Raw genomic sequence first — 142092 nt, forward strand, 5'->3', positions numbered from 1 at the left:
CAAAATTCTGAAGGTTCTAGTTTCTTGTTTGTTGTTTAACTTTCATCAAAAGCAATCTTAGATGGAACATGTACATCCTGCTGACATCATTCATTACATAAAGTTTCTCTCATTAGACCATTTATATATTTTTTGGGAGATGTGCAATCACCATTTTTTCAAGAGATTTGACCAAGTTACCTGTTTTTCTTTTGGAGAATGGGTTGTGGCCCCTTCAGGTCTCAAATGAAAATAAATACAATCCATTTACAATAGTCTTAGTCTTCACTAAACTATTTAGCATTCACAAAACTGGCTATCATCTCAGACATCAATCAAACAGTTAGATAGAATCATGTCCTGAGCATTTCTGAGGTAATTCACTGGGGGACAAGAAGATAGATGGATTGGGACTATTAGTAAAAGTGTATTTACAGTGATGAACCAGAAGCTAAAAGAGAATTTTAAAAAGTGAGGGGAAAGGGAGTCAAACTGACACATAAAAGAAACATTGAGGACAATAAATTTCAGATCTTGGAATTGTTTCAGGACAGATATATTGGGGAAAACTGATAAGAAAGAAAGAAGGAGTAGGAATTTCTTGGAAGAAAATGATGTCCCAGCATAGGTCTTCAGAAGTGAAACCTTTAGAGTGTGCTGACATTATTTGTGATTTGGTCATAAAAGTGGTTAGCTGTGGTAAACTAAAGGAAATGATCAATGAATACAAGAACTTAGTGAATTAGATGGTTTATGCATACAGATACTAAAGTTACACTGGATGATGACAAGATTGGGAATGGAGAGTAATACAATGAGGCAGATGTTCATATTTTCAATTAAAGCAAGGGAATCACCACAAGCTTTAGCTGGGAGAGGTATGAAGTATCACAGGAACAGGGGTGTTTCAAGTGTAGCATTTTAAAGTGGATTATGATCCCAAGAGAATTGTGGGTAAACTAGCAACTTCATCTGGAGAGTGATACAGGCAAAGCCCTATCTTTTAGAAAGACCTAGATTTCCCTCCAAGACAGGAATAGCATGCATGGCAAAAACTTTGGGGTATAGAATAGTATCTGTCAAAATGAAGATAAGATAAACTAAATGGGAGTTTAGGGGGAAGAGGGATTGCTTTTGTTATCCCCACCCCCTATCTGAGAAAATAAAAAGCCTCATGAAGACCTGCAACCAAGCTTTAAAGTAATGGATAGTATTTTGAGATGTAGAGAATATTCAAGACAGAGGGAACAGCATGAAGAAATGCAAGGGGTAAAAATCTGAAGTAAATTCATGCATACAGTGGCAATGAGTTCTATTCAGCTAATATGCAAAATGCAAGAAGGAGAGTGTTAAATTACGTTGGAAAAGTTCAATATGGCTATTGATAGTTTTCATAAGAAAAGAAAATTCACCTTTTTTCTGCAGTTATTAGAGGTTTTTATAGCAGGACTTTAAAAACGAGAGCCGTATTTCTTAGAATACACTACAAGAATTCTTTAAAATTGTTTGCAAATGTAGAAACTTGAAGAGTTAAGAAAAGTTAGTGAGCCCAATCAAATCCAGTAAACAAGTGGAGAGTCATGAACAGCCTTCCCTGATGGCAAGGCTCAGGTTCCTGAGGGCAGAAGTGGAGACCACAGGAATGCTGAAGTTTCCTTTTGCAGATCTTTTCCTGCAGCACTGTGTACTGGACCTAGAAAATACCGTAAAGATCAGACGCAACTCACTTGCTTACTGGATAGAAAATTTATATCCAAAACTGGTGTTTTGCACAAGATGATAGAACTTTTTAGTGCCAGACTGGCAATTAACCAAGGCTTCCTGACTGCTCTTTCCGATTGGTGTTTCTTCTGCATGTAGTACAGAAACTCAACACGATGTTAGTGAAGATTACGTTTTCACTGTGATCAATGTGCATTTAAATAGACCCCCATTAAATACGTTTGTTCCCTCCAAGACTGCATGAATGACTGCATTTGTGACATTAAAATGAGTTATTATACATGAAAATGGCATACAAAATGAAAAGTGAGAACAGGCACTGAATAACTGTGCAAAAGATACTTTCACTTCAGGTTATTGAATTTTTCTTCTTTATAATTTTATATATTTTATATACTTTTTACAATGAACATGTATTATGTTTGTAGTTGGAAAGATAAATGTTTCTTGATGAAACTATGTTTGAAAAAAATCAAGTGACGTAATATATAATGTCATCCTTTTAGATGATCTACCTTTGCCGGAATGCCAAAGATGTCGCTGTTTCCTTTTATTATTTCTTTCTAATGGTAAATGCCCATCCAGATCCTGGATCTTTTGAAGAGTTTGTGGAGAGATTCATGGATGGACAAGGTAAGACACCTTCTTTACTTGGAATTCTTTCAAAGTAAATGATACAAGACAAATGACGTCTCTGAGCAAATATTTTTGTTGTCTGTTGTGGTCTGCTATCTTCTCTGACCCTTAATTAAAACAGAAATTCTAGAAGACTTTGAACTTTAGAACAAGCACAGTGTTTCCAGATGTGGATGGAAAATGCAGAATCTGGACACTCCAGTTCAGTGCCTAAAAATAAATATATAAAAGTGTTTTTGGAGGTTGGAGGTAACCATTTTCCTCTCTAAGACTGAGATTCAGTGTCCAATTCTGAATCATTTCTTTTTATTAGAAAAAGTATCTCATAGCATTACAACTCTATTGAATAAGGGGGCAAGGAAATAGAAAAGGGAGAGAGTGCCCATTTGTTTCCAAGGAAAATTTCAAGTGCTTTGTTGGATGAGCATTCACGAAGAAATCTGAGTATCTACAAAGTTCTTTTTCTTTTCACCCAGGGTACAGTCTGAATGTTTTAACTAGATTTCTCAGAACCATACAAGAGTTATTAGAGCAGAAATTCTGGGAAATTTTACCTTTTAATTAACTCCAGACTATAGCAACTATTTAAAGTTGAGGAAGAAAGGATTCAAGAAAGTCTAGTATTTTCTAAAGAAGACCATTCTGATACTGTCATAATAATTGCAAAAAAAAAATGGTAATAATGTCTTTATATCCATAGAAGGTAATATTGACTCAATAAAAGTGGAATATATGTACTTTATGTTTGTTGCTGTATTTTGGAAAAATTTATGCTAACCATCACAAATTAAACATATGTCTAAAGATGGTCAAAACCCATATTGTAAGTCAGAGAAAGATAATGTTGTACCTCTGCAAATTGGATGAAAAGATCATCCAATTATCCAATTATATACATATACATATACATACATATATACAATATTTTATGTTAAGAACAATTGTCAGTAGAGTCAAAGGACAGAAGTGGTGGACAATGACAATGCAAAGCAGTATACCTTGACTCACACAGCATTATATTATTTGGTCAGCTTTTTATTGGGTGAAACACTGGGATATGCATGAGAAAAGAAAAGGGAAGAGAGACCACTTTTGAGCATATCACATCATCTTCAAATGTTCTAACTTTTTTGGGGTGCCTGGGTGGCTCAGTTGGTTGGACATCCGACTTTGGCTCAGGTCACGATCTCACGGTTCATGGGTTGGAGCTCCACTTTAGGCTAGGAGCCTGAAGCCTGCTTCAGATTCTGTGTCTCCCTCTCTCTCTTTGTCCCTCCCCTTGCTCGTGCTCCATCTCTCTGTCTCTCTGTCTCTCTCAAGAATAAATAAAAAAAGTCTTCTAACTTTTTAAAAATGAGAATAGCACTAAGAGTCCCTAAGAAAACATCCCTACCATATAAACTGCAAGTAATATAATAAAAAGTTATATAGTTGCCAGTTTTAATTGTAAAAGCTAGTTTTATGAATAGTAAATTTCAACCTGGACTGAATTCTCATTATAAGATCATTAATAGTTTCATTAACTCAACTCCCTTCACTGACAACTTGATTTCACACACACACACAAATACACAACGCACGCACACACGCACACATTTCAAAAATGCTCTTATAAGCTGTGAATCAAGTTAATCGGATAATTAACCATAAACCATGTCATAAACCATGTCATAATGTTGAAAGTTTAGAATGTATTTCTGTACATGGATTGTTCAACATACTTTGCCTCTCTTGCTGCAGAGAAATTTGCTTAAGATCTGTGACTGACCTCTATTTTTCATGCCATGATCATTTATTTATATTTATTTGTGGTTACTATTGTTTACATACTCATTTTCAAGCTTTATAGAGATAACAGCATGCCCTTAAATTGCTTTTATGTCTAACTTTAGTGCCTTATGGTTCCTGGTATAAACATGCAAAATCTTGGTGGGAAAAGAGGAAGAATCCACATGTGCTTTTTCTCTTCTATGAAGACATGAAGGAGGTGAGAAATTGAAAACCTATGGACTATTGTACACCTAAGACTTAGCTAACTGGAATTAAACACTTTTAAAAAAGAAAACATATGGGCAACTTAATAGTTTCTAAAATATTAACACTTGACAAGACTCTAGATACAAAAATATGTCTTTAAATAGAAGATTCAGGCATCTCCAAAAGTTATAATAATTCAGATACATTAACACAGATTTGAAGCTATTAAATAGAACTCTTCCGTGAATAAATATATTTAAACTGAGTCTCAAAAAATTACCAAAGATAAAATTTGAAAGAACTTGAGTTCACAAAACAACAGCAAACACAGACACACACACACACACACACACACACACACACACACATACACACACACAGATATGAACACATAAGGAATCACGATGGACAAGAAGTGTCAACTGCCTCCAAATCTATGGGTGTTGGAATTATCAGGTAAACCCTATAAAAATAATTATTCTTAATATGTTTAAAGAAATAAAAGAAGAAAAATATTTTACAAAGAAAGAAGAGGTTACTAAAATTGACTTAGCAGATTTGAAAAAATATAGCAAAATAGAATTTCTAAAATAATTTTTAAAAATTAAAAAATTAAGAGATGGTTCATATAACAGATAGAACATGGCTAAATAGTGAGTTAGTGAAGTGGAAATGGAGCAGAGGAAATTACATAGAATGTACTACAATGAGATGAGTAGAATACTTTAAAAATAGAGTGATAGATATGTGGGATAGTGATACAATTCCACATCTATCAACTCAAACTTCCAGAAGAAGAGAATAAACAGAATGTCAGAGCAGCAATATGCAAAAGTATGATGATCTCAAATTTCCTCATAGTGTATTTTTTCTCAACTTCATTAGTAATCAGGATAACACAAAATAAAAGTCACTATGAGATGGCATTTCACGCACCAAACTGACAATTAACAAGTCAGTTAATGTGGACCATTGAGAAGTACCATATTACTGATAGCAGTATAAGAAGATACAGAAGATAAGAAACACTATGGAAACAATTTGTCATTATCTAAGAAGGGCAACCAAACAGGATTTAACACTCCCAAATGCCTACGTATATACTCTTGAGAAACTCTGGTTTGTGTACATTAGGTTATATGTACAATAATCTTCAAAGCAGCATTCTCCATAACTATAAAAATTGGAAACAACCCAAATATACATAGGCTCAAGAATCATGATATATGCTCTTGTCCTACAATTAAGTATGATATCGGAATGAAAAAGAGTAAACGTCAAATATGCACATCAATTGGGCAAAACCAAATCATATATTGTCTGTGGATAATATGTGTATGTTTGAAAACTATTAAGTAAGGCACAGGGTTGATTAGATCAGTTTTAGAACGGCAGGTTTTATGTTGATGTTTTTTGTTGTTTATGGGGATGGAAAGTGGAATGAATGAAGTTCAAAACTTGCAAATGGAAGAACTCTAGAAATTTTGAGTATTCTATTCCATAAATTGAGTAGTAGGTTGAAGCACAAATGTACACAAATAATTTTTGCAAAAATAGACAAATCCCGGGTTTCTTTATTAAGAGAAATGTCTTTTCTTCTCTCATTCTTTATTAGCACCAAGAAAGCAATCAATAGTTTCTTGCTCACATCTTTGTACAATTATTAAAATCCATGTTGCAAAAATTCTAGAGTTGTTTTGATCAGAACAAATTTAAAATAAAATCATACATAATATTTTAGAAACTGAAGTGTTATTTCTTTATAGAGTTTAACAGTATAACAAATTTGAAAAAGAGAAACAACCATGATATGTAGTTTATTATATTGCCTAATATTATGCCCTATAAGTAGAATATTGAAAAGAGTAAATTTAAAACTCACACACAAAAAATTTATTAACTAATCTAACCATTTCAACCTTCCCACCCCAGGGTCTATGTTCACTTATTCCCTATTTTGGTTGATAATGACCATGTTGAAGTCTCCTCCAAATTTGAATCAGTAAGGTGCCTAAGAATGAATAAGTTAGTTTTCCTTTGTTTCTACAATGTATCAAGTAGAAAGAGAATAAGATATATTAATATTATATATAGATATACAAACTTTTTGGTAGAAGATAGACAAGTAAATAAAATTATGAGAATAAAGACTTATATGGGAATTTATAGGAGCAAAAATAGGGTTAGCTCACTCAAATTGGATTAGTCCAAAGAAATTATCCCAAAGAAGGTGATACTTGAGCTGAAGCTTGACAGGCAAGCTGTAATTTTTAGAACAGAGAATTTGAAAATTGCATTCTTTGTAAAGGGAACTATACACCAGAGATAAGCGTTATAGTTGGTATTGCGAATAGTTGCGTTGGATGATTTTCCTGGATGGTAGGGCACACTATAAGAGTGACATAGGAATGGGGATGTTTATAGCTATGGTTCGTTCATATACATCTGATGTTCCATCTTGACTATTTGAGTTTTTATAATTTTTCTTAATCTTTTTGGTTACTTTGCTTCTCAGTATGTACATCAATAAATTAGAGAAAAATGAAAACTGTGTACATATTTTTAGCCCAAAAGTTAATCTGTTATAGGTGAGACTATAGTCTTTGAGCGTGTATATTCATACTGTTAGATAATAGTTGTTGAGCATGTACTAAATAAACATCAAGAACTATAAAAAATATTTTATAAACATGAGCTAATTTAGTTGATTCTAACAATCTTTAAAGCATCTTTTATATCTACATCATGGATAAAATAATAATGCCTAGAGAAGTTAGAAAAAATTCCACCTCTCCAAGAAGTGTTTTGTTTTTTTTTTTTCACTTGAAACCTAATTTGAAGCCAATGCCAGTGGGGAAAAAGAGGTTCTCTCTCTCTCTCTCTCTCTACCTCTCTCTCTCAACCCAAATAACAATATATTTAACTTTAGTAATTAAAGTTTCGAAATTTTTTTTTTTCTCTAGGATATCAGAAAAGAGGTGATAAAAGTGATACAATTTCTGGGAAGGAAGCCATCAGAAGAGCTTGTGGACAAGATTATACAACATACTTCATTCCAGGAGATGAAGAACAACCCATCTACCAATTATACAACACTACCAGAAGAAATCATGAACCAAAAAGTTTCTCCCTTCATGAGAAAGGGTGATCTCATCCTGCAATTTGCCCCGATTGCTATAGGAAGTCACAAGTTGAAATAGTTACCGGCAAACACCTGTTGAAGTTATTCTAGCCTGTGGACCCAGCTTGTTTTCTTCAGAGCTCTTTTACATTTGAGTGATTTTTGTATTGAGTTACCAGTTCTATAGAGGCATTAAAACATTGGCATTTCTGCTGCTGCTGCTACTACTACTAAATTGCTACTACTTATTGATTGCTTAGTATATGCAGCATATTAAGAAAGGCCAGCAGCCACCCCAGCCTTAGTACCAGCATTAATACCAGACCCTACTAGCAATCCTTTATAAAGTCTGTGGGCCTTGGTGCTGCACCATGTACATTATATAAATGTATATGATTTTAAAATTCTAATTCTCTTTAAATTCAAACTAGACGCTCAAGAAAACTTCTTTGTTACCTCACTTTGAGATGAGGAAACAAGCCTGGAACGATGAGCTTTACCTTCACGAAGTGGTAAACATTTTTCAAGACCAAGTGGCAAATATACAAACTCCTCAAATTGTACACAATAAATGTGTATAGTTCTTTGTATATCAGTTCACCTCATTAAAGTTGTTTTAAAAGATTAAGTTTCAAAACACTTGTGGCACATACAGCTTTGTTTAACCAAAAATATCAAAATACAATGAGGTGACATTCTATTGAGAGGAGGAATTATCTGATGAGATATGGTCAGTTTATAAATCCAAAGGCATATAGAATATGCAGAGTATTGGGACATCGGTCTTGCTGATATATGAAGCAGAACAGAATAGAGAAAATCTTGCTCTTTGAAGGAAACTTTCAGTGAGAGGGTCAGGAATTTTTAAAATAATAGGAATAGCAAACCCACCACTGGCACCAGTAGAGAGCCCCTGAAAAGAGAGTTAACAAATGGATTATATTTTCATTGTTTAGTTCTCAGATAATCTCAGTCTTCTTTTTCATAGTGTCCATGTGTATTTTTAAGATAAAATGATGGACTTAAAATAGTAGTCATGCTTGTAGAGGGCTGCATACTGCTATAACCTCAGACCCTACTCAATTCTCAGGACACATATTTTCTATCTTTTTGGGTTAATTATGAAAGTTTAGACCTCCTTGAGCTAAGGGGACAAGGGAACTACTAATTTAAGATACTCCTTCTCCCAGGGGAGGGTTGGATGTAATGGAAAACAAAAGAGCCTGCTAGACTTGCAATAACACAAGGCTGAGAAATGTTGAGAAGCTTAACTATCAGCAGGAGCAAAAATTGAGAGGAAGCAAAGGATATGAAAAAATTCTGAATAAGAGTATAGAATTAGAATTAGTTGAGGGACAACTTACAAATTCATGCCTTGGATACCTAGTGTTGTCATTAACCAGGTTATGGAAAATTACACAAAGAAAACACAGTTTTGTGGGAAGAAAATGCATTTAATTTTGAACTAGTTGAATTGGAGACACTTACATGGAATCCAAGTGGCAATATCAGATAGGCAATTGGATATGGAGACATAAGCCTGGATTTGAGTTTTAGTTTGAAGATGATATTTCATATCTTGGGAGTGGGTAAAACATGGATCTCATCTTAGAAGTACTGACATTTCAGAGGAAACTGTAGAAGAAAAATTAAGTAAAGTAGCACAAGAGAGAAGAGTCAGAGAAAGAAATTTGCTGGGTTTTATTTGTTTGTTTTTTAATAATCAGGACAAATATTTCTTTGCTCAAATGTGTGTGTGTGTGTGTGTGTGTGTGTATAATATATATATATATATTATATATATACTATTTATGGTATATATTTTATTTTTATAATTGAATATTATAAGAATAAAATTTGATTAGGTGTTAATGAATATAATAAATGTTAGAGAATGTCATGATTCTGGCTGGACAACATATTTACTATGTTTTCTCTTTTGTTGCAGGGATTGCAGGAGACTGGAAGAATCACTTTACAGTAGCACTGAATGAGAAATTTGATATACATTATGAGCAGCAAATGAAAGGGTCTACTCTAAAGTTAAGAACTGAAATCTAAGAAGGGTTTTCTTAATATATCTAAGGTTAAAGCTTTCTTCTCATCGTTCCTCACTTTTTTCAAATTTTGGATTGGTAGAGAAGGAATCATATGAAGGATCATGATTAGATTCACATGATTATTGAAATGTTCATATAAAAACAAGATTTTTGTCCAGGCTATGGTCTTTTTCGTTTTCTTTCTTTTTCTTCCTTTTTTTTTTTTACAAATATTGCACAAATATATAACCTATAAATTACTACAAATCTATGATCTATGCGTATGATGTAGGAACACACAGTTTGAATTGTCGAGTTAAAAATAACCAAAAATGTCCATCAATGGATGAATGGATAAATAAGATGTGGTATATATATATACAATGTAATATTACTCGTCAATAAAAAAGAATGAAATCTTGCCATTTGCAACTATGTGGATGGAACTAGAGGGTATTCTGCTAAGTGAAATTAGTCAGCCAGAGAAAGACAAATATCATATGACTTTACTCATATGAGGAATTTAAGATACTAAACAGATGACCATAAGGGAAAGGAAGCAAAAAGAATATAAAAACAGGGAAGGGGACAAAACATAAAAGACTCTTAAATATAGAGAACAAACAGAAGGTTGCCGGAGGGGTTGAGGGGGGGGGCTAAATGGGTAAGGGACATTAAGGAATCTACTCCTGAAATCATTGTTACACTATATGCTAACTAACTTGGATGTAAATTAAACAATATATAAATTTTTTAAAAAACCCCAAAAAATAAAAGTAGTTAAATATCAAAAAACAAAGACAGTTCAAATTCTTTATGGCTACTTTTTTTTCATTTAGTAGTATATTTAGTATGTGCATATGCTTCTATATACATATATGCATAAATATATGTTAATAACTGTGCATGGACTTTGAAGACCTTGGGAGAAAAAATTAAAGAATAAATACATTTGGAGGCATAACTATACCTTTTGTATTTTCTTTTATTTTCTGAAAAATGGCCTACTTTGGAATTTATCTTAGTCTAATATAAGTTTTGGGAAGAACTGGACTGATTTCTAGATGTCTATAAATAATCCCAATGAGTATTATTTATGCTTGAATGTCTTTAGCTAATTTGAAATATTTATGCTCTAGAGGTCTTTCTGCCCTATATATACAATGCAATGAATGTAAGCTCTGTACTCTTTAAAACTCCTAAAGAATGTGATATTTGCCAGTAAAACAAAACAAAAACAAAAGTAAGAGAAGAAGAATTGTTATTTGCTATTTAAACAATGTTGTCTTGGGGCGCCTGGGTGGCTCAGTCGCTTAAGCATCAGACTTCAGCTCAGGTCACGATCTCTTGGTCCGTGAGTTCGAGCCTCCCGTCGGGTTCTGGACTGATGGCTCAGAGCCTGGAGCCTACTTCCGATTCTGTGTCTCCCTCTCTCTCTGCCCCTCTCCCGTTCATGCTCTGTCTCTCTCTGTCTCAAAAATAAATAAAACTTAAAAAAAATGAAATGAATAAAATAAACAATGTTGTCTTGGCTTGTATCTTATTTTTCTGTATTTTGTTGATGATTTTTTTCATCAATAAATGAAATTTTGCCATTTGTGACAACATGGATGAAATTTAAAGGCATTATGCTAAGGAAGTCAGACAGAGACAAATACCATATGATCTCAGTTATATGTGAAACCTAAAAAAATAAAATAAAAAAATAAACAAACAAAAACAAAAGGTCATAGATACAGGGAACAGACTGATTACCAGAGGCAGAGCTGGGGGTAATCAAAATGGGTGAAGGTAGTCAAAAGGTATAAACTTCCATTTATAATATAGTCATGGGGATGTAGTGTACAACATGGTGACTATAATACTGTATTGCATATTTCAAAGTTATTTAAAAGTATTCATCGCAAGAAAAAATTTTGTATGTAACTGTGTTTGTAACTCTGCATGGTGACAGATGTTAAGTAGGCTTATTGTGGTGATCATTTTGTAATATACACAAATATCAAATCATCATGTTGTACACCTGAAACTAATATAATGTTATATGTCAAATATATTTCAATTTTCAAAAAAAGTCTTTTTAGTATCTGGAAATAAAAAAATTAATTAAGAAAAAAAGCTGCCATGACATAAATATACTCAGCTCCATGGGCAGACCCTTATGGCCAAAAAAAAAAGAGATCATCTGTCTTTGGCTACAATGGAGCTGAGGTATCCTGCCAACAACAATGCAAGTCAAGCATCTTATGTCTACCTAGGCACATATATATATTTGTTATTAGCAAGAGTTTGAAAAAAGAAACTCCTTACTCATTTGCCAATGAAAATATTTTTTTCATTTATGTCAACTCTTGAAACCATTGAACATTAACTAAAACTTCTAGTACTTTCGTCCAAATCTGTGAATATCAAAACCAAAGTTGTCTACAAAGGGCCACATTTATTATAGACACTTTAGAGCAACTGCTTATGGGGAAAATATTAAACTAGTCTCCAACTTAGCCACCATTTAGGGAAGTTTTATGAAAAGAAATTGTATTAGTCAGCTTTACTAAGAAATGAAACAATCTCAGACTTCTTGTTAACTACAACAAAGGGTTATTCCTTGTTTGTGTTGCTTTTGAGTGCCACATGGTTCCAGGCTTTAGACAGGCTGAGACTTTGACATATGTGTTTTTCATTTTGGGGCCCAGGCTGAAGGAGCAGTTCCTTTAGGGGACATGTTCACTCTCAAGGTAGACAAAAAAAGAACAAGAGATCCATGGTAAAATACAATGTCTCTTAAAGCATCATTGGCATCTTCTCACTTCTACTCACATGTAATTGGTCAGAGATCACGGCTTAAGTCCAAAGTTATTGGGCAGGAAAATATACTGCTTTCAAAGGCAAAGTACAGGACAGTGAATATTTGCCCACATTAATATAATCAACTTCCATGGCCTTCTCTCAACTTTTTACAGCCCTTTATTATCAAAACTGTTGGCATTGATTTGAAATCCTGCAGGAAGAATTGTATGATGAAGAGCTCAAGAACTCCCAATTTTGCTCTTAACTCCGTGCCATAACCTAAAACTCAGTCAGTTATTCATTCTCATCTCACAGGAAGGCCTGTGAGAGTCCCAATGTTTGGGCTGAAGTGTCAGAATTGTTGGCGACTCCTTGACAGTGACAAAAACATTGAACTGATCTATACCTAAATGATCATTCAGAGTACATACTACATACATAGTAACATAGTTATAAGAAACTAGAGATTTATGTTTTGAGATATCTTGCCCTAAGTTTCAGTCTTATCTGATCAGGGTAGTATTGATGAAATCTACTGATGTGTTGCTGCCAACCCTCAAACACTTATAGTCTCATTCTATATATAATTCATCTTTAATGTATGTCTCTCTCTATATCTTTCTCTCATATATACAGATAGATAGATAGATAGATAGATAGATATACACATACATTTGGAGGCATATATATATATGTATATATATATATATATGCACAATATCATGCAAACTTTTAAAACTTATTTCTAAACAATATTTATTTATAAAATGTATCCCTACAGAAAAGAATATTTAAAATACTGTTTCAGCAATCAACTTGACAATGCTTTTTAGACCAATAATAATTAGGACTTGGGAAAGTAAACCCTTTGAGTAATGGGGCAAGTTTACTAGGCTGGATACCTTTCATTTACCCCTCCAGGTTCCATCGTGTTTTCTGCCTTGGGAGGTTGAAGTGTATGGATTACATTAACAGGATTTTGGGCTCTCTGGCTTCTATTTGGCAGGAGATCTGAAGAAGAGAGGAGAATAAAGTTAAGCGGATTATTTCCCTGGACCTTTCTCATGAGGTCAAATTAAGTGGGATGCATCCTTCAATCAAACTAACCTGAAAAGTCTCATCCCTGAATTCCCTTGTTTTCATTAATGGCATGCTTTCTTCAGCTATATCTAGTAACACTAGGTCCTGAATCCATAAGTTGCAATTTTTCTGGAACATAAATCTTCAATCTCATGCAAGGGAGGCATGAGAAGAGCCTGAGCATCATATTCTAGCTGCAAGACCTGTGGAGAGGCAAACTGGAAATATTTTCCCCTGCTTTTCAGACTAATCTATAAATGGTATCTAATTTTCTCCAGATGTGTTGCCTTCCTGTAATTCTGTAGCAGTGTGATATTCAGGTTGTTTCTTAGTTTCTTCCCTGAAGCAGACTACAAGATAAAATCCTTAATCAAGATTTTCCAACTGGAGCCAAAGGAACGGTTGGATGTTCACAGAGGATGATAATATAGAATAATTATAGCTTGGGGCACCAGAGTGGCTCTGTCGGGTAAGCATCTGACTCTTGACTTCAGCTCAGGTCATGGTGTTATGGTTCATGGTTTGGAGTCCCGGGTCAGGCTCTGTGCTGACAGTGTGGATCTTGCCTAGGATTCTCTCTCTCACCCTCTCTCTCTCTCTCTGTCCCTCTTCTGCTTGTGTTTCCCCCCACCCCTCTAAACTAAATAAACATTTAAAAAACATCTTTATACTTTGTTGAATGAGAGGTTGCAATTTCAAATTCCATTTCTGTACAGTTTGATAAACTCACAGCTCTAAATAACTTTGCCCTGTGTTAACAGCATGATTTCAAGACCTAGAAACAAAAAGGAAGCCTGTCATATATAGGTGATCATGTGGAAAATGACAAGAGTTTCAAGTCAGTTTTTTCTATTTGGAAACAGAATTTTTATCACAGTCACCACTATTGGCCCAGGGCTTAAAAAAGTGATATAGATCTGGCTCTGGATGGTAGAGGCTTCATTTAAGGAACAGAAGATATTCCAACTTTTCTTGGCTTCATGTTCTTTTCCCTTTGCTCTGACACAGGCAACATGTTCCTGCTGGTCTAATTTGCCCATGGAGTTCTAGAGGTACAAATAAATCACCTTTAAGTGAGAGTTTCTAATAAAAGCACTGGAGCCATGAAATAGCATCTGTGTTATGCTTTTATGGTTGAAATTAAAAGCGAAAGTAAAAGAGCCTCCATTTACTACGCATAATTATTGGATAGTGTTCATTCCAGATTCCATGGATTTCCACAGGCTCTTTGTTTCCATCTATCTACCACCACATGTAACAACAAAAAGCCTTCCCTTAAGCATTTAATACTTAAACTGGTAATAAATAGACTTTGTACAGCTAATTATCAACCTCATATAGCCCTACAGATTTCATCTTTTCTTCCTAATGCATAAGACAGATTATCTTGGTTGACTGAACAATATATAGAGGGAAATTTCCAGTAACCAATTTCTGTAGAAACAAACTCTGGGCCTCTAGTTCCTCAAGACAAGCATCTGGTAAGTGATTTATCAACTCTCTCTTTAAAGTATCAATATTTTGTATAAAACTAAGTTTAACAACTGAAAAATTAGAGAACAAGAAATGGAGAATTCTCGTATGGATGTTTTGCTGTGAAATGAGAACTATCTGGGGATTCTTAGGTCCAGATTTTCTATCATAAATTCAAAGCATTATTTTTCATATTTAAAATTGTATTGTCTGAAGAGGTAGTCTGCTCTACTAATTTTAACTTTGTAAAGCTAAAACTAATTTTAAAGGTTATTAATCTTCCACCTCAGTATTTCTGTTTATCTCGAAGGAATATTTATCTCAAAGGAATATCTCAACTACTTGGTTGAGTTCTTTAAAAATCTGTGTGTAAGAATATGGAAATCCGATCTAGGTAAAGATACAAGTCTGCTTTTTTGTACTTCTTGAAATTACCAAAGAATTGTATTGTATAGATGTTAGATAAATGCATTTTCCATTGATGACTGCTTTATTTCCTTTTTCAAAAATAATTTGACTATATGGCATGTTTTTCACTACAATGCATATATGATCTTTTTTATCTTTAAATTAGAGAACCACTACAGTAATGTGTTCTTCAGTTTCTACAAATTTATTACTTTCCTAAAGGTTTTGAAACAAGATTATTTTTTCATGCGCACTCTCCTACTGTCACTTTAATGAAAAACTACTTCAGAATGGTCTCTTCTATATCCCTTTGACTTTTACCTTAGATTTATTATTTAAGCAATATTCTAAAAACCCCACATTAGTACAGAAAACCTTAATAAATGAAGAGTCACTTGATATCACTAAATGTTTATTGTAGTAATGAGATTATTTAGCATTGTATTTTAACAACTGATGAAAAGAACTTAATACATTTTAAACCTAAATATTTGAAATTAGAATGATTCTAGTAAGTCAGATTAATTTATTTGGGCTAATGCCTATGACCAGTCAATACAGGTTTTTTCAACGCATAAATGTTTACAATCACGTTTTTTTAAAAAGAAAGATATAAATATTTTCTTCAAGATGTGAAAATTAGAAGCCAATGTTCTGAAAATGTTCCAAAATTATATTTTATTTTAAACCATTAAAATAGATTTATTAGCTATCAGCATGAATAAAGCTATACTGAACTTTAAAATCACTATATTCCCGACTGAAAATGGGGATAATATAGTTGAAGGCTGTATGATCATATGATACCTAAATTTCCAGATATACTAGAAGAGGTATTTTATATGGTAAAAAAAAAAATTCATTTGGGGCCACATGACTCATTTAGTGTTTCATGATGGCTCAGAGTATGCAGAGGGTATTTTCAGCAACAATTAGACCCTTTGTTTTCTCTGGAATGTTGGCAAGTGTATCCTTCTTCATTGCATCTAAGAACAACTTCCTGTTGTGTTCTGAAACTTGACAGAAATAAACTTGAAAGAGTTTGGAACTGATTTCAAAAGTCAATAGGAAGTAGCTATCCAAAGCCTTTAAAAGTTTGAAGAATACTTTCAAGGGTGTGTGTCCAGGCAGAATCTAAGATGTCGCAGTTGAAGATGCACACCTGAGTTAAAGTCATCTCCTTCTAGGAAAAATTAAAGCTTTATGAAACTTCACAACGCACACATCTAGCGCTCGCTTTGGCAAAACATACACAGGTACATTCATCTCATTGCATCTCATAGCACCACATCCTGAGAATAGATTTTAGAGAGGAGGAACAGTGGAATAACACTAATCTTTCCTAGAAAAGAGTAATTCTTTGTTTTGGAAAAGGTTTGGTGATAAGAGATCTGACATTGCCCAGGTAATTTTCTTTAGGTCTGATTCATCCCACTATAGGCCACTTTGCCTTTGTCAATGTGGGTTTAAGGCTTAATCTAACTCCAGTTTTGTCAAGTTAGCAGAAATCAATGTTTTCAGCCTATATAAATATCATTATTTCTCAAAGACATTGAATTTTGTATCTTATTCTCCAAAGAAGGTTGTGCTAAAAGTTACAGTACCCATAGAAATTATAGATGGACAAGAAAGAAAGAAACATATTTTAAAGGAGAGTAATGAAATACTTTCGTTAACAAAAGTGCTCAAATTGGTTTAAACATTAAAAGGGAATAAACATATGTGTGTGTGTGTATATATATACACATATCTTTATATATATATATATATATATATATATATATACACACGCACATATGGATTTTTAAAAGGATGAATCGAGAAACAGAGAAAAAATATAGGCTAAGAAAAAGTAATGTTATTGTCTAATAAGATAGATTCAAAACAAAAAAGATCAAGAGTTAGCTAAATCTATGTTAATAAATATTATATTCCATAATGAACACAATCACAATTTTATAGTTCAGAGAGCATAATTTCAGAGTAAGAAGAAAAACCCATTTACTGTGTATGTTAAAAGTTTTGAGAGAAATTGATAGAAATAGATATGCAGAGGTAAATCTTACACAACATTAATCTATCTGAGAGATTATATTAAAATATTTTGAAGATTCAAAAATATATTGACATTGAATACATTTGTATATATGCATATATAAATATATACATTTACATATATATACAGATTTATACATACACATATATACACTAAATATGGACACCAACAGATATACCAATAGATATATCTTATACTACCAATAGATAATACAACTTGCCACAAAATGATCATTTTGATCATTTTGGTCACAATCAAATGTAAAATATAAAATTTATAATGTTTGAATTCTCTAAACCAGCAAATTAACATAGAGAATCTAATTAAAAATTTTAAAATGAGACAAGTTAAATTTGCAAATTAAAGCCAAATCAAATACATTTTCTTCATAATAATCGATTGGGTTAGTAATCATATAATTAAATACAAATTATTTAGTAAATAATGAAAACTGGAAATATTTGAGCCTCTTGGCTTTGGCCAAAACTAACCAGTGACAAATTCAAAGCCTTAAATGTTTTGGGGTGCCTGAGTGGCTCAGTTGGTTAAGCAACTAACTCTTGATTTCAGCTCAGGTAATGATCTCTTGGTTTGTGAGACTGAACCCCATATCGGGCTCTGTGCTGACAGCATGGAGCCTGCTTAAGATTCTCTCTCTCCCTCTCTATCTATGCCCCTCCCCCACTCTCTCTCTCTCCCTCACTTTCTCTCTCTCTCTCTCAAAATAAATAAACATTTAAAAAGTTATTTAAAAATCCTTAAATGTTTTCATATTAAATTAAAGACAATTAATTATTCAACTGAAAAAAAAAAACACCAAAAAACAAAGAACAGGATGGTGTCCAGAATCCATAAATCTATGTATGATTTTTTTGAGTATAGATGACACACAGTGTTACATTAATTTATACACAGGTGTACAACTCAGTGATTTGACAAACTTGCACATTATGCTATGTTCACCATGTGTAGCTGCCATCTGTCACATCACATCTCTATTAAAATGTCATTGCCTGTTTTCTTTATGCCGTGCCTTTTACTCCCATGATATATTCATTCCCCCTTCCCTGTTTTGCCCAACCCTGCATCTCTCTCCCCTCTGGCAACCATCAGTTCTCTGTATTTATAGATCTGATTCTGCTTTTTGTTGTTTCTTCTTCTTTTTTATTTTAGATTCCACTTTTGAGTATAATCATATGATATTTGTCTTTCTCTGACATATTTCACTTAGCATAGAACACTCTATGGTCCATCCATATTGTCTCAAATGGCACAATCTCATCCTTATTTATGGCTTAGAAATATTCCATTTTCTATTGATGGACACAGATTGCTTCCATATGTTGGCTGTTGTAAATAATGTTGCAATAAACATAGGGGATAAGCATATGTCTTTTCAAACTAGTGTTTTCATTTTCTTTGGTAAAAGACTCAGTAGTGGAATTATTGGATCATTTTTAATTTTTTGAAGAAACTCCATATGGTTTTCCACAATGGATGCACGAGTTTGCATTCTCACCAACAGTGCACAAGGGTTCTTTTTTCTCCACATCCTCACCAACACTTGTTGTTTCTTGCCATTTTGGCTTTAGCCATTCTAATTGGTGTGAAGTAATAGCTCTTGTGGTTTTGATTTGCATTTCCCTGATGATTAGTGAGGTTGAGTATCCTTTCATGTGTCTGTTGGCCATCTGTATGTCCTCTTGGGAAAAACATTCAGGTCCTCTGCCCATTTTTTAATCAGTTGGTTTGTTTTTTAAGTATTAAGTTGTATAAATTCTTTAAATATTTTGGATATTAACCCCTTATTGAATATATCATTTGCAAATATCTTCTCCCATTCCATAGGTTGCCTTTTTGTTTTCTTGATGGTTTCCTTTACTGAGCAAACACTTTTTATTTTGATGCTGTTCCAATAGTTTATTTTTGCATTTGTTTTCCTTGCCTAAGGAGATACATCTAGAAAAATGTTACCATGGCTGATGTCAGAGAAATACTGCCTGGGGTTATGATCCTTCACTTCGTTATGTACATGTTGTTTGACTTTGGGAATTTCTCATAACATCTCCAACCCTTGGTTCCCTTTTCTGGAAAATAGGGGTAAATAATATCTATCTCATATATTGCTAGAAAGGTAAATTATTATTATAATTTTTTGTGGTTAATATTTTATTGATCTTTACTCTGTGTCAAGCATTGTTCCAAGTACTTTACTCATTTAATTCTTACAAGTATCCAATGTGATGAGACATAAAATAATTCCCATTTTACAGTTGAAGACAATATAGTCAAAAAATTTACAAAAATTATTCAGAATCACACTTGAAAGGGCCTTTTGAAAACTGGCTCCAATCCATTGTGGGTGCTCCATAAATGTTTATTTCTCCACCTTCTTCCATCTGCCTTTGCCTACTTTTGATCGTACAAAACAGGAAACATTTGCTCAACCTTCTAACTAACTCTGCCAAATATTGCCTATTTCTTTGCAGGAGAAATCCAAAGCTCCTACTTTTTAGGTGAAATCATACAGCATCATGGTGACAGAAAAGCCACATTTCAAAGAAAGAAAGACAAAATCAAGTTAAAGAAAAAAACAACCCACATACAAACACAGACATACACAATTCTATTTTCAATGAAGATACATGCTTGTTATCCTATTCCTAACATGTATATCATTTACACTTACAAACAAGAAGGCCCTATTATAAAGCAGAGTTGTATATACTTTCAGGAACTGAGATAGTGATCTCACCAATCTCTTCCATTGCTATGGTATTAGAGAGCTGTTTTCTGGATTTAACAAGGCCCTGGGGATGCCAGATGAAGAATATAATTAACTCTTTACCATAAAATACCTATGTTAAAAGACCCTGACAATAAGAGTGCCTGGTAGCAAATGGCATCCATTACTTCCTATGTACAAAGAATTGCCTGAGGATATGAAATAATAGGGTACATTCATCTTGTGAATATCTGTATGAGATGGAGGAAACAGTAATTGCAATTATCTCCACTTAAATACTAAAGTTGTTAAGCACTTTTAAAGCTAATGGCTTGCTTAAGACAAATTATAGTGGCATCTGAGTTGCCTAGTCAGTTAAGCATCTGAGTCTTGGCTTCAGCTCAGGTCATGATCTCACGGTTTGAGTTGGACCTCCACGTTGGGTTCTGTGCTGACAGCATGGAGTCTGCTTGGGGTTCTCTCTCTCTCCCTCTCTCCCTACTCTTCCCCAGCTCCAGCTCTCAAAAATAAATAAATAAACAAACAAACAAACAAACATTTAAAAAGAGAGAGAGATTATAAAGCAGAGATTAAATATAAAAACTTAGACCTTTATCTCTTTCTGTGGGACTAAATCAAAGATAGAGAATAGTTCTCTAGATGAAAGAGAATGTATTTTTTTTCTGATTTGAGACAATGTTAAAATTTTTAAAAAGCGTGAATTTTGAGGGGCCCCTGGGTGGCTCAGTCAGCTGGGCCTCCGACTTCGGCTCAGGTCACAATCTCGCGGTATGTGAGTTCGAGCCCCGCGTCGGGCTCTGTGCTGACTGCTCAGAGCCTGGAGCCTGTTTCGGATTCTGTGTCTCCCTCTCTCTCTGACCCTCCCCCATTCATGCTCTGTCTCTCTCTGTCTCAAAACTAAATAAATGTTAAAAAAAAAAAAATTTTTTTAAAAAGAGTGAATTTTGAGATTATGATGGTATAAATGGTGACCATATGATAACACTTTTAGAAATACATGCCTGACAGTGTGCTGCATTTTCTTTTTCTTTTTCTTTTCTTCCAAGTTTTTATTTAAATTGAAGTTAGTTAACCTATAGTGTACTATTGGTTTCAGGAGTAAAATTTGGAGATTCACCATTTACATAGAACACCCAGTAGCATGATGCATTTTCATACACATTATTTCATTTATGATATTTTTTCAAGTTTTTATTTAAATTCCAGTTAGTTTCATTTATGAGCTTATGACAATGACGTTAACACAATGACAATGATTCTATGAAATGGATGCTATCTGGTCAGATGAAGAATTCTATGCCCAAAAAAGTTCACTTGCCCAAAGCTACTTAGTTGGTAAGTTCTAGATTTTTCTAGCAGTGGCCTTTCCAGCAACAAAGGTGAGAGCTTTCACTGTTGGATGAGTTAATTTCCAGGATGTGAAATCTGGTTTTACCATTTAGAAGTTTTGTGTTATAGGGCAGGTTGCATAAACTCTGAAAATTTCCAATGATAATATCAATTTCAAAGCTATTATTAAGTCAGGTGTAGATATATAATATGAAAATTATAATGATTATAAACACTCATAAATATTAGTATTTTTCATGTATTATGCCTTTCATGTATTAGCCTTAATCCATGCTATCTTAGCCAACTAAATTTGATAACATAAACTAAGATCATTTATAGGATACAGTGTGTGGGAAAAGAACATAGGTTCATTTCTATGTAGACAGCAAACAAACAAAAGACAACAGTCAAAAGGCACATAATTGGATAATTTATTACAGACATAAACTGCCAAAAGTCATGTGAAAAATACAGAATATTGTTTGTATTACTTTTGAGATTTTATAAATAAGAAGCTTTTATAAATGTACGCTTTGAAGTTTGATAAAAGCAAAGCAGCATTTTAACTAGCAGTATCCTAACAGAATTTTTCAGCAATAGAGGAGTGTTGTGGTAAACATGTTCCTTTCTTGTTTCTACTGTTATGACCTAAAACATATAGTTGGGGGGCACTGGGTGGCTCAGTAGATTAAGCCTCCGACTTCATTCAGCTCAGGTCATGATCTCACTGCCTGTGAGTTCAAGCCCCACGTCAGGCTCTGTGCTGACAGCTGAGAGCCTGGAGCCTGCTTCAGATTCTGTGTCTCCCTCTCTCTCTCTCTGCCCCTCCCCTGCTCGACTCTGTCTCTCTCATAACTAAAATAAAAACATAAAAAAAAAATTTTTTTTAAACATATAGTTGGTAACCAGAGAATATTCATTTTATTTAGAATTGGAGAATGTTAGGGGTGAAACAAACCAGAGTGACCATTTTGTGTATTTCCCATATTTTTTAGACAGGTAAAACCTGGCTCAGAAATAGGAGGTAAGTAACTCAGGTTTATACGGTTGGTTTGTGAAACAGTTCAAATGCCACACCTCAGATTCCCAATGCTGTGCTTTGAAAAGCCCCACAAATACAGCATTTCTATTGCTAAAATAGTTTAGTCTTTACACATTTAAAAAGGAGTTCATAAAATCTGTCCTGTTTAGGTGTGTTGAATATCGGGGCACCTGGGTGACTCAGTTGGTTAAGCGTCCAACTCTCGATTTCAGCTCAGGTCATGATCTCACGTTTGCTGAGTTCCACCCCATGTTGGGCTCCACATTGAGTGTGGAGCCAGCTTGGGATACTCTCTCTCTCTCCCTCTCTCTCTCCCTCTTTCCATCTCCTCTGTTTCCACTCTCCCTGTCTCAGAATAAATACCTTTTAAAAAAGAATCTGAATATCAAAATATTATCACTTTCTAGGGGAATAACGTATTGATTATTGTGATTTTAATATTAACTTTTTTGTGATTAAGACACATCATATCCTTAGGTACAATATTTCATTATTTTAACTCATTAATAGGCATGAAAGCCAATGTTTGGTTTAGGTTAACACAGACTAACATTGACTTTTATCAGTGTGAAGAATATTAAGTAGTTTCCGAGGACTTATAATTATCTTCCAGAGGAAGTTATATTTCAAGGGACATTTTGTTTACATCTATTTAATTTACTTGTTATTAATAATTATATTTGATTTAAAATTTTTTTTAAAAAGAGTATGCCTGGGTGGCTCAGTCAGTTAAACGTCTGACTTCAGCTCAGGTCATGATCTCAGGGCTCCTGGGTTTGAGCCCCGAGTCGGACCCTCTGCTGACAGCTCAGAGCCTGAAACCTGCTTGACATTTTGTGTCTCCTTCTCCCTCTGCCCCTCCCCCACTCACGCTCTGTCTCCCTCTCTTCATCTCTCTCTCTCTCAAAAATAAACATTTAAAATTAATAATTACATTTGAATTATCTACAAAAACTTCATTAAACATTAGACAAAGTCAGCCATTATTCCAGTCTATTCTTTTGGTGTAGTTGACAGACCTTGTAAGAGACAATATGAACTTATTTCACTAGTAAACCCAGGTGGAATGAAAGTTTTATATCTAATGCTGAAACGTCTAAAGACATGTCTGTTTCAATTAAAACATCAACATTAAACTAACTTTTATATCAAATATTTTCCCAGACCATGTGAACTTAAAAAAACATGTAGGTTAGTTTCTATCTTTCTGAGAGGTTTAGAAAACCAAATCCTTATAAGCACTTGTCTTCAACTAAATAGAACTCTTTCAGAAATTAGTTTTAGCAATACCATCCAGAGGTAGAAACATATCACATATTTACAACATATACGCGTGGACATACACCCAAACACACAGACATATAGACCTTATTTCTTTTTTATTCTCAAGTTACTTAATGTACAGTGTAGTCTTGGCTTTAGGAGTAGAACCCAGTGATTCATCTCTTACATAGGACACCCAGTGCTCATCCTGAAAAGTACCCTCCTTAATGCTGGTTCCCCATTTAACCCATCCATTACATTTTAAACACATAATAAGATGTATAACTTCAAAAGACAGAGAAAGAACCGACATTCTTCCAAGAAGCACTTTAATTTCTTAAGGCCAATGCTTTACAAGCCTTTAGAGATAAAAAGGGGAAGGTTTTTGTTTTGTTTTGTTTTGTTTTTTCCTGGGAAACAAGGTTTTTATCTGTGGCTACAGCCACAACTGGGCAGCAGGGCAGGTGGGAACACCCAGGCTGGTGAGTCCAGCCAAGCTGCCAAGTCGTCTCCCACCTTCAGCAAACAGAGCACAAAGGTGTTCAGGGGCCGGCTGAGGGCATTGGTGCAGCAGTAAAAGCAGCAACACTCAACCTCAAGTCAGGTACCTGGAGGGTCATGGAAGGTCCCTGCAGGATGAGGGAGGACTAGAAACCCGGGGCTGGGACTCAGAAGCCTTAGGAACAGGGAAAGTTTTCCAATGGTAAAGGAATAGGTGAATTCTGAATTGCCTGCACAGCTGACTTTTGTTTTGCAAAAGGATTTGTGAGTTAAGGATAGTTTTTCTCAATTCCTCGAAGAATTGGGTGGTAACTTAATTGACATTATGGATTGATTCACCTATCCAATTATATTATCTTCAATTTGCTTCTTTCCCTCTGCGTACATAGTTTTAATTTTAAATATTTCTGGCAATATTGAATAACCTCCATCAGGTGTCAGATGGGTCCCTAAAGAGAATGAAAAAAAATATTACTTTCTCAAAATCCAGAGTCACTTATAAAATAAGAAAAAAGCAAAGCAAAGCAAAACAAAACCTTGCATGTAACAGGCAGGCAGAAAGCCAAGCACAGTTATGCAAAATGAGACCAGTGAGAAGGCCAAGGCTGTCCCTGGGACAGAAAGGTTCAAAAAGCAATGGGTTTGGATTTCGAAAGGAAGGGTCAATGTAACATTGCATTTTGCAATCTCTAGTGGGCACTACAGAGACTCGGGAGAACTGATTTTGGTAAGAATTTTTACCTTTGGTGGGCTTCTTCTGGTTTTTCAAAGATCCTCTCTATTGGCTCTGGTATTTGCCAGAGTTTTCCCTTAGTTGTTTCAAGGAATAAAGTAACCATTTACCTGAAAAATCTCTCAGTTTTGTCCTGTCTAGGAGAGGCCCATATAGGAGCCATCCTTTGGAGGCAGATCTAGGGGTGTCTGTAAGGCCATCCACTGAGATTTTTGTTTACAGTTATGTAGTCTCTTCAGGAGAAACAATTCAGACAGAGGATCACACTGGGGGAGCAGCAGGAGTTAAGTCAGTCATAGAATCTTTTGTTTCAGGCACTTCTTGCATCTTTAATTTATTGTTAGCCTTTTGTAATCTTTTAATGAAACTATTTTGAACTTTTTTAGCCTTGTGGAGGCTTCTGCTTGCCAATTAAAAGAGGTATTCAGTTCTGTTTGAGAACCCTTACTTTCAAGTGAGCTTCTTAAGTCATCTTATCTGATCGGAACGATCCACGTATGGCCACTTTACTTCCACATTGTCTTTAGTAACATTTTTCCATCTTGCTAGACATCTGGAACATTCTGGAACTATAGTTCTTAGACATAAAATAAGCAGGTAAGCCAGAAGGAAGCACACTCAATTCTCTATATACAGAGGATCCCATTTCTTTCAGCTAGGTTTTGGGTTTCTTGGAGCCAAACTAATACTTAAGAGGGACTTGTCAAGGGGTTGGGATTTAGTGAGGTGTTTTGCAGTGTGCCTTATTGCATGGAAACTTTCTTGAGGTTGGTTGGTGACCTAGTGTCAACCTAACTCATTCTGTGACAAATTTATCCTAACACAGAGTCTTTGAGTTAGGCAGTGAGTGCTCTAACAGCTCTTAAATGCTCAACCTATGCCCACTAAGTTTTGCAGCTTTTTGGCCTCCAAGATCCATGCTACCAATAACTTTTATTTACATAAAACAAGACAAAAAAACATGTCCACCTTAATACACCTGCAGCAACCAAAAAATGTCATTCTGGACTGGTCAAGAGAAGGCCCCGTGCATACCACAAGCAAACCCCAACGTGGGCTTAACCAGCAGATGCCCTTCAGGAGACTTTGGACAGGAAATTGGGAAAGGATTCAACCAGCAAACTCCAATAAATAAGGGCCTTGGACTGGAACTGGGGAAGGGATTCCAACATGGACTTGTGGACTAAACCAAGGGCTAAGAACTGGTGTTCTGCTCTGTTAGAGCCTCCTGTCAGAAAGCCAGTTAGATCAGTAGCTTGAATATAAGAACAGAGCTAAAACCAAGACTTACCAGGAGCCCTCAGAAAGGACAAGAAAAACAGTGGACTCAAAGACTCAAAGGGCTTGTGGGGCATCATACCTATGTTTCTTTTTGCCCCCCAAATGCCATCAAAAGTTCACTCTGGATCCCATGGGGAGCCTGAGTGGCTCAGTCAGTTAAGCATCTGACTCTTGATTTCCGCTCATGTCGTGATCTCATGGTTCGTGGGTGTGAGCCCCACATCGGACTATGTGCTAACAGTGCATAGCCTGCTTTGGATTCTCTCCCTCTCTCTCTGTCTGCCCCTCCCCAGTTCATGTTCTGTCTCTTTCTCTCTCTCAAAATAAATAAATACACATGAAACAATTACAAAACTAAAACTAAACACTAAAAAATAAGAAGTTCACTTTGATCCCAATGCTACCACCAAATCGGTTAGGAAACAAAGTTCAACCGAGTAAATTTTAAGATCTAATTTGTTAAATGATTCATGAATTGGGCAGCATCCCATCTATAGCAAGTAGAGAGGAGCTTTCTCATGTTGTTATGTGTGAGTTTTCTAAAAAGATTTATAGTTAAGGTAGGGCCTAGATAACACAGTAGGGAAAACATATTTAGGAGGAAAGAAATGGCCTCAGATTTAAACGTTTTGAATTTGTCAAACAGTCAAGACATTCATAGAAATGTTCAGAATATATAAGTCTTTGTCAGCCTGGTGATGTTGACACTAATACATGTAAGTCACATATCGAGGGTGTTTACAGAGTAGATAAGAATGCTGACACTAGATTTGAAGTTATCACATTTAAGGTGTGACCACTCATTTATCTGTCCTTTATGTATGAATTCTAGTTATCATTTTTCTCTTACTACTTAATTCTTCATTCCTTATCACTTTACCATGTTCTATATTTCCTCATGGTACTTATCTCCGTATAGTATGTCTATTCTTATTTTATCTAACTCCACATTGGCTCCATAAGAGTAGATATTTCATTGAGAATGTTCCTGTAGTATCCACAATATGTTGGATAGTACAATACAGACTATACTGTGGTAGGGTCCCCTCCCTAAGGAAAGAAAAAAAAAAAAAAAAAAAACCTCAAGGCAACCTTGCTACTTGACAACCTCCCTCAAGACCTTGTAACATGAGATCACTTAATCAGACTACAAGTTTGTGTGTTTCCATATATGGGAGACAAAGAAGCAAAAAAGATATAAAAAAAAAACTACACCACGTGGCATTCTGGGCTCAGTTCTTTGGGTACGAACCCAGCTGAGTGGTGCTGGCAGGAATAAAGTTGCTTCCCGGAAAGAAAAGCCTCAGTGTTATGACACTCTGTGCGAGAATCCTGCTCCATTACTTGGGGGCTCTCATCCAGGATTTGGAGATGGTGCGTTTCCACCTCCTTTGCCACTAGGGATGCGAACCTCAGGGCGCCTGGAGAGGTGGTTCACCAGGCACCAGTGGACTGCTCGATCCGCAGGAGACTAGCCCTTACAGCGCACGGAGGCCAGAACTCTGTGTGTGCCAATGGAACCCTTGAAGCCCAGGAACCAGTTCAGAGAATACCCGTCACACTGGTAGGAACCCGGGTTCATTTTGTCAGACCTGCCCCTAAGAGGCGGAAGGGGAGCCTGATCACCTCCCAGACTTGCCCTAGTAGTTCCACAAGGGAGGAGGAATGAAGCTGCAAATCTAAGGCTTTGGGTGTTGGGCCTCAGGTTGGAGTCACCATGTGACTGTGTATGGGGACTTGTGTCTCCTTCATTTCCTGTGTCAATGACTATGATAATTAGAGCCAACAGTCTCTGGTTAGTCTACCTCAGAACGGAGACTTTAAGAAATATTCCCAAGCAGCTGCTGAAACTCCTTTTGTTTTGGGGAAGTTCCCTGTCTTCTCCGGACTGACATGGACTGCCTAATTCTACTGGTGGGAAACAAAACAAAAGAAACCTGGAGTCTGCTCCTCTGTCTGAGTTGACAAGATTTAAAAGTGGGAATTCTCTTTCTCTGCCTTGTGCTGGCACCTTGTCTCTTCTGCCTTCCCTTCCCTCCCTCCTGCTTCTGCACCACCTGGGGGGAGGCCTACATAACTGGCTCCTCAATGCCTCAGGCACCATCAACTCCTCTTCCCACCCTAGATGTTGAGAAGTGAAGACCACCGAAGACAGATTTCCCCACTAACATTCCAGGTAAAAATTAACCATGGGGAACAAATTGTCTTAAGTGGACTCAAGTAAAGCATATTCAGTGTTTAAGTTAATTTAAGTTTGTTGATTTGAGATAGACAATGTTTAACAACATTAAAAAAAATTATTCTACCTAGATTTGCTGTAGGTCAAATAAGCTCATGTTATCTCTGTTCCAATTTGTTAACAAAAGGATGATTTAAAGTGATGGTTAATTTTGTCTGTCTCAAAGTTTTCATGGGTAATTGTTAAGATAGCTTTCAAAGTCTTTGGTAACCTAAAACTTTAAAGCTTTGCTTGCATGATAAATTGAGATTGAGTTTATTGGATACCTAATGAGATAAGAGGTGGAAGCACTAATTACCAGATGTAGGTTTGTGCTTCTGACTTGTTGCAGAAAAAAAAAACTAAGGATATTCGGAACTATTGAAAAGCATGCTTTCTACTTAATGGATTCATAAGTTTGCCATCTAAAAAAAAGTTCTGATGTAACATAGAGTTCACAATTGGTCAGTACTTAGTTCACTGGTACCAAGGTTTCTAGAAGTTAAAATTCTGCTACATGTAGTTAAAACTGGTAAAAATAAGACAAGCAACTCTATGTAGACAAGTAAGAGATGTAAAAGAAAGATATAAAAAATGAAAATATATTTTTTTGAAGGTAAAAGAAAGTAATTTTGTCCTACATGAGACTGGCTATTTGGATAAAAATGGCTTGGGACAAAATCTAAATGCAAAGAAAAGTTGTAGAAGGCTCGTGAAGGAAAATCTTTAAAAAGAAATTTTATGTGTGGTCAGGATGGACTAAGGTTAAAATAAATGGATTTTAAAAGTACACAGGGTTAAGATTAAAATTCTTCCTTTGATCCAAAGAATGGGGAAATAATGGCAATACTCTTGGTGCCAGCCTCCAAATCCTCCACATTTGTGTTGTTTCTGTTTAGCAGAGGAATGGATGCCTGCCATATGAGGGATGGATAATATATAAAGGGCTTTTACTAAGATACATGGGAGCCATTTTACTAAACTTAGCCCACTGTATGCCAAAAATGGATATCCACATGGCTGAAGCATATTTACGTGGGCATTGTTGGAAAAGGCAGGGGAATAGACCTTGACTTTGGCTCTTTAAGCCCCTCCCTCAACGGCAATAATCGATATGTAAGTTATTGTTGGGCCATAATAGAATTAATGCACCCTATGACAACCAAGAAAAGCTTGCTTGGTCACAGTCCATATGCCCAAGGTCCTACAGGCAGGAAATAGGGTGGGGGGTGGGGTGGGGCGGAAACCCTTTACATTACAAGGTTTAAGACAGATAAAAGGAGATCTAGGTAAACTTTCTGATTGAGTAAGTATATAAAGGCTTTTCAGAATATTACATATGTTTTTGAGTTGACCTGGGAAGATATAATGCTTTTGTTAAATCAGACTCTTAATGAGACAGATGGTTTGGGAAAAAAAAAAAAAAAAAAAGGAAATCTAAGACTTAGCCCTTAAATTATGCTAAATTAGCCACTATTTTACAAACATAAAATGGGAAGACCAATGGCCTTCCTACAGAGGTTGAGGGAGACTCTCATTAAATATATGGGAATCCCCCCGACACCCCTAAGGCTGAGATGATTTTAAAGGACAAACTTGTCACTCAATCAGCCCTAGATATTCCGAGAAAATGCAAAAATTAGCTGTTGGCCTTGAAGGGACCCTGAAGGAGCTCTTATGAGCTGCCAATTGGGCATATTACAAACAAAACAGAAAAGGAAACTTTAAAAAAAAAAGAAAAGAAAAGAAATATGAAGCCTTAGTTGTGGCCTTACATACTATGTCAGACTGAACTTCCCGAGGTCCTGGCACCAAGTGCCGTTTATACGGCCTTTCAGAACACTAAAATGGGAACATCCTCAGAGGGGACAACCAAAATGAAAACCCCATAAGCCATGCCCCTTGTATGGAAACAATCACTGGAGATCTGAGTGCCCTCAGGGACCTCTATCTATGAGGGCTCAGATAACCAATGTCCCTGGAATGAACTAACCAGTTCCTGGAGCTCTTCACGGTGGCTCCCCTAAACCAACTGTCTATCAGAAACCCAGAACATTGGGTAACTCTGAATATAGAAGGAAAACTGATTGATTTCCTTCCTGACACCAAAGCTGCCTCTTCTGTCCTCCTTTCCACTCCAGGCCAGCTATCCAAAGGCAGCATGATAATTAGAGGCATCTTTGAAAAACTTCTAACTAAATTTTTCTCTCACCCCTGGGATGTATATGGGGAAACCTAATTTTTTCTCATTCTTTACTGATAATGCCAGAGAGCCTCACTCCCTTGCTAGAAAGGGACATTATAACTAAATCATAGACTATGTGCTACTAACTCCAGGACAGATAAACAATTATGTGAATTTTTGAAAATTACTGGATATTGTAGGCTGTAGATCCCAGGGTTCAAAAAAATGGTTTCCTGCTATATCAGTTATTAAAGGGGACTCAATCCTACTAGTCTCCCCCACAAAAATAAACTGGGGTCTGACTTCCAGACACTGTCTCCAGCCCTTGGAGTGGTTACAAACAGAGCAGGGCAATTACTATTACCAAGCTCACAGAGCTGAAAGATTATTAAAACACAGCATCAGGACTTTCATTTCGGGAGGGACAAAACTTATCAAATGGCCCAAAGAATGTTTACGAAAAGAAAAATTGTCAAGGACAGTTCTGCAAGTACTATCAGGCTGTAAAGTATGTCTTAAAAACAAACTCTCAACCACAAACTTGCTTTCCCAGAAAATCAAGGAACTGGAGACTATCCAGTAAAGACTAACAATTAGGTTTCACTCATCTGCCAAAGTAAAAAAAAAAAAAAAAAAAAAAAAAAAATTTCCAACATCTGTTTGTGCGGGTTAATGTTTTTACTAACTGGGTAAAGGCCTTCCCCTACAAGACAGAAAAGGCACATAAAGTAATAAAAATTCTGCTTTATAAAATAATACCCAGGTTTAGCTTATCTAAAAATTTACAAATTAATAATGGTAAATGGCTGCCTTGACTCTTTCTCTAGTAGAACTCCTGGCTTTTAAAGAAGTTTTACACATCAAAATAAAGCAGACTGTCTGCTTATACTCAGCAAAACTCTTAATAACACCTGATAAGCATTAGATGCCTTAAATTTTTTTAAATTAAGTTAGGGCCAAACTCTTAGAAATAGAGCCACCATTGATTACTTACTGCCACCACTTCTCCATCACCTGGGTTAAGAGATTGATTCCCTGTCATATGTTGTTTACAAAGTCAGGGTCTCTCCTAGATTATTTGACAGGTGTGGGAACTGGGGACATTATCTTAAGATGCCATTTTGTAGGTCAGTATAATCTTTACTGTGTGTTTTTCTCGTTATGTCTACTAATGTTTATGCCACCTCATGCCTGTCAGCCTTCCTGTAAAACCATGCTGTGGGCCACTCAACCGACCCTTGAGTAGACTCTAACTGCTGAACCCCTACACCATCCCTTATCAGCTTGAAGAAGCCAGAGCAGTCATCATCCCTATTTTCTAACAGCAGTTACAGGCCCTATTCCAGGGAAGAAATAAATAGGGAAAGGGTTAACATTAGGCAGGGAGAGATAAGGGACGTTCAGAAGGCAGACTGCAGCTACAAATGGGAGGCGAAGAACCAGATGGGGTTTTCCCCTTATAAAATCCCTTATAGGCACCCTCTCCCCATTATCCAGTGCATACGGAGGGATCTAAATGAGGTAGACAATCTAACCCAATCTAAGGCAACAGTTGCGAGCCCTTGGCTGTACCCTAACCACCTTACTCCACTGGGTCAGGGAGCGATTACCTGTGAATCTGACCACAGACGCTCACCCCTTTAAACCGGGAGATGCAATATAGATAAAGAAATAAACTGTCCACCCCCTAAAAGCTCCCTGGAGGGTCCCGTTCACTGTCATTTTGTCCACCCTTACTGCAGTAAGGTAGGCAAAGTGGGTCTCTGCATTCACTACAGCAGAGTGAAGCCAGCATCTCGAAACTGGGAGTGCATTCCTGATCCATCAATGCCATGCAAGCTGACCATACAGAAGAAGCAATCTGCAACTCCAGAGGCTCTGGGAGACTGCAGCCCTGCTTTAGTCACTCTGGAAGCTGACTAATCTACACATGGCAGAAGCTTGAGGAATTGACAGTCCAGTGGAACAAAAGACTGTCCTTATTTTCTATATGTTTCCTTACTGTGATGCACTGTCACACCTAGTTTCTTTATTATGATTCTTGCTCTGTTCTTTGCCATAGGATCAGCAGAGGCTGACCCGGCCTGGCTAAAAATGTGATGAGAGATTTCCGTGAACACTCACCTTCCTTTTGTGGATAGGATACTTTGTTGGTTGGACCAACATGGGAAAACAATGGCCATAAGAGACTAGAAAAGTAGATCCCCACAAACCTTAGAGTAAAACAAAATACCCCAGTCCTACTGTCGGGGTTTGGCTTCTTAAAAGCTCAATTATTGGGGAAAAAAACTGTCTTGCTTAGTGGGGAAAAAGTTCATCATTGTCTCTGTTCAATACTTAACATGCCTAAGCCAAAGCTTTTATAAATCAACTGCCCGAAAAACCCAATAGTGGGAGATCCCAGATCACCTTGAGCCAGATTCCCCAACCTTTGTCTAACTTCTCTCATCTCTGAGAGACCTGGGACAATGTCAACACAGCTATCAAATGGCAGGCCCCAGGGGGACTATACTAGATATGTGGGAGGACAGTGTATATAAACCTCTAAACCAAGATGATGCCCTTTGACCCTAAATAGAGGGGTCTGAGCACCAAAGGGGGGACTGTGGTAGGGTCCCCTCCCTAAGGAAAGGAAAAAAAATCCTCAAGGCAACCTTGTTACCTGACAACATCCCTCACGACCTTGTAACATGAGATCACTTAATCAGACTACAAGTTTGTGTGTTACCATATATGGGAGACAAAAAAGTAAAAAATACACAAAAAACTATGCCACCTAGCATTCTGGGCTCAGTTCTTTGGGTATGGAACCCAACTGAGTGGTGCCGGCAGGAATAAAGTTGCTTCCTGGAAAGAAAACCCTGGGTGTCATGACTCTCTGTATGAGATTCCTGCTAAAATACTATAGGAAAACAACAACAACCATAACAAAACAAAACAAAACAAAAACCCACAACACTAAAATATCAATGGCTTAACATAATGAAGAATTATTTTTTCCTGTCATGGTCTAAAGAAAGGTGGGAAGGTCACCTCAATCATGGCAGGACTAGGCATCTGAACACACAGACTAGAAAGGCTCCTTGGCCATGGAAGAAAGGACTGGAGAGTCAAGGAAAAGTTTTACGTCACCCACAGCCCAGTAACCAAAACTTAGTCACATCTTCCCAATCTAACTTCAAGGGAGACTAAAAAATACTCTCTGTGCTTGGAAAGAGGTAAAAGTATTGTGAACACATAGCATTTTCTCTGCCCTGGCCCTTGACTATAAATAGTACCAAAGGTACCCAGTACTTCCCAGCAGATACTATTTTTTTAAAAATCAGAATTTGTTATTTAGCAACAGAGGAGGGTGGACAATGACTAACTATGAACTTTTAAAACTTTACATTTCTTATTCTTTCTTTTCATGGGCAGATATCCACAAAAATTTGCAAATAATGACAGGAAATATAGTAGTACCAATACCATCAAATCATAACCCAGTGCTGTCATAAATTTACTTTTGAGGTATAGCAAACACAAGAATCAACTTAATACTATCTATTGTATTGGAACTTTAGGGTATTTATAAATCCTAAGACTTTTGGTAAAAGCAAAATAATAATAAAAAAATAATAATGTTTACTTACTCTTAACACAGAGCCCACTTTGGATCCTCTGTCCCCCTCCCCAGCTCTCACTCTCTTTCTTTCTCTCAAAGATAAGCATTTAAAATAATAATAATAATATTTAAATATATACTCCTCCCCCATGATGCTCAGGAACATCTCAGAACCACTAACACATTACCATCCTTTCAAACTAGGTCAGAACTATTGTTAACTCTGTGCATAATGGTGGGTCAGCGGATTCTCCTATTCTGGTGGAGAACAGACAGAAACGCAGTTATATCCCAGACACAATCACGCAGAAAAAATACTGAAGTCTCTAGTTTCTTACAACATAATTTGGCAAAGTATTTACACACTCCAACCTCATTAACACTCTAGCCTTCTCTCTCCCATTTTAGGGTCTTTGCACGACGTGCTCTTTCCTGGTTGGAAAGTTCTCTTCTCAAAATTAACACTTGCTCCTTTCTCAGGGGAAACATTTCTAAGCAGCTTGATTCTGTCAGTTTCCCTCTATTTATGGAATATATCTCTGCTTCATAGCACTTACCATCAACGAAAATTTCAATTTATTGGTATGATTGTTTGATCAGTATCTTTCTTTCCCACTCTCTTCGAAGCACCATGAAGATAGCTGAAAGTTTTTATAGTAGTTAGATTCTCCAGTGCAGTGTGTCCCAGATATTAAACAATAATATCCAATTGATACTTTTGAATTAATTAATTAATTTTGCTCTCTCAACATTGTCCTTTATGTTAGTATGTACAAGGGTAGTGAAAATCAAAATAAAACAAGTAACAAAATAATAACACCTTGTTCTAGAAGTCAAACAAAAACCTGGTAGCTAGCCAAGCAAGAACTTGTACACTTTGTCCTTTGTTACACTTTGACAGAGTGGAGAACATAGCTGGGATTACTCTGGGTAGTATGGACATTTTAACAACATTAACTTTTACAATCCATGAACACAAAATATCTTTCCATTTATTTGTGTCTTCTTAAATTTATTTCATTAATGTCTAATAGTTTTCAGTGTACAGTTCTTTTACTCTTCGGTTAAATTTATTCCTAGATATTTTATTATTTTTGGTGCAATTATAAACGGATTGTCTTCTTAATTTGTTTTTGATAGTTTGTTAGCATATAGAAACACAAAAGTGTTTTATATATTGACTTTGTATACTATAACTTTATAATCTTTTAAAATAAAAAGTATTTGCATGAGGCAGGGTAGGGGTGGAGTGAGGAGGATTTGAAAAGGAAAAAAAGATAAGAAATTGCACATGAGAAAAGGAACAGGTTTAATTATATCCTTGGACTCAGGGTCCGGAGACTTCTGATTTTAATTCTTGAAGAGAAGTTCAGCAGCTGCCCGAGGGCTCAGGAAGCCTGATAAACCCACGCTTGTTACATAGTCTCTGTTTTTCTAGCACTTTAAACAAAGAAAAATAACCCCTTAGGCTCATGCTAAATTGGGGAAACAACAATGTGTTTCAGAGTAGTGCTTAGGATATATTTCAAGCTCTTCCACTTATATATGATAGCTAAAGAGAGATAAAAGTACTTTTATTAGAACCATGCTGAGAATATAAAACTATACATGTCACTGGTGTTACAAAGTGCATTGGAGCGATGTATCTCCAGTGCTACACCTACCCCAAGCTTGTTTCTTTCACCCAGTCTTTTGTTGTCATTCCCTTCTTCTTCCCCGCCCTCCCTCTATACATACTTTCATTCTTGTGGTCTGTTAAATATAATTTAGATGGAATCATTTGCCAGTCTCATCTAGTAATTTAAAGGAGGGAAGTACTACCTAAGGCCACTCTTCAGTTTCTAGTTTACAGCCTGGGTGGCTCAGTCAATTAAGCATCGGACTCTTGATTTCAGTTCAGGTCAGAGTCCTGTGGGTGGTGTGGTTACTCTCCCTTTACTCCAAAGCCCAGTACTTTTACTATCTATCCCACAGATCTCGGCCTCAATTGTCCAATGGACATGTTGATGGTATTTAATGTATAAACAGCACATATGAGATACATAGTGTAAGACCTATGAGTTTTTATAATACTTTGTTTCTTCCACTGATTCATAAGGCACAGTAATGTGATCTAAAGCTGCTGGATCTATAGTAATGAAATACTAATTTATTTAATCAAATATCAATTTATTTTACTTTGATTACCGCTATTAAAACAAATACTTCTTAACATGCTCCTTTTTGTTTAAAATCTAGTTTCTGAAAAATGGACAAGGAGCTGGATGTCTTCAGGAGGGAGTTAGTGGATGTTCAGGGTGTCCCCCTCTTCTGGAGCATTGCTGAGGAGTGGTCCCAGGTGGAGTCATTTGAGGCCAGACCAGATGACCTTCTGATCGCAACCTACCCCAAATCCGGTAAGATCTTTTTATTTGTTTGTACTCACTGATTGGTTATCGATCTGTATGTGTAAGCCCACTGATCTCATCACTAGTGAAGGGAACACAGCAGCAGTTGCTGGGACAGTTTTGTCTGAAATCAGAGAATACTCACTTTCGATTCTAAAAGATCTGCCACTGAGTAGGGGCTAATCTGAGGGAAAATTAATGCCATTGTCTTAGTTTCCTTTTTAAATCCAAACAAAAATGATGAAAACTGCATATCTAGAATGATTTAGATACATTAGATTATTTACATATTTATATTCCTTCTATGCATTTTAATGTTTATATTATTCATTGTAGTATTTTAAACATATTTGGTAAAATATTTTATTATTTTAAACACTTTATTATTATTTTAAACACATTTAGAAATGTTTTGCTATAATGTTAAACAGCTGCTGACCTCAGCGTTAAAAGCTGCTGACCTTCTCTGATCTCAGAAAAAAGAACTTAAGATGACTCAATAAGAATCACTAATTTTTATTTCTCCAGATGTTTTTATGACAGTCTTCCAATTCATCCAGTGATAGATATACAGAGAAATATCAGAGAATGAGTTTTTATTGCCTTTTATCCACTTAATTTACTTGAGCCCATAATCAATCAAGTGTTCCAATTGCTAAATTCTCTAATGTCAACTTTCCTTTATATTTCTGCTCCATTTTTTTTTTTTTATATAACTTTATCTATTTATTTTTTTGTGAGGGAGGAGCAGAGAGAGAATCCCAAGCAGGCTCTTTGCTGATGTCAGCACAGAGTCTGACACAGGGCTTGAACCCACAAACTGTGAGATCATGACCTAAGCCCAAATCAAGAGTTGGTTGCTTAACCAACTCAGGGTGACTGAGCCACCCTGGCACCCCTTTCTGCTTCATTTCTGAAAGGAATTGAGAAAGAGAAGGTTTTAATAATTACATTGACTACTAATTCTCTTTTTATTTTATAAATGTTGAAATTACTTCATAGGCCTATGTAAAAAAGCCTGGGAGGAAACACCTGAGTTTTTGGAGATTCTAATGCCAAAATTATAAACACTGCATGAGAACAAGGAGCTCTTATCAGAAAACAAACAAATGTACAATACAGACCTTTGTAGGAATAGAAAACAAGCCTATTTTGGCAAAAGCTAGCTTTTTCTTTCTTCTTACTACTTACATTGCTCTCTAAGCAATTTAGCAGACCCAAATTGTTTGGAACGAAAACTACTTTGCATTTCCTGGTTGAGGCGCAAGTTTAGAAAAGGTAGGGCAATTACTAAAAATGTACATGATCTTTTGTTTTTGCTATTTAAAAAAATATATTCACAAGCAGAAAACCATTCGGGTGATCTTTGGAAAGCACCATTATACAGTGCTTCATTTGTGAAAGTGCTTTTTGAAGCTGGATTTCTTTTGACGTAGTGAAAGCTAGGTGGCTAGCTGGCTACATGTAAAGTAATTGAATACTCTGTGGTCACGTTTTGTCTTTGATTTTTTTTCCCTTTACAAGCTGTTGAAAATGTGTCTTAATGTTATTAATATATCAGTTCCCTGTAAATTTTGAGAAGCCGAGCTAACTTATTCCTTACACGAGGCAAATCATGTGCTTTAAAAAAAATATATGGAAAATAAACATTTCCAATTTTAAGCATAGCAAAAATGGTACTTTCCATCAGATCTCAATGGCCACAGTTTGAATCATCCATTGACAGGAAATAAAATGTGTTATATTTTGGAATTCAGGTCTCTTCTTCCCCATGAATCTTTGCTTAAGCCTAACCCAGATCAGGCAACAAAATTTTCAAGGATAGTATTAATTTGACTCACATTTTTCTTAACACTGTAATTGTCTATGTTAGAAGGATGAGAGAGATAGTCTCATACCCATGATTCAGGGACAAGAAGCAGAAAGAATTGTCTATAAGAAAGAACTAAAAAGGAGGCCGAAAGTACTCGCAATTATGGAACCAACCCAAAGGTGCATCCTTGTGCTGTGGTAGGGTCCCCCCCTAAGGAAAGAAAAAACAAAACAAAAAAACCTGAAGGCAACCTGGCTATAGGAGTACATGACAAGAATCCCTCCCGACCTTGTAACAGGAGACCACTTAATCAGACTGCATGTTAGTGTGTTACCATATATGGCAGACAAAGAAGTAAAAAATATACAAAAAACTACACCACGTGGCGTTTGGGGGCTGTTCTTCGTGTAAGGACCCAACTGAGCCATTCAGGCACTAATAAAGTTGCTTCCTGGAAAGAAAAGCCTCAGCGTCAAGACTCTCTGTGCGAGAACCCTGCTACATTTCTTGGGGGCTCTCATCTGGGATTCGGAGAGGGTGCATTTCCACCTCCCTTGCTGCCCAGGATGCTAATCTTGGAGCGCCAGGAGAGGTGAGCTCGCCTGGCATCAGCGAGCACCTCGATCCACAGGAGATTAACCTAGCCGCGCTCCAGGGCGAGGACCCCGTGTGAGCACAACTGAACCCGTGAGGTCCAGGAACCAGTTGGGGGAACTCCACCCATCAGACTGGTAAGAACCTGGGGTTCATTTTGGCAGACCTGCCCCTAAGAGGCAGAAAGGGAGCCTGATCACCTCCCAGACTTGCCCTAGTAGTTCCGCAAGGGAGGAGGAATGAAGCTCCAACTCTAAGGCTTTGGGTGCTGGGGCGGCAGGTTGGAGTCACCATGTGACTATGTATGGGGACTTGTGTCTCCTTCGTTTCCTGGGTCAATGACTATGATAATTAGAGCCAACAGTCTCTGGTTATTCTACTTAGAACGGGGACTTTAAGAAATATTCCCAGGCAGCTGCCAAAACTCCTTTGTTTTGGGGAAATTCCCTGTCTTCTCGTACTGACATTGACTGCCTAATTCCACTGGTGGAAAACAAAAGAAACCTGGAGGCTGCTCCCTTGTCTGAGCTGACAAGATTTAAATCTAGGAATTTTCTTTTTCTGCCTTCTGCTAGCCCCTCACCTCTTCTGCCTTCCCACCACATCCCCCTCCTGTTTCTGTACCATCTGGGGGGCAGCCTGCATTACTGGTTACTACTTAGTTTTCACTGGTGAATAAGGCTTCTAAGAGTTAAAATTCTACTAAATGTAGTTAAGGCTGATGAAAATAAGGAAGACAACTCTGTATGTAAAAGAATAGATGTATAAAAATATATAAAGAATAAAAATACATTTTTTGTTGAAGGTAAAAAAAAAGTAATTTTGTTAAATGAGACTGGTGGTTTGGAAAGAAAAGGGCTTAGGTCAAAATCTAAAAGCAAAGGACAGTTGTAAAAGGTTTGTGAAGAAAAAATCTTAAAAAAAATTTTTTTTTTGGTCGGGAGGTCTAAGGTTAAACCTTTAAATGATGATAAATTAGCCACTATCTTACAGACACAAAATAAAACCCTGGTGGCCTTCCTGGAAGGGTTAAGGGAGGCTCTAACACCGCGGAGACTGAGACGTTTCTAAAAGACAAATTTGTCACTAGATTGGCCCCAGATATTCGGAGAAAACTGCAGAAACTGACTGTTGATCAGGAAGGCACCCTGGAGGAGCTCTTATGAGCTGCCAATTGGGCATATTACAACCAAGATCAAGAGGAGAATAAAAAAACAGAAAAGGAGGCTTAAAACAAAACAGAACAGAAAACACCAATCCCAGGCCTTAGTTGTGGCCTTACATACTATGTAAGACTGAACTTCCCGAGGTCCTGGCACCAAGTGCTATTTATATGGCTGTTCAGAGCACTGAAAATGAGAATGTTCTCAGAGGGGACAATCAAAACTAAAAGCCCATAAGCCATGCCCCTTATGTGGGACAATCACTGGAGATCTGAATGCTCTTGGGGACCTCTATCTATGAGGGCTCACATAACCAATGTCCCTGGAAGGGACTGATGGGGCCTGGGGCTCTTCATGGTGGCTCCCCTAAACCAACTGTCTATCAGAAACCCAGAATGTTGGGTAACTCTGAATATAGAAGGAAAAGTAGTCGATTTCCTTCTTTTTTTTTTTTTTTTTAATTTTTTTTTTTCAACATTTTTTATTCATTTTTGGGACAGAGAGAGACAGAGCATGAACGGGGGAGGGGCAGAGAGAGAGGGAGACACAGAATCCGAAACAGGCTCCAGGCTCCGAGCCATCAGCCCAGAGCCCGACGCGGGGCTCGAACTCACGGACCGCGAGATCGTGACCTGGCTGAAGTCGGATGCTTAACCGACTGCGCCACCCAGGTGCCCCTCGATTTCCTTCTTGACAACAAAGCTACCTCTTCTGTCCTCCTTTCCACTCCGGGCCCACTATCCAAATGCACCATGATGATTAGAGGCATCTCCAGAAAACATAACTAAAATTTTCTCTCAGCCTCTGGGATACATATGGGGAAAACTAATTTTTTTTTCATTCTTTCTTGATAACACCAGAGAACCTTACTCCCTTGCTTGGAACTCCCTTGCTGAAGTTTATAACTAAACTACAGACTATAGTGTACTAACTTCAGAACACATAAACAGTTATGTGAGTTTTGGGGAATTACTGGATATTGTAGGCTATAGACACCAGGGGACAGGAAAATAGGTTGCATGCTATATCAATTATTAAAGGAGACTCAACCCTACCGACTCTCCCAAGAAAATAAAATGGGGTCTGAATCATAGACACTGTCTCCAGCCCTTGGAATGGTTACAAACAGAGCAGGGCAGCTCACAGAGCTAAACACAGCACCAGGCCTTTCAGTGAGGGAGGGACTTATCAAAAGTCCCAAAGGATATTTGCTGGAAAAAATTTGTAAAGGACAGTTTACCAAGTAGTATCAGCCTGTGAAGTATGTCTTACAAACAATCCTCTCAACCACAAACTTGCTCTCCCAGGCAATCAAGGAACTGGAGGCTATCCACAAAACACTGACAATTAGGTTTCACTCATTGCCAAGGTCAAAGGAATTCCTACATCTGTTGGTAAGGGTTGATATTTTTACTAACTGGGTAAAGGCCTTCCCCTGCAGGAGAAAAAAGGCACAAAAAGTAATAAAAATTCTGCTTTGTAAATAATACCCAGGTTTGGCTTACCTAAACATTTGTAAATTAATAATGGTAAATGGTGGCCTTGACTCTTTCTCTAGTAGAACTTCTGGATCTTGGAAAAGTTTTACACCTCAAAGTAAAGCAAACTGTCTGCTTATACGTGGCAAAACTCTAAATAACACCTCACAAGCATTAGATGCTTTAAAAAAATATTTTGAGTAAATTAGGACCAAACTCTTGGAAATAGATCCACCATTGATCACTTACTGCTCCTGCTTTTCCATCACCTGGGTTATAAGATATTCCCTGACATAAATTGTTTACAAAGTCAGGGTCTCTCCTACATTGTTTGACAGGTTTTGGAACTGGGGACATTATCTTAAGATGTCATTTTGTAGGTCAGTATAATCTTTACTGTGTGTTTTTCTCGTTATGTCTACTAATGTTTATGCCACCTCATGCCTGCCATCCTTCCTGTAGAACTATACTGTGGGCCAATCGACTGACCCTTGGGTAGACTCTAACTGCTGAACCCCTAAACCATCCCTTATCAGCTTGAAGAAGCCAGAGCAGTCATCATCCTTATTTTCTAACACCAGTTACAGGCCCTATTCCAGGGAAGAAATAAATAGGGAAAGGGTTAACATTAGGCAGGGAGAGATAAGGGACGTTCAGGAGGCAGACTGCAGCTACAAATGGGAGGCTGAAGAACCAGATGGGGTTTTCCCCTTATAAAATCCCTTATGGGCACCCTCTCCCCATTATCCAGTGCATACGGAGGGATCTAAATGAGGTAGACAATCTAACCCAATCTAAGGCAACAGTTGCGAGCCCTTGGCTGTACCCTAACCACCTTACTCCACTGGGTCAGGGAGCGATTACCTGTGAATCTGACCACAGACGCTCACCCCTTTAAACCGGGAGATGCAATATAGATAAAGAAATAAACTGTCCACCCCCTAAAAGCTCCCTGGAGGGTCCCGTTCACTGTCATTTTGTCCACCCCTACTGCAGTAAAGGTGGCCAAAGTGGGTCTCTGCATTCACTACAGCAGAGTGAAGCCAGCATCTCGAAACTGGGAGTGCATTCCTGATCCATCAATGGCATGCAAGCTGACCATACAGAAGAAGCAATCTGCAACTCCAGAGGCTCTGGGAGACTGCAGCCCTGCTTAGGCACTCTGGAAGCTGACTAATCTACACATGGCAGAAGCTTGAGGAATTGACAGTCCAGTGGAACAAAAGACTGTCCTTATTTTCTATATCTGTTTCCTTACTCTGATGCACTGTCATGCTTTCTCACTATTATTGTGATTCTTGCTCTACTCTGTGCTGTAGGATCAGCTGAGTCTGGTCTGGCCGGCTGGAAATGTGGTGAGAGTTTCTGTTAGCACTCACCTTCCTTTTGTGCTTAAGATACTTTTTTGGTACCAACATGGGAAAACAATGGCCATAAGAGACTAGAAAAGTAGATCCCCACAAACCTTAGAGTAAAACAAAATACCCCAGTCCTACTGTCGGGGTTTGGCTCCTCAAAAGCTCAATTATTGGGAAAAAAAAAAACTGTCTTGCTTAGTGGGGAAAAAGTTCATCGTCATCTCTGTTCAATACTTCACATGCCTAGGCCAAAGCTTTTATAACTCAACTGCCTGAAAAACCCAGTAGTGGGGGGCCCCAGATCACCTTGAGCCAGATCCCCACCCCTTGTCTAACTTCTCTTATCTCTGAGAGACCTGGGACAATGTCATGCAGCCATCAAATGGTGGGCCCCAGGTGGACTATACTAGATATGTTGAAGGACAGCCTATATATAGTACTTCCCTCAATCTGGGCATGGTCATATGTGCTGGAAACTATTCATCCATCTTTCTTCCTGCTCCCACTTGCCAGAGGGAAACATTTGGGGGTCAAAGTGTATGGGGACAGGGCGACTCAAATGAAGTGGTGTGCCTTACAAATAGGCGATTAAAAATATAATAAATGCCTCCCAAGCAATAATCCACTATTATGGCCGTGCCACTAGGGAGAGGATGTGTCCTGGGGCTACTGCCCTCCCATTTACATGCCAAACCGCATAATCAGACTACAAGCAGTTATAAAAATTATAACCAGTAAAACTCCCAGAGCTCTTAACTTACTAGCCAAGCAGCAAACCAAAATGTGCAATGTTATCTATCAAATATTGCTCGGACTTAAATTACCTGCTTGCTTCTGAGGGAGGCGTTTGTAAAAAGTTTGACCTGCTGCCTACAGACAGATAAGGAGGAAAAAGTCATAGAGGAGATCACAAATCAAATGAGAAGGATGGCTCATGTCCCCATCCAGACCCAGAACAGTTAAAATTCCAGGGAGTTATTTGGAGGATGGTTTTCAACTTCCAGGGATTCAAAACTCTCATAAAAATTATCGTCCTAATTCTGGGAAGTTGCTTACTCCTACCTTGCTTAACTCCTCTGGTTGTACAGTTTGTCTCCCGTCTCACTGAGGCCACGATTTTAAAAAAGACGGCCACTCATGTAATGATGTTACGGAAATATAAACCTCTAAACCAAGGTGATGCTCTTTGACCCAAAATAGAGGGATCTGAGCATCAAAGGGGGGAATGTGGTAGTGTTCCCTACCTAAGGAAAGAAAGAAAAAAAAAAACAAAAAACTGAAGACAACCTGACTATACACGTAGGTGACAACATCGCTCACAACCTTGTAGCATGAGATCACTTCATCAGACTGTATGTTAGTGTGTTACCATATATGGGAGACAAAGAAGCAAAAAATATACAAAACACTACACCACGTGGCATTTGGGGGCTCAGTTCTTTGGGTACAAACCCAACTGAGCCATGCGGGCACGAATAAAGTTGCTTCCTGGAAAGAAATGCCTCGGTGTCACGATTCTCTGTCTGAGAATCCTGCTACAGCGCAGGTCAAACTTCCAATGTCTATGCAGTGCATAGATCATTTAATGTAATTTTTAGTTTCTAACCATGATTATTCAATTTAAAGACTATCATTTATTGCACATTTGGTAAAGAGGAAAGGGATGAGAACAGTTAAGAAGATATTTTTCTCCAAACTTATATTTACTTTCTAAAAAAATGTATTTATTTTAAGAGAGAGCATGTGTGCATGAGCAGGGGAGGGACAAAGAGAGACAGAGAGAGAGAGAGAGAGAGAGAGAGAGAGAGAGAGAGAGAGAGAGAATCTCAAGCAGGCTCCAGGCTGTCAATGCAGAGCTTGATCCAGTGCTTGATCTCATGAACCATGAGATCATGACCTGAGCCAAAATTAAGAATCCAACGCTTAACTGACTGAGCTACGCAGGTGCTCCGTATTTGCTTTTTTAGCACAGCCTCAAGAAACTGATCATTGAATGCTTTAGATGATTAAATATCCTTACATACAGACTTGTGATAATTTTACCTTCCTATAAATGCATCATAAGTTGAAAATGTATTTTAAACCCCTAAACCACTAAACATCATAGCTTACCCTAGCCTACATTAAATGTGCTCAGAACACTTACAAAGCCCGCAACTGGACAAAATCATCCAACACAAGACCTACTTTGTAATAAAGTGCTGAATTTCTCATGTAATCTATTGAGTACTGTACCGGAAGTGAAAAATGGAATGGTTGCCTAGGTACAGACTGGTTGTAAGGGAATCTGTTTTTTACCCCCATTCAAACTGGGAGCTGAAGCTGCACTGTCCAGCATCTGGACAGTATCTGTAGATATCTGAGAGCATTGTATTGCTGACCACTAGACCAGGAGATCAAAATTTTAAATTCAATGTTGGGTTTCTACTGAATGCCTCTGAGTTTCACACCATCATAAACTAAAAAAAAAAAAAATCATAAGTCAAACCATGATAAGTAGGGGACCATCTGTAGTCTCATAAAGATCTGAGTGACTCGATCTACTCTGCTCAGTGAAGATGTATTGTCTTCTATTTATGAGTAGCACACTAGTCACCACAGACACAATTCACAAAGTTCTCTTTGTATCCTCTCTTCACACCTCCACCAAATGTTGAACATTTTTACCTCAAGTATTCTTCAGTCCCAAAGCCTAGTAATATCTTTTGATATTAATAAGAAACGTACAAATCGAAATTGGCCACTTCCCTCTCCATTCCACTCAGGAGGGTTTGCTACATAACTTACCTCCTGTCTTTTGCATTATCCATGTTTTACTTACTTTTCATGACTTACTTTATAATTATTTTAGTCATATTTACTCTCTCTCACACATCACACACACATATACACAATACATATGCATATGTTCAAGTAGATGGTGCTGTCTCCTATAAAAGGGAGAAGAGAGAAAGGGAATGGGAATGAAGAGCACCTTTCTGTTTCCTCTACCTCTGTTGACTCTCTTATACTGTTTTTGACAGAAATGTGTAAAGTTGTTTGATTTTTTCCCCCTTAGGGACAACCTGGATCAGTGAAATATTGGATTTGATCTATAATAATGGGGATGTGGAGAAATGCAAGCAGAACGCAATATACAAACGAGTGCCGTTCATGGAATTGATAATTCCTGGACTGGATAATGGTATTTTCCCTTAATGTTTCTTTTCCCCATAGCAATAAATCCCCCTATTGTTTTGTGGTGTCTGAAGGAGTCATGATAGAATGGATATAGACAGAACTTGGACAGTTGACTCATAAGTGTCTATAATAGAAGAGTAAGAATGCGGCTATACCAATATTATACTCCTCTTGCATCCAAAGATAATATCTGTATTAGAGGAGATTTTGATGAGAATACTTTTTTCTTAATAGCACAGGTGGAAGTCTTCAATGTTTAAATGTTGTACAATCATTATATACAGAAAATTCAGTGTTTGATTCAATATAAAATCATGTCTACTTCTTGTTAGCTGATGTTTACAGATTCAAGGAACAGAACAATGGATGGTAATGCATTATTAAAATTGTGTTAGTTATGAGCCTCAAGGTTCAATTTAATCTTATAATTTGAATATAAGAAAGCTGGAAAAGGAATTTGAAATCTTCTAGTTCCATTTCCCCATATTGTAAATAAGAAAAAGAGAAAGATAAATGAAGGAAAAATTTGGATATCTTGACATGGACCTGTTGCTGTTTCCACCTCATCAAGGTACTGTATCTGAGGATATTACAGACAGTTATTGACTGTAATACATGTGAAATAAAACACATAAGTAGCCAGAATTTATCAGTTTTGATCTCATTATAGATTTTATATGAAGTCATATAGCCATATGATCATTTCAAGCCATATAGTGAGTGGGGTTAATGTCTACAAAATCTTAGATTACATTGCCATTAACCTTTATGATTCCACATTTATAATATAGTTTAACTTTTGTGCTTGTAGGTGTGGAGGATTTGAAAAAAAAGCAGTCTCCTCGATTAGTGAAAACACACCTACCTGTTCAACTTCTCCCTTCTTCATTTTGGAAGAATAACTGCAAGGTAGCAAATTTTAAAGAAAACAAATCCTTATTTGTGTTGAAATTTCTTTTACTAATCATGCAGAAATTACGGTGGGCGATTGCAATCCCTGGATAAATAATTGCAAAAATAATAATGTGATCCCTATACCCCAAAGATTGAAAAAGACACCAGAGGACACCAGTGCCATAGATAAATAGATGTAGACTTAGCGCCCAAGCACTGAGACTCTCTCAGGTTTTCTGTTCTCTAAAATGCCTGTTTTTCTGTCTAAATCCCTTCACTCACTACCTACTTTTAAATATTTTATATTTAAGTATTTAAATAAATACTTAAAATAAATATCTAATATATAAATACTCAAACATTTAATATTTAAATATTTAAATAACCCAATAACTGCTTATTCATGAATTCAATATAATTATAATTTACAAATATGGATTTATAATTATATATATACACACATATATACTTATATATGTATATATATATATATATATATATATATACATACACACACACATATATGGATGTGGATTCAGTTAAACTTCCTTTTTTAAATTCAAGTATAACATTTTAAATTCAAGTATAACATTAAAAAAAATTTTTTTTAATGTTTTTATTTACTTTTGAGACAGAGTGAGACAGAGCATGAGCAGGGGAGGGGCAGGGAGAGTGGGAAACACAGAATCCTAAGCAGGCTCCAGGCTCTGAGCTGTCAGCACAGAGCCTGACACGGGGCTCAAACTCACGGACTGTGAGATCATGACCTGAGCTGAAGTCGGAAGCCTAACCAACTGACCCACCCAGGCACCCCTCAATTATAACATTTAGAAAAGTACATAAATCCTAGGCATACTGCTTGATGAATTTTTACAAAGTGAGCATATCCATGAAACCAGCATCCAAATCAAGAAATTGAACATTACTAACACCCCAAAAACTCTGTTTCTTGACATTCTGGGCAACAATCCCTGTATTCAACGATAACTACTATCCTAAATGTTTTCACCATAAATTAGTTTGCCTGTTTTGTCTGTAATAAGAAAGTATGTAATCTTGAATATTTAACTTATTTCATTTAACACCATATTTGTGAGTTCAATTCTTATCATGCTTGTTATCTTGTTTTTGTTTTGTTTTCTTTAATGTAGCCTGCTATATCATATGTCACAAAATGTGGTACCTTGAACAAAAGGAACGTGTTAGAGAAGCAAATCTCAGGCCCAATTCAGACCTACTGAATCAAAGACTATAGGGATGAGGTCTAGAAATATGAGTTTTAATAAGACTTCCAGGTGAATTAGAGTCATGCTAATGTTTGAGAACCACTGATATAAGGCATTTCATTACATCTATGTGAGTATTTCACAACCTACTTACCCACAGTATTATTGGTGGTTGTTAGTCGTCAGTAATTAAATAGTACTTCAATGCACATCCTTTTTTTTTAAAGTTTGTTTATTTATTTATTTATTGAGAGAAAGTGAGCAAGTGGGGGGTGGAGCAGAGAGACAGAGAGAATCCCAAGCAGGCTCCACGCTGTCAGCACAGAGCCCAACATGGGGCTTGAACTCACAACTGGGGAGATCATGACCTGAGCCAAAATCAAGACTCAGTCACTCCTTCAATGCAGATTATTATTATTTTTTAATGTTTATTTATTTTTGAGAGAGAATGAGACAGAGTGCAAGCAGGGGAAGGGCAGAGAGAGGGAGACACCAAACCCAAAGCAGGCCCCAGGCTCTAAGCTGTTAGCAGAGATCTCAACGCGGAGCTCAAACTCATTCACTGGGAGATTATGACCTGAGCTGACGTCCAATGCTTAACCTACCGAGCCCCCCAGGCACGCTTCAATTCACATTCTTACAAAAGTTTTCATTACACATGTGTGTACACATTTCTCCTTGGTGTTATATCTTGGGATGGAATTGCTGGATCTAGTGTATACATGTAACCAGCTTCAATAGATATTTTCAAACATATGGACCAATCCACACTTTGACCAGTAGTGCAAGAGTTAAAGTTACTCTACATCCTCATCAACCTAAAATATACCTAAAAATATTTAATTTTAGCCCTACTAGTAGATGTATGGTGGCATCTCATTGTGGTTTTATTCATATTTCCCTAATGACTAATTAGGTGAAACACCTTTACATAGCTTAAATATCTTCTTTCCTGAGGTATCTGTTCAAGTTCCTTGGCCTTTTTCTTCCAATAAGTGCTTCTTTTTTTTTGTTATTAAAGTAGAAATTCTCCATATATTCTGGATACAAGTCCTTGGATGAGATCATTGAATTTTTTTATATCCTAATTCACTCTATTTTTTTTCTTTCCTTAATAATGTCTTAAAGAAGTTCTTAATTTTGACGTTGGTCAATATATCAGTTTTTTTCTTTATTTTTTATTTTTTGGTGTGTGTATATTTGTTTAAGAGAATGCCTTCCCCAAAGTTATGAAGATATTTTCTCTTCTGTTTAATTGTATTGGCTTTATTGTTTCAGTTATCACATTTAGACCTAAATATCTAATACCTATAAGAAAGATGTTCTTTTTTAAATTTTCTCATATAATAGTAATTCTCTCTCTCTCTCCCTCTCTCTGTCTTCCTCATGCACACACACACAAACACACACTAGCATTATTTTATGAATGTTTGTTACTGGTATATGGGCATAAATCCTTTATCCTGAAACCTTATTAAATTCACTTAATAGATCTAATAGATTTTTTTGTAGATCCCATTCATTGTTCTATGTAGATGCTCATGCTGTTAGTAAATAAAAAATACAAAATATTCTTACTTCTTCTTTATGAATGCTTTTTGCTTATTATTATTATTATTATTATTAATTTTGCCTTATTGAACTGGATAGAACCTCTAATACAATACTGAATAGGAGTGGTGAGAGCAGATGCACTTGTCTTGCTCTTGATCTTAGAGAAAATTCATTTCGAAGTATGATGACGTCACCTGTAGGTTTTTTTGTATATGCCCTTTACCTGGCTGAGGAAGTTCTGTTCTATTTACTTTGCTGAGTTTTTATCAGGAATGCATGCTAGATTTTGTCTAATGATTTTTTTCTGTACCCATTAAGACAAATCATATGAGGGCACCTGGGTGGCTCAGTTGGTTAAGCATCCAGCTTCAGTCAGGTCATGATCTCCTGGTTCATGGGTTCGAGCCCTGTGTAGGTCTCTGTGCTGACAGCTCAGATCCTGGAGCCTGCCTTGGATTCTTTGTCTTCCTCTCTCTCTTCCACTCCCCTGCTCATACTGTGTCTATCTCTTTCAAAAATAAACATAAAAAAAAGACCAATCATACAGTTTTCCATTATTTTAGTCTAGGTTACTATGATTAATTACACCAATTGATTTTTTAAATGTTAAAACAACCTTGCATATCTTATATTTAATTATTGATTGTATTCATTTATGATATGTATTAATTTGGTGTTGTCATATTATTGAGTACAACTTACTAATTTTTAAAAAATAATTTGTATCTTTGGGAGATAATTGAACTCTACTTTCCTTTGCATTGTAATGTCTTTATCATTAGGGAATAACCCCTTCCTTTGGTACTATAGGGACTAATAAGATGAATTGAAAGGTATTTATTCTTTTCCAATTTACTGGAAGTGTTTGGTTGGAATTGGTACTATTTCATTCTTAATATTTTGTACAATTCACCAGTGAAGCGATCTAAGCCTGGAATTTTCTTCTTCTGGAAGGATTTTTAACTGCAAATTGAATGTATTTCATAGATTTAGTATTATTCAGATTATATACTTTTCTTTACATGATCTTTGGTAGTTTATGCATTGTAAGGAATTGGTCCATGTCATTTAAACTGTCAAATTTGGGGGGCACCTGTGTAGCTCAGTTGGTTAAGTGTCCAACTCTTGGTTTTGGCTCAGGTCTTGATCTCACAGTTCATGGATTCGAGCCCCGTGTTGGGCTCTGCATTGACAGTGCAGAGTCTCCTTGGGATTCTCTCTCTCCCTCTCTCTCTGCCCCTCTCCAACTAGCTCTCTATGTCTCTCAAAATAAATAAATAAACTTCAAAAAAATTTTTAAAAATAAGCTGTCAAATTTTTGTAATGAAGTTGCTCATGATATTCCTTTAACATTCTTTTAATATATGTAGAATCACATTTCTCATCTTTTCATATTTTTCTATCAGTTATAGAGAGAAGGATGTTGAAATCTGACTATAAATTTTTAATTTCTCCTTGCAGTTCTGATTCAGCTACCTGTAAGCAAAATTCTTCAATAAGCATATAACCAGTAAACATTTATGGAAGTGCTACTGTGTATGTACCAATATTGTAATTGTCATTATAAATGCAAACACAAATAAGACATTCTCTGCCATCTAAGAGCATGATATTTTATTTAATTCTTATGAATACTATTGAGCTTATACAAATAAGTCTGTACATGCACTTATGTGTGACTTTCTTTTTTATTCAAACTCTAATTAAAACAAAAAATGATAAGAAAGCAAGGATATAGTTTATCATCTTAATTCCAAAGGTAAAAATCCTTAGATGTTCCCAGAAACACATGGTCTTGCTATTAAGAGAATTGGGGCATATCTTCAGGATAGCCTTGTATCTACACTGTGGGAAGTGGAAACAGTCCGCACTAAAGAACTTAACATGATGATAGAATAAAATGATTGATTTGTTACCATATACTCCTGCTATTGAAATAGGAAGTTATTGGAAATGTTTATCTCAAGAAATTGGATCAGCAATAGTCTCAACTCTTAGAACTCTATACTCAATCTTTTGAAAAACCTCTTTTTACTCTCTCTCTCTCCTTGCCCCAGAATATGAGAACTACTATCAGTGACTTGGGATTATAAAACTTCCCATTTCTTTTTCCTATCAATTGGAAGAGAAGAAGGAAGCTGATTCTAATTAGAGAAAATGAGATTTCTTCCTGAATGCATTTTCCCTTAGAGTTATGTTTACTGCATGGGTGGCTGGGACCTCAGGATTATTAGATGTACTTCAGGGGAAAAGTAGGATTATGGATTTCAGTGGACTTCCCTGAAAATCCAATTAACACTGAGACATAATAATGTCATTTCTTTTGGAGAATATGTTCAAAATTTCTTTTTGAGTCCTAAGTCAAAATTTCTTATAGAGTCCTAAAGTCTCTATACATAAAATAAATTTTAATCTCACAGCAAATCACTATAAACAGCAATAATTGTTATATATCCATGGTCACGAACAAAATGAAGAATGTTTAATCATTATTGATTAAATGTATCCTTATAAAAAATTTATTTTCAATTAAAAATAGGGCATTTTTTCAGTTTTAAAAATTTTACTTTAGCTTTCTATAAGTTTTATAATTTCTGTTTCTTTTTACATGTTTTAGTAAGTGATATAGAATAATATTTTAAATTTGAGAACAATATTAGCTCATTTTTGCTAATATAACATTTACTATAATTCTTATTATATTTGATTTTCTGTGTTTTAAGAGATGTTCTTTTCAAAAGCTAAGGAGAAACAGGGTGTGAAGGCCCAAATCTTTGTGTTAAACAATACATAGTTGTGAATATTCCATGTCAGGATATATATATAAATGCTGAGATCAGGACATTGATAGGAGAAAATAAGCATTCTCGCAAGACAAGCAAGTTTACAAAATATTAAACAATATAAATGAAATGATGATTTGCCATATCTCTCCACAGATGGTCTACGTGGCACGAAACGCTAAAGATGTGGCTGTGTCTTACTATTATTTCTACCAGATGGCAAAACTGCATCCAGAGCCTGGCACCTGGGAAGAGTTCCTGGATAAATTCATGACTGGAAAGGGTGGGTTCAACTCTTACTTTACTCAAGGTGTTCTATAGTGAAAAGTCTTTTTTTTTTTTTAATAATTTTTTTAATGTTTATTTTTTATTCATTTTTTAATTTTTTTAAATCTTTATTATTTTTGAGAGAAAGATAGAGAGACAGAGTGTGAGTGGAGGAGGAACAGAGAGGAAGACACAGAATCCAAAGCAGACTCCAGGCTCCAAGCTGTCAGTACAGAGCCCGACACGGGGCTCGAACTCACAAACTGTGAGATCATGACCCGAACTGAAGTCGGATACCCAACCGACTGAGCCACCCAGGGGCCCCTTTAATGTTTATTTTTAAGAGAGAGAGAGAGACAGAGTGTGAGCAAGGGAGGTGTAGGGAAAGAGGGAAACACAGAATCTGAAGCAGGCTTCAGGCTCCGAGCTGTCAGCACAGAGCCCGACTGGGGGCTTGAACTGTCGAGTCGTGAAATCATGACCTGAGCCGAAGTCAGAGGCTCAACTGACTGAGTCACCCAGGCTCCCCATAGTGAAAAGTCTTTCTGCAAGAAGATAGAAAGTTCAAATATAAATCTGTTATTATAAACCTAATATGTGCCCAGCACTCTACTAATGAATTAGAAAGACTATAGAAGAAGCCGAATACATAGTCATCTCTTCCCTTTAAGAACTTTTAGGGAATATGTAACATAGATTTTTCAGTTATTAGTCTTGTTTCATTAGTGCTTAGTGACGATTAAGTGTTTTCATCCCTTGCTGTGCAGCCATTGTATTGTTTCGATTTTACACGTATTTCTTAGGCTCTCTTTTCTCTACCAGTCCCTTATTTTTATTACCTAGACTGAAAATTCTTGAGTAAAGATTTTATCCTTAAGGCTCTGTTTCTCTACCTGTGTATCGTCTTTCAGGGAAACATACTTATGCCAATAGTAGTAGCTCTACATATAGTTCTCATACAAACATTCTTCTATAAAAACTCTCTTTTCAAGGCAAGTCCATCTCAATGGTGTCTTGCAAATTTTTACTCCTGCTACTGCTTGGATGATTCTCTGTCCATATAATGTCTACTCATTCTTACTATTATCAAAGCCCAATTTTTCCTCTTAGATCCAAATACATTCTTCTTTCTCCAGAGCCCTTTCTTAACCTCTCCACCCCTATCATTTTCTCTCCCTCTCTTCTTCTATAAAGTTACCTGCCACTCCTTTCCAAGTAAATTGTAAATTTAGTGAAAACAGAAGTAATTACCCTATTAGCCCAATTTCTTGAACTGATAAGTGCTTTTGTATTGATAATGATGACTTGGAATAATATGTAACAGTTCTCTATGCAAATGGTTTTAATTTTCCAAACATTGTATCTTTCAATTTAGTGGCTTTTGGTGCGTGGTATGATCATGTGAAGGGCTGGTGGGAGAAGAGGAATGATTATCGTATTCTTTACCTATTCTATGAAGACATGAAAGAGGTGAGAGGCAACTACAGTACAATTTCTCTTTTACTTTTTAACGAAAACTAAGGTTCATCTTTTTTTATATCACATTTTCCTTTCTTCTTGATCTATAAATATGATCAATCCACTATCCTATTAATTATACCTTGAAAATTGATATTTTACTCAATCCCCTATTTTTCTACCACTACTGCCTCCTGCGCTAGATCAGACAACTATATTGACTTATTTGGAGTACCTCATTTTGCTTCTATTGTCCACCGAGAGAAAATGATCCTCTTGAAAACTCAGAGTATGCCCACTCCCTTCTTCAAATCTCTCAGTGGTTTCTGTCCTTACATGAAATACAAAATCATTAAGATAATTTTGAGTTCAGCATTATTTAGTCCCTATCTCTCTCCAACCTCTTCTGGTATCACCTTTGTTTTTCTTACTAAGTGAGCTTGCCTGAAATATTTTTCCCCACTATTTTCAAATTAACTTTTCCTCATTCTTCATGTCTTAAGTTAAATGTTAACTCTCCAGAGAGTTCTTTCATGTCCATAATGTCAAATACTTCACCTTGTCTTATCTATTAAAGTCTCTTTTGCAGGGCACCTGGATGGCTTAGTCGGTTAAGTGTCTGACTCTTGATTTCAGTTCAGGTCATGATTTCACGGTTCATGGGATTGAGCCCTGTGTTGGGCTCTGTGCTAACAGCATGGAGCCTGCATGGGATTCTGTCTCTGCCTCTCTCTCTCTCTACTCTGCATGTTTGCTCCCTCTCTCTTTTAAAATAAATAAATAAACTTTTAAAAAGTCTCTTTTGCTGTTGATTTTTTCATAGCATCTACTACCATATCTTTTTAAATGATCATATGATTTTTATCTTTCATTTTGTTAATGTGGTGTATCACATTGATTTGCTAATGTCAAACTACTTTTCCATCACTGCAATAAATCCACTTGATCATGGTATACAAACCTTTCAATGTGCTTTTGAATTTTGTTTGCTAGTATTTTGTTCAGTATTTTTGCATTGATATTCACCAGAGATGTTAGTCTGTTATTTTCCTGTGCTGTTCTTATCTTTTTTTGGCATTTGGGTGATGCTAACCTTGTGAAATTGGTTTGGAAGTGTTACTCCCTCTTCTACTTTTTTGGAAGAGTTTGAGAAGGATAGATATTAATTCTTCTCTAAATTTTTGATAGGTAATCTATTCTTGATGTTAGATACACTTTAAAAAAGGAGATCAAAATTTTGAAAATTATACCTTAGGATAATAGTAGCTTGCTTTATTACCATTTGTTATTCTACTGGTTAATTTTATTTTTGAGTGTGAAAGGTTGAATATTAACCCAAATTTTTTTGCATTTTTTGAAACAGAATTTAATCTTCTTTGTAGCGGGTGATTGCCTGGCATAACCAAGAATAGGACATGTACTTTGGAAAGCAAAGTAAACCATACACATAAAAATGTAAAATCATTTTCTCGATCGCATTGAGATATGTAGAACCATATTAAATACATTGCCTATTGCATGACTATGTCTACCTGAAATAATTCTTTTATTTTATAATTTTTTAGGATCCAAAGCGTGAAATTCAGAAATTGTTAAAGTTTCTAGACAAAGATCTGCCAGAAGAAACTGTGGATAAAATCCTCTATTACAGCTCTTTTGATGTGATGAAGCAGAATCCATTTACAAATTATACCACTGTAGCAGGAGTTCGTATGGATCATTCCATTTCTCCCTTCATGAGAAAGGGTGAGAAATCATATACTAGTTTGCTAATTACATTATAGATAGGTGGAGAGCTAAGAGCAATACTGTAGGAGATGGAAAGAGATTGAGTATGCTGACAAGAAAAAAATTAGGAACAACAGCAACAAAAACTTAGGGGAAATACGTGGCAAATAAACTCTGTAATTCCTGTAAGCCTATCATGTAAGACAGACCTTCTAATGAGAAATGGTTACTCAAGAGCCTATACATTGATAAACATGAGTCTTGGCATCCATTGCTATGTCAGAAGAATGCCTTTCATTTGTGTGAACTCTCTAGATATTTTTCACATGCCTTACAATTTTTTCTGTGGTCAGTAGCCAGCTTAAATGATGTTAGACATCATTTTTTGTTAACAAAGCTCTTGAGGGCAAAGAATAAAGATTGTGAGACATTGAATTTTCTTTCAGTGACATTTCTTGAAGCTATTTGAGAGATTATTTCTTTATATAAGATACTGGAAAAACCCATAGGTATTTTGGAAAACTAAGGAGGCCTGGGAGTTTGGGAGTGAGGGATGGAGTTATGGAGTTCTAAAATTAAAGATTTAAAAATACAAGTGTGGTAGAATTAACAAAATTGATAACATCCTGGCTAGACTTATCCAGAAGAAAAGAGAAAGGACCCAAATAGATATATCATGAATTAAAGAGGAGAGATTGCAACCAACACCACAGAATACAATTGTGAGAATAATAATATGAAAAATTATATGCCAACAAACTGGGCAATTTGGAAGATATGGACAAATTCCTAGAAATATAGAAACTGCCAAAATTGAAATAAGAAGAAATAGAAAATTTGAACAGACCCATAACCAGCAAAGACATTGAATCAGTAATCAAAAATCTCCCAACAAACGAGAATCCTGGGCCAATGGCTTCCTAGGAAAATTCCACCAGACATTTAAGAAGAAATAGTATATATTTTCCTCAAACAATTCCAAAAAAATAGATGTAGAAAGAAAACTTCCAAACTCATTCTGTGAAACCAATTGTCTTGATTACAAAACCAGACAAAGACCCCACTGAAAAGGAGAATTAGAAGCCAATATCCCTAATGAAATGGATGTAAAAATTCTCAACAAGATAGTAGCAAATCAAATTCAGCAGTCCATTAAGAGAATTATTCACTGTGACCAAGTGGTATTTATTCCTGGGCTGCAGGGCTGGTTCAATATTTGCAAATAAATCAACCTGATACACCAAATTAATAAAAGAAAGGATAAGAATCATATGATTCTCTCAATAGATGCAGAAAAATCATTTGACAAAATACAGCATCCTTTCTTGATAAAAACCCTCAACCAAGTAGAGATAGAAGGAACATACCTCAACATCATAAAGGCCATATACAAAAGACCCAGAGCTAATATTATCCTCTATGGGGAAAAACTGAGAGCTTTCACCCTAAGGTTAGGAACATGACAGGGGTGTCCACTCTGACCACTGTTGTTCAACATAGTATTGGAAGTCCTAGCCTCAGAAATCGGGCAACAAAAAGACATATAAAAAAGGCATCTACATTGGCAAGGAAGAAGTCAAACTTTCACTCTTTGCAGACGACATGATACTCTATGTGGAGAACCTTGAAAAACTCCACCAAAAAACTGCTGGAACCTGGCATATGAATTCAGCAAAGTCTCAGGGTACAAAATCCACATACAGAAATCCGTTGCATTTCTATACACCAGTAATGAAGCAGCAGAAAGAGAAATCAAGGAATTGATTACATTTACAATTGCATCAAAAAACCACATGAAATACCTAGGAATAAACCTAACCAAAGAGGTAAAAGCTTTTTACACTGAAAACTATAGAAAGCTTATGAAAGAAATTGAAGAAGACACAAAGAAATGGAAAAACATTCTATACTCCTGGATCAGAAGAATAAATATTGTTAAAATGTCGATACTACCTAAAGCAATCTGCACATTCAATGCAATCCTTTTGAAAATAACACCGACATTCCTCACAGAGCTAGAACAAACAATTCTCAAATTTGTATGGAACCACAAAAGACCCTGAATGCTGGAGGCATCACAATTCTGAACTTTAAGCTGTATTACAAAGCTGTAATTATCAAGACAATATGGTATTGGTACAAAAACATAGGTCAATGTAATAGAACAGAGAACCCAAAGATGGACCCACAAATATATGGCCAACTAATCTTCAACAAAGCCATAAAGAATATCCGATGGAAGAAAGACAGTCTCTTTAGCAAATGGTGTTGGGAAAACTGGACAGTGACATGCAGAAGAATGAAACTGGACCACTTTCTTACACCATACACAAAACTTAATTCAAAATGGATGAAAGACCTATATGTGAGACAGGAAACCATCAAATTCTTAGAGGAGAAAATAGGCAGAAACATCTTTGACCGCAGCCAGAGCCACTTCTTCTCGACATGTCGCCATAGGCAAGGGAAACAAAAGCAAAAATGACCTATTAGGACTTCGTCAAGATAAAAAGCTTCTGCAGAGTGAAAGAAACAATCAACAAAACTAAAAGGCGACCCACATAATGTGAAAATATATTTGCAAATGACATATCTGATTAAGGATTAGTATCCAAAATCTATAAACAACTTCTTAAACTCAACACCCAAAAAAGAAATAATCCAGTGAAGAAATAGGCAGAAGACATGAATAGATCCTTTCCTAAAGAAGACATCCAGATGGCTAACAGACACATGAAAAGATCCTCAACATCACTCACCATCAGGGAAATACAAATCAAAACCAGCCCTGTCAGAATGGCTAAAATGAACAACTCGGGAAACAGCAGATGTTGACAAGGATGTGAAGAAAGGGAACACTCTTATGCTGTTGGTGGGAATGCAAACTGTGCAGCCACTCTGGAAAACAGTATGGAGGGTCCTCAAAAATAAAAATAAAACTAGCTTATGACCCAGCAACTTCACTACCAGATATTTATCCAAAGGATACAAAAGAGTGCAATAAGTGAAATAAGTGAAATAAATCAGAGAAAGACAAATATCACATGATTTCACTCATATTTGGAATTTAAGAAACAAAAAATATGAACATAGGGGAAGGAAGGAAAAATAAGATAAAAACAGAGAGAGGAAAACCATCAGAGACTCTTAAATGCAGAGAACAAACTGAGGGTTTCTGGAAGGGAGGTGGGTGGGGTTATTGGCTAAATGGGTGATGGACTTTGAGGGGAGCACTTGTTGGGACTAGTACTGGGTGTTATATGAAAGTGATGAATCACTGAATTTAACTCCTGAAATAACTATTACACTATATGCTAACTAACTTGAATTTAAATTAAATATATATATATATATATATATATATATATATATATATATGGTAATTCAAATTAAAACTGATCTAAGAAGGAAATTTTATAGATGTCTCAAATTTGTCATTTTATCTTTCTTTTCAGGTATTTTGGGAGATTGGAAAAATCACTTCACTGTAGCCCAGTATGAGAGATTTGAAAAAGAATATGATAAGAAAATGAAAGGGTCTACACTGTCGTTTCGTTCAGAGATTTAAGAAATACTGTTCTTTCTCCAACTCCTTTACCTAACCCTTAAATTAGAAAAAAAAATCCCTTCAAACATTTAGTGAAAAAAATTCTGCATGAAATATTTCTTTACTTACTAATAGTAGTGTTTTGTAATAGAATATTCAAAGAATTTTGGAGTCTACATATAAAAAATCAATAGTCTCTATGATTTAATTAATTAATGTTCTTACTACTCTTAAAGACAAAATAATAAAATGAAGTTTAAACCTATAAACATACCTGCTTTATTTTTTTAAGTTTATTTATTTATTTTGAGAGAGAGAGAAATAGATAGCAAACAGGGAGGGGCAGAGACAGAAGGAGACAGAGAATCCCAAGAAAGCTCCATACTGTCAGCACAGAGCCTGATGGGGGGCTTGAACTCATGAACTGTACAATCATGACTTGAGTTGCAATCAAGAGTTGGATGCTAACTGACTGATGTGGGTGATGCCTCATTGCTTTTTTTTTAATTCAAGTTCTGGGTCATTGGACTTGCAAAGAAGATATTTAGGACAGTCTTCAAGATGGATGGATTAGAACCAAAATATTCACCTTAAAAAGGCTTTAATTTCTCTTTGTTACATGCTTAGAATGATACCAGTGTAATATAAGCTTAATGACATTTTTGTGCAGAGTTCACTGAAATGTATTACTCTAAAATGGTTTACTATGGATTAAATTTTGGATAGTATATCAATCAGTAGTAGTCTCCTGTTATAGTTTATATGAGTTCAAAGAAATTTAAGCCAGATTAGCACTAAGAAAAAAATTCTGACACCGGTCAGAATGGCTAAAGTTGACAACTTAGGCAACAACAGATGTTGGTGAGGATGCAGAGAAAGAGGAACCCTTCTGCACTACTGGTGGGAATGCAAACTGGTTCAGCCACTCTGGAAAACAGTATGAAGGTTCCTCAAAAAATTAAAAATAGAACCACCCTACGACCCAGCAATTGCACCACTAGGTATTTATCCAAGGGATACGGGTGTGCTTTTTCAAAGGGGCCACATGCACCCCAATGTTTATAGAAGCACTATTGACAATAGCCAAAATATGGAAAGAGTCCAAATGTCTATCAACTGATGAATGGATAAAGAAGATGTGTATATACATATACATACACACACACATACACACACACACAATGGAATATTACTTGGAAATCAAAAAGAATGAAATCTTGCCATTTGCAACAAGGTGGATGGAACTAGAGGTTATTTTGTTAAGCAAAATTAGTCAAAGACAAATATCATATAACTTCACACATATGTGGAATTTAAGGTACAAAACAGATGAACATAAGGGAAGGGAAGCAAAAATAATATGAAAACAGGGAGAGGGACAAAATAAGAGACTCAAATATAAAGAACAAGCTAAGCGTTGCTGGAGGGGTTGTAGGTGGGGAGATGGGACAAGGGGCCACAGGAAGACACTTGTTGGGATGAACACTGGGTGTTATGTGTAGGAGATGAATCACTGAATTCCACTCCTGAAATCATTATTGCACTATATGCTAACTAACTTGAATGTAAATTAAAAATAAATAAATAAATAAATAAATAAGAAAATTAACATTAAAAAAGGAAGGAAATACAGAGAAATAATTGTAAGAACATAAGAAATAGCTACAATACCAGTAGTTGATATTTACTGACAGCTTACTACGTAACAAGCACTGTGCTATACAATTTACGTGGCTATACTTTAACTGATCTTCATTCAATTCTTTATTTTTTATTGTTATTTAATTTAATTTTTTGTTTCAAGTTTTTATCTAAATTATAGTTAGATAACATATAGTGTAATATTAGTTTCAGGAATAGAATTTAATGATTCATCACTTACATATTGATCTTCATTCAATTCTTTAAAATAGGTATTCTAATTTTTCCCAATTTTCATAGTCAGTAAACTATCAGTACACACATAACAAATATTCTGTGAAGGCATAAAGAAAGGCCAGTTTGGTTTCTGATCCTTTTTTATTAACTCTTATCCTCACATTCCTCTCTGACTTATTCTGTATTCTCCCTCTTTCATGTTTTCAAATCCCTGCCATTGTGTGTTAATCACACTTCATGACTACCAGCTATTTCAGATGTAAACTTACCAAGATCACTGAAAATCTTCTCTGATGAGGAAAATAACAGAAGTTCTCAAATTTCATGCATTGTGAAACAATAAGAAAAACTGCGTTGCTTCAAAAAACCTCAAGTAGGAATAAGTAATAGCTATTCTTGGATTTTATTTTTAACTTTTTTTACTGTGATATATACACATAGTAGCGATTTAATAATAAATAATATGTTTTAGATGCCACAAACTGAGGTTTCAAACTTCTTTTAATCCATATTTATTTTCTATTTTGACTTACCTTAGATCTTGAAGTGCCTCTCACCTTTCTTCACATTATAGTCTTAATAATTATGACTATTTTATTTATTTTATTTTTTTTTAACGGTTATTTCTTTTTGTGACAGAGAGAGACAGAGCATGAACGGGGGAGGGCAGAGAGAGAGGGAGACACAGAATCGGAAGCAGGCTCCAGGCTCTGAGCCATCAGCCCAGAGCCCGACACGGGGCTCGAACTCATGGACCACAAGATCGTGACCTGAGCTGAAGTTGGCCGCTTAACCAACTGAGCCACCCAGGGGCCCCAATTATGACTATTTTAAAGATAGAGAAAATCACAAAGAATTTAAATGATTTTCCCCAAATCACACATTTAAGAAGTAATGAGATTTGTTCTATAATACAAATGACCAACATCGGTTTTCCAATACATGTCATTGAAATGAACAAGTGGTCATTTCAAATTTCTGCCAATATCCTCTATGTTCTGTGCTCCCTTTATTCAATGAAGATTTAAAATTGTATTTTGAATGAATCAAGATATTATCTTTGGCTTAAAATATGTTAGCATCCAGGGGCGCCTGGGTAGCTCAGTTGGTTAGGCGTCCAACTTTGGCTCAGGTCGTGATCTCACAGTTTGTGAGTTCGAGCCCCACATCAGGCTTTGTGCTGATAGCCTGGAACCTGGAGCCTGCTTCATATTCTGTGTCCCCCTCTCTTTCTGCCCCTCCCTGCTCACCTTCTCTCTTTCTCAAAAATAAATAAAACATTAAGAAAAATAAAAATACATTGGCATCCACGGAATTTTGTTTCATTTTGTTTTTGAAGAAAAACAGCAGAGAATCGGACACACTTCAGATTTCTAAAAAATATAGTCGATATGCAAATGTAGACAAAACATAATTCCTATTCAGTGCAGCACTGAAACTATAAACATGGCATGAATGCTCTGATAAGGAAAACCACGCCATGAACTACAGTAACTACATAAGCTGAATTTTCATAATGTCTCTCATTTCAGATACTTTGCCTGCTTTTTGTCATGGATATACAGGTAATTTTCAGACCACGTTGCCAGTATTTTGATTCAGAAAACATTAGCACTGCACTTGTAATTCTTGACTTAGTATAAAAATAACACTTTGGGCATAAAGGTAGTAAATACTGTCTATCTTTAGCACTCAATTGAAATGGAAGAGTTCAAATGCACTTACCTAAAATCTACATTTGATGTAAACCATTTTATCTTCAAATGATGTGAAGCGTTTTCTTATTGATAAATACTATACTATAATTTCATCAACCAGGTCCTTTTCAACTCTCAATTATTCTATATTATAATAACTCTCAAGAGCTCTAATTTGAAGAGAGGAGATCTCAATTTATTGAAATTAGCAGTTGAGTAATTGAACTTGGCATGCACGTTCCTAGGTTTTATTTTAAAATGTGGTAGTGGGGTGCCTGAGTGGCTCAGTCGATTAAGCATCTGACTCTTGACTTCAGGTCAGGGCATGACCTCACAGTTCATGGGGTTTGAGCCCCATGTTGGGCTCTGAGCTGACAGTGCAGAGCCTGCTTGGGCTTCTCTCTGCCCCTCTCTCTCTGCCCCTCCCCTGCTCATGCTTGTGCTCTTTCTTTCTCTCAAAATAAGTGAATAAATTTTTTTTTAAATGTGGTATTTATACTTTGAGTATCTTACATTCACCTGAAACAAATAAGACAGTTGCTCTGATACTATTCTAGACACACTCACATGACACTTTTAAAAGTAAAATGAAAAAGAATACATACTCAAGACTAAGACTGTAGGTGGTTGCTTTTATGTTGCAGTGAAAGATGTAGTCACTTTCCTTATGCTATTAATTTAGCAAACTAATAACCTCCTGATACGTAATTATAAACAGACCTATTCTAGTTGATTAAATAATTTTATAAAGTGTGAACTGTTTTATAAATTCAGTAACCATATAATATTATATATTATACTATGATATAATAATGTTAATAATTATATTAACTATAAAAGTATAATGCCATATTATTATATTATGCAATGTTATAATAATATGTGTGTGTACCAACCTAGGTAATATTTTAGGATGTTTATTGCTTATGCAGAGCCCAAAGAAATAAAGGGAAAAAGTGGAGCTGTTCCTATTGAAGGAGAATATGAATAAAAACATATATGATTTAAATTCATACATATTTTATTCAGAATGGCAATATTCAGAAAAATTAAAACCATATATATAAACAGAACTTTAAGGAATCATTAAATGGGACTATTTCTTTAAACCACACTTTCCTATGCTTGGTTTTCCCTGGTTTCCATCAACCAATTCATGAACACATGGATCTATGTTTCTATCACTACATTATTCATGTTAGAAACAAACAAATGCTGAGCACATGGCTCTTGTCTTTGGGGAGCTTACAACTGAATAAATCAAAGAGAGACATGGGACTACATATTAAGTGTTACATTGTCTTGTTCAGACATTAAATATCTCAGAAATTCTGATAAGATATTTCTTTCAGCTGTGAGAGACAGAGTACATATTGCCTGTCAGCACTGTTTTCATCTCTAGAAGGAAAGAGGTGCATTTTTCTTTTTTAAAAATATTTTTTAATGTTTGTTTATTTTTGAGACAGGGAGAGACAGAGTACAAGTGGGTGAGGGGCAGAGAGGGAGGGAGACACAGAATTTGAAGCAGACTCCAGGCTGTATGCTGTCAGCACAGAGCCCCACTTGGGGCTTGAACTCACAAGCAGAGAGGTGATGACCAGAGCTGAAGTTGGAGATTTAATGGACTGACCCACCCAGGTGCCCCAAGAGGGGCATTTTTCTTTAGAATTTTATAAGTTACAACTCTCTAAACAATTAACTATCACTGGTCTATTTGTCAAAAGATACGGACCAGGAAGATGTGGTGAGAATTATTAGAATCAAACAGTAATAGATGTAGATCAGAATTTCCATATTAAATGTTAAATAAGACAAAGAAAGAAATGGTTAAGATAGTTTTTAAAAATTAGTAAGCAAGGAAGAGAAGGAGAGAGGAAGAGAGAGAGAGAGAATTCCATTTTATATATGCCAAGACTACAGCATCCAAAGAGGGAAATGGAAACTTATCTTGCATTGCTTCCAGTTCTTTAGGGAGGTAAAATGTTTTATCTTTTGAGCAAGTATAGAATTACATGGGACTCCTTGAACAGTTTAAATCAAAAATAAACTAACCTTATGAATCCTGTCCATTAGTATGTCCTGTATTTCTATTTTTCAAAATGGAAAAAAAAAACCCACAGATAGTATGCTGAAGAAAGTGGAAAAATATTAAATTTTTTATCTCAACCAAGGACTTTAAGAAAGACCCCATTTATAATAAAAGGGTTTATAACTTCAACAAAATGTATGGGAGAATTCCTGAAAATTTTTAACGAATATAATCACAGCCAGATTTACTTTTTTAAGATAAGAAAAAATGGACTGTATTTTATATACAAACTTGGTATAATATTTATATATAAAATATATAAACATACATAATTTATGTATATAGTTATATGTAAACACATATTAATGTATCCATTATCACAGAGAGTAGTTTTGCTACCCTAAATATCCTGTTTTGCCTATTCATCCCTTCTTCCCCACTAACCTCTGCCAACCACCAATCTTTTTACTGTCTCAATAATTTTACCATTTTCAGAACGTCATATTATTAGAATCATATGGTATGTAGCCTTTTCTGATTACCTCGCTTCACTAGGTAATAAGCATTTAATTTTCCTCCATGTCTTTCTGTGGCTTGGTAGCCCATTTCTTTTGATGGATGAATAATATTCTATTGTTTAGAGTTTAATTATCCATTCACCTACCAAAGGATATCTTAGTTGTTTCCAACTTTGGGTTATTATGAATAAAGCTGCTATAAACATCCCTGTGCATGTTTTTGTGAAGGCATAAATATTCAACTTTTTTTGGGAAAATGCCATGGAGGGTGGATTAGTGGGTCATATAATAAGAGTATGTTTAGGTTTCTAAGTAACTGCCAAATTGTCTTCTAGAGTGGCTGTGCTGTTTTACATTCTCACCAGCAATGAATAAGAGTTCCTGTTGCCAGGATTTGACGTCTTAATGTTCCAGATTTTGGTCATTCTAATCATTTTTAGTGGCATCTCACTGATGTTTTAAGTTGTATTTCCCTGATGACATAGGATGTGGAGCATCTTTTCATATACTTATTTGCTACTTGTATAATTTCTTTGGTGAGGTGTATGCTAAGGCCTTTGGCCCATTTTTTTGTGTGGGTGTTGTTTGTTTACTTATTTTTGAGTTTTAAGAGATTTTTGGTATATTTTGGAGAATAGTCCTTTATTAGATGTGTCTTTTGTAAATATTTTCTTCCAGTGTGTGGTTTGTCTTTTCATTCTTTTGACAGTATTTCAAAGAGCAAAATTTTTAAAATTTTTTAAAATATAATTTAATGTCAAACTGGCTAACATACAGTGTATACAGTGTGCTCTTGGTTTTGGGAGTAGATTCCCATGATTCATTGCTTACATACAATACCCAGGGCTCATCCTAACAAGCACCCTCCTCAATTCCCATCACTCATTTTCCCCTCTCCCCCCTACCTCCCATTAACCGTGAGTTTATTCTCTGTGTTTAAGAGTCTCATGGTTTGCCTCCCTCCTTCTCTATTTGTAACTATTTGTAATTTTCCCCCTTCCCCTCCCCCACGGTCTTCTGTTAAGTTTCTCAAGTTCCATATATGAGTGAAAACATATGGTATCTGTCCTTCTCTGACTGACTTATTTCACTTAGCATACTACCTTACAGTTCCATCTACGTTGCTGCAAATGACATGATTTCATTCTTTTTCATTGCCAAGTAGTATTCCATTGTATATATAAACCACATTTTTCTTTATCCATTCATCAGTTGATGGACAGTTAGGCTCTTTCCATAATTTGGCTGTTGTTGAAAGTGCTGCTATAAACGTTGGGGTACATGTGTCCCCATGAATCAGCACTCCTGAATCCTTTGGATAAATTCCTGCTAGTGCTATTGCTGGGTTGTAGGGTAGTTCTATTTTTAATTTTAGTAAATTTTAGTTTATCAATTCTTTCTTTCATGGATTGTGCCTTTGGTGTCATACCTAAAAAGTTGTCACCATGCCTAAGGTCATCTAGATTTACTCCCATGCTATATTCTAGCAGTTTTACCATTTTGCATTTTACATTTAGATCCGTGATCCATTTTGAGTTAATTTTTGTAGAGGGAGTAAGGTCTGTGTCCAGTAACTTGCAATTTTAAAATAAAATTTATATCACTATTCAATGACTTGCTTTTCTTTAGAAATGGTAGGGGTCTTAAAGTCTGTTTTAGCTGATCTTAAGGTGTCTAAATTTTTTTTTTTTCTGATTAGCATTTTGCAAATATATCTTTAGCTTCCTTTTACTTTTAGTCTTACTCTTTCTTTATGCTTTAGGTATTTTCTTGGAAAAGACTTTTACTGAATTTTTTTTCCTGATCTAGTAATCTGTTTTTTTCACTATTTTATTATTTACTATTTTTTCTTCTTCAAATTTTTATTCAAATTCTAGATTGTTAACATATAGTGTAATATTGTTTCCAGGAGTAGAATTTAGTGATTCATTACTTATATATAACTCCCAGTTCTCAACATGACAAGTATCATCTGTATTTTGATGATAAATTTAATCCTTTTTTTTACTACAGTTGCAGATACATTTGGATTTATTTCTGCTATTTTATTTTATACTTTATATTTATCCTCTTTCTCCTCCTCCCTCCCTGTCTCCTTTCTCTTTTTTCCTCATTTCCTGCTCCTTCCTCCTATTCTTGCTTCCACTTCTACTGGCTTAGAAGCTTTATTATCATTATTATTATTTTAGTAACTTCTCACAAAATTTTTCATGTTTAATTAACAAGATATAAAAAATAATCAAAAACTTGAATTCTGATTAATAGAAGGAACTTAGAATCCTATATAACAGTCTACTCATCTCTTCAAGTAATATGCTAATTTTGTATTTAAGTTGTCCCATATATTATTAATCCTATGATTCACATTTTTTTTTAGTTTTATACAATTAGAATTTGTTTATATTTACTATCATGCTTTCTCAACATTCCTTCTTGAACCTCAGAACTTTCTACCAGGATTGCTTTCTTTCTTCTCGAATTTTATTCTTTAATTCTTTTTCTTATATATATATATTTTTTCTTTTATTCTTTTCTTGTAGTGAAGTTCCACTGGTGGTAAAGTCTTAGCTTTTAATTAAAGACATAAAATGTTTTTAATTTGGCTTTGCTCCTAAAGAATTATTTTGTCATGCACAATTCAAATTGCACAGATATTTTCTCATAGTGCTTCAGTATATTATTCTACAGCCTCGAGTTTTTATTGTTGCTTGTGAATTTGACTGGCATTCCAATTGTTATTTCTTTACACATCATCTCTTTTCTTGCTTTTAAGATATTTTCTTCAGGGCGCCTGCCTGGCTCAGTCGCTTAAGCATTCCACTTCCTCTCAGGTCATGATCTCGGGTTCCATTGGGCTCTGTGCTGACAGCTTGGAGCCCAGAGCCTGCTTCCGATTCTGTGTCTCCCTCACTCTGCCCCTCCCTCACTGGCACTCTGTCTCTCTCAAAAACAAATAAACATTAAGAAAATTAAGATATTTTCTTTATTTTGATATTTGCAGCTTTATAATTGGAATTTTTAAAAAAATGTATCTTGTCTGCAATATGTTGTGTATCTTGAACCTGGGAAGTCACGTATGTCATCATTTCTAGAAATTCTCATCCATAATTTCTTTAAAGAACTGATCTCCCCTATTCTTTCTGTTTTCTCATTCTCGAACTTTTATTACACATATGTTAGAATTTCCCATTTTATCTTATTTTCTACACGTGTGTTCTCTTCCTCTTTCCTTTCGCATTGTCTCTTGCTTTGGTTCTTTTTTAGACCTGTTCACTTTTTTAGTGTTGTTAAGTTTTACTCTTTTGTTGCTTGCCCATCTATTGATTTTTTTATTTCTATGATTTTAATTTTTTAAAAATTTTGTTTAGTATTTTCTTATAGCTGCATAATCATTTTGATAGTTTAATTTGTATTGCTATTTTATTTCTTAAAATATTTTATCATAGTTAATTTAAACTCTCTGTGATAAAACCAACCCTTAATATGTTGAAAAACCTATATCCCATTAACTTTGTTTCCACAATCTCTTTTTCGTAGTGGATTATTTCCTCCTGTACTGTGGAATTTTATTGGGAGGTAATAATTGTGTGAACTTTATATATTGCAATCCTGAAAGACCCATATTTAGAACAGTATTCATCAGAGAATATTTGTATTTGCATTTCTCAGGCATCAGTGGCCACTACTAACTTGGGATAATATTATTGCAGCTTTAATACTTTGCAGGTCTATATAGATCATGCACATTTGATCACAGACCCACATGGTGAAGGCTTATGGTAACAAATTCTAATGGGGTGTTATTAACATTATCAACTCACAGTCTTACCAGAGAGACACATCTTTCATTGTGGGGTTTTCCTGATTTCATTAGCTCTGCAATACTTGTGGCAATAAATTCTGTTTTATCATAGAGAGGGTTCTTTGAACATTCTTTTGCCACAGTTAAAAACCCTGGTTTGTGTTTTCATTTTCTCCTTCTGATTCCAAACAGCTGCTGGTGACTGGAGGCTACTACAAAATGGCACCAGGTAAAAGATTTTATGCATTCTTGGCCAAAAAACTGAAAAACAGGGACCATGCAAAACTTTAGAAGTGCGATGTGAAGCAGCCGTGGCTTCGGCACTGTGGAGTTTGGTGGTGGGTTGTGGTGGTTCTTTTACAGCAAACAACACTCCCAAAAATGTGTCCATGAAACCACACTCCATTAGTATGCAATGGGAACGAAACTGGGAAAAGAAAAGAAACGGTTTTATATTAAGCCCAAGTTCTAACGAGTATGAATTCTTACTAATAATTATGATGCCATATGCTCTGTTCCACTTTCAGACCACAAACACTCCTCATTTAAGACAATGTCCAAAAAGAATAACATCTGTTATTCTTGTATAGTTCTGTATAGAACCTGTATACTTGTATTCTTGTATTCTTGTATACTTGTATAGAACCTGTATAGTTCTGAGGGTCAAATAACTTGCATTGATAAGCATGCTCCACTTACATCACCTTGTCAGAGATCTGTGAAAGGTTTTAACAGACCTGATAAATCAAGACCATATTTTAACTCAGCAATCCATGGTAGATTTTTCTTCGGAGAGCAAATGAATTATCTATAAAACAGAAGTTACAGTTTTTATAGCAGTGTCTTTACTAAGAGTTTCTATGTCCCAAGCACTATGGGGGTTTCAAAATTCCTGGGAACAAATTTGGTAAGAGCAAATGTGAACAGCGTAGGGAGCAATGGTTCCTGTGGATGCCTATGGCGTGTGAGTTTTGGGGGTTGGGCTGATAAAAGAAGACAGTAAAGGGGCGCCTGGGGGGCTCAGTCGGTTGAGTGTCAGACTTCGGCTCAGGTCATGATCTCGCGCTTGGTGAGTTGGAGCCCCGCATCAGTTTCTGTGCTGACAGCTCAGAGCCTGGAGCTGCTTCGGATTCTGTGTCTCCCTCTCTCTCTGGCCCTCCCCCCGTTCATGCTCTGTCTCTCTCTGTCTCAAAAATAACTAAATGTTAAAAATTTTTTTTTTTTTTAAGAAAGAAGACAATAAGAAAACCAGAGAAGGGGAAGAATTCAAACACACACTGACACTTTAGTTGCAAATATAGGTACATAGTAGCAATACTGGGTGTCCCACGGAGCTTTCTGAGACAACACAATGGAAAACATAAAACATAATTTCTAGGAACTGTCCTCTAAAGCAAAGGAGATGTAGCATCATTGAGGGGGAAGCCAGCTATGGTTGGCAGTTCCATGGGAATAAAGTTATTCCTGTTGTGGACAAAACTGAGCATAACTGCATCTGGTTTATTAAAAATTCAGTAAAATAGCTCATTTCTGTCTAGGCACTGCTCAGAGGCCATATTCATTGCTCCAGCCTATCCTGCTATTGTATTAGGAAGTGAACACAGGAGAAATAATAAGTTCATACTTGCATTAGTGCTGACTACCACTGGAGCATGGTACTAAGTGTTTCACAAATGCTTTTTGAAATTTGCACATCGTCTTTATGAATTTAGCTCAGTATTATCCCCTTTTTACATAAGACATGACTGAAATACAAAGATAGTATGTAGCTTCCCCAATGTCCAATAGAACTGGTATTTGAATCTAGTCAATTCTGCTTTGCTACACAACCCTACCTCATCCTAACCAAAGTTAGTGCTTCATAAATTATAAAATTGGCACTGGAAAAATTAAAAATGCTTCCAGGCTCTCCTGATAGAAAGGGGCAGAGACTAGGTTAGAAAGTATCTTCAGTTCTGACTTTCAGCCCAAAATCTCTAACATGATTGGCTGAAAATGGTGCAGACCAGATAGTGAAGGGGATTTAAAACTAAAGTCATGATACAACAAAACAGAGGTAATTACATCCTGGACAAAGGACACACAGACAATGTGCATAAGGTGAGGGTTTGAGTTGTAATTCACCAATCTACACTTTCTATACTTCTCCCTTCACAGATATTTGGTGTAGTCTGGCTGTCCCAGAGAGTTACAGCTCTTCAGGAAAAGTTAAAAATGATACCAAGAAGAGCAAATACACGAGCCACCTATATTTACCGAAATTTGAATCACCATTCCATATTTACTTCTTGATGGAATGTCTTTATTTTCTGAGTACATTCAGATATTTATAGGGTGTATATTCAACTTTCTATGTCAATTAAAATACTGTATATCCAGATAACATGACATTAAGCTCTTTATTTCTTTAGATATATACAAACCCAAAAGGGTCTCCCAGATCTCAAGCTAATCTGATCTTTGGAAAGTTCAATAACTACAACGTATAAGATCACTTTAATTTTATCAAAAGTGAAATGAAAATGTCATTATTACACCCTATAAAAGAAATATATATATATATAATTTCATGAAGGTAAAATAAAAGCAACCATTTGTTTTGCATTTCAAAGAGTCATAAAGCAAACATCTTAGACTAGTTGTTCTTTCATATGTTTACCTCATCTAGTTATGAAAGTCAAGACTCCTAAAAGTATTAACAATACAACTTCTTCAAAAGCAGTAAATGATAGCAATTATTTGCAAGAGCAAGTTGAATAAAAATCTACAAGGTAAGTGGTTAAGAGGGAGCAGAAAACTTTTCTAAAAACTTATTCAGCTATGAAATTATAATTTCTAAAGATATTTTAAAAAATTGGTTATATAGGATTTTTGACAAAGTTGTTGATGTATATCCAAAGAACTACTTCTCAATCTAAAATAGGCATTACTAAATATTCATTTTTTAAAAAACCTTATACCAAGTGATGTATTCAACAGAGACTCTTGCCCAACCACACACTTTCTCAGGCTGAGGATGAACAAGGTTCTGATACAGGGCGGGTGTCTCCAGCACTGTAGAGATTAGAGAAGGAGAAATGATGGGCAAAGGTTGATATTGAAGTGCAAATTACATGTAAACAGAAAATATCATTTCTATGTTTTGCTGAGACAGCTGTAAGGTCTCAGGCCAAAGGCTCATTTCCTTAAGAGAGCTTTTGTTTCTTTTTTCAGGAAATGGAAACCACAGACAGAAGTATGGACAGTGGAAGCAGCTGCTCACCTTTCCCAGGCCTGAAGGAGTAAAGAGCCAACCTGTGTTTCCACTGGCTTCTCTCCCCCACTTGGAGTAAGAGGAGGGAATGTCTTCAACTCAATACCTTAGCATTATGACGTTAATCCCAAGAGTGGGATTACCCACCTTGTATTTTTGTGAGTCAGACTGTATGTGCCTTGGACTGGTTCCCAGGAAAGCAGCTCTCTTGTCTTCCATTTCTTCCTAGAGAGGAGTGCGTGAGTGTGTGTGTGTGTGTGTGTGTGTGTGTTGAAGTTGGGTGGGGTGGAGTGCGGCTAGATGTGAAAGAGACTGGAAATCAGGTAGTAGGTTTTATTTCCTTCTCAGGAGCAAGGGAAAGCCAGGATCATGTACAAAAACCATGGTTATCAAACACGGCTTTTCTCTTTGGCAACTAAGAAACTAAACACTCCTGGAGCACCCAAGATTATAACCTTTGGTGCTGAGACATTCACTTTCCATTGTTCTGTAAAATCACTTTTACTAACAATGAAAAAGAAAAAAAAATATGTATCCATACACACAGCCCCAACCTTGTCTTGCTTAATTAAACAAACTTCCCTTTCTTGAGGAAGAAGAGAATATATTTGATTGGTGGCAGTTATATATGAGAATTTACTTTTGTGCTCACTTTCGTTTCAGTGGAGTATACCCCACAAGCAACACGTAAGTTGAAGAATTTGAACTCGTTCATCTTCCAGATACTGAAGTTCATGATCTCATTGCTGTACTATGGTCTCATTGAAGGATGATTACTTGGACTTTGGGCCAAATTAACGATTAGAGGTAAAATAAGTGTGAGGTTAATTACATGCTAGTATTTATCAAACACAATTTTCTAAATAAAATTAATCTACTTCTTATATCTAAGACTAAAAACTCCTATTAATATATCATATAACTATGTTTATTAACATAAATCTAAAAGCCTTTCATTCATCAAAACATTTAGCAAGTGCATTCAAAGGGTTGCTAGTCTATAGCACCAGCAAATATATTTCTTTATGTTGTGCACTCTACAATTCCAGGTCATTCATATTACAGTGCACAACGTGGTGTACTTGAAAGACAATTCATTTATGAATAGGAATAAGCTCTAGGTTTTGCCATCGAAGGAGTTTGAACTAGGGTTAAACAAGTGAACTCTTGCTTTTGAAGACATCTAAAGAAAGAAGGTCCAGATTCTGCCAGCCCACTTTTGGATATTTTCATTTAGTTTTCAATGTCAATAATTTTTGTTTCTTGTAGACATTTCTTTATTTTTTTTAATTTTTTAACTTTTTTTATTTTGAGAGACAGAGCACGTGCAGGGAAGAGGGGCAGAGGGAAAGAGAGAGAGAGAATCTTAAGCAGGTTCCATGCTCAACATGGACTCTCATGCAGGACTTGATCTCACGACATGACCTGAGCTGAGATCAAGACCCCTGTGCTTAACCAACTGAGCTACCCAAGCACCCCATATTTCTTGTGGATATTTCTTTACCCAATAATGACCCTTCATTACTGTCATCTTCTTCCTCATTAAAGATGACTGAGGCATACAGGGATGTCAATATTCAGATGAGGGAAGAAGGAAATGAGGAGAAAGCATTTTGGTGACATATGTCCGTGTAACCTGCCTTCACAGAGGGAAGTAGATTCATCTCCACCCTAGTCCCTGCCTTCTTAGGTAGATGAGCTATGATGACACAAGGAATTTCAAGGAAATGACTCTTAGCATTTTTTCTATCACAGAAAGAGAGAGATGGCCCTTTGCTCAATAATTTGTAGGGAAGCAAAAGTTGCTAAAAGGATTGGGTTCTCCTTTGGACTCACACATTCCTAAGTAGTGTAACAGAAAAATATGCATGCAGAAACCACTGGTATAAAAACAATGACATTTGGAGAACATAGATAGATATTAGGATAGTAAATTGCACACTCGTATAAGGAAAATAAAAACAAATGTCCTCAAAGTGTAGAAGGGAACTAGAAAAACATCATAATGTGAGGAAAAACTGTCATCTCTTTTGCCTTGAGTTAAATATCACAAAAATATCATTTCGGGTTTCAACATTTCTTCCCACTTTCCATTTTTGAACTTGCTCTTTAAAAAAATTAGAACATTTATTCAGTATTACTAGGTTCATAATCTGGGGCTACTATTTTTATAAACATACAGTAAGATATACCATGCACTGTGGTCATTATAAGACTGTGGTGAAAATTTAGAGACCCTTTTCCATACCAATGCAAATATAAAAAGAAAGTATGTATTCAGCATTTCTTTGTATTTGCCTTGCATATGCTATTTTTTTAATTTTATTTTTTATTTTTTAAAATTTACATCCAAATTAGTCAGCATATAGTGAAACAATGATTTCAGGAGTAGATTCCTTAATGTCCCTTACCCATATAGCCCATCCCCCCTCCCACAACCCCTCCAGCAACCCTCAGTTTGTTCTCCATATTTATGAGTCTCTTCTGTTTTGTCCCCCTCCCTGTTTTTATATTATTTTTGTTTCCCTTGCCTTATGTTCATCTGTTGTGTCTCTTAAAGTCCTCATAGGAGTGAAGTCATATGATTTTTGTCTTTCTCTGACTAATTTCACTTAGCATAATACCACCCAGTTCCATCCACATAGCTGCTATTTTCAAAAGCATAAGACACATTCTCTGTCTTCACGGAACTTATCTTCTTATAAGATAATAAAAAAAACTAAAATTTATTAATAAATGCCAAGCTTTTATACATAGGCAAATTGCATGCCACAAAAAATGACAACTTTGGGAAATATTTGTTCTATTTATGGAAGAAAAATGGTTACTGTCCTTGACATATACAGAGTTTTAAAATGACAAGAACATAAATATTTTAATAGAAAAATTGGAACAGATTAATAATAGTTTACCCACCCTATTAAAAGCAACATTAAATCGAGATAGTATAAAAAAGTCAAGCTCTGATATAATTTTAAAAATGTCAATTAAAACAATGAGATAACTGATCATTTTTGAATGTAAGATTATAAAGTACCATAAAGTTTTTCCAAGTCACTAGAATGAGTAAAAGGTCCATTGGTATTCTGTTGATGAGAATTTAAACTGATAGAGACTTTACAATTACATACTTTTGATTAGAAATTCTGCTTCTAAAAATTTTTCTGAAGAAATAATTTTACTTAATAGTGAAATTCAGCATAAAACTGTTATATATAATATAATTTTATTTTGGGGGTAAAATGTGCAAAACTTTTAGAATGTTCTTTAAATGCCCAAATATTAATAGTTGTTTCTGTAAGTGAAATTTAGAACAAATTTAAATTCATGTTTCTTATATCTTCTAGAATTATTTTACAATATGCCTCTTTATTTTTATAAACAGAAAAAAGCAAATATTTTATTTATTATTTTATTATCACTTTTAAGAGAAAGAGAGAAAATGCAAGCAGCAGGGCACAGAGGGAGAGGGAGAGAGAGAATACTAAGCAAGCTCTATGCCCATTACAGAACCCGACCCAGAACCGACACCAGACTTGATCTCACGACTTTGAGGTCATGACCTGAGCTGAAATCAAGAGTCAGATGCTTAACCGACTGATCCACCCAGGCACCCTGCAAAAAGCAAATATTTTAAAATGTTAAGTTCCTCTCAAATTTTTTTCTCACCTGCCATAAAGTAATTTTCTAATTTATATAACACCTCATAGAATTTATTTATTTATTTATTTATTTATTCATTCATTCATTCATTCATTCATTTGCTTATTTATTTGCTTATTTATTTATTTTACTGGAGAATGACATTGAAAGAATCTAAACTTCTTAAATACTTCTGTTTAGACTGGTAAGGACCAATTTCAAAGAAAAAGGAATACATTCACTGTGAATCTTTTCTGTAAGTCTTGTTTTTAAATTAATGTTTATTTTTATTTTGGGAGCAGCAGAGAGGGAGAGGGAGACAGAGGATCCAAAGCCAGCTCCATGCTGACAACAGAGAGCCTGATGTGGGGCTGGAACTCACGAGCCATGAGATGATGACCTAAGCCGAAGTCAGGCGCTTAACCGACTGAGCCACACAGGTGACCCTGTAAGTCGTTCTTAATCTCTCTTCCATCTCTATTATTTTATGTGTTAAGCTTACATGACTTGGAAGTCATAAGTTGTTTTCTGAAGTTGATTTGTTACCCAGGATTGATAAACCCTTAGCCAAATCATTTAGAATCTCTGAATTTCATAGGTAAAATTTGAGTTACTGACGTTAAGCATGCCCTAAATCAATAATGATTTATGAATCAGCAAGGCAAACACAATACCTTTCTTCTTTCCCTGTTATAGTATCTGGAACATGATAGTTTTGGGAACTAAGTAAATAAATGAATGGATAGATAGATTAATGGAAGAATTGACCCTGGAATATCGGTGTCTCCTTGAAAGCAAGGGCAAATTTCTATTCATGATTCTCAAAGTGTGCTTTTCAAACCAGTAGCATCAGCATCATCCTGGAGTTTGTCTGAATTACAAATTCTCAGGCTCCATCCTAGAGACTGGGGGTTGGGACTCAAGAATCTGTGTTTTATGAAGTCCTCCAATATTTGCTTCTTATTTAAGAATCTCTGACTTAGGTTACTGTTGACTTAGTATATACTGATTAGAGTTTGATGAGTTCATTGATAATGTAGTTGCCAGGCAATCCATACACATTTGAATAGAGTTTTTCTGAAATTAACACCTAGTGCCAAACTTTGCAAATTGCACTCTTTGCCATGTGTCATACAAAAGTGTTTATGTTTATTTTAATTGGTGCATGGGGTTAGTTGTCCATACTTGAACATTTAGCATTCGGACACTTTTACAAAAAGAATCTAGATCTCTAAAAATTTTGCCCTCGTTTTCTGCATGGCAAGATACGCTGGATCCGGCATCATCATCACATTAGTCACCCACTACAGAGACAAAGTACTATCTTTCGTGAATTGTTGTTTATCTTAATCTCAAGCTATTTCATAAGTTGTCTATGAGGGGCGCCAGGGTGGCTCAGTCAGTTGATAGTCTGACTCTTGATTTTGGCTCAGGTCATAATTTCACAGTCATGGGATGGAGCCCTGTGTTGAGCTCTGCACTGAGCATGGAGCCTGCTTATGATTCTCTCTCTCTTTCTCTTTCTTTCTATTTCTCTGTCTCTCTCTCTCTCCCTGTCTCTTACCCCCTCTGCCCCTCTCCTCCACTTGCACTCTCTCTCTCTTTAAAATAAAAAAATAATTTAAAAAAATAATAAATTGTCTATTAATGTATGGGTGATTCATTTTTCCAGTTTGTCTGGGAGAGACTCAGTTTATACCTTTGTTCCACATAATTATTCAGTCTTACCTTTGTCTCCAAAGTGTCTTGGTTTGGATGATAAATTATAGGTCACCCTATTCGTAGACATTTGCTTTTGCTACTCCAGACTTGTCATCCCTTCTCAAAGCTAATGTTGAGGATCTTTAACAAAAGACAAAGGTAAATGTGATCCTAAGTGTGGGGAGGGGAAAGCAGACAGGTTCAGAAGTAGAACCCAAATCAAAAATAAAATTTCCTTAAAATATTATATTTCATTTTAAAACCTATGTAAAATTTTATTTCTACATAATATGTATTTTAAAATTAAAAGAAATGTCTTTAAAGTAACAAATATAAGGACAAAATTGTCTACAATCTATTTCAATCGGTTGAAGTACCATTGTATTGGGATATGACTCAGCAAGTTGAGTCTTTTTCAGAAATTTGGCTGAATCAAACTGGAAAATAATACATATCAGATTAAAACTTCCAACCAATTTAACTTCCATATTTGGCATTATAATATTTTGAGAATCCAGGTGTTTATAAAAATATCTCTAAAAAATTAAAATATCATTTCTACTAGTTTGGTGATCATGACTAGGCCCAAATATAAATGCCCCTCTCTCCCTCTGCCCCTCCCCACCTTCTCTTTCTCTCTCTGTCTCTCTTTCTAAAAGAAAAAAAGAAAAAAATTATAAAATGTCCTTAACAATCTGTAAGTAAAATGGAGGGTCTTAAGGAATGTGCTAGTTTCCTTCTAGGCTGTTTGATTTCCCAGAACTACATAGGTATAATCTCCAGGACAAGGGCTTGGCAGTTATAGCTGGATCTATCTTGTTAAGTGGCCTTAACTAAAGGATTGATTACAGCAAGCAGACTATAAGCAAATCTTACAGAGTGGTTGAGATAAGGGTAGAGAACAGGAGCCTATTTCTGGGGCAAAGTTTCTTCCCTTCCACACATAGCTTCTTGTTTAATCTTTCTTTGTGTATAGTGACTCAGTATATAAAAATAAAATGTTGAGAAGTTGTAGAAATTAGAGTGACAGAAACCATCAGTTCTACCCTGTTTCTGCTTCCCGAAATTATTTCATTGTCAGTAAATGTTTGTATATGTTTGCCCTTTCTGCGATATTGTAAACTTACGTTTACACTTGCTTTTAGATGAAGCACACACACAAACACACAATGGCTTTTCATCATAATCAAAATTATTATGGGGCGCCTGGGTGGCTCAGTCGGTTAGGTGTCCAACTTCAGCTCGGTCATGATCTCGCAGTCCACGGGTTCGAGCCCCACGTCGGGCTCTGTGCTGACAGCTCAGAGCCTGGAGCCTGCTTTGGATTCTGTGTCTCTCTCTGCCCCTCCCCTGCTCATGCTCTGTCTCTATCTCTCGAGAATAAATAAGCATTTAAAAAAAATGTTAGAAAACATTCTTATAAGAGGAGCAACAGGCTTACATACACTGATGCTTCAGATTTTTCCCTAGGCATTTCTCTCAAACCCTGTGAAACCCTGTGGAAACCTTCAAATCCAGGCAATCTGACTGTGCTTACTTCTGGTCACCACCCTGATCCATTTCCTTCTCTGCTTCCTGGTTCTGTCAGCTGTTGAAACAGCAGTGCCCGCCTCTGTGTGTGTGAATGTGTGTGTAGTTCAAACTTTTTATATCTTAACTGCCTGTAAAGTCACTGACTACTATATGCAGAGCCAATCCTGAACTTGCTTTTGTCCTGGCTTCAGAAGTGAGCCTCCCCAGGCTTCCCTCGCCCTGCCATCCTGGGACTACCATCAGCTCCCAGGGTTCTTTTCGGTGCCAGCACCACTGACTGAAAATAAACACTGAAAAAGGAGATTAAATCGTGAGGTAAAATTTGCTTTTTAAAATTTCTTGCCTTGAAGTTTTTGTCCTGCAGCCATAAAGCATTGGGCTTCTTTAGTGATTTCCATTTTGAACACATGTTTGCAATTTAAATGCTGTTGCCTAATTCCAGTTTTCCCACAGGAAACTCAGTATTGTTGTTGATGCTGTGCACAATCTCTTGGGCTTTCCGTGATCACATTTCTTTTTCTAGGGTCAGTTGGACTTTTCTGAAGCATGCCAGGTTTGGGGGTCTTCTTATGAAACTGCATGCCTCATAGGGGAATAAAGTTGGATTTCATTAGGGTGAAACAAATGGAAACAAATATTCTTTTCTCATTAAAAGAACCGTTCAGTTTTAATGTCAATTATCTCAGTTAGTTTCTCCTAAGAGGGGAGTTGTTTTTCATTTTTCTCTTTTTTACCATTGGTCTCTTTTTTTTTTTCTTGAGAGACAGAGAGAGAGAGAGATAGCACATGGGTGAGGAGAGGAGAAGGGCAAGAGGAAGAGAGAGAGAGAGAGAGAGAGAGAGAGACAGAAGGGGGTGAGGGGAGAATCTTTATCAGGCTCATGCCCAGCTCAGAGCCAAGGCAGGACTCAATCCCATGACCCTGAGATCATGACCTGAGTCGAAATCAAGAGTCAGATGTTCAACCAACTGAGCCATCTGGGAGCCCCTACCATTGATCTTTTTAAAAACTAATCTAGATATTGTAATTTTCTCCCTATTGCTCAAGTAGGAAGACCTATCATGTCATGTAAACTATCATATATAACCACATAAAATTGTATGTCACTTTCTGATAGGATTTAAAAGATGTTTATAAACTAATTTTTATAATTTTAAATATCATTCATAAACCACCTTCCAGGGTATCAGGCTCAGTGACATTAGTTACGTTATGTCTTCCAACCTGACCCCACTGCATCCATCTCCCCCTGTAATTCTGAATTCATCATTATCCGTGGGTCACACAAAGGCAGTGCAATTCAGGACTACTACTCCTAGATTCCTGAATTGGTTACACCCACCTTCCAGATGTGACGAGTATGTATTCAGAATCAGCTGCTTTATTTTCATCTTGTTACTCATATACATGCTTCTCTGACAACATTTCTGCAGCATTAATAGCTTAAGGTTTTGGTCAGAGGCAAGTCTGCTTTGTCAGAGAAAAATTTCCTTACAAATTATGAACACCCTCATTTGGATGAGATAAATCAAAGTCTGTTTCTGGTTGCCACTCACTTGTGGTATGTCTTTGAGCAGATTCTCTGCACTTGATACTTAATCTCTTCCACAGAATGAAAGTGAGACTCACCATTGGGGTGGGTAGCACAGTCGATACAATTTGTTTTATAGAAGACATGAATTCAGTTTGATATATCATTTATATCTACCCTATATTGTTAGAGAGTAGATTAAAAGTGGTTTAAAGTCATGCTTTACACATTTTACTGTGCATACAAATTACCTTGTGCATACAAATTACAATTTAACTTTGTTGAAATATAAATTTGATTCTATGTTGAGGCCTGAGATGCTACAGTTCTAACAAGCTCTTAGGTGATGCCGATAGTACATGGTGCTTGTACATGAACTGTATTTGAATAGCAATTGTGAATTGATTACATAAATATTTTTAAAAATAGAACAAATGAATCAAAATGAATGATTTAATGAAAAAGAATGAGTGAAGACATGAATGGACCCAGGAATGATATTATAAACGTATGAAATAACATTAACCACCCACCGAGTGGGGAACGAATTTGTCCACATGATTTGTAGCAGACAGTACAAAATTGGGGGTGCTGTGTCCTCAGTATTTATTTGCTTTCCCATAATAATCTATATGCATAATAAGAGCTGGTAGCGGGGTTATAGTGCTACTGAATTTTGTATTGTGGAACCAAAGAAGAAAAAGAGAGCCTTACTTACTTTCCTCAATTAATTCAAAATATATAAGCATTCGAATGATATTTGGGATCAATAGTTACCTTTATAAAATCTGGGCAGAAATAATTGGCTAATAAATTAGTGGAACAAAACGTTTTAGGAAAAACGGTTTCATTTATTATGTGAAACTCAGGTCTAATATCCAAATATATTATGTTGCCTTCTGCTGTCACTCATTCCTGCCTGTATATCCAAATTAGGAAGTATCACTACCCCCAAGATCTTAGAAGATTCTATCTAAGTGGGACATGCAGCTTTAATCATTCACTCATTCAGTTCACTCAATATCTACTTCACTCCAAGTACAGAGCTTATAGAATCTATTTCACTCCTTTCTACTTCCTGCTTCTGCTGGGTTCTTGACCAACCACATTATTTGTTCCCTTCTTGGGGCTGCTGACGTATTCCACAGTAATTCATGCTGGAGAATTTCTTCTACTAGACTCTGTTCCTGCACTAACAAGGGACTGCTAAGGCAACCAAATATTTACCACCAAATAGAAGATGATTGAGAAGCATAGAGAAGGCAACAAATTAATATGGAATATTTAATATAGTTTTCTTAAAATGCCCTGGTCACTCAGCTTTTATCGGCATCTCATCTTAGGATCTCATCTGCCTTAAATTCATGTGTCTACTTATACTAAACCTCTGCTTTTCCATCATTATACTGTTCTTCAGGCCTCCAAAGGACCCAGCTCCTTTATGAGCAGTAATAAAGATGAAAAATCCTGATTATTTTTACTGTTTTCCTAGCATAAGATGCCGTGTATTTAAAATTTTTTTAATGTTTATTTATTTCTGAGACACAGAGAGACAGAGCATGAGTGGGGGAGGGGCAGAGAGAGGGGGAGACACAGAATCTGAAGAGGCTCCAGGCTCTGAGCTGTCAGTACAGAGCCCAACACAGGGCTGGAACTCATAAACCATGAGATCATGACCTGAGCTGAAGTTGGTCGCTCAACCGACTGAGCCACCCAGGCACCCCAAGATACCATATATTTAAAGACAAGCCCATGATTTAGTAACAACTTTTACTGGGGAGACAAAAAGACACACTAATTTTGTGTGCATACCTATTAATTATAAGATATAAAATTACGATATATAATACATGTCTTATAATGTAAAATGAAGAAATCTTTGTCCAGATTTCTCTCTTCTAGACTATTTTTCAGGGATGTGTGGAAGAATTACCTCTAAAACACCAGGCTATTGTATTAACAAGTTTTTCCTAATCAAAAACATACTTCTTGCTATACAAATTAATTTTAGGCATAACAGTTTAAGCAGCAGGTAGCTTTTAAATTAGTGATTTTGTGTGTGTAATTATACAAGTAAATATTGAAATCTTCATCACTGTTTAAAGTTCCTTCAAGGAATCTTGGAATCACTAAATCATTTACAAAATATTTACATGATAAAAATTATATATATGTATGTATATATCAATCCATTTAAGAACCTCTAGTTGGCAATCTTTGAAGTCTAGTTATAGTTATTTTGCTAGCGACAATAAGAGTTCTTCTAAGATACTATATAATTCAGATTGCTAATTCAAACTCTATTCATGTGTAATATATACTATGTATTATTTTTTTATTACAAGAGTCTCAAAAATAAATGGAACAATAGGCTCCAAGGGTCCTATAACTTCTATGTTTTACATTTCCTTCCATTTCTAGGATTTTTACATTCTGTGGGGATGCGGGGTGAGAGAGTGAGAGAGTTGTAAAATGAGAAACAGTAGTAAAAGCAAAGCTAGAGTTTTATTTACAAAGTTCAGTGCAAAGGGGCATCTGGGTGGCTCAGTCAGCTAAGCGTCCAACTTTGGCACAGGTCATGATCTCACGGTTCCTGAGTTCTGCCCCTATATCAGGTTCTGTACTGACAGTGTGGAGCCTGCTTGGGATTCTTTCTCTCTCCCTCTCTTTACCCATACCTGCATGCACGTACTTACACTCTCTCAAAATAAATAAATATACTTAAAAAAAAAAACCTTCAACAAAGTTTAGTAACTCTCTGCGATGATCAATTTTATGTGTCAACTTAATTGGGCCACAGGGAGCCCAGATATTTGGGCAACATTATACTAGGTCTGTGAGGGTATTTCTGGATGAGGCTAACATTTAAACTGGTAGACTGAATAAAGCAGATTTCCCTTTCTAATGTGAATGTGCCTTATCCAATTAGTTGAAAGCCTAAATAGAACAAAAAGACTTCCTCTTCCAGGGAGTCAGGGACAATTCATACAACCTGAATGCCTTGGAGCTGAGACATCAGTTTTTTTTTTTCTGCCTTCACACTCAAACTGAAGCGTTGGTTGTTCTTGGGTCTCAAGCTGGCTGGCCTTCAGATTGGAACTAAACCATTGGTTATCCTGAGTCTCAGCTTGCCATCTACATGTCCTGGAACTTGTCAGTCTTTATAATTGCATGAGCCAATTCTTCATAATGAATTCTCTCTCTCTCTCCAAATATATATAAATATATTTTTATTATATATAAATAAATTTATATATATAACATATTAATTTTAATAATATATATACTTCATATTTTATATATAATTTAATATATTAAGATATACATTATATATATAAAATATTGGTTCTGTTTCTCTGGAGAAGAGAGAATAATAGTATAATATGGTCCTAGGATTCAAATTTTTTTGAAGACTTAACAGAGCAATGAGATTCTAATTTGGAGTTAGTATTGTTAGTATGATTAGGATTAGGATAGTTACATCAAACAGTTTACTAAGGAATTTTTTATATGTACATTATGTACACACACACACACACACACACACATATACATATAAAGAGATTTATTATACCTAATTGGTTTATGAGGTTTTACAGGCAGACAAGTCCCAAGATCTGCAGGATAAATTGGCGAATTGGAGATCCAGAATAGCTGATGATTTAATTCCAGTCTGAGACTGGAGAAGGCATAAGAACCAGGAGAGCTGATAGTGTTTTAGCTTGAAAGCTGTCAGTTACCAGACTCAGGAAAAGTAAATGTTTTAGTTCCAATGTGAGGACAGGAAAAAGGCTGATGTCACAGTTCAAAGATTGTCGGGCAAGAAGCATTCTCTCTTAGTTGGGGGAGGGCCAGTCTTTTTGTTTTATTCAGGCTTTCAACTTTAAGAAGGGCAATCTGCTTTATTCAATATACCAATTTAAATATTAATGTCATCCAAAAACACCCTCACAGAAATACTCAGAATGATATTTAAGCAAATAGCTGGTCATCTCATGCTACACTCAAGTTGATTGATAAAGTTAACCATCATAGCTCCTAAGCAAGATGGAGTAACAGGAAAAAAATTGAGCCCTGTGATTTCCAGATGACTGCCTTGAAGGAATCCCCAGGCCACAAGGAGATAAGAACAGACATCCAAAAACAAAACAAAACAAAACAAAACAAAACAAAAACAAGGCATGCAAAGAAGCAGACAAAAAAAAAATAATAAAAAATTTATTCAATTGAAAACTACCTAGAACTAATATGATGTTAGAATTAGCAAATGATGGCCTTAAAACAATCATTTTAACTGTATTCAATATGCTCAAGAAATTGAGATAACAAAAGTATAATCATTTCCAAAATGATATTCTGGAGATGAAAACTATGTCTGAGATAAAAAAGCAATAAGTGGCATTAACATCGACTCCACATTGCAGAAGAAAAGGTCAATGACCATGAAGGCATAGCAATAGATGTTATTTAAAATGAAACACAGGGGTGCTTGGGTGGCTCGGTCAGTTAAACATCGGACTGTTGATTTCAGCTCAAGTCATGATCTCACGGTTTGTGAGATAGAGCCTTGCATGGGACTCTGTGGTGAAGGCATGGAGCCTTCTTGGGAGTCTTTGTCTCCCTCTCTCTCTGCCCCTCCCCTGCTCATGCTTTCTGTTTCTCAAAATAAATAGATAAATAAAATGAAACACGAGGAGAGAAAAGAATTTTTTAAAATGAATAAAGCATCAGTGAGCTATGAATAACTTTACATGGCCTGAGGTTTCAGAAGGAAGAACAAGAGAAATAATGACTGTAAACCCATAATTCCAAGAAGATCAATAAATCTAAAACATGCACACACACACACACACACACGCACATATACTCCCTGTGAAAATAACCATACCAAGGCATATCATCATTCAATTGCTCAAAACCAGTGATAGAAAAAAAGAAAATCGTAGTCACAAGGATATAAGGCCCAGCATAGAGAATATAGTCCATGACATTTTAATAGCATTCTACAGTGATAGCTGGTAGCTACATTTGTGGGGAGCATAGATAAGTACAGAGAAGTTGAATCATTATGTTGTATACCTGCAAATAATGTAACATTGTGTGTCAACTATACTCAAAAAAATAAATAAAAAAGAAAATCTTAGAAGCAGACCAAAAAGGCAGAGGTGTTATGTACAGAAGAACAAAGGTAAGAAAGATGATGGATTTCCTACAAGGAAAAATGAGGTACAACTGAAGTGTAATGATGAGTGTTAGATTTATTTTGCCCTAAGTCCAGATAATTCTTGGCATATTTCTGTAAAATCTGATTTCCAGTTCTAAGATGTGCTGTTTCATTTGTTTCCAAGGCTTCCAGTAAAGACCTTTGTCCTGCTTGTCACTGGGCCAGTTGCTGCTCTTGCAATCTACAGCTTTACACCCACAAAAATGCCCTTTGTATTTAGATCTCTGAACACTGAGTGTGTTAAAGGCCAATTTCACTCTATATCAACTAACAGTGTCTTAAGAATAACATTAGTTACTCAACTTCTAATCTTTATTTTCTTTATTCTCCCAAGACTGGATTGTCAGAAAATAGCAATATCTTAAGAATTTGTACAACCTGGTATAAAAATGACTTCCCCAAACGACATCATGAGAAAAAACCTGAAGATGATTCATGGCTGTCCCATGGTCTATGCATTTACAAACAACTGGGAAAAGATTGAACAGTTCCACAGCAGACCCGATGACATCGTGATAGCCACTTACCCCAAATCAGGTGAGTTTTATAGCCTGACAAATACATATCTGACTTTAGCCTTTGTTTCCTGAAAATCAGCTTCTCTACAAAATCATTATCATCCTAAAGGTGCCTGGGTGGTTCAGTTGGTTAAGCGTCAACTCTTGGTTTTGACTCAGGTCATGATCTTGTGGTTTGTGGGTTTGAACCCTGCATCAGGCTCCATGCTGACAGTGCAGAGACTGCTTGGGATTCTCTCTCCCTCTCTCTCTGCCCCTCCCCTGCTTGTACTCTCTCTCTCTCTCTCTCTCTCAAAGTAAATAAACTTTAAAAAATAAATGAATAAAATCATTATCATCCTAAATAAAATTATTATTCCTGTCAGTCAGTCTGGCCATCGACTTTGAATATATTTTGGATGAGCATTTGGGACACAGAAAGAAGAATTAAGTATCTAATAGAATGCAGTAAGATGGCAAACTCCCTGTAGGTACTTTTTCCCTCCAGATTCAATAATAGTTACACGAAATGTTGCCTTTCAATGCAGGTACCACTTGGGTTAGTGAAATTGTGGACATGGTTGTAAATAATGGAGATGTTGAAAAATGTAAGCGGGATTTTATAACAGTTAAAGTTCCAATGTTGGAAATGGCCGTCCCTGGACTAAGAACTTCAGGTAATTGTAAACCAGCTGGGAATTATATTTTGGTAGTATTATTTATACAACACATTAAATATTGTATTTGCATTTTCCATTCAAAGAAAATGGAGTCAATTTGGTGCCATAAAATGGAAGTTTGCAAGCAGTACAATCACCAATACATATAGAGAAACTGTAGTTTAAATACATTGCATATCCAGGTATGATAGCCTCAGATGAAAGAATTTTGTTGTAGAAAACAACTAAAAATTTGGTTGATAACATAAAAAATGTTCCTTATCTTTTTTTTTTTTACTTTTGTTGTATAAAATCTTATAGATTGGATTAATAAGCTCATAATTTAGGATATTGCTGTAGTTAAATAAGTAAAGTACCAATGCCTCTCAAACACAAAATTTATTATTAATACAATTCATTTTCATTCCACAAATATTTTTTGAATGCTTCTAAAGAATTATGCACTGTGCTATGGGCTATAAAATGATTAGTAAATTCAATGCCCTATTCCCAAGGAGTTTACAGTAATACTGTTATTAAAAAAGTAAATAATAATATGTGAATATTATTAGGCTCATGTATCCAAAGAATAGGGCTCTATAAAAGAGAGTTTATTTTAGCTCAGATATTTAGGGAACTCTACTTTGAAATGAGACATAAAGTCATGCACATAGTTGGAGAAAACACATTTCAGGTGATGAAATAGTAGGTATGACGTCCTAGATGCAGAAAAGACCTTGGTACAGTCCAGGGATTAAACAACAATGAAAGGGGGAAAGAAGGGCTTGCAGTTTTCAAGAAATGCTCAGTGATCTAAGAGAGGATCAGGAGTATGATGTCCTGTGGGCAAGTGAGAAGGGCTTAAGAAGTGAGACCTAGCTCTCCAATGCTGCTGGAAACCTGGGGTAAAAAGACAGAAGTATGGTGGTGAATGTTTATATAAATTTAAAGAGCAGAATCCAAATTCTGTATCCTACCAGAGTTAGTTACTTCCACAAGCAGAGAAGAACCAATAAGGAAGGTGTCATTCCTTCTGTGTGGTTGCCTGAAGTCAGAGCAAATGCTGAATCTTGGTGCTAAAAGAGTTATTCTGGGATAAGCAAACAAAGTGAGTTGAAGAGTGAGATCAGACTCCAAAGCCATAAAGAAGTATGAAATGTAAAAGCAATAGAATCAGAATAATCAGGGTGGGAGACTCAGGTATGACTAATGGCAGATGGGGGTTAAGAGTAGGGAGTGAAGCCTTGTAGCATTACCAGAGAGTGAGTAGGTGAGGTTCAGCAGGTAATAGAGGGTAAAATGACACTCAGATGGACTCTGGAGCCTGAATATGAATATGTGTGATGTCATTACATATTCCCCACATTCACATTTGTGCAATAAAGGGTTCATTTGAAGGACCTTACGTGGTAAAACAATTACAACCTAGAGGTTGAGAAATCTTTTAAGGAAGTTAGGGAGTGAAAAGGAACACCAGCTATGGGAAAAACTTCATAAGAGAAACAAACGTAAGAGTTCATGTCATGGGCATTGAGGAATAATGAGTTATGGAAGATTATGATTTCTCATTTCTATATGCTTTGTAAGGTGACTGTCACTATCAGGTCAGTATTAGCATAATGAAATACTTGGTGAATTTTGTAGGTGTATAACTAATGTTTCCAGATAAAATTCAAGATACCACATTTAATCTGAAATTCAGATAAATAGCTCTTTTATTTAGCATAAGTATATCCCAAATATTAGACGGAGGATACTTACACTAAAAGATGTCTGTTGTTTACATGAAATTCAAATTTAACTAAGATTCTTGATCTTTGTTTCCTAAGTTGGCCAAGCCTATCCACATTAAAATTAAGAGATTCTTCCTAATACAACTATGTGCCATACATTTTTCTCTACAGAACATTCATTGGTAAACAAAGCAAGCTAGATCTCTGCTCTTGTGGGATCTCCATTAGAGTGTGTGTGTTTGGGGTGGGAATGAGGAAGAGGCATGGGAACTGACAATAAGTAAATAGACAAGTAATAAACTATGAAACAAAAATAAACCTTACACAGAACATTTTAAAAGGATGTTTTAATAGAGATGCAGTGGCTTTTTAGCATATGTAATAACTTTTTGTAAACAACTGAAGCATAAGATTGTTTTGAATAAGTCAGCTGCAATTTTGAGCAGGTGTGCCTTGTATGCAAAAGGTGGGAAGATAATGTAGGATTAACAGGTAATCTAGAGGTTAGACTGGGTATAAGTAATATTGTGAAAAAATGCAAAGGACTTTTTTATTGGATATGAAACCTGAAGGAGGAGACAACAATAATTGAGATTTTAAGTGTTGGTGACTGAACAGGAAATAGCATCATTAACAGATATATCTAGGCTATGGTAAAGCCACTGGGTGCATTAAAAGAATAGTAAGTTAAAAGTATAGGCCCAGCCTTTCCTAGTCTATGTCAGGAATTCTCTGAGTGTGCCTTTACCCCAGAAGTGACTTCAGACTGACCAAAGTCGCTTAAGTAGTGAGATACAGGGTGCTGGGATCTTTCTAGCTCTGAGTATACAAAATAAATGGATATTTTCCATCTCAGGGAAATTCACATATCCCTTATACAAAGACTTGAAGCCAGGTTTCCCACATATTAGTTGTATGACTTTAGTGAGTCCAGCTAACACCTAAAAATTACACAACATTTTCATTTTGCATATATATACATATGACACATAAAGGAAATAATAAAAACGTAGGTGCAACAGCAGATGCTCTACAGAAATAACATTGTCTAAACCATAATAGCTGATGTGAGAATTACTAGTTATTGATATCTCTTTGAGATACAGAAAATATTTTTGTAATTATTTATAATAATGCAAGGTATGATAAAACTACAAATTGCTAAATCCAATGCTATCACCCCTCGTTTTGGAGGTGGAGAAAATGAAACATAGAGACTAACATACTTTCAAATGTCTCATGATGAGTTCAGTGACAGACTTAGGATTCCAACACCTCAGAACTATGCCTTTAACCATGATGCAATATTGCCTCTTAGAATCCAGATTAAATAAAATCTGTGATTGGTTTAAAATCTAGCAGCATTATATACTGCTCAAAAATATTTTACCAGGTTGTAGAAAATCAGGAAATGCAGGCTCCTTGAAGATTTTAATGTATCTCTATACCAAACTAAATTTTCCCAGGAATAGAACAATTAGAGAAGAATCCCTCACCCCGGCTTGTGAAGACACATCTACCAATTGATCTCCTTCCTAAGTCTTTCTGGGAGAACAACTGCAAGGTATATTCCACATTGCAAGCCAAAATTTTTTAATTAATTAATTAATTAATTAATGTATTTATTTATTCTTGAGAGAGACAGAGATGGTGTGAGTGGGGGAGGGAGAGAGAGAATCCCATGTAGGCTCCACGCTATCAGCACAGAGCCTGATGTGGGGCTCAAACTCACAAAACTGCGAGATCATGACTTGAGTCAAAACCAAGAGTCGGTCACTTAACTGCCTGAGCCTCCCAGGTTCCCCTACAAGTCAATTTTTTAATGTGACCTTATTGTTTTAATCACACAAATAGTGATTGCTCAAATGTTTTGTTTACTTGTCACTATGAGAACTGAGCTACATAAGAAAGTGGTTAAATAAAAAATACATATATTTCAATCTAAACCTATGTATTCAAATTTGCCAAAGGCAGGTAGCAACAGGATCCCCATCTCAGGACAGTATTGCTACTGTTATTCCCCAGCGGTCTCTAGATGTTCTGGCCTACTCCCAAAACTCAACATAAAGATGTGAGTTCTTATTTGATTATTTGGTAAAATTCTCCAGTAAAACATTTGTGCCTGAATATTTGATTCTGGGGAAGTTTTAAATTTGAAATTCAATTTCTTCAATAATTGTGGGGCTATTCTGAGTATCTATTTCCACCTCACTGATTTTTACTGGTTTGTGATGTGTGAGGAATTCTAAGTTGTTGAGTTTTGTAATGAAAAGTGTTTTATAATTCTCTTCTTATTCTTTCTTTGAACAGACTGTGTTTTTATAGCTACTTTATTTTAGAGCAATTGTAGGTTCACAGCAAAATTGAGTGGAAGGGAAAGAGACTTCCCATATATCCCTTGCCCCTACACATGCATAGCTACCTAGTTTCAACAGCTCCCACCAGAGTGGGACATTTGTTACAACCGATGAACCTACATTGACGCATCATTATCACCTAAAGTTCATAGTTTACGTTAGGGTTCACTCTTGGTGTTGTACATTCTATGGATTGGGACAAAGGTATAATGACATACATATATATACCATTATAGTATCATATGGGGTAGTTTCACTGCCCTAAAAACCTTCCATACACCACCTGTTCATCCCCTTCTCCTCCCAACCTGGCAACAACTGATCTTTTTTATTGCCTCCATGGTTTTACCTTTTCTAAAATGTCATATAGTCAGAATCATACAGTTTGTGGCTTTTCCACATTGTATTCTTTCACTTAGTAATATGCATCTAAGGTTCTTCCATATCTTTTTATGGCTTGATAGCTCATTTCATTTTAGTGGCAAATAATATTCCATTGTCTGGATATACTCCAGTTCGCTCATTCACCTACTAAAAGACATCTTGGTTCCTTCCACATTTTGGTAATTATGAATACAGCTGCTCTGTGTATCCACTTGCAGGTTTTTGTGTGGGCCTTATTTTTCAACTTTGGGTAGATACCACGTAGTGTAATTGCTGGCTTGCAGGTAAGAGTATTGTTTAGCTTTATAAGAAACTGCCGAAGTGTCTTCCAAAGTAGCAGTACCATTTTTCAATCCCACCAGCAGTGAATGAGAGTTCCTGTCACTGACTCCACATCCTCATCGGGATTTGGTGTCAGCTTTCTGGATATTGGTCATTCTAATAAGTATGGAGTGATATCTCATTGTCACTTTAATTTTCATTTCCCTGATGACATATGATGTGTAACATCTTTTCATACTCTTATAATTTTAATGGCTGTAAGATTTGTTGTGATACGGCCTGTTTTTTTCCTTAATATTAGTTGTGCCTTCTCTTTTTTATTAGCCTTGCTAGATGTTTATTAATTTTGTGATTTTTAAAAAGAACCAACTTTTTGTTTCATTAATTTGCCCTAGTGTTTTCCTGTTATTAATTTCCATGGATTTCAAATCCATGTGGTTTCCTTCCTTTTTTTTTCCTGCAGATGATTTATATGGCTCGAAATGCCAAGGATGTTGCAGTTTCGTATTACCATTTTGACTTAATGAATAATTTGCAACCTGTTCCTGGCACCTGGCAAGAATACCTGGAGAAGTTCATGACTGGAAATGGTAGGTAGGCTTCGGCTTGAAATTAATACATAATTTTTTTTATTTTTAATAATACTAATAAGCGTTACTGGTATGGCTTTTCTTATCAAAACACTTTTCAAAGTCAGTAACAAGTATATTTAAATAGCATTTAAAAAACTTAGATCAATTATATCTAATATCACATTATGACATCAATAAGTAGATTTGGTGTTTTACATTGGCTTGATGAAAATTTTCTCCAATGTCTTTTCAGTTGTTAGGAATCCATTCTCATTTCCTGCTTATGATAGAAATTGCTTAACATGCCCATATCTTTAGTTAGATCTGTTATACATAAATAGTACTTAGACAAATAATTAATATGAGTACTTAGTAGGATAGTTTTCTTCCACCTGAGGCTAAGTAAAACCCACTGGAGCTCAAAGCACTTTCATTTGAAATTTACATTTACTTTGTACTTTCTATTTTTAAAATCTAATTGTACATTCATAATTATTTATTTTTTAATTGGCCTTATATATTCAGTTCCCTTGATTACTAAATTCCACAAAACATTTGTACAATTTGGCTTATTGTTTAGAAACAAATCTTTAATCTGATGAATGCTTATGGTAATAGACTGTTTTTCCTGGAATTAGTGGCCTATGGTTCCTGGTTTAATCATGTTAAGAGCTGGTGGAAGAAAAAGGAAGAACACCCAATACTTTTCTTGCACTATGAAGATATGAAAGAGGTAAATAGAAATTCATTCTGGATAATTCCCCCACTACATCCAAAGGGTTGGGGCCAAGGGGTAATATATATTTTCAACTTAATCTATGGACTAAAAAAACGTTACGATTATTTTGCCTCTTCTCCATGCCTGCTTACTCAAATCTTTCTAAGATCATTAGTGACTTCTAGTGGTGAATCCATGACATTTTTATCTTCTCATACTTTTTCACCATTGTTTATTTTGAGCACCTTTTCTTTTTGAAATTCTTTCCTACATTTAACAAGTTATCATACTCTTCTGGTTTTCCTGTGGATCTCTATCACTTAGTTTTGTTTTGTTTTGTTTTGTTTTTTAAGCTGCTTGCTACATTTTCGTGATCATACCCATGCCCACTGTTGCCAAAACTATTTATGTGCTAATGATCCCCCAAAACCCCATTTTAACTTCCACCCTAATTCAGATGCATGCTTTAATTAAAATGACCCTCAAATTTAACACATTCAAAACTAAACTCATTTTGCTTCTCTCTCTCTCCAACGCGTAAGCCTTTTCTCCTTTTATTCTCTCTTTGGTTAACGATGTCATTTGTCCATTAATTTTCAAGTTTGAAAATATATTGTCTTCATTGGCTTCCATATAGTGGATATGGTTCCACTCTATTGTGAGCATCTCATTGGTTCATATGACCTATCTATTATAACTCTGAAATGTACCCCTCTCCTTTACTCTCTTACTATATCCCTCTTAGTTTGGAGAGTCATAAGCATTCATGTAGTCTCCTGTATGAACTACTATTACTTCAAATACTGCATAGTTCCAGCCCTACTCTGAGGCTATTTTACTTAAATTAGGCAAACACACACACACACACACGCGCACACACACACACACACACGAGAAATATGTGGAAACCAAGTTTCTCTATTTGAAAAGCCTGGACATAAAAATGAGAATACATTTTAGCCTTTCAGATTCATAATGGAAGGTACAATAGCTATCATTTTCATGGCTGCATTCACAGTACATAATATAGCACCTTACATATACGGAGGGACTCATAGGATAACTTGTATGGATAATTGATTATTTGAATGAATAAATAAATGAATGAGCAGTAATAACAAGCTTTTTAGAGACACCAATTTTACTTGTTATAACAGAAATCCTGCCTCATGTAAAATTTCCCTTGATCCAAGTATTTCTGAAAATGCCTCAGGGTACTTCTCACATTTTAACCAAAAGAGTCCTTTGAATTTTTCTGCTCTGCCCAGGCTCCCATCTTCCATCACATCTGTTTGCAGCCCATAGAGAATTCATGGTCTAAGCTTTACTATTGTCCACTTACACAGGGCTTGAGGCAATTTATTTCAATTTGCTGGTAATATGCAGCTGTGAAACTGAAGTGGTATTATGAGAACACTTTTAAAAAGTGACACTATCCCATGAATGTTTGATTAGCCAGAGTTAAGTCATGAATTCATAAGAGAGAAAATTGTCCTTCTGTTCTATGTTTCTTCACTTCCTAGACCCAGCATAGCCCTTAATAACTTTATGAAAGGATCAATTTTAGCTTCTGAATATAGTCCTTTATCTCCATAGGGATGGGGAAGTACATTTTCTGGGCCGGGCTGGTATCCAAATTCTGAGTCTGACAGCATGTTGTCCTCTACATGACATTTTTGTGTCAACCATGTATCTCCTTATTTAGCTAAAATGTGTTATTCAAACCCACTTGTTCATACTGATTTATGGTCCGACCCAATCAGCTTTATAAGCATATCTTATGTCTTATATGAATATAAGCATATTTTTAATTCCACTCAAACGTGCTACAATCATAGTGCTAATAGATGATCTTTTTCTCCTGTCATACCAGTCATTTTTAGACAATATTATATGAAGTTTATTCTATCAACAATAGAACAAAATTATAATTGCATATCAGTAATAAAATTCAGAGACAGGTCCAGTAATTTACATCAGGTTTATGAGCATCTGCATAAATTCTTAACCAATGAGGTGAAAGAGTAATACAGCAGAAGGAGATTCTGTAGGAGCCAGCTCCCCGCTTTCACTTGTACTGCGCTATAAATTAACATGCTCATTGATATTTAGGCAGTGGCCAGATTATTCTCCAAACACTTTGAATCCCTAATAGAAACTGTTTTCTATTTGTCTGTCCATCTGTGGTTTTCCTAGCACCACTATTAACTTTTCTTTGGCCCTGTTTCCATTATCATCATTTCTGACCTTTTACTTCTTCCAAGCATCCCTTAATTAGTCATCTCTTTCTGCTCTCATTGTCTGACATATAAGACATTGGCAGACCTTCCCTTGTAGGGAACTCCCTGCCAAAATGTACGTATGTGTGTACATGAACACACATACAGTTAATGACATATTATTAAATGCTGTTGCTTCCCTGCATAAGAGATAAAGTACAAATCCTTCAGCAGGACATCCAAGGACTTTCTCAGTTTTACCCCAATTTATCTTTCCAGTTTTAAAGCCCTCTCTCACTCCTATGAACAACTCAGACCAAACTTCAACCTCTTTCCTTTTTTTTCTTCCTTCAACATATTATGAGACCCTATACCCCCAAAAGTTTTGACTGTTTTCTCTACTGGAAATGCACTCTCCAACACCTCAGCAGACCACACATCATGGTAAATTCTGACTCCCTTTTTCAACTCAGCTTAGCTATCACCTTCTCAAAGTATTTCTAGACATACCCATATAGAGTTTAGTTTAGCTTCCTTAAATTTACAAATATTAAGTTTATGTCATTAGAATCCGGAAAGTGATCCGTTTATCAAATTTTGTTCTTTTTATCCTCAATTATTCATGAATAACTTAAGTTTTGATATCTTTGCGCTTTCATGGGAGTTTATTTTTGATAGTTTATATCCAAGCAAGGTTGAAGGTATAAAGACTCTAAGGCAAACATACTTGAAGTTGTTCATGAATTTATTATTTTTGTTTTTAAATATTGTTATTAAAAACAAGAAAGGATGGGGTGCCTGGGTGGCTCAGTCAAGAGTCGGACTTCGGCTCAGGTCATGATCTCACATTTTACGGGTTCGAGCCCCCTGTCAGGCTCTGTGCTGACAGCTCACAGCCTGTAGCCTGCTTCAGATTCTGTCTCCCTTTCTCTCTGCCCCTCCCCAGCTCACTCTCTCTCTCAAAAATAAATAAACATTTAAAAATTTTTTTAAATAAAAATTAAAAAAAAGAAAGGAATTTCGATTACGAACAAATAAATAAAGCCAGGAAGAATAAAAAAATAATACTGGGTCCCTAAACTTTCACTGTTCAAATCTGATTACAACTTGACTTAAAATAGCTGCTTTTTTTCCTCCATATATTGTTACTATTTAGCCAAGCTTTGTTCTTATTTTACTTTTGATATAAACTAATACAATATGAAATTTAGAATAAACAAAATATTTCTAGCCTATTTTTCCCAAACATAAATTATTGATTTTTTCATTTTCATGATTAATTTTAAAAAACATTGATGACCCAACAAAATGTGGATTGAATATTCAGAACCAAGACTTAAGAAAACAAATTATAAATATTACAGTTTTCACATTATGTTAATGATGTGTTTACCATTTTCTTGGGTATGTCTCTCTTTACCCACTGATAGGATCCAAAGCAGGAAGTCAAGAAGATTATAAGATTTCTAGAGAAGAATTTGAATGATGAGGTCTTGGATAAGATCATCCATCACACCTCATTTGAAATGATGAAAGACAACCCTCTGGTGAATTACACACATATACCAAGTACAGTGATGGATCACAGCAAATCCTCTTTTATGCGTAAAGGTAAGTATTTTGCTGAATTTAATTTCCCTTTTCACTTTCTTATGAATTACTCTGAAATGAGGATTAACTTTGTGATCTCTAACAAGTTACTTAGCCAGTTTGGGCACCAATTTCTTTATCTGTAATATAAGGACATTAAAAATACCTGCCACAAAAAGTTGCTGAACTAGATTAGAAATTACCAGAGGAAATAATGCTTATAAACCTGTTATCTGAATACCTTGGGTATTTGATGCGTATTTCTTCTCCTATTTACTCTGCTACTAAATGGGACTAGTTTTGTCAGTTCTCATGTGAGTCATTCCAAAATTTTTATTCTTAAATCTTGAATCTTTACCTAAATAGGCATAGGCCTCCCTCTCTTCCTCAGTAATTGGTTAACGTCACTCAATACAGAACCATCTACCCCATATCACTTAGAAAACGGAGGTCACTTTGTTAAGGATTCACCAGGAGAAAGGACTTTTTTTTACCCTATGGGAAGATTCTGTTCCCTAAAAATACCATCTGAATTATAGGAAACATGGAATCTAAATTTAAATTAAAAAGATGACAAGAGAGGAATATGGCATTCACTATTGATTCCACTGAAGCAAATCTTTTAGCTTGTGGCTTCTTGTACAGGATTTGTGTCAAAAGATGTTTTATTAGTGATAAAAATAATGCATTTAACAAATTATTAACAAACAAATTTGAGAAGTTATCCACCTAATAACGTCACCTTCTATTTTCAATATTCTTTATTGAAGTGGGAGGGAAAGGGGTAAAATTACAGTTAGTGTGCTAGGAAGTAAACACAACCCTAAAATGTACTGTGCATATGAACATGTGGCTGAAAACCCTTGATTTTCAAAGACTTACATGGTTAAATTGTTTTCTAAAACATTTTTCTCTATTAGTTATTAAAATAGCAAATAGTGTTGGTGTTTTCAAATTATTTTTTATTTTCAAAAGCATTACATTTAACTTTTCAAACCTAACCTCTAGAAAGTAAAATTTTCATTGTAAGTGGTGTCTAAACAAAGACTCATGCACACATACACACATTTTGCTGGCAGAAAGGAAAAAAAAAATCCGAAAAGAATGCTCCTTTACTAAATAAGGCAAATTGTCATTTTGTCAGATTATCTGAATGTAACTTCCAAGAGAGAGTTTTATTCCCAGCCATATGAAAATTGGTACGACCTCATGATATCTCATTAGAGTATTGAGGTAGATGAAATATGTTCCATAACTGGATTCTGTGTTTCTCCACCTTCAAACAGAAAAGAGTGCATGCTGGTCTAATGGGAGAGTCAGTCTTTACATCTTCTCTGGAAGTGGTAAAAAAAAAAACAAAAAAAAAAAACATATTCTCTGAGGGCAGATTGATCTGGTGTTTATCCAGGTTATTCCACTCCCTGAATCTATGACTTTGAATACATTGAATCAATCTGCCAAAGGTCTGGCTATATCACTGAAAATATGGAGAAAGTAACAAGCTCTGTGTCATAAATTTTGGTGGAGGATTATGGTAAATGACATGTAAACATTTGGAATGTTTTTTCTGACCATAAATAATACATTAAAAAGTAACAAGTCTTATTAGTCTAAATAGTTTATCCACTTATTCATTCATGCACTCAAGAGACACTTAAAGAATCCTTATTTATTCATTAATTTGCGTATAGGAAACACTCTTCATGAACACCTGAATGCAGCATGTATTCTCTAGAACATGCTTGGATGAATGACACATGCATCTGCTTTAAGAGGCTTATAATGCAATGCAAGAGGCATGCATGTAAATGGATGTTAAACAGGGTTCAGATTGATGTATAAACAAAGGGCCAGGCGCACTCAGTCTTGAAGGATGCCATGTTGTCTAAGTCAAGGTCATAATTTAGTTACACAATAGTAAAAGTAGTACGGAGAGGATAGATGATCTACAATGTTCATGCTTATGTCCCCAATCGCAATAAAACAGAAAAATCTGGGCTTTGACCAGCATTTATGTTGTCAAAAAAATTTATACTTCCCTTACTCTTGTGAAGCAAATGTGTTTATGTATATTATATAATTAATACTCAAAATACAAGATCATTGGAATACTTTATATATAACTCTTTATTGTTTAATCCGTGCTTTTTATTTTTAATGGCATCTTTATAGATGTACTGTTCCAAATATACACTACTCTTGCATTTCAAAGAGCTCTTAACCCTAGAGAGCATAGTGAGTGAACATAGAACACAAAGTATAATAACCAGGGAAAAACCTTGTTTACGGGGATGTTTTTCAATAAAAGGATTTGAAATCTTCATCAAGTCATCATGAGTTAATGTAGCTTGCAATTCAATAGGACATACTTCATATTTTATAAAATAGCAAAAGTAGATGTTTGTCTCCAAGCACATTTTGTAGTACATTAAAAATTTATTTATTTTGGGGGGCGCCTGGGTGACTCAGTCGATTAAGCGTCTGACTCCAGCTCATGTCATGATCTCACAGTTTGTGAGTTCAAGCCCGGCGTCAGGCTCTGTGCTGACAGCTTGGAGCCTGGAGCCTGCTTCAGAATATGTGACCCCCTCTGTCTCTACCCCTCCCCTGCTCATGCTCTTTCTCTGTCTCTCAAAAACGTTAAACTTTTAAAAAAAATTTAAAAATTAATTTATTTTCCAAATAAGTATTTACAAGCATCCAAGTATAAGAAATAAATGTAAATTTGTATCCCAAAAGTTTTGTAAAAATGGTTCAGAGATGTTATATATTTGATTTTAAATGCTATTCTTTTCATCTAAACTTCAAATACAGTAGAAGTCTAATGAACTCAGGAAAGCAGGGATCCTCCAGGTGTCATGCCATCTTCATTTATAAATTCATGGGAAATTATACTTATCAACTTTCTAGTTCATGGATTGTTTTTGCTGATGACCAGTCCTTTGTATAGTTTCCAAAACTAATTCATGAGATAAAATCTGCCCTGACCATTGATCCAATGCCCAGTAGTAACCTTATGACCCATGACAAACAGAAACACTAAAAGAATCTCGTTCAGGAAACTATTGTACAGCCTGTAAATTTTGACAAGAAAATTAATCAGTTTCAGAATGATTCTTTAAAAGTCAATCAAAACCACAATGAGATATCACCTTACACTTGTTGGAATGGCTAGTATCAAAAAGACAAGAAATAACAAGTGCTGAGAGGATGTGGAAAAAAGGGAACACCTTGTACACTGTTGTTGGGATGTAAATTGTAGCCACTGCAGAAAACAGTGTGGAGGTTAAAATTAAAAATAAAATTAAATGGGTGCCTGGGTGGCTCAGTCGGTTGAGCGTCCGACTTCAGCTCAGGTCACGATCTCGCAGTTCGCGAGTTCGAGCCCCGCGTCAGGCTCTGGGCTGATGGCTCGGAGCCTGGAGCCTGCTTCCGATTCTGTGTCTCCCTCTCTCTCTGCCCCTCCCCCGTTCATGCTGTGTCTCTCTCTGTCTCAAAAATAAATAAACGTTAAAACAAATTTTTTTTAAAAAAATTAAAAATATAACCACCATATATTTGAGAAGATATATGCACCCCTATGTTCATTTCACCATTATTTACAATAGCTAAGATATAGAAGAAATGTAAGTGTTCAGCAATAGAGGAAGGGATAAAGGAGATGTGGTTTATACGTACAATGGAATTCTACTTGCCATAAAAAATAAAATAAAATCTTGCCATTTGCAACAACATGGATGGACCTAGAAGGTATTATGCTACGTGCAACAAGTCAGACAGAGAAAGACAAATACCATACAATTTCACTTATTGTGAAATTTAAAAAAAATAAATATTAAACAAAATAAAGCAGAAACAGACTCATAAATAAAAGAACAAACTGATGGTTGCCAGAGGGGAGGGGAGTGGGGGAATAGGCGAAATAAATGAAGGGGATTAAGAGGAACAAACTTCTGGTTATGAAATAAATAAGTCACAGGGATGCAGAGTACAACATAGGGAATGTGAATTATATTGTAATAACATGATAACTTCATTTATCATGTTGATCATTTCTTAATGGATAGAAATGTCGAACCACTATATTGTACGCTGAAACGAGTCTAATATTGGATGTCAATTATACTTCAAAAAAATTCAGGTTCTGTTTAGTTATAAGCCACCTTTTTAGATGGAAGGAATTACCGATAAAAGAGAACTGACATTTTAAAGTATTCAAATACAAGGAAAGTCTTTCTTTTCTAACCTTTTAGTATACATTAGCTTTTCCCTCATACTGGAAATATATTACTCCTTCATGTTTTCTTATTTATTTTTAGGGATTGCAGGTGACTGGAAGAATTACTTCACAGTGGCCCAAAATGAGAAATTTGATGCCATTTACAAGAAGGAAATGTCTGGAACTGCACTTCAGTTCCGCACAGAGATTTAAAGAGCCTACACTGCCAATCTGAAGGAGGAAGAACTGAGCTGTAATTTGTTAAAATGGGCAGTTATGACTTTACTTGGGCAGTCAAATGGACTTATAAAGGAGAAAATGTGCTTTTAAAATGGATTTTTTTTTTTTTTTAGCGTCATTAATCAGGTCTCAGTTTCACTCCTGACTCTGAGCTTCCAAATTCCCTAAAGTTAGGGCCAATTGTTACCTTTTTGTAGGATCTTCCTGCCTTTTCCTAGACTAGTATGAACTGCAAAGTACATATCCTACTCAATCTCTACATATTGTGGCTGAGAATTCTGTTCCCCTCCCTATTAACATGGTCCAAGAAGTCCTATTTGCACCCTGAAACTATATTTTTTAGCTCTGCCCCAGCTTCCCTTTGTTGAAAATTTGACTCAGGACACTGTGTTCCATTGCTGTCTTCCAGGTTTCAAGTTGTTCCCTGGGTCATAGATCATCTTCTCACAGTGTCACTATTTGGATAACATAGTTCATGTCCCAGATGATGTGGTTCAGATTTCAGAAATGTTGTTCCTATACCTAATTTCTAAGCATACAAATTTTTAATTGATGAGGATCCAATTTCTGGGTCTCCATAGGTGAAAGGCCTATACTGGTCTCCCTAAGACCCTTCCATGGGAACTGTAGCTCTGCTCTGAGAGCCTGGACTGAGGCAGCAACCTGCTTCCTGTGCAAAGTCCTCCCCAACCTCAACAGTCTCTACTGCAAGGCTGAGAATTGTCTATTGCCATGCTCTGGGCAGCATTCAGGAATTTCAGTTACTTCATTTTGTGATTTTTTTTTTTTTTTTTTTTTTGGTGTGTGTGTGTGGCATTTATCAAACTGGTACCAAAGGGAGACTCTGTTCTGAATTTCCACTATGCCCTTCTTACCCCATTTCCCTTCTGTGTACCATCCAAAACCTATGCCCATCAGCTTGGGCTCTTTGATAAAATGCTTCCTTGGGACATTTGTTTCTCAACTCCAGCTTTGCCTTAGACGTACTTATCTATATCTCCGTGTGCAGCAAGATCTTTTATCTGCAGATAATATCGGCATGTGACAAATTGCATGCCAGGCCCAACCTCCCAAACTCATGCTTGGTGAGAATGTCCTGGGTCTTATTTGTTCTGGAGAAGAGTTCTGGAGCTGAGCCACGACTGAGACAGCTACAGTAATTTGGGTGATGGTGTTTTGCCTTCATAGGCAAATGGCTGCCATCAGCCTCTGAAGTGGGAATAGAGCCTCAGGCATGTAACTTCTCTCCTCCCTAGCCCCAGCAAACTGTTTATCTAATGGCAACTGCAAATCTCCTGGGAGTGATATATATATATGATTTTGGAAATAGTTGTTTTGATAGTTTTATTATAATATGTATTATAAATTATTTTTGTATGTTCCTTAGAAATATGTTTAGTAGTAGTTAATCTTGAATACCTAGGGATATGGTGAACTAGTTTCAGCTTTCTAGAATATGCTTAACAACACAAAAGTAAAGCCGATCACAGATCTATTTGATTTATTATCTTTATTAACCAGTTAATGTGATACATGCTTTGGATTATATGGTATATTTTTGAATAAAAAATGTGTCTTTCTGAACTAGTCTTTAATCTGGGTAATAGATCGGCTACACTGACTGCCTTCACTAGCAGGATAGGATAGTTTCTATTTTCCCTAGTTTTCCTTTGTGGAAATAAGTTGCTGTACCTGGATTTTAATTTTTAAAAAATTAAGTAAGCTTTAACTATGTCCCAGGTATTTTATTAGGCACTGGATATAGAGTGGAGAAACAAATCGAATTTAGATTTTCATTTACTTTTCTTACAGGTGTTGCCTCTGATCCAAATGCCAGAACTCTGTTCACTCTCTCATCAACTCAAGCTTCACACTACAGAGTAACACTCCTACTAGAATTCCAATTTCAGAAGTGCCTGATATCTTTTAAAATCACTTAAAAACTGCCACCAAGTTAATTTTCCTAAAATAATGCTTTTATCATTATTTTTCCTATTCAACAATCATCCGTATAATTTTCAAACAAAAAAAAATTAGAATAATCTCATTCTATTTTTCTCTTACCTAAGCACATACCTCAAGGATAGTGATAGCAGATGTCTGGCAAGGATGAGATTACTTTCATATCCTTGGCCCCTTGCTAATCAATCAAAGACCGTTTTCCAAGAAACCAAATGTGTCCACAAATATTGTTTCATTGTGGCATTCAAAGCAAGTACTGGCACTTGTCCAGAGTAGGTGCCTATTATAAAACTGCCATTACTGATAAACAGAAAAAAGCCACAAAAACTCCCAAGGGAACTGTGTTTTAATCATGGATTTTCCTTTAGTGAAATGCTTAAATTTTAGAAAACAAAAGAAATAGATTTTAGTTTCTCATTCTGTAAAATTAATCAGTTCGTGTTTCCTCCATATTCTAAAACTCTAAAACTATGGCTATCCTGGCCTCATGCTTCCATAATCAAACTGTTTTCATCAGTGCCTGAATGTTCTTTGTGTTTCTGCACCAGTGCTTTTGTTCACATCATGCCTTTCTCCTCCCAACTCACTCCCACAAACATCCAGGATGCCATATTTCCACCTCCCTAGATTAAAAGCCCAATTCTAATTTTATTTCTCTCTTTTTTTTTAAGTTTATTTACTAATTTCATTTCAATAAACATTTCTCTTGCCACACTCTCTCTCAAAGAAACTTCTCCTTCCATCCGAGTCTTCTAGTATTTGTCCCCTGGATAATTTATCTGAGTTACTAACTAAAGAGGTATTCTCCTAAAACACCATTATGCTTTTGGAGCTACCTACCTATCAACAAATTAAGCTATGTTCTTTGATGACAAGTACTGGCTTTCACCTTTTAGTGCTTCCACAATGCCTAGTGCAAGCTCCATGTTCTGCATGATGACATTAGAGTCACTTGAACTCATCCCATAAAGTTTATTTGTAAACCTCTCTTTTGCAAATTCACAATCTATTTCAATACACATTAAATAACACAAATTAAACAAACATAGCATATATATGTATTGCACTAATAGATTAAGGCACTTTTCTCTGCTGAATTAAACTGTAGCCTCAGACACCTTCTTAACACAACACTATATCGATATATTAATTTACTGAGGTTGGTATGTGCGATGATCGGTTTTATACGTCAACTTAGATAGGCCTGCGCTACCCAGCTATTTCATCAAATGAATATAGGTGTTGCTGAATAGGTATTTTATACATGTGATTAATATCTACCATCAATTGACTATTTTTTGAAATTTTTAATGAAAATAACATTTTTATTACAAAAGAATATTCCCAAAAGAACATAGATTATGTGACAGAGCACCTGGGTGGCTTAGTCGGTTGAGTGTCTGACTTCAGCTCAGGTCATGATCTCACGGTTCAGGGGTTCAAGCTCCTTGTCAGGCTCTGTGCTGACAGCCTGGAGCCTGCTTCAGATTTTGTGTCTCCCTCTCTCTCTCTCTCTCTGCCCCTCCCCACTTGCACTCTGTCTGCCTCTCTTTCTCTCAAAAATAAATAAACAAAAAAAAAAAGAACACAGATTATGTGAAGTCCCAAAATGAAATATCTTCATTATGTGGGATAAGGACTCCTTTTATTTTTTTTTATTTTTATTTTTTGTAACTGATTGTCAAATTGACTTCCATACAACACCCAGTGCTCATCCCAACAAGTGCCCTTCCTCAATGCCCATCACCCGCTTTCCCCTCTCTCCACCCCCCATCAACCCTGTTTGTTCTCTGTATTTAAGAGTCTCATGGTTTGCCTACCTCCCTCTCTATTTGTAATTATTTTTTCCCCTTCCCTTCCCCCATGGTCTTCTGTTAAGTTTCTCAAGTTCCACATATGAGTGAAAACATATGGTATCTGTCTTTCTCTGACTGACTTATTTCACTTAGCATAATACCCTCCAGTTCCATCCATGTTGCCACAAATGGCAGGATTTCATTCTTTCTCAATGCCAAGTAGTATTCCATTGTATGTATAAAACACATCTTCTTTATCCATTCATCCGTTGATGGACATTTAGGTTCTTTCCACAATGTAGCCATTGTTGAAAGCACTACTATAAACATTGGAGTACATGTGCCCCCTATGCATCAGCACTCCTGTATCCCTTGGATAAATTCTTAGCTGTGCTATTGCTGGGTTATAGGGTAGTTCTATTTTTAGTTTTTTGAGGAACGTCCACACTGTTTTCCAGAGCGGCTGCACCAGTTTGCATCCCTACCAACAGTGCAAGAGGGTTCCCTTTTCTCCACATCCTTGCCAGCATCTATAGTCTTGATTTGTTCATTTTAGCCACTCTGACCAGGGTGAGGTGGTATCTCAGTGTGGCTTTGATTTGTATTTCCCTGATGATCAGTGACATTGAGCATCGTTTCATGTGTCTGTTGGGCATCTGGATATCTTCTTTACCATCAGTTGATTTTATGTAAAGGAGCTTCTCATTGATAAACTGAGATATACCTGAGGAAGAAGTAATTCAGAAGTTCCACTTAAAAAGTGCAATATCAATTCCTGCCTTAGAGTTTCTAGTCTGAAGGTCTGCCTTACAGATTTCAGACTTGCCTAACTAGGCCTTACAATCATACAAATCAACTTTTTGCAATAAATCTCATGATATATACATATATATGTATATGCAAACACACACATATATGCATGTACATTTGTAGTGTGTGTGTATATATATACATCCCATTTGTTCTGATTTATCTGACAAAAATCAAATATTAAAAATCATCAAAAAAATTAAAATGTTAATAATCTATTGGATGACAACTTTATTAAGTCTCCTTCCTTGTTATTTGTTGAAAGCCAAGAATTTAAGTCCATCTGATATTGAAAAATTTTCTTTCCAGTAATTACAATAATAGTTAGTCTCAATTTCTAGGAAGGATGAAAGATATCTATGCTGAAAACTATGTCATTGATGAAAAAAAATCAAAGATACAAATAAATGGAAACACATCCCATATTCACAGATTAGAAGAATTAATATTGTTAAAATGTCAATACTACCAAAAGCCACCTATAGATTCAATGCAATCTCTATCAAGATTCCAATGGTATTTTTTACAGATGTCAGAAAAAGCACTCATAAGATTTATATGAAACTGCAAAAGATTCCAAATAGCCAAAGCAACCTTGAGAAAGAACAAGGCAGGAGATATCATTCCTCTTGATTCAAGCTATCCTATAAAGCTATAGTCATCAAAACAGTATGATACTTGTTCCTCTCCCAGAGGAGAAGGCAAATGGCAGACTCTGGTGATAGCTACCATGATAGGTCCTACAGCAGCTCTGGCACGGCAGAGGGTCCTGCGGCAGTGCTTGTGGCCATGGTTCCCATAGCCAGAAGGAGATGCCCACAGAGCCCCGCTACACAGCATATGTAGGAAATCTACCTTTTAACACAGTTCAGGGTGACACAGATGCTATCTTTAAGGATCTCAGCATAAGGAATGTACCGCTAGTCAGAGACAAAAACACAGACAAATTCTGCTATGTAGAATTTGATGAGGTGGATTCCCATAATGAAGGCTTGACATATGATGGTGCATTGTTGGGTGATCAGTCACTTCATGCAGACATTGCAGAAGACACAAAACAAGATAAAAGTGGCTTTGGATTCAGGAAAGGTGGACTGGATGACAGAGGCTGTGCTCGCAGTGAGGACACAGGCGCTCCTCAGACCTTTGTCATGTGTGTGTCCCTGTCTCTGCCTTGCATTTATCTGTCTGTTCCTTGGCGTAACAGTGAGATGCTGTGCTTACCATCCTCCCTGAATTTTATAATGAAAATGGGCCTAAAATCTGGCACTTTACTGTTTCACTTGATGAATTGAGGATTTTACTCTGCAGAGCTGTCAAGAGCCTTCAGAGGCTATAAGTCACCAGGTCTCCTCCTTAGGACACAGTTGCCTGTTCCCACACACTGTGTTTGGCACATACCCAGGGCCAGGGCCTGGGCCGTTGCTTCTGAGCTCCAACGCCTGTGTGTGAACAACCTGGGTCCTGCACCGAGTCCCGGTCCTTCCAATTGAGAGTAGTTCAGGGCCAGCCAGCAACTAGAGCCAGTGGAAGAGACCAGCCAGTGGGAGGGGAAGGGGGTGCTACAAGGTCCCCTAGCCTACTTAGCAGTGTGCTTAGGGAGTTGTCCTCACTAGCTGACATCATTGGCTTCTCTCACTGTGTCTCTGTCCCGAGGTCTCAGCAACTATGAACTCTCTCTCCTTTCCCTCCTTTACCTGCCACCTCTCCTTCCAAAATAAGAACCATTTGTGTAACACCAATACTTAAGAAAGACATGTATTATGTGGTTGTAATCAAACCTGATGCTTTCAGATGACTACTTACATCTTCAATGTGGAAAGCTTAAGAACAAAACAAATTCATCTAAACTGTGCAATCCAGCTGACTTTTAAATGTAAGAATGGAATTCCACATTCAGCTGTATGTCAGAAAGTAAATCTATGGGTATGGCATTTTGTGAATAATCTTTTAAATAAAAGAAAATCTTACAAAACACTTAAAGCAAACAAACAAAAACAATATGATATTGGCATTGAAGCAGACAAGGAGAGCAATGGAACAGAATTGTCAGCCCAGAAATAAGCCCAAGCACATATGGTCAACTAATATTTGACATAGGAGCCAAATATAGTCAATGGACAAAAGGCAGTCTCTTCAATAAATGGTGCTGAGATAATTAGATATTCACATGTAAAAGAATAAAACTGGACCCACGTTTACACCACTCACAAAATTAACCTGAAATAAATTAAATCTTCCATTAAGAACTGAAACCATGAAACTCCTAGAAGAAAAGAACAAACTCCTTGACATGTGTCTTGGTAATTATTTTTTGACCATGACACCTAAAGCACAAGCAACAAAATAAAAAAATAAATAAATGGATATACATCACACTAGAAACTTCTGAACAACAAAAGAAATAATAAAGTGAACAGACAACCTACAGAATGGGAAAAAATATTTGCAAACCACTTTTCAAATAAAGGATGAATATCCAAAACATATATAGACCTCATATAATTCAATAGCAAAGACAAACAAAGACCAAATAATGCAAATAACAAATGGGTAAAGCACCTGAATAGACATTTATCCAAAGAAGATATGCAAAATGTCAATAGGTACATGAAAATTTACTTAACATCACTAGTCATTAAGGAAATGGAAATTAAAACAAGAATGAGGGATCACCTCATGTCTGTTAGAATGGCTGTTATCAAAAAGACATGAGATAACAAACTCTGGTGTTGATGTGGAGAAAAGGGAAACTTTATGCACTGTTGGTGAGATTGCAAACTGGTAAAAAACCATTACAAAAAACAGTATGGAAAATCCTCAAAAACTTAAAAATAGAGGGGTGCCTGGGTGGCTAAGTTGGTTACGTGTTCAACTCTTGATTTCGACTCGGATCATGATCTCACGGTTCGTGAAATCAAACCCCACATCAGGCTCTGCATAGACAATTCAGAGTCTTTGTTTGGTATTCTCTCTCTCCCTCTCTCTCTAGTCCTCCCCTGTTCATTCCCTCTTTATCTCTCTCACAAATTAAAGTAGTTAAAAAAATTTTTAATTAAAATTGAACTACTATATGATCCAGGAATTCCACTTCTGGGAGTATATCCAAAGGTAAGAAAAACTCACCTGAAAAAATATCTGCACCCCATATTCTAAGCAGCATTATTTACAATAGCCAAAATGTGGGAATGACCTAAGTGTCCATTGATAGATGAACGGATAAAGAGGTGATAGTACATGTATATAAAATAAACATTTTTTTACAATATTTACAATAACCAAAACATAGAAAGCATAGGAGAGAATTATTTACAATAGGCAATACATGGAAAAACGCTGTGTCCATCAACAGATGAACGAATTAAAAAATGCAACAGATAGATGATAGATAGAGATATGGATATAGAGATATATATATAGATAATGGGATATTATTCAACAAGAAAATATAAGGAAATCTTACCACTTGTAGCAATATGGATGGACCTTGAAGGCATTGTGCTAAGTGAAATAAGTCAGACAGAGAAGACAAATACTGTGTGATCTCATTTATATGAAGAATCTAAGGGAAATAAGCCATATACCATGTTTTCACTCTTATGTGGATCATGAGAAATTTAACAGAAGACCATGAGGGAAGGGAAGGAAAAAAAAGAGAGGAAGGGAGCCAAATCATAAGAGACTCTTAAAAACTGAGAATAAACTGAGGGCTGATGGGGGGTGGGAGGAGGGGAAAGTGGGTGATGGGCATTGAGGAGGGCACCTGTTGGGATGAACACTGGGTATTGTATGAAACTAATTTGACAATAAATTTCATATTAAAAAAGAAAAAAGAATCTAAGTGGGGGGGGGGGGACTCAGAAGAGATGAGACGGTGGCTACCAGAGACAAAGAGTAGTGGAAAAGGGAATTATAGGGGCGCCTGGGTGGCGCAGTCGGTTAAGCGTCCGACTTCAGCCAGGTCATGATCTCGCGGTCCGTGAGTTCGAGCCCCGCGTCAGGCCATGATCTCGCGGTCCGTGAGTTCGAGCCCCGCGTCAGGCTCTGGGCTGATGGCTCGGAGCCTGGAGCCTGTTTCCGATTCTGTGTTTCCCTCTCTCTCTGCCCCTCCCCCGTTCATGCTCTGTCTCTCTCTGTCCCAAAAATAAATAAAAAACGTTGAAAAAAAAAAATTAAAAAAAAAAAAAAAAAAAGGGAATTATAGGAAGGTGGTCAAAGGTGCAACCTTCTAGTTATAAGATAATGAAGTGCTAGAGATGTAATGTGCAGCATGAAAACTATGTCTAACACTGCTGTGTGATAAATAGGGAAGTTGTCAAAAAAAAAAGTATAAGTATACCTTAAGAATTCTCATCAAAGGAGATGTTTCCTCCTTTTTTTTCTCCTTTCTTATCTTCTTCTTTTCTTTTTATGAGAGTATGGATCTTAGCTAAACCCACTGCAATCATTTCACACTGTATGTAAATCAAACCAACATGCTGTATGCCTTAAACTTATACAAGGATGCATGTCAAATATTTCTTAATAAAACTGGAAGAAAATACAGTGAGAAACCTGAAACTTTAAATTAGGAATAGATCTAAGTCTGGTTTACTCCAAAATGTCATTCTCAACAATTATATGACACTACATAGAATTATATATAAATAATCTCCTTCAGGTATTAGATATGAGATGACCTCTCAAAGCACTAACATAAATGTATTCAGGTAAAGATGTCCGAGCTTACAATGTAAATGTTCCAAGCTCTGTCCACTTTCAGAGACCTACTGCTGCAGGGACACCGCCTGCAAACCCGTGCAAGGTTAGATTTGTGAATGTTTTTCTCTGATAAACTATGGTATAATTGGCATTTGTTTATCATTTTTAAAAAGATGGCATCAGCATAGCTCAAGTTCAACTAAATTACTGTGTGCTTTGAGTGTTGATTTAAAAGCTCACTAACAGTCCAAATACATAACTAATATGATAGTTTTTGTAATGCAGTCTATTCATAAGATGAGGACTGACCGTACCCTGTCCTGTTCTCTCCTATTCAGGGAGGAAGAAAACAAGCTGTCATAAATCTTGTGGAGAAACTTCTCGTGCAAATTTGAATAGGGGAGGAGAAGGAGGAGAAAGGACAAAATATTTCCTTGCAACTTGTACCCTCTATATCTCTTCTTTTCTTCTAGGCTATTGAGCAGGAGTACCAAAATTCTTGAGCATACTGAAATTCAAGCATTTGTAAAGAAAGTAAAATTCTTGTGGTTCTCCTTAGAGATTCTAAGCCTGATTAGTGGTTTCAGATTATACATTTTATGTAAACGTCAAAGGTAAACCAATGGCCATATTACCTATTGCTATTTCCAAGTGATGAAGAGCTATTCGTGTTTTCCAAGTAAATACCAGATGGAAAGATGATAAGTATATATGGAGATGGATAGATAGATAGATAATAGATAAATAGATAGATAATAGATATAGAGAGATATAGATAGATGATGCATAAAGATATAGTGATAAATGAAAGATAGAAGAGAGATGATAGATGATAGATATAGATAGATAATATATAAATAGATAATAAATGGATAGATTAGATGATAGAGACAGGAATGATAGATGATAAACAGATGATAGATGATAGATGATAGAGAGAGAGAGAAAGAGAGAGAGAGAGAAAGAGAAAGATAACAGCTATCAAGATACTCTTTTGTACTGACTGGATTCCTATTTGGAAATGCAAAAAATTCAGCAAATAAAACTTAAAACCAGTGGTTTAAAATAATTGGAAAGGAGGAAGGAATTTTAGTGAATTAGACAGCTCTACCTTGGACCTTTAGCCAAATGTGCACTGTTTCAAAATAAAAGAAATTAGTAACTTTTCCAGGACAGTTTGCTCAATGTGTGACCTATTCACTAGCTTAAATAATTGGTGCAAATTCCATTTCATTAACATTTTTGCTTATTTCATGAATGTTATTCCTTCCATTGGTTAAAAGCTAAATTTCTAAACAGATTGTTATGTGTGAAAACTCCGTTCTTGCATTGTTTTGCCTGAATTGTCCTTATGGACATATTTTGAGGTCTTATACTTGAAGTACACTGGATTTCTACAACAAAGCCAATACCCAAGGAAAGTAAATCAGAAAAAGGCAGGAATACATAACAAATAGACATAAAGTAAATAGATATAAAATAAAGCTCAATGCAGCCTACTAGGGAAGGCATAGTGTTTAGTGTTACAGAAGTTCTATGGCAATATGTGAATTTTCAGCTGTCAATACAGTTTTACATTTTGTGAAGCATAACATGCATTCAGAAGAATGTACAAATCCTAAGTATCCGGATAAATATGCCCAAGTAAACACATCTGGGTAACTAGATCCACAACTCAAGAAACAGAAGAACAGCATAGCGACCTTCCCCTCCATTAGACCCCTTTCCGGTCAGTATTCCTCACAATGACACTGCAATCCCGAGTTCCAACACCACGGGTTAGGTTTGCTTTTTTTGAAATTTATACTATTGGAATGATACGGATAGATTCTTTGGCTTTCTGATTATTTTCACTCAATATTATAATTGGAGGATTTATCCATGTTGCTTGTACTAGTAGTTTGTTTTTTTTTTTATTTTCATTACTATATAACATTTCATTGTGGAAATATACCAATATTTATGTACTCTTGATGGCATTGAAAGAGTTTCCTGTTTGGTTTTACAAATACTACTGCTATGAACATTCTTGTTCATATTTTTGGCAGACATATTTTTGGTGTATTTTCCTTAAATTTAACCTAAGAGTTAAATATGATATTCACAGGTTTAAAAAATACCACATAGATTTTTCTAAAGTAGTTATACTAATTTTCAATTACATTACTGGTGTTCAGTCCCACATTCTCCCCATGACTTATTTTATGTAATTTTCATTTTAGTCATTTTGGTGAGTTTGTATCACGCCGTGGTTATAATTTACACTTCCCTATTGACTAGTGAAGTTGAGTAACTTTTTATGTTAACTGGTCATTTTAATATCCTTTTTTTTGTGAAATGCATGCTCAAATCTTTTACTTATTTTCAATGTCTTGACTGTCTAAAGACAGAGTGTATTATGCTAATCAAAATAAGTCAATCAGAGAAAGACAAATACCATATGATTTCACTCATATGTGGAATTTAAGAAAAAAAAAACAGATGAAACTAGGGGAAAGAAAAAGAGAAGAGAGAGAGAGGGACAAACCAAGAAACAGACCTTTAATATACAGAACAAACTGAGGGTTGCTGGAGGGAAGTTGGGCAGGGGATGTGCTCATTGGTCATAGGTATTAAGGAGGGCACTTGTGATGAGCACTTGAGTGTTGCATATAAGTGATGAATCACTAAATTCTACTCCTGAAATTAATATTACACTCTATGTTAACTAACTACCATTTAAATAAAAACTTGAAACTAAATAAATAAATAAAATTGATTTGAAAGATACTGTGTGTCTATTATATTTATGAGTGTGTGTATGTGTGTTGAGTATGTTTACACATAGATGTATATAGGTGTGTGTGTATATGTACATATATATATATATATATATATATATATATACACACACATACTGGTTATATTTCCTTTATTATATGTACTTCAAATATCTTCCCTGATTCTGTGACTTAACTTTTGGTCTCTTAGTGGTATCTTTTGGTATTATTATCTTGATATAATCTAATTTGTCATTTTTTCCCTTATAGTTATGTCCTATGTAAGAATATTTGCTTAATATCAGGTCATTAAGATGTTCTACTCTTCCTCTAAAAGGTTTATTGCTTAATTTAACAAGTCTAGTCATTCTGTAATGAATACTTTTATGGTAGAACTCCAGAAATGTTTTCCCTCCATAGACATATCCAGAATAGAATGTTCGAGAATATTTTTTCTGGCTCTCCATAATACCACACCCCCACCTCTAACCATTCAAATAATTCTGAGAAAACTAAGATATTCAAGAAAATATTTTCAGCTTTAAATATACATAGTCACATTATGTTTTGGCAGGTAATAATAAAGTCTAATGATTAGTATAATAAGAGTATGCCTTGTTCTAATTCATAGGCTTATCTATTTTCTTATTTGTAAAATAATTTCATTCAGACAGAAGGTAGGCCAACCACTGCTAAGAATTAAGATGTTCAAATGAACAAATTTCAGCTCTGAACTACTATGAAAGAAAATAACTAAGATATGTAAACTCGGATTCACATGATCATGCACATGACATTTTATGAATTTGTTCTTATTTGCCAAAGATATGTGGAAATAATTATTTCCTTAACTAATCTGTCATAGAACAAATGTACTGAAAGCATTTGAGGACTGAGGTTATTTTCTTAACTAACACTTCCACGATGAAAACATGACTTCTATTCCAAAGAAAATTGGGAGACTGCGTATAGAAGAGGAAAACAACTATTTACTAAACAAATCTCTACCTACCTCACCCACAGTAAAGTCATGACCCTCCTTTCTCACTACTTCTTTCTTTTATAATAATAGTTCATAATTAGTCTTAGGCTTAGAATTAGAGGAAAGTCTGAAGATAGAGAAATATCATCTTCAAAGTAATTCTTCATCAAGGCAATCTAATAACAGATTTTTTAAATTGCCACCATCTGTTATATACCTTGTCATCTGTCTCTAGTAACTGCCTGCAGAGTGTACCAAACATTCTCACTTTATTGTTTTTGTTACTACTTACCTGCAATTTCTCAAATCGATACCTGAAACCCAATTTGTCTGTGCCTTTTTTTATTGATAATACAATGGGCTCACAAGAATAACAACAAAAACAATTTGAGGAATGTCATACAGTGCTTACAGTTTATGCCTCAGGTCTTTGTGAGTTCTTTTTGGCAGATGGTCCCTGAAGACCTATTTGACCCTTTATTTTATTCCAATAGAGCTCATTAACCATATCCTTTTCTGCAGATATTTTCTTCACAAAATCCATTTTTCTTTATGCAGTTAGAATTAGGTTCAAATAGCACCCTTCCAAGGATTTAGCAGTGCTAGGAACCAAGATATATCTTAATTGCCGAACTCCTCCCAACTGCATGATTCCCACTAACAATGATGATTCTCAGGCTTTGTAGCTAAGCACCAGGAAGCCCCTTCTCAGGCCGGTCTGGCCAAAATCCCAAAATGATAAAAAATGAATGACTGGGACAGGTGTGGGAGGGGGGGATGTGAACAGATGATCATTGATTGCTCCATGATAATGAGGATACTTCTGAGATTTCCTCAAAGCAAAAGGAGATTCGTTGTTTTAATTTTGAATTGCTATTCACTCCCTTATTCATTGTGCTCCTGCAGAGGTGAAGTGTCTTATCTAACTAGTAAATTGGGGAGAAGGGCTGGCATGTTTTGCTCATTGCTACTCTCTTCTGGGAGTGGGCATGTACTCTTTCTTTAAAGATAAATTCTGCCTAACTCTGTGGTTTAGTATTTCTCTTTGGCTAGGGCCTAAAGTCATATTTTCCAGCTTGGCCTCTGTCAATAATAATGGCAATATTCTTGCATCATCTTTAATCATTTATTTTGTTTCTTAATATTGTACGGAAGCTGAGCCAAGAAGAGTAGCCTTCAATGGTCTGTAAAGGACCCAATTGTGCTTGGATTGAGAACACTGAAAAATGAAATAACAAAATATTAGATAAAACACTCATGAGGAGAGGTTTTTGGAATGAAAAGGGCATTGTTTCTGTCCTTAATCTCTGGCATAAAGGGAAAGATTTTTAACGTTGATGTTTTTTAATAAGGGTTATACTGGGCCAGTTTTGACCCCTGTAACCTTGGTATCAATAATGTGGTATAGTGGCCTTAGAGATAACTGCAGCTTATGTAGGATTTCACCTTAAATGAGTGGGTTTTTTTTTGTTTTTTTGTTTTTTCTTCAAGCAGGTCTTGGGCAAAGGTGGTATATTCCTTGAGAACAGCCTCGGTAAGAGCCAGAAGAGGATCCAAGCCAAAGGCAGCCAAATGGATAGCCTCAGAGAATGGATGGAGGTCTGTGAGACAGTTTGCAGATGACAGCAGAACTTTCTGCTTTGTCTCAGTAGACTCAAAGACTCAGTTATAGGCACAAATACACAAGAACACCAACAATAGCGCCTTAATAAAGTATGGCTCTGAGGCCTCTTAGCAGGCCCTGCTTGTCCTCAACTGAAGCAGCTGAGACAAACATTCCATACAGAGGAAAGATCCTTTAAAGCTTTTTGGTCAATGGTTGGCAGAACAGTATTGGTTGCTTCTAAACTGCAAAGCAGTTATATTCCTTGTTATTATAGAAATCAGCTTCTAGAAAGCAGATATTCTAAAACTCAGGTTCTAGCAGGATGTAGACAACAGTAGAATCACTAACCCAAATTTTATTCCATGCTTAGGGCCACAGAGGAGCTGTAGAAAAGCTAACTTTGGACCCATCTGGTACTGAACACAAACTCAGGGCTACCCTCCTCCCATGGCATGATTTTATGTTGGCTATTGACTTACTTAATAAGAGGAAGCTTAGGATTCCTTCATGTACTCAACTCTCTCTAATATACCAAATCTTGTGTCAAAACCAACATCTTTCTGGGAGTTTGTTCACAGCTTAATTTAAGTATACAGGGCATGATGTGATAGTTAATTTTATGTGTCAACATAGCTAGGCTATGTTGCCCAGTTGTTTGATCAAACACTAGTCTAGATGGTACAGTGAAGGTATTCTGGAATGTGATTAATGTTTCTAATCAGTTGACTTAAAGTAAAGGAGATTATCTTCACAATGTAGGTGGGCCTTATTCAATCAGTTGAAAGCATTAAGAACAAAAAGCTAGATTCCCCACCCCCCCCCCCAAAAAAAAAAATTCTGCCCTCAAGACTATACATAGAAACTTTACCCTACTGTTCCCCAGGCCACCTACAGATTTCAGACTCAGGACTGCAACATCAACTCTTGCCTAAGTTTCAGTCTGCCAACCCACTCTATGGATCTTGGACTAGTCAGCCCCCAAAATCATGTGAGCATATTTCTTGAAATAAATCTCTTCAGGGGCGCCTGCTTGGCTCAGTTGGAAGAGCATGCAACTCTTGATCGCAAGGTCATGGGTTTGAGCCCCCGTTGGGTGCAGATATTACTAAAAAACAATAATAAACTTAAAAAAAAATCTCTTTACACACTCACATACCTACAATCACCCAGACTTTCTCCCACATAAATGTGTGTGTATATATATATATACACACACATATATACACACACACACATATATATATATGGTTGGATGTGTATGTATGAATATAAAGACATATATACATACATATATTGGTTTTGTTGCTCTGAAGAATCCTGAAAACCTCACATGGTATCTGGGCAACAGGCATAAAGTAATTGGCACCCTGGAAAAGTTAAAACGAGGAATAGTTTCTCTTTTCCTTGAATACCATTGAGTTCCTGCTATGGTCTTGATGAATACTAAATATTGAGGTTCAGTAGCTCAACATTGCCTGGAATAATTGCCTTAGGGAATAGTTTTTTTTTTCTTTTTTTTTTTTAATGTTTTATTTATTCTTAAGAGAGAGAGAGAGATAGAGCATGAGCGGGTAAGGGGCAGAGCGAGAGAGGGACACAGAATACGAAGCAGGCTCCAGGCTCTGAGCTGTCAGCACAGAGCCTGATGGGGGGCTCAAATCCACAAGCTGTGAGGTCATGACCTGAGCCAAAATTGGATGCCCAATCGACTGAGCCACCCAAGTGCCCCCTTTTTTTTAATGTTATCTTTTTTTTTACTTTAAATATTATGTAATGTTTATTTATTTATTTATTTATTTTTTGAAAGAGAGACAGACAGAGCATGAGTGAGGGAGGGGCAGAGAGAGAGACACACACACACAATCTCAAGGAGGCTCCAGGCTCCAAGCTGTCAGCACGGGGCTTGATGGGGGGCTTGAACCCACGAACTCTGAGATCATGACCTGACCTGAAGTCGGACACTTAACCAGATGAGCTGAATAGTTTTTTTTTTTTCTAAATATGGTATAGATGGTGGCAGGGTCGTGATATTATTTTGTATGTTACTAACTCTTCAAACTTTTTAATCTGCTGCATATCAGAAACTTTTGTTAGATTTTCTGAGACCCTGAAGGAATTAGGTCCATTCTAATGACAAAATTTAGGCTGCAACTGCTAATAGAACCCCAGAATCTACTAAATTATTAAGAATCCATCTGTCTGTGACTCAGGAGAATTCCAAGTTGAGAGAAATTGGGCTTTGGATTATGAACTTCTTATTTTTATTATTCTTTTTAATAGTTTGTGGGTTCAAGCCCCACGTGGGGCTCTGTGCTGACAGCTCACAGCCTGGAGCCTGCTTCAGATTCTGTGCCTCCTTCTCTCTCTGCCTCTCCCCCACTCACGCCCTGTCTCTCTCTCAAAAATAAACATTAAGGGGTGCCTGGGTGGCTCAGTAGGCTAAGTGTCTGACTTCAGCTCATGAGCTCATGATCTCATGGTCTGTGAGTTTGAGCCCAGCATTGGGCTCTATGCTGACAGCTCAGAGCCTTAAGCCTGCTTCAGATTCTGTGTCTCCCTCTCTCTCTGCCCTTCCCCTGCTCATGCTCTGTCTCTCTCTGTCTCAAAAATAAATAAAAACATTAAAAAATTTTAAAAAAACATTAAAAGAATTTTTTTAAATATTTATTTTTGAGAAAGAGAGAGAGAGAGAGAGAAAGAGAGAGAGAGAACAAGCACGAGTGGGGGAGAGGCTGAGAGAAAGGGAAACACAGAATCCGAAGCAGGCTCCAGGCTCCAAGCTGTCAGCACAGAGCCCAACGTGAGGCTCGAACTCACAGACTGTGAGATCATGACCTGAACGAAAGTTTAACACTCAACCGTCTTGAGCCACCCAGTTGCCCCTGGATTATGTACTTCTATTTCAGAAAAGAAAGAAAATTTTATTTTGGTAATTCTGTTTCTTTGGAGTTGGAGTTGCAATGGGATTTAATGTTTAACCTTTAACTTCTCTTAGGAATCTGACAAAAGAAGTGAGAATATAGTCCAATTTGGGATATTTTTATGCTGTTAGCAGTTTTTAGAATTTTTTTTGTGCTTTATCCTAATTATATCATTTAATTTCATTGCAGAATCTCTAATAATCTGATGATGATCAATAGGGATAGACATAATTGGGTTGAGAAATAGAATATGGAGTAAATTATAGAATGGCCTTTCTGTTGACTTAATTAATGTGCTGTTTGGATAATTTCACAGGTTTCTAAGGCCAAAATCTAACTACTGACCAGCAGTCCCAAAGGATAGACTGGTATTGGAGGAGTGGCTTTGGAAAGGTGTCACCAGGACTGTCCTGATTACTGCTAATCTTGGGGTGCCTGGGTGGCTCAGTTGGTTAAGCATCCAGCTTCAGCTCAGGTCATGATCTCGTGGTTTATGAGTGCAAGCCCCTTGTTGGACTCTGTGCTGACAGCTCAGAGCCTAGAGCTTGTTTCAGATTCTGTGTCTCCCTCTGTCTCTGCCCCTACTTCGTTCACACTCTGTCTCTCTCTCATAAATAAATGAACCTTAAAAAAAATTTAAACTGCTAATATCATTCAAGAGAAATGACATTATCCCTAGTTGATCATAGTTGATTGGTTAAGCCAAAGGAATAAAGAGAACAAATACTGAAAGAGTATTAGTAGGAAGCATCTCCTCCTCTTTGTGTTTTCTTTCTGTGAAAAGAGTACTGATATTTAATTCAAGGCCTCTCTCCTCTACTGATTCTAAAGCTGAGGTTAAGTCATAAAACTAGGTAATTTGGGGAAAATAACTAAGCAAGCACTGTTCTGCTGCACTCTTCACCTTCTGACTGTTATTCTGGCCACTAAGGTATTCTGCTCTGCTTCTCCGGGTATAGGCCACCCCCCTATTGGACCTGTAGACCATATAGACCTATAGACCTATCCCAGTTCAGAATTACTCACAACTATGTCTGCCTAGTTTTGAGACCAGTATTAACAAGCCTATTTGACTGACAAATATAAAATTAAATTCATGGACTTGGTTTCAATCAATAATAAAGTTATTTTAGCTTCTATCTTTTCCTTATATGTCCTTTCTCAGAACTTCAATGGAGAGCAGGGATTCTCTATATTGGGATCTATTTAGAGAGCTTAATATCTGGTTTCCATAAATATATTATTTTCCCAGTTATTCCAGGTACAACTATTAAACAACCATCCCCACATCTTCTACTGCCTTTTCCCTACGTAGAACTTACAGCCACATTTCTAAGGCATATAATTTGACAGAGTAATGAACTAGCTAACTAGTTCTCTCAATACCATTTCATAGATCAGATTACCCTTTTCCACTGATTTAACAACCCCTTCTTTTTTATGTCACATATTATATACATTCACATTTCTGGATAGACAGAAGGAAATATAGAGGAAAGTCACAGTCTTAAGTCATGAAAGTTCATGTATTTATGTGTTTATTGTATTCATTATGTTGTCCTCTTCTGTTGAAAACCAAAGCACATTTTTTAACCTTTTGTATTTCTTACCACTATGGATTATGCATTGATACATAAATAATTTGTTTTAATTGTCCACAAATGACAGTGTATCCTACCTCTGTTTTTTTCCCAATTCCTAGCATAGTAAAGTCACAAGCTAAACATTCACTAAAGGGTTGTTGAATATATTTATATAAACTGTAAATCTGTTTACAAATATAAATTGAAGAAGTGATTATGAGTATTATTGAGATATTTTGTTGTTTCTAGAATATAAGGCAATTGTCTTCTTTTGCTATATCTTGGGATAAATATGTTTTCAAACTTTAGTTGATGAGGGTTATAAATAGGTTGACTTATAACTTATGGGTTGGAAGCTTTATCTCCTGAGTTTTATTTGTAGAGGTTTTAAGAAAAGATGATACTGACGAATAGCACCCCCCTCCAAAATCATTCTACTATAAGGGACCTCTAATAGATGGTTTTATAGATAGATTGGACTTACCTACATATTGTCTAGTTATGTCTATGGTGGCATTAAAGATCTAAATACGCTTTTTCACATGTGGATCCATACAGCTTACTCAGGAGGAGAAGGGAGTCGAAGCCCAAACTTTGGTTCATAGACAGTGGGCCAGAGTATGAGGGGTAGAGTAATTCTTAGTGCTGCACAGGAACTACTGTCATTCATATTTCCCTCTATCCCTGTCATTCAGAGCTTCACAACACAAGGGCAGACACCACTAAGAAAAATCCTTCTCGGTTTCACCCATCACTGAATATGGAGACTGGGAAGTATTGAGAATTTCAGAAATCATGATCTTTAGATGGGTACTGTAAATGGTTGCAATATGGACACTGGCATCAGAGGATATATGCCTCCATGAACTGGGATGAAAGAGGAAATCAGAAACCACCACAGGAGCCTGGAACTAGACCAGACGCATCCCCTAACAACTTCCAGAAAAATCCTGGAAGAATTTAAGAGCAACTGAAGTTCTTGCAAAGTACATGAAGTGAAAAAAGGAAGAAGAATGTTTTCATAATGTGTGCGCAGTACCTAAAAGGCATGTAAGAAATGGTCATTGCTGATATTAGTAGTACTGTTACTGAAAGTATTCAATGACAGAGTGTCTTAGAGTTGTTAAGATTGTAAGCTTTGGAGTTGGAGTGCCTGTGTTCAAATCCTGGCCATGCCACTTATTGGCAATGTGATGTTTGTCAGGTGACTTAATCCCTCTGCTTCAGTTTTCTCCTCTGTAAAAATGAGCATAAATATAGTTCCTACTCATGGTGTAATGAGGGTAAAGTTTGTAACATATGTCAAGCTCTTAGAATTGTGATTCACACATAGTAGGACTCAATAAATGTTAAATACTCTTCTCAGAAGGAACTTCATTTCAGAGAGTGAATGTATTGCCATCTTTAGACACTGGCCTGGCAAAGACACATTTACTTTTGAAAGCAACGTAACTTTTCTAAAAGCAAACATAAGATAATATGCCTAAAACAAACATGGCAGAATGGGAAACACACACACACACACACACACACACACACACACACACACTTACACACACAGAGCCAGAAGATTCTTGTGGAGAAAAAAGATTAGAAGTATTAATCTCCACGCTACTAATCTACACTGTGAAGGAAGAACCACACTTGAAAACAATATATTATCGAGGCTTTGGTATAGTGTCTTGCATCAGTAAATTCTTACTGGATTATAATGTGTTTTCAACTTTTAAATTTAATATATAAGGGTGGATTCCAAAATCCTTAACAGACAATTGTGTTCAGATGATTCATTCTGAAAAAAAGTTAGGAAACAAAAATGACTCTTAAAGAAACACACAGAGAGTACTGCCTCATAATTGTCTTATCAAAGCAATCTGTCTCATGTGTACCATGGAAAACAAAATTAAATATGACTAATCTTGAGTAAACACATGCTTAAGAACACGTTCAAAAACAAAAAAGAGGAAGAAGAAATCAGAAAAAGAAAAGAAAAAGAGGACAAACACAGGCATGCCTGGGACTGGGAGACATTTACAAACTGCCTTAGGCAAAGCTTATTTTGGAGCTGTGTTAAGTCGGCCCCATTCAACTACCACAGGTCTGTTTGGTTGAAACCATTTCTCCAGTGAAATTTCCCAGATAGTGAGAACATTCTGATGTGAGTAATAATGAGATACTATGATGTGATTGCCAAAATGCATTGGTATAGCAGCCAAATTTTTTTTTTTTTAATTTTTTTTTTTCAACGTTTTTTATTTATTTTTGGGACAGAGAGAGACACAGCATGAGCGGGGGAGGGGCAGAGAGAGAGGGAGACACAGAATCGGAAACAGGCTCCAGGCTCCGAGCCATCAGCCCAGAGCCTGACGCGGGGCTCGAACTCACGGACTCACGGACCGCAAGATCGTGACCTGGCTGAAGTCGGACGCTTAACCGACTGCGCCACCCAGGCGCCCCGTAGCAGCCAAATTTTAATGCTCTTGCATGAGTCCTCTGAAGTCAGTGAAACCCCAAATATAAGCAAGTGTTGAATTTTATGTTTCATGACTCATTTATTAGAGACAAAAGAACCCCTGGGTTCTGAAGGCCAATATGACAAATTTCCGAAGTGAAAATACAGTACAATGTCACTATAGAGATAGGATTTTCAAACTGGATTCATGCATATTTTCTCTTTTTGTCTTGATATTCTAAGACAAGATGATTTACGAAGTCCTGATAGACGAATAAGGGCTGTTTGTAATGATTCTAAAATGGAAAAGTTTCTTTTTTTTCTTCTTTCCTTTACAAATTTCCTTTCTCCCACAATATTAGTGTTAACGTGTTCTTGTCCCTTCCATCCCACTCCACCTACATTTGACTACACGATCAAGTTATAAATAGCTGAATTACTTATTGTGTTAGGTGACCTATATTCATGCATATGCAGAACACACGGACACACAAAGGCCATTGTCAGCATTGAGATTGTCTACTTTTATGTAACAAACTATTCAAAAACGTTAGTGGTGCGGGCGCCTGGTTGGCTCAGTCGGTTAAGCGTCAGACCTCAGCTCAGGTCACGATCTTGCGGCCGGTGAGTTCAAGCCCCGCGTCGGGCTCTGGGCTGATGGCTCAGAGCCTGGAGCCTGCTTCCGATTCCGTGTCTGCCTCTCTCTCTGCCCCTCCCCCGTTCATGCTCTGTCTCTCTCTGTCTCAAAAATAAACGTTAAAAAAAAATTAAAAAAAAAAATGGTGGTGGTGGAAAGCAAAACATTATCCTCAAAGTTGCTGTGGATCAGGGAATCTAGACAAGGCGAAGACAGTGTGGCTTGTTTCTGCTCTGTAATGTTAGGACATTCAACTGGGAAGACTCAAATCTCAAGTGGCTGGGTGCTGAAATTTCCTTGGGGCATTTTTAATCCTACATTGGGAGTCTAGGTTGTGTTGACTCGAAGACTACTCTCAGCTGGTAAGGGAGACCAGGGAGCCACATGTTTGTTTCTCGTGGCTTGGGCTTCCTCCAGAATGGTGGCTTCACTGTAGCTTGACTTCTTACATGACAGTGCAAGGCTCCAAGAGCAAGTGTTCTGGTAAACACGTTAGTAATTGCATAGCGTTTTATGGTTCAGCATCAAAAGTTAAATAGTGGCATTTTCAATGTCTTCTTTCAGTTAAAGCAGTCACTCCCCTTCTCAAGGGGAGGTAAAGAGCACCACTCTTACTGAGAGGAGTATTAAAAATTTACATTCATGTTTTTAAAAACCACTGCAATAGTGTTGGAGATAAATATTAAAACAAAATTTCCTATTATAGCTGAAATCTGGATTTCTCACTATTTCATTCATTGGAATAAATATCCCTAGATTTTAATTATGACTGTTTTTCCTATTGATTCTAAGTAAAAGAAGAGCAGTGAAATCTTCAGGAGGGGGAATGAATCCGTTCTCCTCCTAGATTTTCTCCCCAGCATTGAAATAATACTAAGCAGTTTTGTGGGCTCTCCTTAGGTACAAAAATTTACATGTAGGCTGTAAGACAGAAGATTTTTGCTTGAGCAAAGTCCTGGTTAAAAATATTAGGTGCCTAGCGTAGAAATAGAAGCAAGAGGACAAACCTGTTGTAAAAGAGGTAAAAACCTAACAGCTAGATGATACCACAAAGTAAAAACTAACCCTTACTGCTCAGTCCCGCCCTCCCCCCCTCCCTACCTGAGTGGGATTTCATGGAGCTACAGTGCTTTTCCTTTCCTCTTCTCACATGTTTAGTCCTCTGGAATTGTTATCCTTTTGGTCGGTCATACTTTAGTTGGAAGAAATATATTCTTGGCCATTACCTGCTCATAAGCTTTAGAGAGCCACACTCTGGCCCTTCTCTGGCTGCACCTCTCTGGAAGCCAGGGAGTCTGCTCCTCCTTCTGGACTACGTTTTAGGAGTCTTGAACCTTGGAATTCCCTGCATATATAGCCCTAGCTTGCTCTCAGATCTATAAAAGTTCTTCTCAGGTCAGTCCTCCCTGGGCTGACCTCTGCAGCAGGCATGTGCCCAGCATGGTCAAGTGGGAACTTTTAGCCAGGAGGGAGAGGTGTGGACAGAGCTTAAGCTTGTGGCTTAGTTGGTCCAAATACATTTATATGAGGCCCTTTGGGTGGCAAATGGAGCTAACTGGGGCTGTGGTCCAGGGCTTCCATTTGTGCTGACAAATGTCAGCAGTGGGCCAGTTATGGGCTGTTTCTGTTTGGTAAAAAAAAAAAAATAATAAGAAATAGCAACTTATAAAATTGCTCTTCTTTCCTAATCTCTCTTCACACTGGCGTATTAATTTATTTTCCTGACATATGAGTCCATAGATATGGGAATGTAATACATTTCACCCTGTATTATTATTTGTCTAAACAAAAGGTACAGGGTGTACAGTCACCAGTAGGGCCACCCACCACTCCTGACACTTCCAACTTGGAGCTCTGAGCACACATTCCAGAGAGTTATTGTTACACAGTGATTAAGACATATAGAATAGTTTGTTATGTGCAATATTTCATGAAGTTAATCAGTCCTAGGGAAAGAGTTTTGTTTAGGCCGGTTGAGAACTACAGAACAGAAAATGTGTTCTAAAACACGTGATTTACAAATGAATTTCATGACTACAGTTGATTCAGGGTAATGGTTGATTACACTGAAGCAGACGTCAAAACAAGTTTACCACTTAAAATTCTTCTGATGAAAATAGTACGATTTAACTTGAATTCATCTAGGTGCAGAAACTTTTCAGAAGACTACAGTGCAAAAGTGGAGAACAGTGATATTCAGGTTAAGCCAGACAGTTTAGGTCTGGTTCCAGATGGCTCTGAGCTCAGCGAGGGTCCTCTATCTGAGTCAGAATCCTAAAGGCTGGATACTTGAGGCTTTCAAAATTTTTCTTTCCGTGGCTTATTTGTTTTTATGAAATTATTGAAAGACTTATCTTTGCCTCATCCTAAATCATATACTTCTTACAAAATGCTACAGCTAAATTTGAGAAATAAAAGTTTAGTGATAATATGCGGAGCCCCCTTGATTAAAGATAAAGAAAGAAGGATGGTATATTCATGCTTGCTAATCTTGGGGTTAGTTACTTTTCAGAACAATGTTCACTTGAAAAAGTAAGTGCTTTCTCCTTATGGACATTGAAAGCCGTGAGGAGAATTAGGCACTTCCATCATTGTTACAGGATGTATGATGTAAATGTTCACTTTTATAATGATTTTTTTAACTAATTCTATTCAGTACTCTTCAGTAGTCTGGAGTTTATTCAAGGTCATGGGGCTTGGTATTTAACTAAGGATTGCAAAAATAAGTTCTCCTCACCCTCTTACCTCTTCAAGAATTTCATTCCACCAATATTTCCTTCTTTCTTGCACAATCATTCCCTCATCCCATGAATGTTATTCCTTCTATGTTAGAAAAATATATATACAAAAATCTCTTTACCCTGCATTGGCCTCCAGCAATCACTTCATTTCTCTACTCCCTTTACAGTAAACTCTTAGGTGTTGACTATCATCACAATCTCTTTGAATCCACTCCAGTGAGGCTTCCCCCCCCCCCCACCACTTTATCACACTGCCCTTGCCAAGTTCACCAAAAGCCTTCATATTGCTAAATTATATGGCAAATCTCAATTGGCTTACAATCAGCAATGGACACAGATAGTTCTTATTTTCTTCTTGAAAACTGACATTTGGCTTTTGGAACACTACGGTTACACATCAGAGATATTGCAGGTGCATTTTCAGACCACTGCAATAAAGCAAATATCCAAAAAATACTAGTCAAATGAATATTTTGGTTTCCTAGTGCATATTACATATACACTATATATACATTATATCATGTCTATTAAATGTGAGCATTATGTCTAAAAAAATGTACATATCTTAATTTAGAAAATACTTTATTGCTAAAAAAATGCTGGCCATCATCTGACCTTTCAGTGATGGTCATTTTTTTTGCTGGTGGAGGGTCTTGCCTCAATGTTGATGACTGCTGACTGATCAGGGTGGTGGTTGATGAAGGCTGAGGTGGCTGCGGTGATTTATTAAAATAAGATGACAATGAAGTTTGCCTTATTGATTGACCCCTTTTCATTTGAACACTTAGAGGCCATTGCAGAATTATTAACTGGCCTAGTTTCGATATTGTTGTGTCTCAGGGAACAGGGAGGGAGGAGAGGGATAATCATGGGGGAACGGCTGGTTGATGGAGTAGTCAGAACTCATACAGGACTTATCAATTAAGCTCACTGTCTTGTATGGGCATGGTTTGTGGCACCCCAAAACAATGAGAATAGTAACATCATAGATCACTGATCGCAGATCTCTGTAACAAATACAACAATAATGAAAAAGTTTGGAATATTTCAAGAATGATCATCATGTGACAGAACAAATACTATTGGGAAAATGGTGTTAGAAGACTTGATGCCATCAGCTATAAAATGGTGCTCAAGACAGGGTTGCCAAGGACCTTTAATTTGTAAAAAAAAAAAAAAAAAAAAAAGGCTGTATCTGCAAAGCACAGTAAAGAAAAGTGCAATACAAGGAGGTACGCCTGTTTTCCCAGTTGGTTCTTCTCCTACCTCCCTGACTGCTCTCCCTCAGTCTCCTTTCCTGCTTTCCCCTCATCTTGCCAACCTCCAAATACTGGAGTCATCCAGAACTCAGTTCTTGGATCACTTCTCTACCTATACTTACTCCATAGATGAGCTCATCTGTTGTCATTGTTTTAAAAATCATCGGGGGCGCCTGGGTGGCTCAGTCGGTTAAGCGGCCGACTTCGGCTCAGGTCATGATCTCACGGTCCGTGAGTTCGAGCCCCGCGTCGGGCTCTGTGCTGACAGCTCAGAGCCTGGAGCCTGTTTCAGATTCTGTATCTCCCTCTCTCTGACCCTCCCCTGTTCAAGCTCTGTCTCTTCCTATCTCAAAAATAAAAATAAAATGTTAAAAAAAAAATCATCTGCAAGCTGATGACTTCCAAGTTTATATTTCATTCTGGACTTTTGCTTTGAGTTTAAAACTTCTGCCTCCAAAAGTGTACTCAGTATGACTACCTGAATGTTAAATGAGTGTGTCCAGTGTAATATATGTGTTCCAAACTGAAATTTTGATTCCAAACTCCAAACCTGCTTCCAGCACAACCTCATGTCAGTAAATGTCAACTCTCTCAATTGTGCAAGTAAATTAACCTTAGAATCATTCCCTACTCGTTTTTTCCTAAGACTTGCAGCACTACCTTCAAAGTATATCCCAAATCTGATCTCTTCTCACCACATCTCTCACTAATACCTTTCCCCAAACTTCTGGTACTAATAGCTTTGATTATAGCAACAACTTCCTAACTGGTCTCTGTGGTTCAGCCCTTGGCCTTTACCCTCAACCATCAACCCAGGACAGAAAGCTTCCATAAAGGGAGGAATCAAATAATGCCACTCCTCAGCCTAAAACCCTCCTGTTAACACTGTGGCAAGATTCTCACACAGAGAGTCACCAGTGACACTGAGGCTTTTTTTTTTTTTTTTCAGGAAGCAATTTTATTTGTCAGCACGGCTCAGTCTGGTTCCTACATGCAGAACTGAGCCCTGAACGCCACGTGGCATAGTTTTTTTTAAATACATTTTCTAATTCTTTGTCTCCCATATATGGTAACACACAAACATGCAGTCTGATTAAGTGGTCTCATGTTACAAGGTCGTGAGGGATGTTGCTACATATGTGTGTAGCTGGGTTGCCTTGAGGGTTTGTTTTGTTTTGTTTTGTTTTTTCATTCTTTAGGTAGGGGACCCTACCACGACACTGCATTTCTCACCAGAGTAGGAACCAATGTTCTTATAATGGCCTTCAAGTTTCAATGTATCTTTCCTTTTATCTCTTGGACCTCTTTATTTCCCCTCTCCAGTCTTGTCTGACCTCTTAGTGCTCTGTGAGCTTTTTAGGCATGATCCTGCCTCAGACTACAGCTCTTCTCTGTATTTGAAACATGCTTCCTTAAACATCCAGATGACTCACTCCCTCAGTTGTTTCAAAGGTCTTTTTACCAGACAACTTCTCTGAACACTCTATAAACCTAATAGCTCACTCTCCAATCCATTTTCTCTTGACCAACTTTAATTTTTCTCCACACCACTTATCATCATCTAACATATATTAATTTCATTACTTGTTTAGAGTTTGTCTTTTCTCAAAAAATACAAACTCCGAGAGTGTAGGAACTTGATCTGCGTGTATGCTACTGTATGCTCAGCATGCAGAATAATAAGTGGCAGGTGCTAAATAATATTCACTAAATGAATGAATGGACACAGAAGAAGATTCCCAAGCACACTAATAGAAGACTGTTTATTAAGATGGTAAAAGATCATTTCAGCTTCTGTAATGACAAAGAAAATTCTTGTGACATCTACTGCTGCAGATAAGAATAAAACTGATAGAGTGAGAGCACACACAAGCAGGAAGGAGCAAAGAGAGAGGAAGAGAGAGCATCCCAAGCAGGCTTCATGCTCAGGGTAGAGACCATACAGGGCTCCATCCCCTGACTGTGAGATCATGACAGAAGCAGACATCAAGAGTCATGTGCTTAACCAACTGAGCCACCCAGGCGCTCCTTTAACGGAGTGTTTTTGTTTTTGTTTTTTTTGTTTCAGAGAGAGAGAGAGGGGGGCAGGGGCTCAAGTGAGCAAAAGGCAGAGAGAGAGAGGATCCCAATAGGGGCAGAGGGAATGGGGGAGGAGAGAGATAAAATCAGGGCTCACCTGAAGCAGGACTTGTGTTTTTTTACCTGAAGCAGGGCTCAAGCTTACCAGATGTGGGACTCGAGCTCACGAACCCTGAGATCATGGCCTAAGTCAGATGCTTAATGACTGAGCCACCCAGGTGCTATGTAAGAGGCTTTTAAAAAATAAAGTTTACTATAATTAAAAATACCATAGAGGCACCTGGGTGGCTCAGTCAGTTAAGCGTCTGACCTGGGATCAGGTCATGATCTCGCAGTTGGTGAGTTTGAGCCCTGCATCAGGCTCTGTGCTGACAGCTCAGAGTGTGGAGCCTGCTTCAGATTCTGTGTCTCCCTCTCTCTCTCTCTCTCCCCCTCCCCATTAACTCTGTCTCTCTCTCTTTCAAAAACAAGCAAACATTAAAAAATTTTTAAATATTTTTTAAATACCATGTCATTATTGGAAAATATCTTGGAAAGAAACAGAAGCAACAGTATGTATTTATTGTAGCATTGTTTGCAGTGGTAACAAAAATTGCATTTTTTTTTGTACACCGGTATGGATCTGGTACAACAAACTGTGGTAAACCTAAACTACCAAATAAGTCAATGATATTGACCTTGAGAAGGCTCATGGTGTATAGCAAATTTAAGAAGCAAATTGTAGAGTGCTAAAGGCTACCTGTCATACAAGTGAAATTTGTATGGGGTGCCTGGCTGGTTCAGTTGGTAGAGTATACAATTCTTGATCTCAAGGTCATGAGTTCAAGTCCACATTGGAAAGAGATTACATTTTTAAAAAGTGAGACTTGTTACATACTGCATCAAGAAACTTTGGGTTTGTTTTAAGTGATTTGGGAAAGGGGTCATGACGGTGGGGTTTGTCCTACGGTGGGCCAGTCAGAAAATGGGAGCAACTCTATGATGAAAATCTTTATATTTTATCTAGGTAGTGGGAGGGATGGAGTGAAGCTAAAGCTGTCATGGTTAGAGAACTATTAGTCACCCATGTTAGCTAAAAGAGAATGATAGATACTATTTTTGTTGTTCCATGGTATTCTTGTTTTTGTCTGGGCTTAGTCATGATTACAGAGTGATCCTGTTTTTGTCTCATTTATCCAGTCACAGACAGAGCCTGTTGGATTTTGGTGTTCTGCAAAATCTTTTAAATAGGAAACATGGTCAAGGTGATATTCATGGTAGGACAGACCAGCTGACAGCTCTCAAGGCTACTTTTGTCTTTCTCAAGATTAACGCGCACAATGTGATATTATTTTGATAAAAACATGTCATAGGCAGCAACATCAGCTTTTATAAATAAAAAAACATAGTATTTATAAATAAATAAACATATTGTATATATCTGTGTGCATATATATATATGCATATGCATGTCCCCATACACATACATATTAAGGTATATGTGGGTACATATGTGTAGGAGTGTGTAAATAGTCAGGAAAAATATACAACAAATGATTACCATTAGCCACAGGGATGGGGGAGTCAGAAAAGCTTGAGAAGAAGATAAGAAAAAATTATCAAATTTTTCATTAAATAACTGAAATCCTTGACGGATTGCCATGATCATGTATGTGTGATAGTTGTCAATCTGAATGGGAAAGCTAATAAAATTTGAAGACAAAAGAAAAGAACAATTTAGCCTCTAAATGAGAAGTATGTAATTGGTGGAAATAAGTTCTGATTCCAAAGCTTTCAATTGTCAGGAAATTCTTAACTTCTCTGACCTTGATTTCTTCATCTATAAAATAAAGTTAATATCACAGACATTTGTGACCATTCAACAAGAAACTGTTTGTAAAGCACCTTTGAAGTTATAATATTACAAATGTGTATCATCAGGCCTTAGGTTAGACCTGGATCTCACTCAGGACTTCTTTTCCGGATCCTAGTTCGTCCAACTTTGGGATATGCCGCCCCCACGTGGATGGTAGCGGATAATGCTGACCAGGTATCATGAGTCTGAATTCTTAGGATTTTCCTAAATTTGTTCATGGAATAAATATAAGATTTATCGAGATGTAGTTGTGTATATATTTGTGTATATATTTGTTGTGTTTAAATTTTTTAAATGTTTATTTATTTTTGAGAGACAGTGTGCGATTGGAGAGGAGCAAAGAGAGAGGAAGACACAGACTCTGAAGCCGGCTCCAGACTCGGAGCTGTCAGCACACAGCCTGCGGCGGGGCTCCAACTCACGGACTGGGAGATATGACCCGAGCAGAAGTCGGACGCTTAACTGACTGAGCCACCCAGGCGCCCCTTTTTTGTGTGTTTATATAAATATGTAATATAAAGATATGTTTATGTATAAAACGAATACATGATATCACACAAATTACATGTGTATGTCTGTGTATGTACACAGATATACAAAACCAACATGAATATACACAACATCTATAATAGGAAATTTCATGGCTATTCTCTAATCAATAACTTCCTTGATATCTAGCCAGGAAAGTCTTTTTACATTAGGGCCACTGCTATTTATAAAATAACAAGTGTATTAAAAGTTTAAGCCGATTTCATTAGCAACATATAGGACTCAATGGCATGTTACATAAAATTATTAAAATGATATAAATTATTGCTTATTAGATGTTAAAATTTCTAAAAATATATTCCTTACAATTTAAGAAATATGTAAGATTGTCTAATGTAATTCTCAAGACTATTGAAATAAAATATAACTGGGTTTCAAAATACAACTGGAGAATAGTTTTTTTCATCAATAGAAGTTCACTCCTCAGTTCCATGGGAAATCTAAAGACAGTAACAATAATAACAGCAAAACAATGAAAAACAAGGTGTCATTATCCTATTATTCTGTTTTAACATAGTTTTTGGAAATCATTCACATTTGCAATTTGATAAAAGAGAAAATTTTTCTAGGCCTTAGGAATTAGTTATTTCAGAACTGTTCAATTAGGAGTCTAAAGAAATTCAAATTATGGAAAAGTTGGTTTGGATATTTTAATAAATAGATTTCATACATATCTTATATATTCTCTACAATTCTATGAGAAAGATATTATTTCACCTGCAAGGAAACCAAAGCCCTCATGTTGAGAACTTGTCCAAGAATGTGTGTGTGTGTGTGTGTGTGTGTGTGTGTGTGTAGTAGTAGTAGTAATAGTAAAGTTGAAATTAGTGACTGGCTACATATATTGTTCTTTCTATGATATTGTGGTTCAGCCAGAATTAAATGCAAGGTTCTTTTCGTATTGAACAGCTAGAGAAATGGGTCTGCAGCATAGTGTTTGTGTGTTTGTTTGGAGGAATGGGAGATAGGCATTGAATTTGACTGGAGTGGTTATAGTTCTCTTGAAAATATTTTTGGGGCAGGAAAATCAGGAGAGCCAGAAATTCAGGAAGTCAAATTAATGAATCTGGTGGAAGATTCCTCTGTAAAGGGAAGAGAAGAGACTAATAAAGATTGAAATTTTCTCCAACATTTTAAACAGTAATTATAAAGTGTTCACCAATGTAACCACCCCCATTTGAGAATTAGAATGTGTCTGGTAACTTAGAAGACCCCTTCATCACTATTGTTTCTTCCTTCTTTTCTTTCAAAGGTTACCCCTATCCTCACTTTTTGATAATAAATCTTTTTGCTATCTTTTCAGATGCGAATTCATTACTGAACAATGTAGTTTAATTTTGCTTGTTTTTACATTTTAAGAAGCTATTCAAGAGTTTGTTTTTGTAGATTCCCTTTATCATGTTAAAGAAGTTCCCTTTAATCCTAGTATTCTATTTTTTTTTCAAATCATGAATAAATATTGAATTTTACTGATGGCTTTTTCTACATCTGTAAAAATCACCATATTATTTCCCTTCCTTTAATCTGTTTAATGTTGTGGATTATGTTAATTGATTTTTGAAAGTTAAACTTGAGTTCCTGGAATAATCCTGACTTGTACTTGAAGCTTATTATCCATAATTGGAAAAGTTTTGCTAAATTTGTGTCATTACTTGCCTCTATATTTATCAGTGATTTTCCTGTAATTTCTCTCTTTTGTACAGTACATATCAAGTTTTGGTTGGGAAAATTTAACGTTACCTGTTCTTTGAGTACTTCACAAAAGTTGCTCAGAAATCTGGTCTGGACCTGGAGTGTTTTTGTAGGAATTTATTTAACTACTGATTGAATATTCTTATATGGTTCTTGGGACAAATAGATTTACCCCTTCTTCTTGCATCACTTTGGTTAACTTATTTCTTCGTTTTTTATTTAACTTTCTTATTAAATGTATTAATTCATAACATTAATTAGTATTTTCATTTTTCTCTCAATAAATTATCCTACGTCACTTTAGCTCTATTTATCCCTCATGACTTACATGCTATTGGAATGAAATATTTTCTTTCTCTTTTATACCTTTCAATTTCATGAGGGTTTTTCTAATGTTTTATTCAATTAATGGTTAGATTTAACCATATGTTTACAATTTTCTTTGCTCTACACAAAAAATATATGTATGCATTTTTGTTCACATATAAGAAAATTAACAATATTTATATGAAGATTAAAAAATTTAAAATAATACTACATGCTATTTAATGATAAGAACAAAAATAATAACAGTACAAGGAAATTCAAGAGAATGCAAAGAACAGAATTCATTATTATGAGGGGCAAATGAGAAGTAAACTATAAAGAATTGATTTATAATTTCTAATTTTTTTAGCTGGCCTTCTTACAGATTAGTATTTGCTTATCTCACTTTATTTGTAATATTTATAATATAGTACTAGAATCATTTACATAAAACCTTTGAAATTAGAGTTAAAAATCCAACTTAATGCTTTTTACAATAAATTAATCTGAAAAAAATTAAACAAATATAAGGACCTGGCAAAAATGTGTTAAAAAATGAAAGCAATAAAAAAGAAACAGATTTTACAAAATTAACGCTGGCAAAAAAGCACAAATAAAGTTCCTTAAAGAGGCATGTTGTATATTGTAAACTACACAAGATTGCCTAATTTTCATACATTTTTTTGCCATGAATACAGACTCCTTTATTACTCATTGATTTTCTGTCAGCTTGTTCTGTCAATTATTGAGAGAGTATTACCATAATCACCAAGTATAATGGTGGATCTATTTCTTTTGTATTTCTATCAATTTGCTTTATGTATTTCGAAGCTCTGATGTTAGGTACGTACACATTCAAGGTAGTGACGTCTTTTCGATGAAATGACACTTTTAATTATAAAGTGACCTTCTTAATCCCAATAATATTCTTTACTCTGAAAATCTACTTTATCTGATATTTAGATAGCCACTTCAGCTTTACTAAGTTAATATTTTCATGGTGTGTGTATTCTTTTAACCTCTTTTTTCTTGTAAAGTGGATGCCTGTAGACAGCGTACAGTTTAATCTTCCTCCTTAAAAAAATCCATTATGACAATATCTAACTTTTAATTAAGATAATTAAACCATTCACATTTAATTTGCTTATCTTGCCATTTGTTTTCCGTTTATCTTATCTCTTCTTTGTTCTTTTTTTTCTTCCTCTCTACTTTTTTTTTATGTTTATTTATTTTTGAGAGAGAGAGAGAGAAAGAGAGAGAGAGAGAGCATAAGCAAGGGAAGAGCAGAGAGACAGGGAGGCACAGAATCCAAAGCAGGCTCCAGGCTCTGAGCTGTTAGCACAGAGCCTGATGCAGGGCTCGAACCCATGAACCATGAGATCATCACCTAAGCCAAAGTAATTTAGCCGACTGGGCCACCCAGGCGCCCCTCTTCCTCTCCACTTTCATTTGGATTAATAGAGTATTATTATTTCTATTGGCTTAGTAGATATTTCTCTTGGTTTTATTTTCCAGTGGCTGCTCTAAAGAGTATCATTTTTAGTGTAATTACTTTAGTGTACATCCTTTACCCCTTCTCAGAGTTTGCAGTATTTTTCATGTATTTTTTTCTATGTGTTATAAATTTCACCATACTTTGTTATTATTTTAGTTTTAAATAGTCATTTGACATTGAGAGATATTAAATAAAATAAGCAAAAAAGTCTTTCATATACACCCACATATTTACCATTTCCAGTATTCTTTCATTTGTTTAGAAATACATTTCCATTGGGGATAATTTTCCCTCTGCCTTTAACATTTCTTAAACTTGTGGTCTGTGGAAGATTCTCTTGGTTCTTGTAGCCATGAGAAAAGTCTAATTAGTCTTTATTGTAAAAATTTTGTTAGTTATATAATTTTCTGGGTATATATATTAATTAGAAGAGTTTTAATTTCTTTTAGTGCTTTATAGATGTCACTCCACCGTTTTTTAGCTTGCATTGCTTACAATGTTTAATTCGTTTCTTTGTTCCTTTGTTAGGTAATGTGTTTTTCTAAATTTTCCTGTTTTTGAGATTTTTGTTTAATCATTCATGGTCAGCATCTTAATTATGATGCACTAGAGGTGCTTTTCTCTTTCTTTTTGTTTTGAAAAAAATTGATTATTAGAGCTTCTTATATCCATGTGTATATGTGATTTTTCAAATTTGAAAAAGTTTGGCTATTATTTCTTTCAATATTTGTTTCTATATCCACTCCCTCTTTCAGGGCCATAATTACATGTATGGTAGGTTGCTCTGTTCTTTTGGAGAGGGTGGTGGAGGGGAGTGGTTAATTTCCTCTGATTTTCATTTTGTGTAATTTCTATTACTATGTCTGGATGTTAATTTTTCTTCTATACTGTGTCTAATCTTTTCTATACTGTGCTAATCCCATCTGATGGATTTTTCATCTCCAGAAGTTTAATATGGGTAGGTCTCTGGAGCTCTTTTATTCTCTCTTCACATGCTTATGCTTATCACTATGTTTTTGGCCACATGCTAGTTATAATAGCTGTTTTAAAGTCCTTGTCAACTAATCCTATCATCTGTCATCACTATGATTTTATCTATTGAATGGGATACTGTATATTATACCCTATAAGTTATATATTCATACTTTGTTCAATGTCTCATAAATTTTTATTATGGATTTACATTGTTGGGTAATGGGTTTTTATTTCCATTTCTTGGTATTCTTTTAGGTATACAGGGTCTTTGTTCTAGTAGAGAGACATTTGGAATTTTATCCATTAGAAGTGTGCTATAGAGTTCGTTAAATCATATTCAGAACATACTTATTTTAGGGTGAATTTTACTCCACCACTGAGGTAGTACATATCTAAGGACTCTGCTTAAACTGCTTGCAGGTCTTTCCACTCTAGTTGGGAAAACATGAACTATTCCTACACCACCTACTATTTCTCACGGTTCTTTCCCAATTTCAGTAGGGATAGGAGAAACGGAATACCATGTATGGATACCCTCATGGAATATATAGTGATTGGGAAGTCACATTTCAAAGGTCATGATTTGCAAGATGGGGCAATAGCACTTGACATTAAATGGAGGTTCCATCTCCCCTATAATCTACACTGAGCAGGATTGATAGAAAAAGAAAATGAATATTAAAGCAGCAAAGTAAATTGTTAACAGGTAAAACCACCTTGGCTGGGTGAACTAAAGTACTGTTCCAGGTTTCAATATATTTGAATGATCAACCAGTAGGGCTTGCGCTCTATATGCCAGACTGGGGACCCTCTGCCAAAGCACCCAATACCATAAAGTTATGAAAATCCTAAGAAACTGACACTGCCCCAACTCTCACTGTAGACTAATATGGTACGCTGCTGAGAACACCAAGTCCTATCACCCAGTTGGAAAAGGTGTTGTCTACTGGAATTTACAATAGAATATTGCCCACCAAGATGGGTGAGTTACTTCCCACTCCTGCAAGAGGGGGAATTACTCAATCTCCCCTGGGATCCTATCGTCCTGCTGCAAGCTGCACCAGCTGAAACGCTTGATTCCTGGAATGGAACACGCACCATCACAAACGAGGAGAAGACAGGGGTCCTGATCTGGCATACTCATCCCCAGTGCATCTTCTCATGCCTAGACATACTTGGTTGGAAGGGGTGGTGGTGAAGGTTGCAGAGACTATAATAACAAAGGCAATATTTAATGCAAATAGTTGCCAGAAAACCAATAGGAGAAAACACCTTTAACAGAAGATTAGGTGCTTAACAATGTAGAGGAAGTGGAATGCCTTAGGAGTAAACAAATCTGTATAATCTCTCCTCTATTTAAGATCACATTTCGCATCATGTTATGCTTAGTCAACTAGGATTTCTTTAAATTCAACTTTCAAATAGCAAATGAGTGCTATTAAAGTTCTGGCTGGAAACTTCAGGTAAGAAATTTAAAAATCTCATGACAAATAATATATAAGCAATATATGATGTACATTTGGATTTATGTTGTCTTCTAAAAGAAAGGTCAATCATTACATGGTTCTGGGTTAACTTTTGGCTTGTTTAATCACTTTAGAAAAGTTTTCAGTTGTATTTTTACATAATTGGAGGGTTTTCCCCCCGGGTGTTATACTTCAGAATAATTTGATAGATCTTGAGGGAAGTGTACGACAAAGCAGTAAAGTTAAAGTTGTATACAACTGTGAGCTCACTGGCCTATCTATTACCTCGAATTTCTACCAGTGAAAAGTTAATTTGGTCCTTTAATAGGTAACACATGAAGTAAATACATAAAGGCAAATATGATTCTCACCAGTGACCATTACCATCTTTAAGATAACATGTGTAGATGAGCCAAGATATCATCCTTCGATGGGTATTTTATCTTCTTAATGTTGTGTACTGGATTTTGTATGTTTATATATTTTACATGTATTTTGTATGTTTATATATTTTACATGTACATATCAAATAAGTTTTATGCAAAGTCAAATTTATTTATTTAAAAAAAGGATATTAAAGTTTCTCTAAAGAAAATTCTGTTATAGGGGTGCCTGGGAGTCTCAGTCGGTTAAGTGTCTGGCTCTTGATTTCTGCTCAGGTCACGATCTCATGGTTCGTGAGAGGGAGCCGCCCTGTGTCCCGCTTTGCCCTGACAGTGTGCAGCCTGCTTGGGATTCTCTCTCTCTCCCTCTGTCTCTGTCCCTCCCACCCCCTACCCCATACGTGTCCTCTCTCTCTCTCAAAATAAACAAATAAGCATTAAAAAAAGAAAGAAAGAAAATTCTGTTGTAAAAGCAATGATCAATTGGGGTAATGTAAATACTATGTGTGCTCTCTTTTTGTGCAATTAATTGAAGCACGGCTTCTATTATCCTCTCTATGATAAAACTATTTGTATACAGTAGCTTCTTTTAAATTACTTTAGCTTTCCTTTCAACTCATCAGATTTCATAAATATATTAGTCATATGTTTAGCTATAGTTTCCTATAATTTTTTCTGGAAAGAGACTAGCTCTTCAGGGATCTTAAGGTCAGAATAATTAAAATCACATTTTTAGTTTTTGAAAAAAACCTTATTTCACAACCTCTTCAAATCTTTATGGTTAATATAATTTCTTCACTTAGGTTTCTATTAAATTTAAGAACACAAATCTAAAATTTAACTTCAATAATTGGAGAAGTTTTCTTAATACTGTCCCATTAGTAAGATACTTTTTAAAAAATCAAAAAGTTGGGGCGCCTGGGTGGCTCAGTTGGTTAAGCGTCGGACTTCGGCTCAGATCGTGATCTCGCAGTCCGTGAGTTCAAGCCCCGCATCGGGCTCTGTGCTGACAGCTCAGAGCCTGGAGCCTGTTTCAGATTCTGTGTCTCCCTCTCTCTGACCCTCCCCCGTTCATGCTCTGTCTCTCTCTGTCTCAAAAATGAATAAACGTTAAAAAAAAAAAATTTTTTTAATAAATAAATAAATAATCAAAAAGTTAATTTATGACATAATACTGGTCATTGCCTATCACTCATGTGCAGACACTTCAAGCTCCAAGATGAGCCTCAAATACCACATTTCTAATAAAAACTTCCCTCTCTTTACCCCTACCTCTAATTCCTAAAAAACAGAAAGCAATCTGTACAAAGCTCTGACACATTTTACCTGTGTCATTTCATCTGAAGGTACTCGTCGCTTTCTCTAAAGTTAGGAGAAGGAGAAGGAATTAAATGAGAGAGATAATAGATTTTAAATGTGTCTTTTATTCCAGGCACTGTAGTTGTAGCTTAATCAATATTATTTTATTTATTTAAACATATAACTTTATCTTATATGATGCTCATATCATTACATAATTTATAGTATTTATTGAATAGTTATTCATTTATTATATATTAATAAACATTTTATTTATCTTATATTACTTAATATAAAAGCCTCTTAAATTGCCTTTCATTTCTACCTTACAGAGGAGAAAACTGAGTCTCATAAATGTTAAACAAGCCAAAATTCTTTGCCCTGATTCTAAAACCTAAATTCTTCTCATGATATGCTGACTCTAATATACTATGCCTATTTTTATTATAGTTACGTCTGCAATTACCTTCACAGAGAGCATAAAATGGATATGAGATTATCTCCTTTATTCATCTGCCTTTCACTTAGCAGGGAGTTCTCTGTCTAGTAGCCACACAATAAACACAAATAAACTTAATAAAGGCTACAGTTTAATTGTTTAGAACTGAATCTGATTCCCTGATAGTGAATAACATGAGTAAAATATCAGTGAATTGTGACTGATTGTTCATTCTAGTGAATCACGACAACTATTTTAAAGTATCCTGGCAATTAACTATGGATGAGGTTGACACCAGCAGGCAAAAATTTTGTGCATACCATAAAATCTTAGTATACAGAGTCTTGAATTGAAATCTACTCCCAAGAACTGTACGATGAGTTAGTAACTGCTTTAAAGAAGCAGCAAATGTCTCACTATAGATTATCTGTGATTATAGGGGAGTTCAGCAAAGGCATCATTAAAAAACATAGGATTTCTAATTTCAATAGATTTATTAAAACAAATATAAGTCATTTCTACTTATTCACAGATATATGCATACACATACATGTACACTTTTCATAGAGGTGATTTTCTTCAGATGATTTGTCCTACATTATCCAGTGTGGGCTGCACAAATTCATAATGTGTGAATTTGTGACACAAATTTATATTGTGTCAGCATGTTTTGGGCACTTTGTGGTTTACATGGGTAGGTTGCTTATACTTGATAAGGGGACATGATACACGCTGATAGGGCAATCTATCTTAGTGGTTTATACAATAGACTCTGGAAGCCAAAGAGCCTGAAGGCTGCTATTACCAGTTCTTTTCTTATTCTAGTATGTGAACTTGGCAAATTACTAAACTTCTCTGAGCAATGGTTCTTCCTTCTCTGATGGGAGAATATAGGATCGACTTCATTGAATCTTTTTTTAGTGAGAAATAAATGAGATTAACATATGTAAAACACTTTACACAATGTCTTGTTTGACACACGGTGAGTGCTTAATTAATGCTAGCAATTATGAAAGGTTGAATGTTGATGTAAATTATTTATTACTCAGACCAGCCAACTAGCTTTCAAGCACCACTTTCCATAAAAGCATGCTTGAGTTAGCATTCCTCTTCAAAGAACTCCTATTGACTAGTAATGTTACCCATCATCTCTTGAATGTATACTTGTACACAGTTCATCCATTTACTTATAATTTTTTCTCAGTATTAACATAAAATATTTTCCTAAACATATTATTAAAGTAGCAATAAACATTATAATTACTCTATCTGCTTGTACTTCACATTTTTTCTAAGTATTCCCTTTGTAATAATCTTATCTATTAACAACCAGTAACTACTATAATAATGTTTCATTGTTGCTATCGACACTATATTGAATGTGTTAAATATTGGAAAACTGATAGCCTTAGCCTCTCCACATTTCTGAATAAGTTCTGCCCCAAATTGAGGCT

General features: G+C 36.1%; 3 protein-coding genes and 1 pseudogene across 6 annotated transcripts in view; all 4 read left to right on the forward strand.

The window, feature by feature from the left end:
• SULT1E1 (sulfotransferase family 1E member 1) overlaps window positions 1-9855 on the forward strand; it is a 22282-nt gene extending 12427 nt beyond the window's left edge. Inside the window, exons 5-8 of the mRNA XM_042936241.1 lie at window positions 2208-2334; window positions 4230-4324; window positions 7278-7458; window positions 9384-9855. Coding sequence (XP_042792175.1) covers window positions 2208-2334; window positions 4230-4324; window positions 7278-7458; window positions 9384-9496 — 516 coding nt within the window. The 3' untranslated portion in view covers window positions 9497-9855. The remainder of the gene's footprint in view (window positions 1-2207; window positions 2335-4229; window positions 4325-7277; window positions 7459-9383) is intronic.
• A 4685-nt stretch (window positions 9856-14540) lies between these two features.
• On the forward strand, window positions 14541-59836 carry LOC122218176 (sulfotransferase 1 family member D1-like). Of its 4 annotated transcripts, none has more exons than XM_042936243.1 (9): window positions 27438-27740; window positions 28274-28352; window positions 36422-36579; window positions 46035-46160; window positions 46968-47065; window positions 52770-52896; window positions 54256-54350; window positions 55904-56084; window positions 59522-59836. In XM_042936243.1, the coding sequence occupies exons 3-9, from the start codon at window positions 36432-36434 to the stop codon at window positions 59632-59634; spliced, it is 888 nt and encodes a 295-aa protein (XP_042792177.1). In that variant the 5' UTR covers window positions 27438-27740; window positions 28274-28352; window positions 36422-36431; the 3' UTR covers window positions 59635-59836. The 4 variants fall into 4 exon arrangements, with proteins under 4 accessions (XP_042792178.1, XP_042792177.1, XP_042792179.1 ...); XM_042936245.1 differs by having other exon boundaries at window positions 28302-28352; XM_042936244.1 differs by lacking the exons at window positions 27438-27740; window positions 28274-28352 and adding an exon at window positions 14541-14822.
• A 17010-nt stretch (window positions 59837-76846) lies between these two features.
• SULT1B1 (sulfotransferase family 1B member 1) lies at window positions 76847-102093 on the forward strand. The gene is made up of 8 exons (XM_042934019.1): window positions 76847-76880; window positions 86756-86958; window positions 87467-87595; window positions 90777-90874; window positions 92797-92923; window positions 93544-93638; window positions 97273-97453; window positions 101752-102093. Exons 2-8 carry the CDS (start codon window positions 86811-86813, stop codon window positions 101862-101864), a joined length of 891 nt encoding a protein of 296 aa, XP_042789953.1. The 5' UTR covers window positions 76847-76880; window positions 86756-86810; the 3' UTR covers window positions 101865-102093.
• A 5071-nt stretch (window positions 102094-107164) lies between these two features.
• On the forward strand, window positions 107165-107754 carry LOC122218495 (annotated as a pseudogene).
• The last annotated feature ends 34338 nt before the right edge of the window (window positions 107755-142092 follow it).

Source organism: Panthera leo, chromosome B1, assembly GCF_018350215.1.
Source record: "Panthera leo isolate Ple1 chromosome B1, P.leo_Ple1_pat1.1, whole genome shotgun sequence".
NCBI classification, from domain to species: Eukaryota; Metazoa; Chordata; class Mammalia; order Carnivora; family Felidae; genus Panthera; species Panthera leo.

Coding starts and splice junctions, on each gene's coding strand:
- LOC122218176 (XM_042936244.1), top strand. CDS start 36,432: ATGGACAAGGAGCTGGATGTCTTCAGGAGGGAGTTAGTGGATGTTCAG. Junction 46,161..46,967: donor AATTCCTGGACTGGATAATG/GTATTTTCCCTT, acceptor TTGTGCTTGTAG/GTGTGGAGGATTTGAAAAAA. Junction 47,066..52,769: donor TTTGGAAGAATAACTGCAAG/GTAGCAAATTTT, acceptor ATCTCTCCACAG/ATGGTCTACGTGGCACGAAA.
- SULT1B1 (XM_042934019.1), top strand. CDS start 86,811: ATGACTTCCCCAAACGACATCATGAGAAAAAACCTGAAGATGATTCAT. Junction 90,875..92,796: donor TCTGGGAGAACAACTGCAAG/GTATATTCCACA, acceptor TTTTTCCTGCAG/ATGATTTATATGGCTCGAAA. Junction 93,639..97,272: donor ACTATGAAGATATGAAAGAG/GTAAATAGAAAT, acceptor ACCCACTGATAG/GATCCAAAGCAGGAAGTCAA.